General features: G+C 40.5%; 2 protein-coding genes and 2 non-coding genes across 9 annotated transcripts; all 4 read left to right on the forward strand.

Moving 5' to 3' along the window:
- The first annotated feature begins 1,871 nt into the window (after positions 1-1,871).
- UBN2 (ubinuclein 2) lies at positions 1,872-107,820 on the forward strand. Of its 6 annotated transcripts, none has more exons than XR_011472653.1 (18): positions 1,873-2,605; positions 8,547-8,639; positions 27,043-27,144; positions 35,967-36,104; positions 36,970-37,073; positions 40,227-40,716; positions 50,790-50,860; positions 55,849-55,978; positions 61,129-61,247; positions 61,846-61,959; positions 62,545-62,688; positions 63,407-63,457; positions 68,420-68,462; positions 70,993-72,540; positions 79,682-79,913; positions 80,324-80,413; positions 84,577-84,828; positions 105,403-107,820. XR_011472653.1 is itself a non-coding variant. In XM_070424001.1 (17 exons), exons 1-17 carry the CDS (start codon positions 2,129-2,131, stop codon positions 84,624-84,626), a joined length of 3,996 nt encoding a protein of 1,331 aa, XP_070280102.1. In that variant the 5' UTR covers positions 1,873-2,128; the 3' UTR covers positions 84,627-95,362. The 6 variants fall into 6 exon arrangements, 4 of the variants coding, with proteins under 4 accessions (XP_070280106.1, XP_070280102.1, XP_070280104.1 ...); XR_011472654.1 differs by lacking the exon at positions 105,403-107,820 and adding an exon at positions 88,313-95,362; XM_070424001.1 differs by lacking the exon at positions 105,403-107,820 and having other exon boundaries at positions 84,577-95,362.
- Positions 107,821-110,659: 2,839 nt separating this feature from the next.
- Positions 110,660-110,766, forward strand: LOC139017171 (U6 spliceosomal RNA). The gene has a single exon (XR_011472822.1). It is a non-coding gene; the product is annotated as a U6 spliceosomal RNA (small nuclear RNA).
- Positions 110,767-113,633: 2,867 nt separating this feature from the next.
- Positions 113,634-113,706, forward strand: TRNAR-CCU (transfer RNA arginine (anticodon CCU)). Its single transcript has one exon. It is a non-coding gene; the product is annotated as a tRNA-Arg (tRNA).
- A 482-nt stretch (positions 113,707-114,188) lies between these two features.
- FMC1 (formation of mitochondrial complex V assembly factor 1 homolog) lies at positions 114,189-117,982 on the forward strand. Its single transcript, XM_070424014.1, has 2 exons — positions 114,189-114,397; positions 117,676-117,982. The coding sequence occupies exons 1-2, from the start codon at positions 114,260-114,262 to the stop codon at positions 117,877-117,879; spliced, it is 342 nt and encodes a 113-aa protein (XP_070280115.1). The 5' UTR covers positions 114,189-114,259; the 3' UTR covers positions 117,880-117,982.
- Positions 117,983-136,281: the final 18,299 nt, after the last annotated feature.

The raw sequence follows: 136,281 nt of genomic DNA on the forward strand, positions 1-136,281 counted from the left end.
GAAACAAAATTAGATATATAAGAATGAATTTACAAACTCATAATATATGCATGCAAAATAATACACATATTTACAAGCTCCCACACCAACGAAAAGTTAAACTTTAGAATTTCTGTAGGTGGTACAGGATAATACAAAAAATTTCAGAGAGAGGGAGAGAAAGAAAAGAGATATTGAAAAGGGCCTTGCATAGACCAATGAGGATAATGTGCCACAAACTAAAAAAGCTCCTCAAAACCACCAACAATCTCCGTTTGCCAAATGCAGGAATCATCTCCCTGTCCTCGTGACCTGGCCCCTACCTCTCGCTGGGATTTATCTCCTTTATCTCCCCTATTTGCTCGCTGTCCTCCAGCCATTCTGACCTTTCTTCCAATCCTCCAAGTTCACTCGCTCTGCAGACCTTACCTTCGCTTTTCTTTCTCTGTGGTACCCTCCTTTATGATCTTCTCAATACATTCTGTCTTACATATGCCTTCCTCAGAGAAGACTAGCAAAGAAGTCATGAACTGTATTCCAGACTACCTATTAATGTTGATTCTGTTTTGTCTCTGCTATTGCCAATTAAGTTTTTCCTAACTTTTAACTCCAGAGGGCAAACCATCTTACTTTGCAGCTAGGACAGAGAGTGATATAATACTGTAAAAGTGTTTTAGACATATTAATATCACTCCGTTGCAAGACTGGAGGAAAAGAGACTTTAGACAGAAAGGTGACAAAAATGCGACTCTCATGTAGAATCAGAAGAGGAGCAAAGGGAAAGAGGATTTTGGAGGTAAAACAGAGTGCCAAGGGAAAATGACAGCATTTCAGAGCCGGGAGGGACCTCTGGAACCATCTATTCCATCATCATCTTCAGAGAACGTAATAGGAGAGCAAAAAAAGAGAGAAACTACTCGGAATTCGTCTGTGACGTCACATGACTCAGAGCATCGTCAATGGGTGACATTGTTCTTATCCGGTTAATGGAATTAACAGGATTTCCTTCAGGATGTGGAGGGCGAGCCCTGAAATTTACTTCCTACTTCATGGCTGAAAACGGACAGTAATCGTCATGCATTTAATGCGTAATCTAATTAGTTTATCTGGGAGTGCCTGCAAGGCGTGCCCAATCCAGGATTCTCCCCCGCCCTGAAATGGATCCTTCAGCACCCACTTCGGGAGTATGCCCCCTAAAACACCACCAAGCCCTCTTAAGCTCTTTGCGATTAATAAACACTTTAGTCTTTATGAAAGACCCCGAGCTGTCCACTTGCTTGTTCCATTTCCCAACTACACAACGTTTCTGAGCATTTTTCGACCCTGCCACACACATTCCCCCTTGCCCCCTCGGCCAAGCGAGGAAACAGTCGGTCCCGGGAAGGGCGGCCTGTGGGCTTCAGTGTTGCGCTCGGCGGAGGGAAGCCGCCGGGCGAGTCCGGCTGGAGTTAGCCATTTCCTTTCTTCCCTCGACAACCTAGGGCTGCGGGAGCGCTGGGCGGGCAGGTACCTCGGCGGGTCCTCGCGTCCTTCTACCCTTTCCCCGAAGCCGCCTGGAATAACCACCTGACAACCCAACTCCAGAGCTGCGAGCGGGTGGCACGTGCCTGAGGAGACCCAGCGCCATGACGAGGTCGGTCCCCAGCACATCCAGACGCTCGCCCTCGGCTAGCGCCTCGGGTTTCCGAATGCTAACAGGAAGCTTCTCGGGAACACCGCCCCCCCGCCCCCTCCCTTTTAGAAAGGGCGCAGACAGCGTCTCCGTTTCCAAGGAAACCGGCTTCGACATACGTCACTTCCGCTGACCTGTCTGGACTCCCAGACTGTTGGGAGGAAAACTGAGCCCCGGCCACGAAGGTGGACGGGAGCGTCTCCCGACTGCGCATGCGCCCGCTCGCGGCCTGCTTCTATTTATGTGGGGGATCCAACATGGCGGCTGCGGCGACCCTGGCGATGGCGGTGGAGCCCGTCAGGACATAGTGGCGGGGAAGGGGGCACGGTCCGCACTCACGGTGGCGTCGGCGGAAACGGCGGAGGGCGGTGGAGGGAAGAAAAACGAGGGAGAGCAAGAGGAAGGGCGGACAGGCAAACAACTCGGCGGAGACCGGAGCGCCGGCGCGAGCGAGGGCAGAGGGCCAGAACAGTAGGGATGGCGGAGCCACGCAGAGTAGCGTTTATTAGCCTGTCACCGGTGAGGCGGCGCGAGGCCGAGTACGCGGGGGCCGAGCGCGAGCCCGAGTACCCTCGCGAGCCCCCCCGGCTGGAGCCGCAGCCGCCGCCGCACCGCGAGCTGGTCCGGGCGGAGCAGCCGGTCCCGCGGGAGGCTGCCCCTCGGTCGGACGCGCAGCCCCCGCCGCGGGAGAAGCCGCTTCCCCAGCGCGAGGGCAGCCGCCCCGAGCCGCCCATGGCGCTGCAGCGCGAGCCCCCGCGGCCCGAGCCGCCGCCGCCGCCGCTCCCGCAGCTTCCCTTGCCGCCGCCCCCGCCGCGGGAGGCGGCTTCCCGGTCGGAGCCGCCGCCGAGGCCGCCGAGGGAGACGGTGCGCCTGGAGCTGGTGCTCAAGGATCCGACCGACGAGAGCTGCGTGGAGTTCAGTTACCCGGAGCTGCTCCTGTGCGGAGAACAACGGGTATAGAAGCTCCCTCCCTCCTCCCCGAGACCCCGGGAGCCTCGGGACCCGTCCGCCTGCCCCAGCGGTTTGCATTTCCTGACGCCCACCCTGCGCGTCTCGGGTCGCCCTGGAGGGAGGGCTGGTGGAGGGGGCAGGGGCTGAGCGGGTGGACCAGTGGTTGGCGCTAGTTTTCCTCCGCTTCCCGGGGTGAGCCGTGGCTCCCCTCCCACCCACCCCCGGCTCCACTGACCCCCATCGTGAGCCGAAAGCCGCTCCGAGCCGGTTTTCCTCCGCACCTTTCGAAACAGCCGGTTTTCCTCCTTTCTTCTTGCTTCCCACACAAATTCGGAGGGCCCTGCAAGTCGGGTGGGTGGGTTTTCCGTGTGGAGCTCCAGCTGTCCTTTCCGGTAGAAAGGAAGCGAGAGCCTTGGGGGACACGCCCCTCCTCCCAGTCGGGCCGGGAAATCGTGTCCCCCTCCCGTGTCAGCCCCGTCTTCATCCCTGTTTGTTGTGCTCGGCGCTGTGGCCGCTGAGGCGCGCTGGGGAGCGTGCAGGGTTTTTCTTAATGGAAGGGGATTTAAAAATGATCTAGACATTTTCAGACTAAGAATTCCGCTTTAAAAATGGAGGGGAAGTGTTAGTTACCTGGTTACTTGCTTTTCTCTCCTGTGTGAGTATTGGTAAGCCTTTCTCTATTTGTTTTCTCCGGGGTTTCGTATTGTAATTGAATGGGAAGGTGACTCTTCTGTTTCCTTTGGCACCAACTACCACTTTCTTATTTGAAAGCATATCATTAGTTCATAAGTTTGAGTTGGAGGGTATTGCACTCGGCCATTGTAATTTTTGGAGAAGGATGAAAAGAATGTTAGCTTTGAATTTTTAAGAACTTGATTGATAATGTATAGCTGTGCCTTTGATGGAACTGGTAAACAATGGAGATAGAAGAGAGGTTTGTTGGTAATTGTAATTTTTGTCATGCGTTTGTGATTTTCAGAAGTAAACTAAAAAGGGAAATGATAGAGTAACAGTAATAAGAGAGTAGTTTCCTCTTGTTTAGAAGTTATGTTCTTTATTAGGTTTTGCTTTGGCACAGGTCTAATGGACTCCAGAAATCACTTGTTTTGTTTTTATCCTCAGCTATCTTTTTTATTTTTTTAAAAAATATATATTTTATTGATTTTTTACAGAGAGGAAGGAAGAGGGATATAGAGTTAGAAACATCAATGAGAGAGAAACATCGATCAGTTGCCTCCTGCACACCCCCTACTGGGGATGTGCCTGCAACCAAGGTACATGCCCTGGACTGGAATAGAACCTGGGACCCTTCAGTCCGCAGGCCGAAGCTCTGTCCACTGAGCCAAACTGGTCAGGGCTCAGCTATCTTTTTAAAAAACATATTTTTTTTTATTGATTTTAGAGAAGTGAGAGGGAGAGAGAGATAGAAACATCAATGATGAGAGAGAATCATTGATCGGCTGCCTCTTGCACACTGGGGATCGAGCCAGCAACCTGGGCATGTGCCCTGAGTGGGAATCAAACGGTGACCTCCTGGTTCACTGGTCGACACTCATCTACTGAGCCATGCGAGCTGGGCAATCCTCAACTATCTTTATAGTTGAAATGAATGACTTCTTAGTTTAAAAAATAATCATTTTAAACAGTGTCACTAGATTTTCTTTATTTTATGGCCAACTAATCTTTTGATCATTATTTACAAATGCTGTTTGGTCAAATCATTACTAAATGTTTTCAACCAAAATGAATTAAGGGTAGAGGTAATTTTGGTTACTTCCTCATAACATTTTGCCTATTAAGCTCATTTTAGTGCCCCTGTTACTTATAAATGTTATGTCACTTTTCCCCCCAAAATATTTTTGAAAATATTGGATTGCTGTATTTTTCAAATAAATTGTATTTCATCTTCTAATTTAAGTAGGTTGCAGTTTTACTTCTTAATCTGTTATATATTGCAGATGAAAAGCATCCTTTTTGAGTGAAAATACATCTAACATTTACTTCTTACAGTGTGCTAGGCACAGTTGTAAGTATGGTGCATGGTTTATCTAGTTTTGTGCAGCAGAACTTCATGAGGTAGGAACCATTATCTCCATTTTACAAAGGAGGACGTTAATGCATCTTTGCAGCAAAGATTTGTCAGATTTTCCTATGCTTGCTTCCAATGAGCATATTCATTACATAATTATAGAAAATACTTTTCTAAAATAAAGTTGTCACCTAGACCCATGAAAGGAAATCCTAGGAAGAGAGACCATTAAAAAGCAAAGTGTGGACATTATAATTGGTCTGGAAAGTAATAATTTCCAAATTTGGTTTTTCTTCCCTTTAGGGGGAATCCAGTTATTTTTAGGGATGTTGTAATATTTTCTAAATAGTTTTAATTTTGAGTTATTGTAATTGAACAGCATACCATATAGCAGAGTAAGAGTGGAAAGGGGAGGAAGAGAGATCTTATAAAAGTTAAAAGAAAAAGATTCTAAAATTTTGAAATAGCCATCTATCATTGAATAAGAAAATTTTAGCTTTAGATCCTTAAGTTGATAGGTATAGGTATAAAAAATGTGTTACCTGTGAACACCATCTATATTGAGGTGTACTTAAATCATCCCCCTTCATAAATACAAAATGAACAATAAAACCCTAATTAACTGAATGCAGTATAGAATTTTTTTCTATACTCTATATATATTTTTTATTAATGAGGAAAAGTGAAATTAAATGAGCAAATGTTGGCAAAATATGAAAATCAAAATATCCTTTCAGGTTGTCAGGACACAGGTTAGCTAAACCCCTTAACCTTTGTTACTTCTGTAGAGTATTGAGTCCTCATTAAGTGGTTCAGGATGATGACTGAGGCATTGCAATCATCTCTCTCCTGAAAGATTAATTTGTTCACCATTTCTGGCTAAAGGGAAATAGTACAATTTAGGAGTACATTCTGGCAGTAATTGCTACAAAAGAAGCAATTTTTTGACTCCTAGTAAACCAGAAAAACCGAACATAAATTTGTTTTGGCTTTTTTTAAAAAAAAAAATTTTATTGATTCTTGAGAGGGAGAGAGGAATAGAAATACCAGTGATGAGAGAGAATAATGGATTGGCTACCTCCTACACTCCCCCCTCTGGGGATTAAGCTCACAATCAAGCCTGCAACCCTGGCATGTGACCTTCTGGTTCGTAGGTCTATGCTCAGCCATTGAGCCACACCGGCCGGGCTTGTTTTGGCTTTTTGTATATCCAGAAAGATTCATTGAACATTTTCTATACTAATAAGAGGGTAATATGCTAATTAGACCAGACATCTTCTGGACATCCATCCAGACATCCTTCCGGACAGAGTCATGGGGGCGGGGGCTGAGGCAGAGGTGGTTAGGGGCTATAAGGCTGGCAGGGGAGAGCAGTTAGGGGCGATCAGGCCAGCAGGGGAGCAGTTAGAAGCCAGTGGTCCCGGATTGCAAGAGGGATGTCCGACTGCCATTTTAGACCCGATCCCTGCAGTCAGACATCCCCCAAGGGGTCCCAGATTGGAGAGGGTGCAGGCTGGGCTGAGCACCCCCCGCCCCCCCCCCCGCACGAATTTCATGCACCAGGCCTCTAGTTTACTATAAAAGGAAAATAAAGATAATCATGTTAACATAATTATACAGTTATAGAATTCTATAGTATTCCATTGCCTTTTGAAAAAAATGTTTTTTTTTTTAATTTAGAAATTTTTTTCAATTGATTTTAGAGCTAGAGGAAGTCAGTGAGAGAGAAACATTAATGATAGAGAGAAACATCGATTGGCTGCCTCCTGCATACTCCTTACTGGGGATCAAACCTGAAACTTGGCATGTGCCCTGACCAGAAATTGAATTGGTGACCTCTCTGTGCATGGGACGGTGCTCAATCAAGCTAGCCCAGTGGTTGGCAAACTCATTAGTCAGCAGAGCCAAATATCACCAGTACGATGATTGAAATTTCTTTTGAGAGCCAAATTTTTTAAACTTAAACTATATGGGTAGGTACATTGTTATTAACTTAATTAGGGTACTCCTAAGGCTTAGGAAGAGCCACACTCAAGGGGCCAAAGAGCCACATGTGGCTCGCGAGCCGCAGTTTGCTGACCACACAGGCCAGGGCCCACTGCTTTTTATATTGCATATTTTGGTTAACATATATGAAAGATCTCCTGAAAATGGTTTTGAGTTAAGGTCAAAGAGCAAAATTACTGTCTCAATTTTGCCTGGTAGCAGTTGGTGATTTCGATATTTACTAATTTTCAGATCTTTTTCACCTGAAAAATCATACAACTTACTTAGAGCCTTGATTATAGGTAGGGAGTTATTTCTTAACTGTGAAAGAAAAGTGATTAAGTTTTGTAAAGTTATATTTGTAGATTGTCGAGTAAATATGAGATTTACTTTTGATGCCTATATAAAGTCTACATAAGATATTTTAGAATGTCATATAAGGTGTTCTTATTAAAAAAAAAAAAAAGTATTTGTTTGCACATGTAAAACTAGTCAGACCAGTAGTAAGACCTAATATTCGGACTTCACAGTGACATGAACAGTTTATAATGGCAAGGCATGGTGGTTGCTCACTGTCCTTAATGTCCTTAACTTTAGTCTCAACATAAGGTCGTATCCTGAACATGCCTAGTATTTCTTATTTTATTATTAGTCTATTCTGGCTAGGATATTTCCTTTCGGACCATGTTTATATTTTCCATTGGTAACTCTTATTGGGATAAAGGATGCTGTAGTTTATTAGTTATTATAATAATTTAAAAAATTGATTCTAAAATTATTTCCTTTAAACTTTAATGATTATCCCTTTATTCTAAATGTCCTAAGTATGATGAATTGTTTTGGATTCATCTTGTCCATTTTTTTTGTCATATTTTTTAGACTGATTATATCTCAGCCTTTGTATCCAGAATGAAGTGTCTCAATTTCACAATGTGCAGATATTTGTCCTTTGTGCATTTTTTCGCTTGCCCTTCAGGGTTAACCAAATCTGTATCCAGTATTTCAAATTTTCAAGTACTTTCATTATTAATTACTTAAGATGCTACTTCAATAAAAACATGTAGCCTCCCTTTTTTTAAAAAAAATTAACTTTCTAGTCAATTGTTTTGTAGCTCTTTGTTTTGGCTTTTTTGTATATTGAAAAGCCATATGTATGAAATGTTTCTGTTAAAATAGTAAACTTTAGTAAAAGATGTGATTTATTTTTTAGTTTGTTTTGTTTATTTATACTTTGTTTTGGTAAAAATGGAAAATGTGGGATCCTAGCTGTGTGTGTTTAATAAATATTATAATAAACTTTCACTCTCCCCTGCGAGAAGTAAACTGTAATGTTTTCTATTTGCAGTTATTTCACTTTTTTAGCTTTGTTTAAAAGTGAAATGTATTCCCTGATTGGATATCTGTTGACAGGATGTAGGCGATGTAGAGGTTGATGCTAGGCCTCAGCAGAAAGCCAAAGCAGCTATAGATAACCTAGTGATAACACAGGGCTGATGATTAAATGCTGACTCTAAATTAATAACCTAGAGATTCCTTTAGAAGCATTTCCTGACCAAAGCAGTTAATCTTTGTTGGGACGATCTCAAACTATAGTTATAAGTGGGGTTTTTATTTTTACCTAATTTTCTTAGAGTTCTTTTGCCTTCTTTTAAATGGGGTGACCATACAATCATTTTACAGAAGCGACAGTTTGCATTGTTAAGTTCTTATCCACCAAAAAAAATTTACAATGTATAAAAATCAGTTAAAAACTGTAAATATTTTTTATTACAAACCAACATTTCTTTCTAGTTATTTTTAAATGCTTTTAAATTATTATTTGTTAATATTTGGAAAAAATGATTCTCATTATTAAATTTAAGGATATATTCAACTCTGATTGAATTAATACTAATACTTCTATTTCTTTTCCCACTCACATTGAATCAGAAGAAGCCCATTCACACAGAAGACCCATTTAATGATGAGCATAAAGAGAGGCAAGAAGTGGAAATGTTGGCTAAGGAGTTTGAAATGAAATATGTGAGTATAATAAAGTGTTTCACCTAGGTAATTTTATCCTATTGGCCTATTTTCTTTTTGTGATAAGTTGAGAGAGCATATAATATCCATTGGCCACCTTATCTTGTTCTCATAAATTGAATCGAAATAAATGGTTATAGATAGTCAAATAAACATTCTAATGGGCTTGTGATGGCTATAAGAATAGCCATCATTATTTTATTCCTTCTAGAGTCAGGCAGTTTGCTTAACATATATTAATTCCAATCCTTATAACAAAACTACAAGGTAAGTGGTATTAACCACATTTTATAGATGGAGAAACTGAGGCTCTGAGCTCAAGGTTAAGGAACTGATCTAAGGTCACCTGGTGGCAAGAACTAGGCTGCATATCAAGATCTGTCTAGCTTGAATCCTTTGCCCTTTCCACTGCCATTGAGAATGCTACTTTAATGTCCTTGGTGTAGTAGTTCTCAACCCTTCCTGCCTCTTCAGGGGTTAAGAGAATAAATGTGTGTACTTCTAGGCCTCTGTGATCAGAATTAGAAGCAGCATGACATTTTTTTGAAAGTGTTGTTTACCTTAAAAGTTTATGTACTTCTAATATTCTGTGCCACAATAGATTGTTTCCTTTTTGTAGCAAAGCTTTTCTTTTTTTTGCAGTTATTAGTGAAAGTTGCACTTCAAACTGAAGCTAAGCAACATTAAAACCATAAGTTTTCTTAAAATCAAGGATTAAAAACAAATATAAATCTGGCCAGTGTGACTCAGTGGTCAACCCATGTAACAGGAGGTCCTGGTTTGATTCCCCGTCAGGGCACATGCCTAATATCCCATAGGGGATGTGCAGGAGGCAGCCATTCGATGTTGATGTTTCTCTCTCTCATCAAAGTTTCCTATCTCTCTCTCCCTCTCCCTTCCTCTCTCTCTCAAAAACTCAATGAAAACATATTTAATCAAACAAACAAATACAACATACAAAGAGAGGTTTTTCTCTCTTTTTTTAAAGGTTGCATGGTATTCCATTGTATGGACATACCACAGTTTATGTAACCAATCCCCAAATGATTTAGTTTTCCAAAAACCTGCTCTTGTAAATGGTGCTATAGTAAATTATTAGTAGCATGGTATTAAGTCTTGCTGGGGAGTCTTTGGATAGTACTTGACAGAGAAAAATAAGTGTTCTGAAATTAGTTGATGTGTAAAATTAAGTTTCCACTGACTGGTGTATATCCAGGCATTGTCATTGTGCAGGGATAAAATGTTGCTCTTGTTCTAATCCAAATTAAGGGGCTATATTTCTTTTCTAGATTTTTATTTTACCTACTTACTCTCTGATTTTCATTTCCTACCCCCAGAGGAAGTGAGAGGGAGAGAGAGAGAGAAACATCCTATCTAATAATAGACAAATATGGTAATTGACTGTACCTTTGCTACACCACCCATGGGCTAATCAGCGCAATATGCAAATTAACCGCCAACAAAGATGGTGGCTAATTTGCATACTGCAGGCAGGGTGAGCCAGCATGAGCCGCCATCCGGGCCCCCTTGTGCCGCCTAAGCCCCGCCGCCAGCTGGGAACCCTGTGTGTGGCTCTGGGCGGCAGGACATTGCGGCCGTGATCGTGATTGGAAAGCCAGGCCGCAGGCAAGGTGGCACCCCGGGACCCAGGAGCCGCCTTGCCTGCGGCCCGTGATTGTGATTGGAAAGCCGGGCCGCAGGCAAGGTGGCCCCCTGGAACCCAGGAGCCTGTCGGCGAGGTCTGCAGGCGAAGCAGCTATCAAGCTATGAGGGGGAAGGTGGGGGGCGGAAGGAGCTACAGGAGCAGCTCTGGCTGGAGACTGAAAACTCCAGTCGGAGCAAGGAGCAAAGACTGAAGGCTCCAGCCGCAGTGAAGACTGTGTCCAGAGCAAAGATGGAAGGCCGTGGCCAGAGTGAAGGTCTGGGTCCCGGGTGCCAGAGGAAAACTGGTGCTGGCAGCCAGGGGAAAGAAGGCGTATTGCACGAATCTTCGTGCAAAGGGCCTCTAGTCAATGATAAGAGAGAATCATTGATTGGCTGCCTCCTGCAGGCTCCCTACTGGGGATCGAGCCCGCAGCCTAGGCATGTGCCCTTGACCGGAATCGAACCTGGGACCCTTCAGTCTGCAGGCTGACACTCTAGCCATTGAGCCAAACTTGCTAGAGCTGATTTTCATTCTAAGTAAAGATTTAAAATGCCTTTCCTCACAACAAATCAATGATTCATCATTGATGTTTCTCTATCTCTCCCTGCCCCTTCTTTTCTGAAAGCAATAAAAAAATTTTTTTAAATGGTGAGGATTAACAAAAAATAAATAAATAAAATGCCATGCCTCATGGAGGCTTTATGTGCATAAACCTAAAAGGGCACGTAAAGGAGGTAACCAATTGATGTTTCTCTTTCTCCCTCCTTTCTCTCTAAAATCACTAAATATATCCTTGGGTGAAGATTAAAAACACAAAAATCATTAAGCTAAAACAAAGATTATATTGGTGCTTAGGGGTAGCAAATTCAGATGTCTAAATGTATTTTTATATTTTTAAGTTAAAAAAATCTTTTAAATATTATATGTAAAATCATGTTAACCCTCTAAAGTTAGATTTTCTTTTTCTAATTATTTTTTCAGCTGATGAGAAAAAAGAGGGCTTAATTCTTTAAGGTTTATAAACACAAAACTTTTATCCCTAGCTACCTTTTCTTATTTTTGTTTCCTTCATATTACAATTTAGATGTCTTTGTCATTATATCTGAAAATTAATGAAGGCTGTTTCTAGCCTTTGTTTCTTGAAATGAAAGATGAGTTATTTATTAAATTTTGTGTATAAATAATGAAGTATTGAGCATTTACACTGGATGCAAAATGCAGCATAACAGTTGCCGTCTCCTGGAAAATCTTTCAAAATAACTGGTAAGACAAGAGCTATGTATGATATACAAATGCAGTGCCAAGCAGTTCCATAGAAATGAATGACTTTCCTTTGGGGATCTGAAAGTGAGTGAAGGGCCAGTTCTGTTCTTGAAATCAGAATGAATTTTGTAGACTTTGGTGCAGAGTCATTGAATGGATACTTCCAGTCTCCTGTTGAACCACGTTTCTCTGTAATCCCTGAATAGCTTTTCTACCCTTTGTAGGACAGTAGTAGATGAGAGGCAGTAGAGGCAGTGTATTGTAATGGAAGGAGCCACAGGACTTACGAGTTAACACAACTGGATTCTGAGCCTATCTATGCCATATTAACTAGGGTGACCTTAGTGAAGGCCCTTGTCTTTTTTATACTTTGGTATCTGTGAGGGGCAATAAGATCTGCCTAGCCAACCTTACAGCACAAGGGTTTTATCAACATCAGATTAAAATTAGAATATTAGCTCTAGCTGGTTTGGCTCAGTGGATAGAGTGTTGGCCTATGGACTGCAGGGTCCCAGGTTTGATTCCAGTCAAGGACATACCTTGGTTGCAAGCTCAATACCCAGCCCTGGTTGGGGCACGTGCGGGAAGCAACCAATTGATGTGTCTCTCTCACATCAGTGTTTTCTCGCTGTCTCTACCTCTCCTTTCCACTCTCTCTAAAAATTAATGGAAAAATATCCTTGGGTGAGGATTAACAAACAAACAAACAAAGAATATTAGTATGTGAAGTATTGGAAGTGCTTTCTAACTGTGAAATACTTTTTAGTCATGTAAACATATCACTCTTGTGAAGAACTACTCTTTTATTCTGTATATGTCATAAATGCTTTTTAACATAAGCATCTATGGGATTTTAATCTCTGTTAATTGAATACCCCACTGATTTTGATCTTTTAGCTCAGGCATTCTATTCCAAATGGCCTTTCAGTCACTTTTAACTGATTTTTCTTAACTATTGTGGTCTTCTGAAAGACCACAACAAATTATTTGGAACCTTTTAAGAAAATCATCACACTAAAAGTGACCTGGGAGAAGATAACTTGTCCAGTGTAGGTGCTCACAAAAGATCACTCTTAAACAGCAAACAAAAATCTTTATTGACTTGGTTTAGTGTCCTATAGCTTAGGAGTAGCAAATTCTCATGTCCCCATGATTTTTGCTGCTCAATCAGTGAAGTAGGCCAGATGGATAATAAATGTGGGCAATTGTCAGAAATAGCAGATAGCACGTGCCCCATCTAAGGACCAGCTGCTACTCAGCTCCATCCCTTTGTTACTCTGCAGGAACTTGGGCTTAGGTTCCTCTATATCTCATTTGTTTGTTTATTTATTTATTATGTTTTTACTGAATTTATTGGGGTGACATTTGTTAATAAAATTCTATATGTTCCAGGTGTACAATTCTTTAATACATCTGTATATTGTATCGTGTATTCACCACCCCAAGATAATCTCTTTAACATTTCTTATTTATTTATTTACTTTATTTTTAAAATATTGATTTTAGAGAGGAAGGGAGAGGAAGAGAGAGATAGAAACATCAATGATGAGAGAGCATTGATCGGTTGTCTCTGCATGCTCCACAATGGGGATCTAGCCTGCAAACCAGGCATATGCCCTATGAACCATGGTTCATAGGTCGATGCTCAACCACTGAGCGATGCCGGCTGGGCTATTTTTATTTATGTTTTTAACTTTAATGTTGAAAGAACCTCTCTTTCTCTTAAATGTTGGTTTCTAATTAGAACACCTACTGGGCCAAACACAATTCAACTGTGGGTCATTTCTCAAAGCCTGGTTTGAGATGTTGGTGAACTTGCTTTACTATTTTTTTCCTAATATATTTAACTCACCAGTCCATCTACTTTTACATTTTGCCTTTTTTCCTCTGTGAGCAGAGTGGTTGGTGGTATATGTGGGAGGATATGCCATTTCCATTGTGGAGGAGAGTGTGTTTGTAAGAAGTTTCAGAGAACTGAGCAAGTTAAATTCAATTGGGAGTTTCCAGATTTGGGCAAAGATAACTGGTGATGTTAGTGAATGCTGTGGTTGGAGGAAGACCCGAGTGTCAAGTTTATGGGCTTTTTGTGGTATTTCACATGTGTAGCTGTTGCTTGTGCTGGAGAGGAATTGCATGAAGTGGAGTAGGCTACCACTTAAGGGAGAAGGGAAGGATAACCTAGATAGGATGTGTCCTTTCTCTTGTGGCAGTTGCTTGGGGTAGAAGGATTGAGACAGTAGTTGAAAAGCAGTGATAACAGAAATTACAGGGAGTAGAAACTTGTTAGAGGAGCACCCAGTATTGAATAGTTTGTGGTTTTCTTTTCCTGTTCTGACCTATATTGCCTATGTCCTATTTCCTGTTGTGTTGCTCTTTAGGTGATGTGGCAGTGCATAGTCAGCATCGATTGCTAAATTTTTGGGGATTGGGGGGAAGGGGTATTATGACCTAGTGATTACTAAATTGATTGTTGTACATAAATCTTATTAAATAACTAGGTCCAACTTTTGCCATCTCGATGGGCTCCAAATTTGTATTGGTTACTGTAGGAGGGAAGCAGGATACAGTTTAAATAGGCCCCCTGCCTTCCTTGTTGACAGTTTTTTGTTTTGTTTGTTGTTGGCTTTTTATATATAGTTTTGTTTTATGTTTATTTTTATTGATTTCAGAGAGAGGAAGGAAGAGGGAAAGAGATAGAAACGTCACTGATGAGAGTGAACCTTTGACTCCTGATTCATGAGTCGATGCTCAACCACTGAGCCACACTGGCCAGGTCTTATTCTCAGTTTTAAGGCTCCAAATATTTAGGCTAAATAGCCTAGTTTCCAATTCAGTTTTTAGATAGTTTCTAGGTTGAGTTTGCTTCTTCTGGGGCCATGTATATTCTTGAACAGGGAATGAGGTTGAGTTTGATGGGTGTAGATTTGTTTCTAAGCCTTCTAGGGCAGCTGGTTGGAAGATTTCTTTTTGTGGTTTTTTTTTTCTCACTCTGTTACCCAGCCATCTTGAAAGGTCATGCTATCCTAGAATTGGATATAAATTCAGCTATCTAAATGAAAGTGTGTAGCACAGTACTTGGTGCCTAGCAGGGCTTGAGTTAAGACTATTTGAATCTGAATGACTCTCTGAATAGGAAGATAAGTATTCTGCCAGGCATTTATTAGTATTTATGAAATCACATTATGACTTTAAAATCTACTTACTATACTGCGTAGACTTTGAATACCACCTTTGATGTTTAATTCTATGTGATTTTGGACTCTCAGAGTCTAGTAGCTTCATATTTATTTTAAAGGAAAGATAAGATATTTAATGGTATGAGAGTAATTTCCGAATAATCTTATAAATAGAAGTTGATCAAATGGAAGTAATATTGTTTTTACTAAAAAACAAAATTTCTCTCTATATAAAAGGCTAATATGCTAAGTGTCCCTCCCTCCATCCAACTGGTTGCTGTGATGTGCACTGACCACCAGGGGTCAGATGCTCAATGCAGTGATGCACCCCAAAACCAAAGAGGAGGGAGCCCGATTCTTCGCAGGGCCGCGTGCTTCCATCTTCGGCAATGGGTTATGTTGTTGCTGGGGCACTGTCGGCCCCGAATCTGGTTTACTGCACACTTGCATTTGTGTTCCACACCCTGTATGACAGCAACTTTGCAGAGTGCCCTTTTGCACTCCAGGACCCCTTGTGTGATGTCAGCTGGTTTGAGCCCGGTCCCCACAGGTCAGGCTGAGGGACCCCGCTCACTCCACAGATGCCTTTTGAGCCATAGGTGTGGCCAGCCTGGGAGGGACCTCGGGAAGTTGGCTCCAGGCCATGTCCAGCCCGTCTCGCCCAGTCCCACCCCGCCAGCCACCTTCTAATTAATTTCCTTTCAATGTGCACAAATCCGTGCACAGGGTCACTAGTATATTCTTAAAAAGTCTCAAGTGTGTGTGTGTGTCTTTTGTCTTTTAAAACTGACTGTCCAGCCCTAGCTGGTTTGGCTCAGTGAATAGAATGTCAGCCTACAGACTGAAGTGTCCCGGGTTCAGTTCCGGTGAAGGGCACATGCCCAGGTTGTGGGCTCAATCCCCAGTAGGGGATGTGCAGGAGGCAGCTGATCAGTGATTCTCTCTCATCATTGATGTTTCTATCTCTCCCTCTCCCTTCCTCTCTGAAGTCAATAAAAAAATATTTTTAAAAAAAACAACAGACTTTGTCCAGAGAGGTTTTTGTTGTTGTTTGTTTTTTTAAAATATATTTTTAGTATATTTTTATTTATTTCAGAGAGGAAAGGGGAGAGAGAGAGATATGAATGATAAGAAAGACTCATTGATCAGCTGTCTCCTGTACGCTCCCTACTGGGGATTGAGCCTGCAATCTGGGCATGTGCCCTGACTGGGAATCAAACTGTGACCTAGTTTATAGGTTGACATCAACCACTGAACCACACCAGCCAGGTCAGAGAGGTTTTAAAGAATGGTAATATCTTAAAATAACTATATAATTTCCAATGAGTGACTTCTTTATAATAAGTACCACTCAACTGAGTGGAAAGGATATAAATTTTAAACTTAAAATAATTATAAATTTTTATAATAATAAAAGTCCATAATAATTATGGATTTTTTTTTAATGTCCACAAATATGGGACTGACACAAGTGGGTGTTATAAAGCGCTTATGCACTCTTTCTGGGAGTTTTAAGAATTCCATCATTTACTCACATTATTAGTTGATCATTCACATTTGCTAAGGGGTTACAACTTTTTTGGGAATTTCCTTGACTGGTTTTCCTGTTTGTTTTGACCTTATGTTGTGTCTGCTCACTAAGGATCAACTTGGAAGGGCTTCAGGTAAAGCAGTTTGGGCAAACTTCTTACCACACCAGCAAAATAAATTCTATTTACAAAGCACAAGTAACAGTGTTAGTTTCTATAGACCAACAACAGTATGATATTACATATACAATAAAAATATAATAACATTTTAAAACAAACTTAAAAGGGGATATTAAAAAGGACAAGACAGAATTCTCAACTCAAATAACAGTTTCTTTATTGCAGTTATTGATTGTAACCACTTGTCATGACTTGCTCTTTTAATTCCTTGGCCTCTTTGAACTGAATAACTCTCTTCAACTTCCTTAAATCCCTTAGGAGCAATTGAGAATCAGCAGTTTTAGGGTATCTGGGGGGAAGGCCCTGTATCCATAAGTGGTGATTATAGAAATCTGGGTGTTACTATTTCTGGGCTGTGAAATCGGCTCTTAGCTCTCTTTCCATTGATTTAAATCTCTACTATTTCTTGTTGGTAGGTTAAGAAAATCAGCAGAGGTGGAGAAAGATTAGGTTGTGACAGGACTGGGACAAATAGGGAAGCCTTCTGACCAGGGGATATTTTCTTCTCAATTGTAAGACTGGAATCTTAGCAATTAGTGTCATGCTTGATCTGTCTTCCATAGGTGATAAATGGATGTTGGTTATTAATTAGATTTCTTATTTCCTGGAGGCAATAAGGTGTCCTGTACCAAGAATATCTTGTTTATTTCTATGTTTTCCAGCTTAGTGTTACAGTGTGATCAGACTGCATTGGCTTGAAACACTGAATATCAAGTTAAGCAGGTACTAATGACTCAGTAAGTAATTTTCTTCTGAGTCATAGTCAGCTAATACCCTAGGGGAATAATCTTAAAGGGGTTCCTTCATTTTAGATGTAGCAAAAATTTAAGGTTTTTTTTTTTTAATTTGGAAAATCTACACTAATAAAAGAGAAACATGGTAATTAGCATACGACCGCTACCCTTCCCATTGGCTAATCAGCATATCCTTATGCAGATTAACTGTCAGCCAAGATGGCGGCCGGCAGCCATGCACTGAAGCGAGCAGGGAGGCTTGCTCGCTCCAGTGACTGCGGACTCCAACGTTCCCCGCCTAACTTGCCGGCCTCTCAGCTACAACTCTAAGCAACTATGTACTATGTTGCAAATAAGAAGCTAAACAAAACCCCAGAAACCAGCCGGACTGAAAGCTAGCCAGACCGCAACATTGTATCGATGTTTTCAGCAGCGAGGCCTCAGAGCTAAAGCTGGCCCAGAATTAAAAAAAAAAAGAAAGAAAACAAGGAGTGGTTAGGAGCTTCAGTCACTCGCTTCCGGAAAACAGCCCTCAGCCCCTCACCCAGGCTGGCCAGGCACCCCAGTGGGGACCCCCACCCTGACCCAGGACACCCTTCAGGGCAAACCAGCCAGCCCCCACCTATGCACCAGGCCTCTATCCTATATAGTAAAAGGGTAATATGCCTCCCAGCACCGGGATCAGCAGAGCAGCGAGGCTCCTGGCACCAGGATTAGTGTGACAGGGGGCAGCACCCAAACCCCCTGATCGCCCTGTGGCTCTGTGTGTGACAGGGGGCGGGGCCACAACCTCCCTATCTGCCCTGTTCTGTTCGTGACAGGGGAAGGTGCCCCAACCCCCTGATCAGCCCTGCTCTGTGCCTGATAGGGGGGAGCTCCCCAATCCCCTGATAGCCCTGCGGCTCTGTGTGTGACAGGATGCAGCGCACCAACCCCCTGATCGGCCCTGCTCTGTGGGTGACAGGGTGCGGCGCCCCAACCCCCGCCCCCCCACGGGCCCTGCTCTGTGTGTGACAGGGTAGAGCCATAACATCCCCATTGGCCCTGCCCTGAGTGTGACAGGGTGCAGCGCCCCAACCCCCTGATCCGCCCTGCTCTGTGTGTGACAGGCGGTGGTGCCCCAACTCCCCTATCAGCCCTACTCTGTGAGTGACGGGGGAGCTCCCCAACCCCCTGATCGACCCTGCTCTGTGTGTGACAGGGTACGGAGTTTCAACCCCCCTGATGGGCCCTGCTCTGTGAGTGACAGGGGGCAGCGCCCCAACCCCCTGATGGGCCCTGCTCTGTGAGTGACAGGAGGCAGCGCCCCAACCCCCTGATTGGCCCTGCTCTGTGAGTGACAGGGGGCAGCGCCCCAATCCCCTGATCAGCCCTGCTCTGTGCGTGACAGGGGGTGGCGCCGCAACCTCCCCATCGACCCTGCCTTGAGTGTGACGGGGCAGTGCCCCAACCCCCCAATCGGCCCTACCCTGAGCGTGACTGAGGGTGGCATCGCAACCTCCCAATCCACCCTGCTCTGTGCATGACAGGGCGGCGCCCCAACTCCCCAGTCGGTCCTGCTCTGAGCCTGACCAGGGGCTGCACTTAGGGATTGGGCCTGCCCTCTGCCACCCGGGAGCAGGCCTAAGCCAGCAGGTCGTTATCTCCTGAGGGGTCCCAGACTGCGAGAGGGCACAGGCCAGGCTGAGGGACCCCCCCTCCCCACCCCCCCCGAGTGCACAAATTTTTGTGCACCGGGCCTCTAGTCTATATATATAAAAGATTAATATGCAAAGTGTCCTCTCGGGAGTTTGGGAGAATGGGAGTTCGATTGCTTGCTATGACATGTGATGGCAGGGTGCTGAGGGAACAAGGGAAGGAGGAGGTGGGGAGGCAGGGAACCTGATAGGCCCTGATCGCAGGCCAGGCTTAGGGACCTACCTGTGCACAAATTTCGTACACCGGGCCTCTACTACATTTTATATAGATATAGTTTTAAATATATTTTATTTACTTTTTACAGAGAGGAAGAGAGAGGGATAGAGAGTTAGAAACATCAATGAGAGAAACATTGATAAGCTGCCTCATGCACACCTCCTACTGGGGATGTGCCCGCAACTCAGGTACATGCCCTTGACCGGAATCGAACCTGGGACACTTCAGTCCGCAGGCCAACGCTCTATCCACTGAGCCAAACCGGTTTCGGCAAGGGCTTTATATTTTATAAGATGTATTTATTATGTAAACTGTTAACATCCACCACAGAGATCCAGAGAATTTATCAAGTAAGACTTTGATTCTGCTGCAAGGAATATTCTAGTTAAGGATGCTGAAAAGGCACTTCAAAATAAGTGGTAGGGAAGACACTATAAAATAATCCTTTGCCAATCTATTTTGAGTTACTTTGGTGTAATGTTAATATTTATGAATTAACTGGTTTGTGCCTTTTTTGCAACTGTCAGAAGTTTGGTTCCAGTTTATACCATTTGCATGTCACTGACTTGGCATAATTGCGGAACTAGAGAACTGAAGTTGGAGAATATAAAAGAGGAGGTGGAAGGCAGGAGACAGGCAGGGGAGTTTTTCCAAGGTAGGACAGAAGCTGAAGAAAAGTAAACTGAGGTCAGACAACCGGTGGCCTCTATGTTGAAGGAGGTAACTAGATGTGCCTGAAAGCCATTAATAGGTAGAGATAAGACTGTAACCCTGGCTATTGGAAAGGGATTTAAGGAAGAGCTGTTAAGGCATGGGTGTGTCAAATATAGGTTATCTAAAGCTCTTTGCCCACAGTGGGATTGCAGTCAATAACTGAATGCTGTTGAACATGTGATGGACCAAACCTAAGAAAATAAAATTTCTTGAATGGGTAATATATGTACTTAATAAAACTTCAAAAGATAATATGAAAAGTAAATCTCTCTACCCCAGCCAACTGGTTTCCTCCTCAGAGATAATTGCTGTTTGAGGTTTTTTCCCAGAGAGCTATGTGTATGTAAACATTTATATATTTCAAATATTTTGTTCATTGTAAAGAATGTATAAATACAGATAAACAGAGAAGAAAATAAAAATCCCCTAATCATGTATAAATCCATTGCTAGGCATAACTACTCTTTTTTTTTTTTAATATATTTTATTCATTTTTTTTACAGAGAGGAAGGGAGAGGAATAGAGAGTTAGAAACATCAATGAGAGAGAAACATCGATCAGCTGCCTCCTGCACACTCCCTACTGGGTATGTGCCTGCAACCAAGGTACATGCCCTTGACTGGAATCGAACCTAGGACTCTTGAGTCCACAGGCCGACACTCTATCCCAGCCGTGGGCAAACTACGGCCCACAGGCCGAATCCGGCCCGTTTGAAATGAATAAAACTAAAAAAAAAAAAAAAAAAAAGACCGTACCCTTTTATGTAATGATGTTTACTTTGAATTTATATTAGTTCACACAAACACTCCATCCATGCTTTTGTTCCGGCCCTCCGGTCCAGTTTAAGAACTCATTGTGGCCCTCAAGTCAAAAAGTTTGCCCACCTCTGCTCTATCCACTGAGCCAAACCGGCCAGGGCGGCATAACCACTCTTAATGACTTGATGATTATCCTTCCAGAACTTTTTAAAATGCATGTGTGCTTACATATATGCTCTCTCGCACCTAAAAATTTCTTTTAATTACCTGAGTAACACATGAATACATTCCTGTTATTAAAAACAAATTCAAGTAATATATATTAAGCCAAAGTTTTTCTTTACCACTGTCTCCAATTATATCCTTTTTCATTGCTAATAACCATAGTTATCTGCTTATTATGATTCTTTGAGCATTTTATATATATATGCTAGAGGCCCGGTGCACAGATTCGTGCACTGGTGGGGTCCCTTGGCCTGGCCTGCGGAGATCGGGCTGAAACTGGCTCTCCAACATCCCCAACGGGGTCCTGGATTGCGAGAGGTCGTAGGCCAGGCCAAGGGACCCCACCAGTGCATCGGGGCTGGGGAGGGACCATGGGAGGGCTCCAGGGCGTGTCCGGCCCATCTCACCCAGTCCAGATAGGCCAGACCCCAGTAGCAAGCTAACCTGCTGGTTGGAGCATCTGCCCCCTGGTGGTCAGTGCGCAGCATAGCAACTGGTTGAATGATCAGACACTTAGCATATTAGGCTTTTATTATATAGGATTATTATTTTAAATCTTTATTGTTGGAAGTATTACATATGTCCCCCTTTTCCCTCTTTGCCCCCCTCCAGCTCGCCCCCACCCCTCGCTTTCACCACCCTATTGTCTGTGTTCATGGCTTATGCATATATGTATACAAGGTCTTTGATTACCTCCCACTCACCCACCCTCCCCTGCCTTCCCTCTGAGATTCCACACTCTGTTCCATACTTCCATGTCTCTGGATCCACCCTGTATAGCAAATATCTGTGTGAGAAAGATGACCTCACAGGAAACTGGGTGTCTGCCTTGTGAGCTCTTACCCCAGAGCCCCGATCCTGACTTGTGCTCACACAGCTCCACTCCTCTCTGCCCTCCCTCTGTCGGAGCACAAGGTGAGTGGCTGCACACGGAATTTCGTGCATTGGCCCTTTAAGAGGGTGCCTGCATTTCCAGCCATCTCTCTGCAGGCAACAACCCCACTGCTTTTCACAGCCAGATGTTATGTGGGTACCTTCTCAGTTCTGTTGTTCTCTGGTGGGGGACCCAGCTTGGGGGTTAGACCCCAGAGTTCTCCATGGCAACCCCCCACAGCTGAGATATCTCTCCGAAACTTCAGTTGTGGAAGTTTGGCCAGCCCTTTCATGCCTCTGCTCCTCCTACCATTCTCTATTGTGGTCTCCACTTTCAGTCCTCGATTATCAGGGTTCTCTCAAACGAGTCTTCAGTTGATTATTCAGGAAGTCTTTCTTTACTTTAGTTGTAATTGCAGTTTGTTCCTGGGAGCATGTTGGTGCAGCATCCATTTACTCCCCTGCCATTTTTAATCTTCCATTGATTTTTAGAGAGTGAAAGGGATGGGTGGGGGGAGAAAGAAATATTGATGTGAGAGACATAATCAGTTAGTTGCCTCTGTACCCCAGGTAAGTGCCCTTGATGGGGAATCAAACCTGCAACCATTCTGTGTGGGCTGACACTGCCACAGCAGCACTGGCCAGGGCAACCATGTTTTTTTGTTTGTTCTTTTAAATATATTTTTATTGATTTCAGAGAGGAAGGGACAGGGGGAGAGAGGTAGAAAGATTAATGATGAGAGAGAATCATTGATTGGCTGCCTCCTCATGTCCCCTACTAGGGATTGAGCCCACAACCAGGCATGTGCCCTTGACCTTCAGTCCGAAGGCCAACGCACTATCCACTGAGCCAAACCAGTCATTTTCTTTTTTTTCAGGGCAACCATGTTTTAAAATGACTATTACATTGAATGGATGTTTCATAGTATGTACAATTTATACCTTCATCATTGTTATGGTACTATAATTGATAAAATACTTAGTAAAGATCTTAAGTTTGTATGATCCTTTTTGAGATTAATACAGTTATAATTAAGTAAGCTCTAGACCAGGGGTGGGCAAACTTTTTGAATCGAGGGCCACAATGGGTTCTTAAACTGGACCGGAGGGCCGGAACAAAAGCATGGATGGAGTGTTTGTGTGAACTAATATAAATTCAAAGTAAACATCATTACATAAAAGGGTACGGTCTTTTTTTTTTTTTTTTTTTTTTTTTTTAGTTTTATTCATTTCAAATGGGCCGGATGCCCGCTGGCCGGGCCGTAGTTTGCCCACGGCTGCTCTAGACATTTTGTTTACTGTCATTGATTAGACCAGTGGTTCTCAACCTTCTGGCCCTTTAAATACAGTTCCTCATGTTGTGACCCAACCATAAAATTATTTTCGTTGCTACTTCATTACTGTAATGTTGCTACTGTTATGAATCATAATGTAAATATCTGATATGCAGGATGGTCTTAGGCGACCCCTGTGAAAGGGTTGTTTGACCGCCAGAGAGGTTGAGACCCACAGGTTGAGAACCGCTGGATTAGACTCATTTACTTATTTAACCATTTTCTGCATATATTAGATTATTATGGTCTCAGAACTATTAAAAACAACTAATGTTTCCTGTGATAACTGCTGGTTTCCTTGACAAGACTTAAATGTTCCTAAATTTCCAATTAATACATAAGTTATTTATACTTCTGCATATGGCTGATTCTGCCTATTACAATAGAAACTATTTGGGTTTTATTGTTGTTGGTTTTTTAGTTTTCCCTAGGTCAATCTCATAGGCAGCTAGTGCCTAAACAAAAAAATATGTTAGGACAGCAAAAAAAGATCATTGTGATTTAAGTTGAAAGCACCAAGGAGAAAGGATTTAAAACTTGGGTTGAGCTGTGAAGGTGGGAGAATTTAAAGAGGATTAAGAGATTATTGCAAATAAGGGGAAAGAATGAGGAAAGATAAGCAATGTGTTTGGCTGAGTGGATAGATTGAATGGATCAAAGTGTTTAAGATGGAAAATTTTAAGAAAAAAGTTGGGAAGTTAGTTTTGAGTCAACATGTAGAAAACATTTTATTAATGGCATAGTAGATTTAGCTTATAATAGGTAGATTGCTTCTAAAGTATTTTGAGCAGGGGAATGATATGAAATGTTATTTTAGAAATATTAATTAAGTGATATTATGTAGGGTAAATTGAGGATAAGGGAGGAGAGGCTAATTAGGCAGTCATTACATTTGAGTGAAAAATAATAGCCAGCATTATAGCCATGGCAGAATGGAAAGAAAGCTGTAGGTGTGAATAATCATATGAATAAAACTTTGTAGAGGGAGAGCGTTGAAGTAGAAATAATCACAAGGGGTTTTAAAAATCAGCATTATTGAAATATAATTAAAATAGATACAATTTATCCATTTTAAATGTGCAGTTTGATGAGTTTTGGCAAGTGCACACATACTCTAACTACTACCACAATCATGATATAGAACAATTTCTTCACCCCAGAAAGTTCCCTTTTATTTCTCTACAGATAATCCTCTCCCTCCAGCCCTGACCTCTGGCAACCTCTGATCTACCTCCTGTCGTCAGGTTTTTGCAATTTTTTTTTTTTGCCTTTTCTAGAATTTCCTGTAAATGGAATCTTATGATCTTATGCTTCTTTCACTTAGCATAATGCTTGTGAAATTCATCCATGTGTTGCATGTATTAGTAGTTCCTTTCTCTTTGGTTGCGTAGTAATCCAGATCCATTCACTGGATGATGGGCGTTGGGTTGTCTTCAATTTTTGGATGCTATGATTAGGGCTGCTCTGGGTACATATATATAATGGAATACCTATTACTTGACTTGACTATAAAAAGGATTGGAATCTTATTATGGATGGACCTAGAGAGTATTATGCTAAGTGAAATAAATAAGTCAGACAAAGGAAGACAAATTCCTTATGATTTCACTTATATGTGGAGTCTAAAGAACAGAATAAGGAAGTAACAAAACAAAAACAGACAAAATGGCTGTATCATTTTGCACCAGCTGTGTAAGAGTGTTTTAATTCTTCCTCTTGTTAACACTTGGTATTACCAGCCTTTTTAATTTTAGCGAATAATAAAGTTTTAAGGCAGGGAAATAGAATGAATAAAATGAGAGCATCAAGTGGGAGAAGTTAGTTTATAGACGAGTGACAGTGGGGATGGCTTGCAGTTTGGGTATGGAATATAGGCTGACTCTGAGTGGAAAAAAGACAGACCTCAGGGGTTCTACAACTTCTGTGATAGGCCTTTGAATAGAATGGCACTTTCGAGTTAGAGAGTCATGAATTTGAAGATTGGCTCTGTTACTTTCTGTATGAGCCTGGACAAGTTATTTATCCTTTCCAAGCTTTAGTTTTCTCCATTTGTCAAATGTGAAATAATGGATAGTTATAGGTGCTAATGCAAATTAGCATTCAGTGAATGGTAACTATCATCATCATCATTGATACTTAAATATGATTTTATGCCCCTTTAACTTGTGACTTTCTTATAAATATCTGCATGTTTTTCCTTCCTAACTGGTCTCTTCCCCACTGTTTTTATTTCCCATCACAATGGGGAGTGATTTTGTTAAGCACTAGTCTTGTCAGGTTACTTCCCTGATCTAATCTTTGCAATGGCCTCTACAAGTGGGTACTTCCACTCATCCTTGTCTGCGCACAAATATTAGTTTTTGTCTGTGAGTTTTTATATTCTTCCTATTAGGTCCTCTGTTAAAAACATCTCAGTACCATTTACATTTTTCTTTCTACCATTTATCACAAATAATTGTTTATTTTTTCTCCTCTCCTCAGAACTATTAAATCCATGAAGTCTGGCACTTGATAGGTGCTCTGTAAATTTGTTGAGTAGATTATCTCGTTTTAAATTCCTTGAGGACAAAACTTAAATTCCTTCTGGCATTTAACATGTTGCTTTCTGTAGCAGAAGTTCTTTTTTTAAAAAAAAAATAGTATTTTTTATTGATGTCAAGAGAGGAAGGGAGAGAGAGTGGGATAGAAACATCAATGATGAGAGAGAATCATTGATCGGCTGCCTCCTGCATGCGCCCTACTGGGGATCAAACCCAAAACCACAGCATGTGTCCTGACCAGGAATTGAACCATGGCCTTCTGGTTCATGGGTTGACGCTCAAACCACCGAGCAACACCAGCCTGGCTGTTTCACTTTTTAAAAAAATTTTATTTGGAAAGAATTATAATAGACTCACAAGAAGCTGCAGATAATAGTGCAGAGAGGTCCCTTATACCCATCATCCAGTTTCTCCCAGTAGTAATATCTTTTATTTAAGTAGAGTTATCAAAACTAGGAAATTGACACAATACAATTAACTGTAATACAGACCTTATTCAAATTTCACCAGTTTTTGCATGTACTCTTTTTTTTTTTATTTTCTTGTATGTCTATGTGTATAATTCTATGTCAGTTTTAAAAATAAGAGTATTTTGGTTTATTGGAAAGTTGCAAAGCTAATACAAAGAATTCCTATATAGTCCTTACCCACTCTTCCCGAGAACATCTTACAGCTGTATAGTACATTTGTTACCTTAACAAACCAACATTGGTTAGTTTTTTTGGACACCATCCAGAGTACAGCGCACACTTAGTCATTATGTCTCTTGAGGCTCACCTAGACTGTGACAGTTTTTCATATTTTCTTTGTGGGTTTTTTTATTGATTTCAGAGAGGAAGGGAGAGGGAGAGAGAGGTAGAAACATCAATGATGAGAGAGAATCATTGATCAGCTGCCTCCTGCATGCACCATACTGGGGATCACCTGCAACCCGGGCATGTACCCTGACTGGGAATTGAACCTGGGACCCTTCAGTCTGCAGGCCAATGCTCTATCCACTGAGCCAAACCACATAGGGCTTTCCTTGTTTTTTATAACCTTGACAGCTTTGAGGAATACTGGTCAGTTATTTATAGAATATTTCTCAAATTAGTTTGTTTGATGTTTTTCTCATGGTTTAGTTTGTCATGATGCTTTTCTCATTGTTAACCCATAACTGGGATTATAGGCTTTTGTGAGAAAGCACAAAGGTAAAGTGCCATTTTTATCACATGATGTCAAGGGTATATACTATCAACATGGCTTATCATTGTTGATGTTGACCTTGATCACCTGGCTGAGGTAATGGTGGCCAGGTTATTTACTGTAAGGTTACTTTGGCTGCTCTTTTTCATACTCTGCTCCTTGGGAGCAAGTTCCTAAGCACAACTTACTTTCAAGACGTCAGAGGACTTAAATTCAACCTCCCGGAGGGGAGATTGCCTACAGAAATTATTTGGGATTCTTCCAACATGTATTTTTCAACTTTATGGAAATAGCATGAGTACTGAATCAGTCTAACATATTTGTTCTTTGCAGGGTGGGAAACCCCGTAAACACCGGAAGGATCGGCTACAAGATTTAATTGATATAGGCTTTGGCTATGATGAGACAGATCCATTTATTGATAACTCAGAGGCTGTAAGTAATGCATCTTTAATATAGCAGTAATTATTTGTCTGGAATAGTAGGAGTCAAGGGTAAGGTAAAGTAAGTAAAATATTTCAGTGAATGTTTTTACGAACTAATACCTTGTTGATATACATTTAAAATGTTTCTAGTTTTATACACCTATAAATAATTGAGCATCTGTGTACACTTTGTGTACTTGAGTAAATATGTATGTAAGGTAATTATAGAGTGCAAATATATGCGTAGGATAAATATATAGCAGTGGAATTTATTGATCAAAGGGTATTTATATCTTGAATTTTTATTGATATTCCCAAACTTGGGCCAGGTGTGTTTTCAAATGACTTCCATATAAGAATCATGTGATCTTGAGAATTGGAGCTACTGGGTTAAAGTTAACCTGGAGACATCTTTAAAATTTACTTGACTTTGATTTTTTTTTTAAATATATTTTATTGATTTTTTTACAGAGAGGAAGGGAGAGGGATAGAGAGTTTGAAACACCGATGAGAGAGAAACATCAATCAGCTGCCTCCTGCACACCCACTACTTGGGATGTGCCTGCAACCAAGGTACATGCCCTAGACCGGAATCGAACCTGGGACCCCTCAGTCCACAGGCCAACGCTCCATCCACTGAGCCAAACCAGTTAGGGCAAGACTTTGATTTTTTTATTGCTGCCAAGACTTACTACAATGGCGGTAATTTAATGCCAGCCTTTAACCAGCCTGTTTTGATCAAGCCCTATGCCTTTTCCCCTGGAACTCTCTTTCTCTTATAAAAAGGAAGGGAATTTAAGAGAGCATTTAAAGCCTATGGCAGTTCGTTGATCCCATAGCAAATGAAGGAGGGTATGTCATGTTTTGGGTAGGTAAGGTATATCTTCTCAGTGTACTAGAGTAGTCTAAATGTTGTGCACAGTGATTGATGTTTCTCTCTCAGTGCACAGTGATTACGTAGGATATAGAGAAAGTGACACTGAAGTGATTATTATACTACCCACAAATTAATACGTCTTTTTCCTGTTATGACAGTGCTTGGTTGCATAGATGACGACAAGGCATATGGTGTGGTAGGAGAGAGTGATAGGATGGGTTTCCAGCATGAGACATACTGGAGACCCTGTCATACTTCTAAGTTACTTTGGTGTCCTGACATAAACTGGTTAACCTACCAGGCAGCCTGGTTTGTAGAAGTAAAATACTGACGGTACCCTTTAGAGTAGAGGTTGTCAATGAGTAGGTTAGGCCATGGCATATTGTCAAGAGTCTTTTTTTTTTTTTAATTAAATCTTTATTGTTCAGATTACATTTGTTCCTTTCCCCCCCCCATAACTCCCCTCCTTCCAGTTCCCGCCCCACCCTCCGCCCTCACTCCCCACCCACTGTCCTCATCCATAGGTGCACGATTTTTGTCCAGTCTCTCCCCGCATCTCCCATTCCCCTTTCCCCCCCAAGAATAGTCAGTCCATTCCCTTTCTATGTCCCTGATTCATTATAATCACCAGTTCATTCTGTACATCAGATTATTTATTCACTTGATTCTTAGATTCACTTGTTGATAGATGCGTATTTGTTGTTCATAATTTGTATCTTTACCTTTTTCTTCTTCTTCCTCTTCTTAAAGGATACCTTTCAGCATTTCGTATAATACTGGTTTAGTGGTGATGAACTCCTTTAGCTTTTCCTTATCTGTGAAGCTCTTTATCTGACTTTCAATTCTGAATGATAGCTTTGCTGGATAAAGTAATCTTGGTTGTAGGTTCTTGGTATTCATCACTTTGAATATTTCTTGCCATTCCCTTCTGGCCTGCAAAGTTTCTGTTGAGAAATCAGCTGACAGTCGTATGGGTATTCCCTTGTAGGTAATTGAGTCTCTTTCTCTTGCTGCTTTTAAGATTCTCTCTTTGTCTTTTGCTCTTGGCATTTTAATGATGATGTGTGTTGGTGTGGTCCTCTTTGGATTCCTTTTGTTTGGGGTTCTCTGCGCTTCTTGGACCTGTAAGTCCATTTCTTTCACCAGGTGGGGGAAGTTTTCTGCCATTATTTCTTCAAATAGGTTTTCAGTATCTTGCTGTCTCTCATCTTCTGGCACTCCTATAATTCTGATATTAGTGCGCTTGAAGCTGTCCCAGAGGCTCCTTACACTATCTTCACACTTTCGGATTCTTTTTTCATTTCGCTTTTCCAGTTGGGTGTTTTTTGCTTCTTCGCATGTCAAATCTTTGGCTTGATTCTTGTCCTCCTCTGGTCTGCTACTGGGTATAATATTCTTTATTTCAGTCCGTGTATCCTTAATTTCTAGTTTCTTTATCATAGCATCGAGGGTCTCATTAGTTTTCGTGAGGCTCTCCTCAAGTTTATTGCAAGCCCTCAAAATTGCGTTTTTTAGCTCCATATCCTCCATTTCTGTCATGTTTTTTTTGTCTCCGCATCTTTTATGCTTTCTTGGTGCACCCCCTTGTGGTCTTTGTGCACAGTCTTGTTCTGGTTAAGCCTTGATTGTTGTAGTTAATACTAGAGGGATTTGACCACCAGGCCGACTGGCTGTGAGAATCAGCTGTGTGGAAAACTTCTGTCCTCTGGGGAGGTGCTAATCTAGCCTTTGCCTGAGGCGATCCGGCAAATGGCTCTGCGCAGGGCTTGGGCTTGGGCGGGGCGGGTCTCACGGGCTCAACAGGGTGGGCAGAGGGAGCAGTTATGGCTGCTCTCAGTCCGTCCCCAGGGGCTCTGCCTCTCTGTCCCAGCAACCGCTGCAAACCTCGGAGAGACTGTAGCCAGATAGTCCCGCTTCTCCCGTTTGAGTCTGGGTCCCTAGAGACTCGCCCGGATCTGGAGCTCAGAGTCTGAGACTCCCTCCTGATTGAAAACGACAACCGCGCCCTCAGCCACCAGCCCGCTTTGTGCGCGCACCTCCGTACCTTTAAATTTTCCACACCGCGCCTCCTCTGAGCTTCGGAATGCTGTTGTCTTTCCTTCTAGTTGAAGAGTCTCTCCTCAGCCAGCCTTCCTGTGGTTCTGGTTGATGTCCGTTCTGTCTTTTAGTTGTATTTTTGAAGTGGTTGTTTGCGGCAGCAGTCTCCGGTGTTTACCTATGCCGCCATCTTGGTCGGAATCTCCTCGTTGCTACTCTTGTCAAGAGTCTTGACGTTGATTTGGAACTCTAGTCAAAAGTCCTAGATTCGAGACCTGACTCAGTTTCTAATTTGCCATAGACCCAGAGCAGGTATTTTAGCATCATCCACTTTGCTATGATTGGCTTGTCCAGCAGAATTACTCTGAGACTCCAATAAGATAATGACATGCTGAAAAGTGTAAAGCATGAAAAAAGCATTAAAGCCAACATTATATGTAAAATAGACTGCATTCAAAATAACCCAAGAAGGAACTTAGTCATATATAAATGGACAATTCATGTACTGCGGCTTATATGAATAGCATTTTTTAAAATTAATAAACTTAATTTAATAGCAATTTTAGGTTCACAGCAAAATTGAGCAAAAGGTATAGAGATTTCCCATATATTCCCTGTCCTCACACATATACAGCCTCCCCCATTATCAGCACTCCCCCACCAGAGTGGTACATTAGTTACAAGGAACCTATATTGACACAGCATCACCCAAAGTCCATAGTTTACTTTAGGGTTCACTCTTGGTGGGTTTTGACAAATGTACAATGACAAGTATCCACCATTATAGTACCTTACAGAATAGTTTCACTCCCCTAAGAAATCTCTGCCCTGCCTATTTGTGCCTCCCTATGCCCTGGCAACCACTAATCTTTTTACTGTCTCCATAGTTTTGCCTTTCATAAATAGCATTTTAAATATCTCCTTTTGTAGTATTCAGAATTTTCAAATAAAGTGTTTTGCAAACTGACTTTTGCAGTCCATAATTGGGTTATATATCAATTTAGAGAGGGACCAGTATTTTTAAAGAAAGTGAGATAGAAAGTAATAGGAGCTGTCATGGTAAACCACTGATCGGCTCTGTGATTTTGTTGATGTGCATGTGTGTGTTCATGTGCACTGAATTTTGATGTTGATATGTAATGTATTTTTCACCTGGTTGTGGTAAAGAAAATTTGAAAGCTACAGCTTTAATAAATAAGGATAAATTTTGTAGGTATAAGTTGTATAAAAGTTATATAATTACTTACATTATAGAATAAGGTATGTCACTGTTTTATAACAGAAAATCAAACTCAAAAGTTCAGGTTGTTTAATGACAAACAAGTAATTGTATATTGTTTTCTTTAACAGATTATTTGGTTCTTTTTATGAGATAATTCAAACATAAAACAGTGTGATCCAACTAAATGATTCGCTGTTCTTATCATTGATTATGTTGCCAGTAGGCTTTTACTGTTCTTATATTATTTGATAGAGAGTGAAAATAATCTGGTTATAATTAATTTTCAGAATCATGTACTACTAATTGCTATAAATACATGAAAATAAATGACATTGAAGATATTTTTAGTTTCACACTTAAATGCTGCCAAATTTTGAAAAGACTGAAAGAAAATTTTTTTTAAAAAATGTATTTCTTTTCTGTGTAATGGACCCATCAAGGCATCTTATCTTTTTTTTTTTTTTTAATATATTTTATTGATTTTCTACAGAGAAGAAGGGAGAGAGATAGAGAGTCAGAAACATCCATCAGCTGCCTCCTGCACATCCCCCACCAGGGATGTGCCCGCAACCCAAGTACATGCCCCCAACCGGAATCGAACCTGGGACCTTTCAGTCCGCAGGCCAACGCCCCATCCACTGAGCCAAACCGGTTTCGGCGAAAAAAATTTTTATTATTAATAAATAATAATACCAGACACGAGTAACACTTTTATTTAGATTGTCTTTTTAATTTCACTAGAACTTCCCTCTTGTTTTACATTTCCAAAATATTGATGTTAAGTGATTTGCTCTGGGTCACAATAACTAATCATTGGCAAAGGATTTGAATCCAAGCCTTCTGATTCTCAAGTTCAGTGTTTCATTGGATCTTAACACATTCTACCTGAAAGAATAAATTACATTTGCATAGAGAATTTGTTCTCCTGAAGAATGCTCTGGTAGAGAAAGCTCAGCAGAATACTGCAGAAGACACATGTTAAGCACATCCACCTGCTTGCTAACTTAGTGATGAGGGTGTTTCCCAGGTGAGAAGCTGCTTGGTGTCGTGGATGGTGGGGAGTCAGCCAGTAACTCTGCCATAAACTAATGAAATTACTCTGGCAAGGTTCTTGACTGCTCTGAATTTGGTTTTCAAATGGGAAAATATTTGTCTTCCTTACCTCACAAGGGTGCCAGGAAGACCAAGTGAAACTGTATAAGAAGAAGAATTGTACATGGTAAAAGCAGTGTACAAGTATCTGTAAGCAAAAGTACAGGTGTATTTATCTTAATTACACATTTTCAAAGTAATGATGAAATAAAAGTCTCTTCACTTTTAATCCTTTACTCCTTCCATCAGTCCTTTACTTGTAGATATTACTGGACCCCTTCTGAAAGTCTTACCTATAGATCTTTATGTGGCCCATGGAGTGGAGCAACAAGAAAGGACTTCATGGATTTTTTTTCTTTTCCATTTTCCATATAATTTTAAAGGACACATGTTAAAATCAGAACTTTTGTACTTAACCTTAATATTCTTATAGTAAATAGTATGTTGTATAGATTTCTTGCCAGTTGCAAAGAACTTTCTTTAAAAATCTGACTTGCGCCCTGACTGGTTTGGCTCAGTGGATAGAGTGTCGGCCTGCAGACTGAAGGGTCCCGGGTTCAATTACGGTCAAGGGCATGTACCTTGGTTGCGGGCACATCCCCAGTAGGGAGTGTGCAGGAGGCAGCTGATCGATGTTTCTCTCTCATCGATGTTTTTAACTATCCCTTTCCCTTACTCTCTGTAAAAAATCAATAACATATATTAAAAAAAAATAAATAAAAATCTGACTTCCTTAAAGACTAGTCTACTCTAATAAAAGAGAAACATGGTAATTGGCGTACGACCGCTACCCTTCCCATTAGCTAATCAGTGTATCCTTATGCAAATTAACTGTCAGCCAAGATGGCGGCTGGCAGCCATGCACTGAAGCGAGCAGGGAGGCTTGCTTCCTCCAGGGACTGCAGGCTCCAACGTTCCCCGCCTCACTTGCCGGACTCTCAGCTGCAACTCTAAGCAACTATTACTATGTTGCAAATAAGAAGCTAAACAAAACTGGCTTTCAGTCAGCCCCGGACCGCAACATTGTATCCATGTTTTCAGCAGCGAGGCCTCAGAGCTAAAGCTGGCCCAGAATAAAAAATAAAAAAAGAAAACAAGGAGCGGTTGGGAGCTTTTAGTCAACTGCCAGTGGGAAAACAGCCCTCAGCCCCTTAGCCAGCCTGGCCAGGCACCCCAGTGGGGACCCCACCCTGATCCAGGACACCCTTCAGGGCAAACCAGCTGGCCCCCACCCATGCACCAGGCCTCTATCCTATATAGTAAAAGGGTAATATGCCTCCCGGCACCGGGATCAGCGGAGCAGCGAGGCTCCCGGCACTGGGATCAGCGTGACAGGGGGCAGCGCCCAAACCCCCTGATCAGCCCTACTCTGTGCCTGATAGGGGGGAGCTCCCCAATACCCCGATTGCCCTGCGGCTCTGTGTTTGACAGGGTGCAGCGCACCAACCCCCTGATCGGCCCTGCTCTGTGTGTGACAGGGTGCGGCGCCCCAACACCGCCCCCCCCACGGGCCCTGCTCTGTGCCTGATAGGGGGGAGCTCCCCAATCCCCTGATTGCCCTGCGGCTCTGTGTTTGACAGGGTGCAGCGCACCAACCCCCTGATCGGCCCTGCTCTGTGTGTGACAGGGTGCGGTGCCCCAACCCTCTGCCCCCACGGGCCCTGCTCTGTGTGTGACAGGGTAGAGCCATAACCTCTCCATCGGCCCTGCCCTGAGTGTGACAGTGGCGGTGCCCCAACCCCCTGATCGGCCCTGCTTTGTGGGTGATAGAGGGTGGCGCCCCAACCCCCCTCCACGGGCCTTGCTCTGTGTGTGACAGGGTAGAGCCATAACCTCCCCATTGGCCCGGCCATGAGTGTGACAGGGTGCAGCGCCCCAACCCCCTGATCTTCCCTAATCTGTGTGTGACAGGGGGCAGTGCCCCAAACCCCTGATCGGCCCTGCTCTGTGAGTGACAGGGGGCAGCGCCCCAACCCCCTAATTGGCCCTGCTCTGTGAGTGACAGGGGGCAGCGCCCCAACCCCCTGATCGGCCCTGCTCTGTGAGTGACGGGGCAGCGCCCCACCCCCCTGATCGGCCCTGCTCTGTGCGTGACGGGGTGCTGCCGCAACCTCCCCATCGACCCTGCCTTGAGTGTAACGGGGCGGTGCCCCAACCCCCCAATCAGTCTACCCTGAAAGTGACTGAGGGTGGCATTGCAACCTCCCGATCCGCCCTGCTCTGTGCATGACGGGGTGGCGCCCCAACTCCCCAATCGGCCCTGCTCTGAGCCTGACCAGGGGCTGCACTTAGGGATTGGGCCTGCCCTCTGCCACTCGGGAGCAGGCCTAAGCCAGCAGGTCGTTATCTCCCGAGGGGTCCCAGACTGTGAGAGGGCACAGGCCAGGCTAGGGGACCCCCCCGCCCCGAGTGCACAAATTTTTGTGCACCAGGCCTCTAGTTATATAATAAGAACCCTTAAGTAGAGTTCTGGAGACTTCAGGTAGCAGATATCTCGTTTCTGTTAGATAAGTAGTTCCTTTTTTCTCTCCCACTATAAATGCCTTCATTTGGTTAAGATTGACCATTTAATGGTTGCATTTTGTCCATCTTCATCAAGTGAGATATGATAAGCTTTAAAATTTAGATTTAGAGGACATCAGCTTTAAGGATATTCTAGGTCAGACCTTCAGTCTGATTTAGGCAATTTGAGTCTCTTGCTGCAAGCAAAGTACCTAGCTCATTAGGCCCCAGCGTGTGCTTACTGAACTCGGCAGTTCCTTTCCTGCTTCCCTTTAAAACATGTACATGCTGTTTTCCTTTTGAACGTTTAAAATTTTTTCTCCACTTAGAAACTTAGAGCTAAGACAAAAGAAATAATTTTGTTACTTTTTTTCTTTTCTTAAACATTTTATGCATTTATAGTGGTTTTCCTTCTTAACCTTTTTATTTTTTTATAATCTCCTTATGAATAAAATTATATACTGATGTAGTAGGAAATGAAATTTATTATTTGTCTGAACTTTATTTATTTATTTTAAAATCCTCGCTTGCGGATATTTTCCCATTGATTTTTAGAGAGAGTGGAAGAGAGAGGGAAAGACAGACAGAAATATCGATGTGAGGGAAACACATTGATCAGTTGTCTCCTGTAAGAGACCTGACCCGGGCCTGTGCCAAGGAGGATCCTGCACTCGAGGTTCGTGCCCTTGACCAGAATCGAACCAGGGACCCTTTGGTCCACAGGCCAACGCTTCATCCACTGAACCAAACCAGCTAGGGCTGCCTGGACTTTTAGTTATCTGTTTTAACTTGTTTGAATTTCTCATCAGAATTATTGTCATTAAAAATAGTAGCAGTGATCTTTAAATTTTTCTCAGTAGATGATATATTTAGAATTTGTTCTATTGTTCCAGAAGTGCCTTTCTAATAAATGCTGAATGATTAGAGCTCATTTTTATTCTAGATACTAACTTTTTCTAAACTTATTCCAGAAGCATACTCATTGCTGTTAGTTTCGCAGTTAGGATTTAAGGAAGATGCTGACATGATGATTGAATTTATTTGACATATTTATAGAATTAAAGATAATAGGATATATATGAAACTTTTTTTCTTAATCTAGTATGATGAATTAGTTCCTGCTTCTCTAACAACAAAATATGGAGGATTTTATATCAACACTGGCACTCTACAGTTTCGCCAAGCTTCAGATACTGAAGAAGAAGATATTACAGATGACCAAAAGCACAAACCATCCAAAGTGAGTTTATTCAAAATTGCAACAATAATGAGAGCATTCAATTAATAAGATATGCTTTTTGAATTTTACTTGTGCTTTACACTGTGACTAGAAGGGAAAGTAAATTGCTAACCATTCTTTAATGAATCCATAGTTAATTACATGCTTTAAAGTAAAATTATGTAAATGTGGGGAAGTGATATTTACATCACAGAACTATATTTTAAACATTTCTCTCTACATATGTTGTCTAATAATCTGTTTCTGGGATCTGGTTAAATTTCCAGGATATATGTTAAGTCTTGGTATAGAAATGACTTAATAACCATTATGTTTTCTAAGATACAATTTTTAAAGGAAATTCTATAGAATATATATATTGTATTTGGGAAATGGAGAGAGTGTCCTTAGATAAGTGTTCTTTGAAGTATGGCAGAGATGTACCAAAATCACCAAAATGTTTGTTAAAAATACAGATTATAAGGACCTACACAGATAAGTGAATCTAAACTGGGGTGGGAGTGCTCGTGGACCGCAAGAATCTGCATTTTCTTTTTTATATGTTTTTAGTGATTTTAGGGGTGTGGGGAGAAAGAGAGAGAGAGAGAGAGATAGAAACATCAGTGATGAGAGAGATTCATTGATGGGTTGCCTCCTGCACACCCCCTACTGGGAATCGAGCCCAAAACTCAGGCATGTGCCCTGACCAGGAATCAAACCAAGACTCTCAAGCACTGAGCCACGCCAGCCGGGCAAAATCTGCCTTTTCAAAAATTAATGCAGACTGAAATTTGAGAAAAAAACACTGCCCTTGGTGCTGAATCACTAGCATCAGAGAAAAGCATTGATACTTAGATAAGTGATGCATTCTTTTATCATTTTGCAGATTCCTAAAATAAAAGAAGACGGCATTGAGATAAAGAAGCGGAAGCGGAAAGAGGAAGGAGAAAAGGATAAGAAGCCAAGGAAAAAAGTACCCAAACAACTGGGGTATGTGAAATTAAACATAAGAGAATCGTTGTCATAGTGTGACTCGTTCTCCTTTTAGAAAGGTATATTTAGCATTAAATAATGTAGCTCAGCTGGGTCTAATTTAATACAGTATTTATGAATACCAATGACCTATTAACTTATATTTTCATAATATTGTATCTATATATATAAAAGCCTAAGTGACTGAATGACCAAACAACTGGTCAACTGGTCTCTGTGATGCACACTGACCACCAAGGGACAGCTGCTCAACACAGGCCAGGCCGAGGGACCCCACTGGTGCATGAATTCATGCACCGGGCCTCTAGTTTATTAATAAGTAGAAGGGTTTGTCATCTTAGAGCAAGGGTGGGGAACATCCGGCCTGCAGGCCGTTTAAGGCCCTCAAAATTATTTGGTCTGACCCTGCCAAATATAGCAGGCTAATTTTTTTTAGGGGTTTGTATAAAGTGTTGAAAACTTTATTTTATGTAATAGCAGGTTAATTTTTAAGTTGATAATTTTGTATGGCCCATGAATAATATTATAAATATCCAAATGGCCCTTGGCAGAAAAAATGTTCCTCACCCCTGCCGTAGAGCCTCACAGTGTATTAGATCAGATTTAGAAATTGGTTCATTAAGTATTTTGCTTATTACAACATTTTGCCAATAAGGATCAGTTTGAAAAGATGGTATAACATTGAACAAATGATTTTAATCTTTTTGTACTAAAACTAAACTTAGATGCCTGGAGATTGAGGATTGGCAGTAGTCTATGTGTAAACAAGTTATATTGTGTTAATATAAAACAGTCATTTATTTTATTTACCTATCCTTAACGCTTGTGACTTTAGCTAATGTGATTTTGCCTCTAAAAACCAAGTAGAATTTCTCGGAAAACATCAGTCATAAGAATAAAATGTTTGTACCATGTAATCATAAAATTACCAATTGCCCCCATCTCTCTATGGCTTTTTAAAAATACAAAGGTACAGAAACTTGAGAAGCTGGGTATTTCTCCCCTCCTTTTCAGGGCAGGTACATCTGAATTTTGGGCTATCGATATCCAAAAATTTGATGTAGGGAGGTATTTATACCCTCCTGAGCATGAGATTATAGTGACATTTGAGTTAGTAAGAAATTGTTAGGCCCTGGCTCCTGTGGCTCAGTTGATTGGGCATTTCCTGTGCACTGAAAGGTTGCAGGTTCAATTTCTGGTCAGGGCACATGGCTGGGATGTGGGCTCAATCCCCAGTAGGATGTCCCAAAAAAACATATGCACACTTTGAATAATTATAAAGGCAGTGTTTATTAAAATACATTTCATTTTCAAAATGTAATAGAAATCAGCTGTTAAAGTGTGTATACATTTTTTGGGGGACACCCTGTGTGTGTGTGTGTGTGTGTGTGTGTGTCTGTATAACTAAAGGTTGTTTTAAGTGATTATTATTTGCTAGAGGCCCAGTGCATGAAATTCATGCACTGGGCGGGGGATCCCTCAGCCCAGCCTGCGCTCGCTCACAGTCCAGGAGCCCTCGGGGGATGTCTGACTGATGGCTTAGGGGAGTGGGCCTAAGCCGGCAGTTGGACATCCTTAGCACTGCCCCAGAGGCAGAAGAGGCTCCCGCCATCGCCACTGCACTTGCCAGCTGTGAGCCTGGCTCAGGGCTTCTGGCTGACTGGCACTCCCCCTGTTGGTCAGTGCTCATCATAGCGACCGGTCATTCTGCATATTAGCCTTTTATTATATAGGACAAGTAAGCTTCTTTGGGAATAAAAACTATACACAATGCTTTTTATTGAATTTACTAGAGGCCCGGTGTACAAATTTGTGCATGGGTGGGGTTCGGCTAGCCCTGCCCCAATTGGGGTGGGAGGGTGATCAGGGGCAGGGCCAGCTGGGGGGAGGGGTCGCAGGAGGTTGGCTGGCCGGCCCCGCCCCGATCGGGGTGGGGGCATCCGATCGGGGCCAGGCGGCTGGGGGGAGGGTCCTCGGGAGGTTGGCCAGCGGCTCCACCCCCATCGGGGTGGGGAGACCAATCGGGCCGGCTGGGGAGTGGGGCTGCGGGAGGTTGGCCAGCCAGCCCTGCCCCAGATCTGGCCTGGGGAAGGGCCCCCCCGCCCCCCCCATCAGGCCAGTTGGCTGGCTGCAGTGCGCATCATAGCAACCAGTTCTGGTCCTTCCGGCGTTCTGGTTGCTTGGCTTTTATATAAATAGATCATTTTCTCAAATTTATAATCTATTCATTGAGTAAATATTTGTTAAGTACCTATTGTATACCAGGCACTCTTCTGGTTGTCTGTGTATATAAGAGTAAATGAAACATGGGCCCACCTCAAGGTTCTAACAATCTTTTAGGTTCTATAAGTACACGTTAGAAACATATAAACCATAGAATTTAGAAAAGATTTCTTATCTAGCTGATTGCCTCACACAGCTGTTCCTGGAATGGAAAATGAAAAATGACCAGAAGGTAGTAGCAGATCAAAGGGGATCTAGATAGAGAGCATGGTGATGGTTGAAGGCTCACAGATTGATAAACAGGATTGTGTATTTCTTTGGCAGTTGGTAGCACAGCCTCCAGGGATACAAATTTGAAGGTGGGCTTCTCTGGTTGTAAAGCAACTGTTTTCAGCAGAAGTACATTTCTTTACTTGGTTAATTGTTTAGGTAACTACTTTATAGATGTGCTAAAGAATGTGAACAGCCCAAAAGGAATAGTAAGTTAAACTTAGTATACTTTAGTAAACCTGAGCTGGTTTCATTTTTTTTCTGTTGACTTTATTCCTTTCATTTTCTTCACTCTAATGTTCACTTACTTATCTACCTTTCATAAGCAACAATCCAGATGATGATGATGAAGATGCTATTGTTATAATTTAACTAGAGACCTGATGCACGAAATTTGTGCAAGAGTAGGCCTCCCTTCTCCTGGCTGCCAACCCAGGCTTCCCTTGCAGCTCCAGCTTCGTCTGGAAGGTTGTCCCGAAGGACGTCTGGAAGTACATCCAGTCTAATTAGCATATTATGCTTTGATTATTATAGATTATTATAGATAAGTGATTTACTTTCCTGCCTGTCAAATGATAATCTGTGCCTGCTTATTTACAAGGGGCTTTAATCTTGAAAATCATATGTAGCCTAACTGATTACTGTTTTTCTTCACAGAGTTGTAGCTCTGAATTCACACAAGTCTGAAAAAAAGAAGAAACGTTACAAAGATTCTCTTTCTCTAGCTGCCATGATACGAAAATTTCAGAAAGAGAAGGATGCATTAGAGAAGGAGTCTAACCCTCAAGTCTCAGTGAACTTAATGAGCGCCTCTTTGAATAAACCCCCCTCCGCTGCTGTAACATTGGGAAATGATGTCTCAGACTTAAACATGAACAGTGCTGATCCGGACCTTCCCATTTTTGTTAGCACAAATGAACATGAACTGTTTCAGGAAGCTGAAAGTGCCCTAAAGATACTAGATGATATTGATTTTGACAGATTATTGGATGCTACTTCTGATGGTAGCCCCCTCTCTGAGTCAGGGGGAGAGAATGGAAACACCACCCAGCCAACCTACGCCTCTCAGGTTATGCCCAAGGTGGTACCTATACTCCCAGAGGGTTTACCTGTCCTTCTTGAAAAACGTATTGAAGACCTCCGTGTAGTAAGTGGAATAATTCTTTTGGTTTTTTTTGTGTTTTTTTATTTGTTGCACAAATATAACAATAAATGTATTTTTAAGACAAAAATAACAACTGAAAATCCCAATACTCATATAAGCAACATATAATTTCTTTTTAGTTTTTGACTGTGTGCATAAACCTTTGATTTTATTTATATTTATTTAAGTATAGTTGGTATACAATATTATATTAGTTTCAGGTCTACAATACAGTGATTTGACATTTATATACCTTATGATGTCATCACACTAAACGAAGTCTAGTAATCATCCATCACTATGCAAAATTATAATATTGATGACTATATTCACCTTCACCTTTTTCACCTATCCCCACCTCCTTCAGCTCTGGCAACCCTCAGTTTGATCTTTATGAGTCTGTTTTTGTTTTGTTTGTTCATTTGTTTTTTTAGATTCTCCATATAAGTGAAGTCATATGGTATTTGACTTTGACTTAATTTCACTTAGCATAGTAACCTCTAGGTTCATCCATTTTGTCACAAATGGCAAGATTTCATTCTTTTTTTTATTGTTGAATATTTCGTTGTATATGTATCACATCTTTTTTATTCTTTCCATGGACACCTAGATTGCTTCCGTATCTTGACTATTATAAATAATGCTGCAGTGAACATAGGATGCATTTATCTTTTTTAATTAGTGTTTTGAATTTTTTCAGATAAATACCCAGAAGTGGAATTTCTGGGTGATGTGGGTATTTCTGTTTTTACTTTTTGCGTAATTTCCATACTCTTTTACATAGGGGTTATACCAGTTTACACTCCCACCAACAATGCACCAAGGATTCCCTTATCTCAATGTCCTCACCAACACCTGTTATTTTTTTACTTTTTTGATAATAGCCATTCTGACTGGTGTGATTTGGTATCTCATTGTGGTTTTGCTTTGCATTTCCCTGATGATTAGTGATGTTGAGCATCTTTACATGTTGGTTGGCCATTTGTATGTCTTCCTTGGAGAAATGTTCTATTCATGTTCTCTCCCATTTTTTGATCGGAGTGTTTATTTTTTTTATCTTGAGTTGTATGAGTTCTTTATATTTTGGATATTAACCCCTTATTGGATATATCATTTGCACAAATATATTCTGTCATTTAATAGGTTGTCTTTTTGTTTTATTGATGGTATCCTAAAAAGCAGGAGCTTTTTAGTTTGATGCAGTCCCATTTGCTTATTTTTGTTGTTGTTTCCCTTCCTAGAGAGGACATAGCCAAAATGATATTACTATGACTTATGTAGAAATTTACTGCCTATCTTTTCTTCTGGAAGTTTTATGATTTCAGGTCTTATATTTAAATCTTTAGTACAGTCCCTGGCCTGGTAGTTCATTTGGTTACAGCATTGTCCCAATATACCAAGGTTACTCGAGTTTGATCTCTGGTCAGGGCACATAAAAGAATCAATCAGTGAATGCATAAATAAGTGGAACAACAAATTGATGTTTCTGTCTTTCTCCCTCTCTCTCTCTAAAAGAAAAAAAAAATCAATAAACATAAATAAATGATGCCCTAGCCAGTTTGGCTCAGTGGATAGAGTGGCAGCCTGCAGACTGAAGGGTCCCAGGTTCAGTTCTGGTCAAGGGCACATGCCTGGGTTGTGGGCTTGGCTCCAGTAGGGGGCGTGCAGGAGGCAGCCAATCAATGATTCTCTCTCATCATTGATGTTTTCATCTCTCTCTCCCTCTCCCTTCTTCTCTGAAAACAATAAAAATATATTTTTAAAAATGTTTAGTTCAGCTCTAACCGGTTTGGCTCAGTGGATAGAGCGTCGGCTTGCGGACTGCAGGGTCCCAGGTTCGATTCCGTTCAAAGGGATGTACCTTGGTTGCTGGCACATCCTCAGTAAGGGGTATGCAGGCGGCAGCTGATTGGTCTTTCTAACTCTCTATCCCACTCCCTTCCTCTCTGTAAAAAAATAAATAAAATATATTTTTAAAAAATGTTTAGTTCAATTTGAGTTTATTTTTGTATATGGTATGAAAGAGTGGTGCAGTTTAATTTCTTTTGTACACATCTGTCCAGTTTTCTTAGCACCACTTATTTTTGGGTTCTCTATTGTTTCATTGATCTTTGTGTCTGTTTTTGTGGTAGTACCATACTGTTTGGTTATTGTAGCTTTATAAGTTGTTTGAAACCTGGGAATGTGTTATCTCCAGCTTTGTTCTTTTTTTTTTTTTTAAATAAATTCAGCTTTATTAGTGATAATGTTTATATTTATAATTTGTTAAAATATATTTTTTATTGATTTCAGAGAGGAAGGGAGAGGGAGAGAAAGATAGAAACATTAATGATAAGAGAGAATCATTGATCAGCTGCCTCCTGCACGCCCCCCAGTAGCGATCGAGCCTGCAATCTGGGCATGTGCCCTGACCAGAAATCAAACCATGACCTCCTGATTCATGGGTTGACACTAAACTGCTCAACCCGTGAGCCACAGCGGGTGGACTAGTATGGACATTTTAATGGTATAAGTTCTTCCAATTCATTAGCATGGTATAGCCTTTCATTTATTTGTGTCCTCTTTAATTTCTTAAGTTTGTAAAAGTTTTCAGAGAACAGGTGTTTTACATCCTTGGTTAAATTTATTCCTGAGTATTTTATTATTTTTGATGCAGTTGTGAATAGGATTGTTTTCTTAATTTCTCTTGATCATTCATTATTAGTGTATAGAAATGCGACAGATTTTTGTTATTATGTCATCTGCATATAGTAACAGTTTTACTTCCTCCTTTACAATTTGGATGCCTTATATTTCTTTTTCTTGTCTGACTGCTGTAGCTAGGACTTCCAATACTATATTGAATAATAGTGGTGAGAGTGGGCATTCTTGTCTTGCTCCTGATTTTAGAGGAAAAGCTTCCAGCTTTTCACCACTGAGTAAGTTGTAGCTATGAATTTGTTGTTATGTAGCTTTTATTATGTTACTAGAGGCCCGGTGCACAAAAATTTGTGCACTCGGGGGGAAAGGGGATTCCTCAGCCCATCCTGTGCCCTCTCGCAGTCTGGGACCCCTCAGGAGATAACGACCTGCTGGCTTAGGCCTGCTCCCGGGTGGCAGAAGGCAGGCCCAATCCCTGGATGCAGCCCCTGGTCGGGCTCAGAGCAGGGCCGATTGGGGAGTTGGGGCGCCGCCCCCTGACAGGCACAGAGCAGGGCCCATCAGGGGGGTTGGGGCTCCATACCCTGTCACTCACAGGGCAGGGCCCAACAGGGGGTTGAGGAGCTCCCCCCTCTCACTCACAGAGTAGGGCCAATAGGGGAGTTGGGGCACCGCCCCCTGTCACACACAGAGCAGGGCCGATCAGGGGGTTGGGGTGCTGCCACTGTCACACTCAGGGCAGGGCCGATGGGGAGGTTATGGTTCTACCCTGTCACACACAGAGCAGGGCCTGTGGGGCGGGGGGGAGTGGGAGGGAGTTGGGGTGCTGCACCCTGTCACACACGGAGCAGGGCCCGTTGGGGGGTGGGAATTGGGGCGCCGCACCCTGTCACATACAGAGCAGGGCCAATCAGGGGGTTGGGGCGCAGCCATTGTCACACTCAGGGCAGGGCCGATGGGGAGGTTATGGCTCTACCCTGTCACACACAGAGCAGGGCCTGTGGTGGTGGGGGGGGGGGGTGGGCCACCGCACCCTGTCACACACAGAGCAGGGCTGATCAGGGGGTTGTGATGCTGCACCCTGTCACACACAGAGCCGCAGGGCTATCAGGGGGTTTGGGCGCAGCCCCCGTCATGCTGATCCGGTGCCAGGAGGCCTCGAGGCTCTGCTGATCCCAGTGCTGGGAGGCATATTACCCTTTTACTATATAGGATAGAGGCCTGGGGGCCGGCTGGTTTGCCCTGAAGGGTGTCCCGGATCAGGGTGGGGGTCCCCACTGGGGTGCCTGGCCAGTCTGGGTGAGGGGCTGAGGGCTGCTTTCAGGCTGGGGGTTGTTGATTGAAGCTCCCAACGGCTCCTTTTTTTTATTTTATTCTGGGCCAGCTTTAGCTCTGGCTCTAGCTCTGAGAGCAGGTATCTGGTTTGTTTCGGTTCTATAATCGTAACAATGTATAACTTCAGCTCTGAGATCCCGGCCTATATTTGTTAGAATGTTTCAAACTGCCAGCTCAGAGGCCGTTGGAGTCTGCAGTCAAGGGAGCAAGCAAGCCTCATGTTCGCTTCCAGCTGCCTGGCTGCCGGCCGCCATCTTGGCTGACAGTTAATTTGCATAAGGATATGCTGATTAGCCAATGGGAAGGGTAGCGGTCGTACACCAATTACCATGTTTCTCTTTTATTAGTGTAGATGCTAAGTTTGCTCTATACTTACTTTACTGAAATTTTTTTCATAAATAGATGTCAAATTTTGTCAGATGCTTTTTCTGCATCTACTGAGATGATCATGTCATTTTTTTTTTTTTTCCTTTGGTGCCCTTGACCAGAATCGAACCTGGGACCTTTCAGTCTGCAGGCCGATGCTCTATCCACTGAGCCAAACTGGTTAGGGCTGATCATGTCATTTTTATGCTTGGTTTTGTTGATTCATGTATCATGTTAATTAATTTGTGGATATTGAACCATCCTTGCATTCCTGGTATATATCCCACTTGATCATTGTATGTAATACTTTTACTGTATTGTTGAATTTCATTTGCTAGTATTTTGTTGCTAATTTTTACATCTATGTTCATCAGTGTTATTGGCCTGCAATTTTATGTTTTTGTAGTGCCTGTCTGATTTTGGTATTAAGATAATGCTGGCCATGTAGAATGAGTTCCTTTCTCTTCAATTTTTTCAAGGATAGGTATTAATTCTTCTTTAAATGTTTGGTAAAATCCACCTGTGCAGCTGTCTGTTCTGCTTTTGTTTTTTAGGGGTGTTTTTTAATTACTGTTTCAATATCATTACTAGTTATTAGTCTATTCAGAGTCTGATTCTTTATGGTTCAGTCTTAAAAAGATGTATGTTTTTAGGAATTTATCCATTTCTTCTAGATTGTCCAATTTGTTGGCATTTAATTGTTCATACTATTCCTTAATGATCCTGTGTATTTTTGTGGTGTTGATTGTAAACTCTTCTCTTGCATTTCTGATTTTATTTATCTGGGCTCTCTTTTTTCCTTGATGAATCAATCTGGCTAAAGGTTTGTCGATTTTGTTTATCCTTTCAAAGAACCAGCACTTAGTTTCATTGATCTTTTCTATTATGTATTTTTAGTCTCTAACTCTTATATTTCTGCTGTGATCATTATTATTTCCTTTCTTCTATATATTTTGGGTTTTGTTCTTTTTCTAGTTTCGGTATAAAGTTAAGTTGTTTATTTGGGATTTTTCTTTCTTGAGGTAGGTATGTATAGCTATTAACTTTCCATCTTAGAACTGCTTTTGCTGCATCCCATAAATTTTAGGGAGTTTTGTTTTCATTTTCATTTATCTCAAAATATTTTTGAATTTCCTCTTTAATCCATTGGTTGTTAATAGCATGTTGTTTAGTCTACATGTGTTTGTGTTTTTTCCAGTTTTCTTTTTGTAGTTGATTTCTAGTTTCATATCATTGTGGTCGGAAAAAAAGTCTCTATTTTCAATATTATTGAATTAATTGACACTTGTTTTGTGACCTAATATGTGATCAGTCTTGGAGAATATTCCATGTGCATTTGAAAAAAATGTGTACTCTGTAGTTTTTGCATGAAATGTTCTAGGATTGTCTATTAAGTTGATCTGATATGACATTTAACGTCATTATTTTATATTAATCTTCTATCTCTGATTTGCCCAATGATGTTAGAGGAGTATAAAGTCCACTAATATTATATTGCTGTTAATTTCTCTTTCTATGCCCATTAACATTTGCTTTATATATTTATTTTTTAAAATATATTGATTTCAGAGAGGAAGGGAGAGAGAGAGAGAGATAGAGGTATCAATGATGAGAGAGAATCATTGATTGGCTGCCTCCTGCACACCCCCTACTGGGGACCGAGCCCACAGCCCGAGCACATGCCCTTGACTGGAATCGAACCTGGGACCTTTCAGTCTGCTGGCCAATGCTCTATCCACTGAGCCAAACAGGCTAGGACTGCTTTATGTATTTAGATGTTCATGTGTTAGGTGAATAGATATATTTACAATTGTGGTATCTTATTGCATTGACCCATTTATCATTATGTCTCCTTTTATAGTCCTTATTTTAAAGTCTGTTTTGTCACATATAAGTATTGCTACCTCAGCTTTCTTTTCGTTTCTATTTGCATGTAACATCTTTTTATATCCCTTCAGTTTCAATCTGTGTGTTTTTTTATCTAAAGTGAGTATCTCATAAGCAGAACATAGGTGGGTCTTGTTTTTTATTCATTCAGCCACCCTAAGTCTTCATTGGAACATTTAGGCCATTTACATTTAAAGTAATTCTTGATAGGCATGTACTTATTGTCATTGTTATTTGTTTGTTGTTGTTTTTGTCATTCTCTGTTACTTGTCTTGATCTCTTTCCTTTTGGTTTGCTGGTTTTCTTTAGTGTTTTGTTTGGGTCTTTTGCTCTTTATTGTTCTGTATTTTTTGTTGTCGTTTTTGTTTGTGGTTACCATGAGGTTCATATATACCAATCTGTATCTATAGCAATCTATTTTTTTTTTTTTTTACTCTTTATTGTTTAAAGTATTGCATAAATCTCCTTTTTCCCCCATTGACATCTCCCCAGCTGCTCCCACCCCCTATAGCAGTCTATTTTAACCTGATAGGTGTTTAAGTTCAAGTACATTCTAAAAGCACTACATTTTTACTCCATTTTGACAATCTTTGACTTTTGATGATGAGTTTTGTCCACTTATATTTATTTTCTTTTTTTTTAATTTATATTTTTATTGATTTGAGAGAGAGAAAAACATCATTTTGTTATTTCACTTATTTATGCATTCAATGGTTAATTATTTATTTTTTATTCATTTCAGAAAGGAAGGGAATGGGAGAGAGAGATAGAAACATCAATGATGAGAGAGAAATCATTGATCGGCTGCCTCCTGCATGCCTCACACTGGGGATTGAGCCTGCAACCCGAGCATGTGCCCTGACAGGGAATTGAACTGTGACCTCCTGGTTCATAGGTCGACGCTCAACCACTGAGCCACGCCAGTCGGGCCCATTGGTTCATTCTTGTATGTGCCTGACTGGGGATCAAACATGCAACCTTGGCATAGCAGGATGATGCTCTAACCAACTGAGCCACTCAGCCAGGGCAAATAGGTACTACATTCTTAATCCAATAAAAAAAAAGTTCTAAAAACAAAACAGCACTAAAGCTGTCTATATAAATACGGACAAGTTTTTCTGTTTACTTAATTTGTCCCCTCATTTGGCATATTAGTTAACATAGGGGAAATTAAGCATGTAACGAAAGACACAGTATAATCTACAGTTTTGTTCATCTAAAAGTTTGTTTATTTAATCTTCTCAACTACTCCAAGTATGAAGTATAGGTATTGTTTTCTTTTTCTTTTCTTTTTGTTTTTTTGTTGTTGTTGTTAATCTTCAACCAAGGATATTTTCATTGATTTTTAGGGAGAGTGCAAAAGAGAGGGAAAGACAGAGAGAAACATCGATGTGAGAGAAACACATCGATTGGTTGCCTCCTGCACGAGCCCAACCAGGGCCCAGGCTGGGAAGGAGCCTGCAACCAAGGTACATGCCCTTGACCAAAATCGAACCTGGGGACCCTGTGGTCCACAGGCCGACGCTCTATCCACTGAACCAAACTGGCTAGGGCGTATTGTTTTCTTTTTGTGGTTGAGAAACTTAAGTGATAGGTTAAATAGCTTGGTCAAGTCCAACTAGTAAGTGGTGGAGCCAGAACTTAAAAACAGGTTGTCCAGATTCCAAAGTATATCCTTTTTGCTATTCCCATGTTGCCCCACCCCTAGATGCTTTATAGGTTTTAAAAAGTGCTGATGAGGTGATCCAGGTTTTCCAACATGTAATTGATAATAATTGCTATTGTTTATTTAGCAAATGCCTGTACTGTATATTGAGTGTACAGTGTCCCACAGTCACAAGGCACCATTTACCACTGAGGAGACCGTGCCCTGACTGGATTTAGTGTACTTTACATACTATATAGTCAGTCTAACCCTCAAACAATCATGGGGTAGGTAGTATTCCAAGATTCAAAAGGTTAAGTGATTTGGCCATGGCCATGTGATTTTTAAGTGGCTGAGACATATTTCAAAGTGAAGATTTAAAGGCAGGACCATCAAGCTCCATAGTTTGCACTTCCTCTGCTGTGTTATATGCAATTCATTCTCATTTAATAAACAAAACTGCTTAGTAATGAATGTGTTTCAATCTTGTAAAACTGTCATATTTCAGATATCAAAAAATGTAATTTTTCTCTGTAATAGTCATACCAGGAGTAAGAAGATTCGTTTTATTTACTGATGTCTATGAATTCTCCATATTTTTTCTTTGAAATACAAGATGGTGTTTTTTCTTCAGGAGATGAGAATTCATCCTTGTGTTTGTCTGATGAGGAGTTTGTTCTTGTTGCTCTTTTCTCGCTTTGAAACATTCTTCCAGTGTTCAGCCTCTTGACATTTTTGTTTCTCTTTCTTGAAGTTTAGTTTTCATTCTGGCTTTCTTCCTGTATTTCTACTCCCTACACATACCAGTCTGCATCCTTTCTAAGAAGTGCTGAGATACATCTCAGAAATTTTATTCTTCTATTTACTGCATGTAAAATTGTCAGATGCTTGGTAGATTGACAGAATCAGCATGTGACTATATCGGATTATTGGATCAGGCTTGATTTTTTACATCTCATGGAAATCAAGATAAACTGTTCTTTGTAATTTCTCCAGTAAAATTTGCTTATGGTAGATTGTCTTGGTTTGTACACTCTTTATTTCTTGTCAGGCTGGTTAAGGTGACAAACATAATGATGAAATATTATCCTTAAGCTCATTGAATTAATTTTTGCTTATACCTAGGCTAATGTTTTCTTTGTTAGTATGTAATTAGGTAGAACCAAGGGTGGCAGTGTTACAGAGAAGTTAGAACGCTTCTGGTCTAAGTCCTAGGTCCACCACTTAGCCGTGTGATTTGGGGGCATATCGTATAACCTATTTAAGATTTTGGTCCCTTGTTTGTAAAATGAGGGTTTAATACCAGTTTCACCAGTTGTTATGAGTATTTAACAAGGTAATGGGTATAAAGTGTAGAATATGATACACATTGTAAACAATAATGTCTGTAGAAAGTGAGACATCTGCTTTCTGTTATCTTGGAGACCATAGCAAAAATTAACAAGCCCTGACCGGTTTGGCGCAGTGGATAGAGCAGGGGTCCTCAAACTACGGCCCGCAGGCCATATGCAAATACAAATATTGTATTTGTTTCCGTTTTGTTTTTTTACTTCAAAATAAGATATGTGCAGTGTGCATAGGAATTTGTTCATAGTTTTTTTTAAAACTATAGTCTGGCCCTCCAACGGTCTGAGGGACAGTGAACTGGCCCCCTGCTTAAAAAGTTTGAGGACCCCTGGACTAGAGCGTCAGCCTGCGGACTGAAGGGTCCCGGGTTCGATTCCATGTACCTTGGTTGCGGGCACATCCCCAGTAGGGGGTGTGCAGGAGGCAGCTGATCGATGTTTCTCTCTCATCGATGTTTCTAACTCTCTATCCCTCTCTCCCTTCCTCTGTGTAAAAAATCAATAAAATATTTTTTTTTTAAAAATCAATAAAATATATTTTAAAATTTTTTTAAAAAAAATTAATAAAATACACAAGACAACCAAAACACTAAAAAAATCTTATATGGAAATTTTGTGAATTTAGGTAGATTGAAAAAAATGAAATACAGACATAGTCAGAAAGAATGGTATGTATACTAAAGTAGTTTCAGCACTCTTTAATTGCCTCCTTATGCCAGGTACGAAATTGGGTATTAAGAATACAAAGTGAAAAAAATTATAACCCCATCCTCAAAGAGCTGATTCTTTAGTAAATAAATATGGAAGCAAATAATGTGTTTATTAAGGGTTATATTGTCAATCTTATGTTTCTCTAGGCTGCCAAACTTTTTGATGAAGAAGGAAGGAAAAAATTCTTTACACAGGATATGAATAATATTCTTCTGGAGTAAGTATTTTCTTCATTGATTAAAATCCTTAAAAATTATTTAAACTTTAAGAATTTATTTAAAAATATAGTAGACCTCGCCCTGGCCGGTGTGGCTCAGTTAGTCATCGTCCAGTGAACCGAAAGATCACTGGTTTGATTCGGGTTAGGGCAGATACCCAGGTTGCAGGCTCAATCCCCAGTCAGGTGCATGGGGGGTGGGGGGGCAGCAGTGGGCGCAGCTGATCGATGTTCCTTTCTCTTCTTCTCCCCTCTTCCTTCTTCTCTCTCTAAAATTAATACAAACATATTTTAAAAGATAAAAGGTATATAGTAGGCTTTTGAAATGCAAATACTGAGTGTCTGGCTAGTCTCATACATTAGCTCTTCCCTTTCAGCCTCCCAGTATGTATGATGAACATTTGTTTCTCAGCAAAATTATGCTTCTGCATGTATTGGTTCTTTTGGACCCCTATGATAATCAAAGCTTCCAGTATTATAACTGCCAGAGCAAGTGACCACTGTACAGGTTGAATAGTACTCTAGGTTTATATGTATATTTTACCAACTTATATAAAATATTCTGTGATAGCTCTGTTTATATTAAATTTGGTATAATTTTCTACTTTTCAGACTTTGGAAAAATACATTATGAACTCTTAAAGCCAAGTGGAAAGTATGGTTTAATTAAGAAATCATGATTGTGGGATAGGATTGAGTCCAATGTGGAAAAAAAACAAGTTAGATTTAGGAGGAGAGGGTGAAGGCTGATATATGATATAGGTTATATTTAAAGTAGTGATCATTTTCACTCTCACAGTTTGATACTAATAAAGCTGCAGATTCTAATATTGTGATCTCATAAGATATAAACCTATTGGCTTATAAATTTTGACCATTGGAAATTGGATATCTAATTGACTGCAAGCAGAACTGTGCCAAAAACAAACAAACAGCCGAACCGGTTTGGCTCAGTGGCTAGAGCATCGGCCTGCGGACTGAGGGGTCCCGGGTTCGATTTCGGTCGAGGGCATGTGCCTTGGTTGCGGGCACATCCCCAGTGGGGAGTGTGCAGGAGGCAGCTGATCGATGTTTCTCTCTCATCGATGTTTCTGGCTCTCTATCCCTCTTCCTTCTTCTCTGTAGAAAATCAATAAAATATATTTTTAAAAAAAAACACCAAAAAAACAAACAAACTAACAAATGATTCTGGGGAAAGCAGCAAAATTTACTTCTCTGATGAAAATAATGTGTTGGTAGTTCAGTAGCATCATTTAGAAAGAAACAAAAAAGCAATGTTTTTAATACTATCATTTCTCTTTTAAATATATAATGAAGATAGTTTCTCAAGATATAAAGGATGAATTGGTTTGTTGGTTCTGATAACTATTTTAATGAATTGCATTCTCTTATGCTGTAGCACTAAAACTGTTTTAAGTACCATGGATTTCATGAAACATACAACCTAGTATGCTACTTCTAATATGGTGAAATTTTGTTCCTGTTCTTCTTTATTTAATCCAGGGCTTTTCAAGTTGTTTCTGTTTGCCTGAAAGCAAGGCAATGCTTCCTGTTGGCACCAGCTCCTTTTACCTAGCTCCCGTAAAACCCCAGATTCAATAAACAATATAACATTTCTCATCAGAGCTGTCCCAGATTCCATAATCAGGGATCTGCCTAGCTCTTCTTTTTCTTTCCATTTGAAAGCCCTACGTTTACTAGATCAGGTCCTTTTCCTGAGACGGAGACAATTCTTTTTTATTTTACTTTTCTGTAAGGGAACAGCTACTAGTATAGCTCCCCTGAGAGAATCAAAAGACCATCCTTGGGAAATAACATCTCAAATAAGCAGAATAGCAGCATTCCATTAACTGACTTCTCTGTCAGTTCCTCTCATGTCTATTCTAAAACAAATCCTCTAGGTTTTTGGAGCCAATCTACTTAAATTTTTTAAAAATTTATTAATTTTGAGAGAGAGAGAGAGAGAGAGATTGATTGTTGTTCCACCCATTCATGCACTCATTGGTTGATTCTTGTATGTGCCCTAACCAGGGATGGAACCTGCAACTGTGGTGTATTGGAATGATGCTCCAACCAACTGAGCTACTGGGCCAGGGCCCATCTATTTTTTATTTCATAGAAGATGTGCCTCCAATTCTACAAGTCGTAGTGTTTAGTTGAATTTTTTTCTCTTTTAGTAAGTTTATTATACCACCCTGGCCTCTTTGTCCACTTTCCTGACCCAACATCCCTTATTTCTCTGGACTGAGTTGATCTTCTAAGGACATATGGTAGATGATTATTTGGTTTAGTTATTCCCATGAAGTTACTCAGGTGTATTGGCTCTGCCTCACCATTGCTTCCTCTTCAGCATGTCTGGAGAGAAAAAGAGATGAGTTTGTTGGAATAGAGTACCCTTTTACTTTTAGCCTAATGAATTTGACCTGGATCAACAAATTAACAACATGCTGGCTTGATTTCATCCCCTATTTCCTTCTTTACTTCAAGCTGACATTGCTAATAAAATCTTGATGCTTTGCCTATTATTCTAATTCAGCCTGACAATTCTGCTCAACAAATGCTTTAGGCAGGTACTACCAATCCTATTGGATATTTGGCAGTGAGATCTGTCTTCCTTCATTGTTAGATGCTCCTTTAAGGAGCTTGTGAGTGTGATGTGAATCCTATATAATAAAAGGCTAATATGCAAATTGTTCCCTTGACTAGGAGTTCAACCAGGAGGCAGGGCCAGCCAGCCAACTGCCTAAGGCCCCTCCCCCGGCTAGCTGGCCTGATCGACCCAATCAGGGCAGGCCGGTCAGACCCCACCCATGCACGAATTCTTGCACCGGGCCTCTAGTCTCAATATAAATGGGCTTACCAATTGGTCTGCCTGTCTGTATGTTTTTCTTTCTTTGAATTGAAGGTTAGCAAAGTGAAAGGGTTGATCACAAGCCACAGCTTTTCCTTACTCTTTTGAGGGGCTGCTTTGCAATTGGAGGAATCCCAAACAGTTTTCAATCATACTTCTAACCTATTCCATACCAAGTCGTCTTTAGGTAACCCTAGAACCAGCCCACCTGAATTAAGTAGTTATTCAGGGACAAGAGGGATGAACACACCTCTTGTCTAGTATTAGTATTTTTGCTTTAAAGTAAAGATATATTTGGGATTTTGAATTTGGGTTATTGTTCCCTAAGCTTTCTTCAGTTAGTTTTCAGTGGTTGTATTATTTGGACAATATTGGTAGGATATCTGGAATACTTGAGGAAACTCCAGGAAATTCAGTAAATTCCAGAATTCATTTGAACTGAGTTTTTCTTATTATTAGTGTTTTAAATTTATTAAGAATGATTTTTTTAGAAAGAGGAAGTTTACATGGTAGGAAGATGTGCCATATATCACCTTTGGGAAAATGACTGTATTTCTAAAATTCTGTGTAGAAAGGATGATACCATAGTTATCACTAAATATTCCTCAGTAGGAGAATCTTGTTTACAAAGATGGCTGTTGTTTCCACTACAGATTTCCATGTTTCATTTCTTTGAAACTTCTCCAGAGACAAAGGAGAGTTTTGTGTAGACAGGGATATAAAAGTGAGTTTCCAGCCTATTTACTCAACAGAACCCAATATTTGTTCTTTAGTGCCTTTAATAGCAGATGGTCCCAGTATATTTTCATTCATTTAGAACCTGTAGTGATCTCATGCTCATAATTTGTTATCAGGTTCAAGGCCCATTCATAGTAACTTTCATGCATAGAAATCTGCCTTTGGATAGATTTCACTTAAAGAAGGAAAAGGAGCCTGGTAGAAAGTAGGAGGCAGGGCTCAAGAAAGTTCACCACTTCAAGAGAACTTTGGTTTTCTGTGAAAAAAATGTAAAAATAACTGAAAATCACACTTCGGGTGCCAAGTGTTTTTAGTTGGCTACTTCTGGAGCCTTAGAAGATTGGAATTCTTAGGAAAAAAATATTAAAGTAGATCTGTGAGAGATGTGTGCTTAAATACACTGCTTAAGAATGGGGGTACAGCCCTAACCGGTTTGGCTCAGTGGATGGAGTGTCGGCCTGTGGACTGAAGGGTCCCAGGTTCGATTCCATTTGGGGACATGTGCCTTGTTTGCGGGCACATCCCCAGTAGGGGCTGTGCGGGAGGCAGCTGATCGATGTTTCTAACTCTCTATCCCTCTCCCTTCCTTGCTGTAAAAAAAAATCAATAAAATACATATTTATTTTTTTAAAAAAAAGGCTCTAACCGGTTTGGCTCAGTGGATAGAGCATTGGCCTGCAGACTCAAGGGTCCCAGGTTCGATTCCAGTAAAGGGCATGTATCTTGGTTGTGGGCATATACCCAGTAGGGGGTGTGCAGGAGGCAGCTGATTGATGTTTCTCTCTCATCGATGTTCCTAACTCTCTATCCCTCTCCCTTCCTCTCTGTAAAAAATCAATAAAATATATTTTAAAAAAAAGAATGGGGGTACATTCTGAGAAATGCATTGTTAAACGATTTCATTGTGCAAACAGGCTATTAAATACCTAGCTTGTAATACAGGCCCAATAAAGTAATCAAAGATGGATAAAACAGTCTGTATGTGCAGCCAGAAAAGTTTTACCTCTTTTGAATCTGAAATTTTCAAACAACTAAGGAAAAAGTACTCTAAGAACTCATATGTGACTCACTAGTATAGTAATTGTAAGGGTTGAAGGGCGTATGATATCTCTTTGAGAAAAGGAACTTTTGGTTAATAATGGAGTTCCTTTGCTTTACCCAAAAATGTAGACTTGGTTGCAGCCATGAAAAATATTATTTGCCAGCTTGTTTGAGATTATATAAGTTCTCTGAAACTAAGCTTATCGAAATTTTCTATAGCATCACTATTAATTACTTTTCCTTGAAAAATACAGTCTAGGAAATGTAAAATGAGAAAAGAGTCACTTCCTTTGCCTCCTTGCTTGGCTGTTGCTACCTGAAAGATATTCTTTACTATTTATTTGTTGTTTTTGGTCAGCATTGAGTTACAGCTGCAGGAACTAGGCCCCGTCATTCGTAGTGGTGTCTACGCCCATCTTGAAGCGTTTGTGCCATGCAATAAAGAAACACTGGTAAAGCGTCTAAAGAAGCTACATCTTAACGTCCAGGTAAGAGGAGAAACAATGATACCTACATTGGGAGGTTTATAACCTGTAAAGAGACTGGTTTCTTTTGGGGGATTTTGCATATTAATTGCTTTATAGTCACGTTGTATGAATATTAATGGCACATTGGATCCCCTGAAAAAATTACTTTTCAATAATTGATAGGTTTAGGTGAGAAATAATATTTTCTAAGGCATAAATTCTTGGACTAGTAAATTAACCTATTGCACAGCTAACACAACTTTGCCTTCAGCAAATAAACTGACATATTTATAATTCAATTTTCTTACTCCAGAAATGGATCTCTACAGATATTATGCAGACCAGTGGAAAGAATCAAAGGGTTTCATGTAAAATTAAAAATTATCTAGTGTAATTATCCATATTTTACTAGATTCTCCTCGACTGCAACCCCACTAAGTGATTGTCGAAGATGAATGCTCTCATGGTCAGAAACTTATTTCATTACTAGAGGCCCGGTGCATGGGATTCGTGCACTGGTGGGGGGCGTGGCCTGCGGGGATCGGCCGCTGTGGGAGCGGTGCTCATCCCGGTTAGCTGAGCAGCGCTCCCACTGTGGGAGCACACTGACCACCAGTGGGCAGCTCCTACGTTGAGAATCTGCCCCCTGGTGGTCAGTGTGCATCATAGCGACTGGTCGTGAGGTCGTTCTGGTCATTCTGCCGTTCAGTCACGGCTTATATTATCCCAATATATAAAAAGCCAGGGGCTGTCACAGCTGAAACAATCAGATGGACTACTGAATAACAGGCTGCGTGGGGCGACAAGGCAGGCAGGGGAGTTAGTGAGGGACGACCAAACAGCTGAACAGCAGGCTGCATGGGGCGACCAGACCAGCACGGGGGACAGTTGGGGGTGACCAGGCCGCCGGGGGGAAGGGGGGCAGTTCGGGGCAACCAGGCCGGTGGGAGGGGCAGTTGGGGGTGACCAGGCTGGCAGGGGGGGCAATTAAGGGCGATCAGGCAGTCAGGCAGATGAGCAGTTAGGAGCCAGGGGTCCCAGATTGTGAGAGGGATGTCAGACTGCAGTTTAGGCCTGATCCCAGGGATCAGTCGGACATCCCCCAAGGGTTCCCAGATTGGAGAGGGTGCAGGCTGGGCTGAGGGGACCCACCCCTCTGTGCACGAATTTTGTGCACCAGGCCTCTAGTCTATAATAATGAAAGAGTAATATGCTAATTAGACCAGATGTCATTCCAGACATCCTTCCTGACAAAGCTGGGGACACAGGGAAGCCAGTCCAGGTCCCAGGTGCTGGACGGAAGCCGGTGTTAGCAGCTGGGGGAAGGAAGGCCTACTCTTGCACGAATTTTCGTGCTTCGGGCCTCTAGTATAGGATAATATCAGAAAGTTCTTCCGCCAAAACCGGTTTGGCTCAGTGGATAGAGCACCGGCCTGCGGACTGAAGGGTCCCAGGTTCGATTCCGGTCAAGGGCATATACCTGGGTTGCGGGCACATCCCCGGTGGGAGAGATGTGCAGGAGGCGGCTGATCGATGTTTCTCTCTCATCAATGTTTCTAACTCTCTATTTCTCTCCCTTCCTCTCTGTAAAAAATCAATAAAATATATTTAAAAAAAAAAAGAAAGTTCTCCCATGCTATGTGCCAAACCCAGGTGCTTTCTAAGCTGTTGGTCCTAATTCTACCTTTGAATTCATCCACAAATCTAATCATTTGTCCACTTCATCGCTTTCATGTTTTTGAAAGCATTTATTATGTCTTGTTCTTCACTTCATATAAAATGGTTTTTCTTTTTTTTTTCTTTTTTTTAAAATATATTTTATTGATTTTTTACAGAGAGGAAGGGAGAGGGATAGAGAGTTAGAAACATCGATGAGAGAGAAACATCGACCAGCTGCCTCCTGCACATCTCCTACTGGGGATGTGCCCGCAACCCAAGTACATGCCCTTGACCGGAATCGAACCTGGGACCTTTCAGTCCGCAGGTCGACGCTTTATCCACTGAGCCAAACCGGTTTCGGCTAAAATGGTTTTTCATGCCGTTATTGTCCTGATTACTTTTCACTTAATGATATTTTGCCTCTATAGTTAAAAAATATTTATAACTTACAAGTAACAGAAAATAACTTGAATGTAGTTTAAGACAAACAGGGACATTTTTTCTATGAATAAAGGTTTTTCATGGAACTAAGGGCAAGAATGCAGCCAGGCCCTAACCGGTTTGGCTCAGTAGATAGAGTGTCGGCCTGCGGACTGTAAGGTCCCAGGTTCGATTCCTGTCAAGGGCATGTACTTTGGTTGCGGGCACATCCCCAGTAGGGGGTGTGCAGGAGGCAGCTGATCGATGTTTCTCTCTCATTGATGTTTCTAACTCTCTATCCCTCTCCCTTTCTCTCTGTAAAAAAATCAATAAAATATAAAAAAAAAAAAAAAAAAAAAGAATGCAGCCAGGAAGGATGGGAACTGATCATTTGGATTAACTCTTTTTCTACCTCTCTCCCCACATCTCATTTTTATCCTGTTAAGTACATCTGCAGATAAGATTACTTGATTCTCAAGGTTTTACATTACACAGAAAAGCCACACACAGAGACTGACTCAGTTCACTCATCCCAATCCACATTCCTAGGTCAGACAATCTGATTTTAATATTTTGGGTCAACCTAAACTTTTCTGGTTGGGGGTAGGAGTCACACAGCACAATATGGCTATCACACAGCACAATATGGCTATCCAAGGTCTATCATCGTGCTAATGAGAGAATACATATGTATGGCTCACTGTATTAGGTCTGATCTGACAGACATAGAATTATTTTTTTTTTTTTAGTATATACTTTTATTGATTTTAGAGAGGAAGGGAGAGGTAGAAAGGTAGAAACATCAACGATGAGAGAAAATCATGGATTGGCTGCTTCTTGCACACCTGCCTCTACTGGGATCAAGCCCACAACACGGGCATATGCCCTGACTGGGAATCGAACCAGTGACCTCTTGGTTCCTGGGTCAATGCTCAACCGCTGAGCCACACCCAGCCAGGCAGACATGGAATTCTTTACTGTAGGTACTTAGCTTCTGTTAATAAAATACTTCTTTGAATTGAGAAACTATAGTTCTTTCTCAATTCAAAGCAGTTAATGAACAAGTGAAATTTATCTAAGGTCTCAGAATTTGTGTCTATGCCTAGCTCCTTATTAATAAAAATAATAATTAGAAGTAGGAAGACAATTTTTTGCATATTGTAAAATATTTTGTAAGGGACATTTCAGGTTTGGTATTTGAAGTTATTTAATGCTAGAGTCCCAGTGCACAAAATTCGTGCACAGGGCAGGAGGGTCCCTCAGCCCACCCTGCATCCTTTCCAATCTGGGATCCCTTTCGCAATCCGGGACAACTGGCTCCTAACCGCTTGCCTGCTTGCCTGCCTGATCGCCCCTAACCGCCTCTGCCTGCCAGCTTGATAGCCCCCAACTGCCCTCCCCTGCCAGCCTCATCGCCTCCTAACTGCCCTCCCCTTCTGGCCTCACCACCCCCAACTGCTCTCCCCTGCCGTCCTCATCACCCCTAACCAGCTCTGCCTCGGCCCCCACCACTGTGGCTTTGTCCAGAAGGATGTCTGGAAGATGACCGGTTAGTATAGATCTACTGACTAAGGAAGAAAGGTATTTATCTTACCTTTGCTTTTCTTTATATGATTTTTATCACACATGTTTGTAAACATAAGCATTAAATTGTTTGGTTTTACATGTTTTTGAGCTTCATATAAATTGAGTCATATTGTCTATTTTGTTTTGCAGCTTGCCTTTTTACACTCACCATTATGCAATTCAAATTTATCTGTCTTTACCTGTGGTGGAACTCCATACAGTTTTTTTAAATTTTATTTTGAGGGTATGTTTATTAAAGTGAAACAAGGAAGGACTTATGATAGAAGAAGCAACAAGAGAGACTCTAGGCAGGGCTGCTCTGGTTCTCTGGAAAGTCAGAGAAAAGGGGTCTTGGAGACAGGTTCAGGGGGTTAGCCCAAGATGAGATGCTGCTGACTATTGCTTCCCTGGTTGCAAGTCTTGTGGGGTCCCATAGAGTTTAGACGATGAAGGCCTGAGAGGGAAGAAAGGGGAGAATGTGCCTCCATACAGTTTTACTGCTGTGTGAACACTATCACCCAGGAACCATGTGATACACTGGATGTTCACATTTTAAAAAATGGGATTTTATAGCAGACACTTTGATGTTGCAACAATATTCATTGGCATGCCTGAAAGAGGTAAATGCTTATTAGTAATAATATTTGAGTTTGTTTTTTTAATAAGATAAATGTTTATTGATAAAATAAAATGTTTTAATTTGTAAAATATACCTGCCATAACATGGTAACTGCATTCCTAAAAATCCTCTCCTTACCAGAAATCACATTTTAAAAATAGTTGTGTCAGTGAAGAAAAGCAAAGTTGTATAATATTTCTGCACCTATGACAGTAATAAAAATGTGTTTTAATAATTACATATATTATTATTTGCAAGATGAAAATAATTTAATTGGTTAATTAAAGCTGGCAGATACAAATTTACTTGCTTTTTGCTCTGAACCTATGTGAATAAGAGTTTTCCAGTTTCCTTTTTCATTTTGGTCTTTACCTTGCATTTTTGCTTGCAACATAAGTCACAATTACTAACAATAAATGAGAGAACAGGATGTCAACCAACATCCTGTTGGTAGTCTTCCACGCTGTATCATGTGTTGCAGTGTTCGGAAGCAGTTTCTCTCCTTGTGGTACTTGTTCCCCATCATAATGAGATTATCCAGTAGTGGTCTGCACAGTGTAGATTTTGTTCTCTATTTGATCATTTGTATTACAGTTAAAGTAATCATGTAATTTGTCAGCCAAACATGAGGCATTTCTAGGAACGTAAAGGAGCATTATTAATAATTATGCTAGGGCAATAGGCAAAAACAGACTCTCCTTGGCTACATGGGAAGTATGGTCATACTAATTTTATATCCAATGTGCATTATGAAAAGTCAGTATTGTAAAACCAATGTCTGTACTTAATTATATAAACATTTCATATTTATAATTAATATCTAAAAGAATAAATGTTCATCATTTCAGGACCTGCTTACAAATTAAGTTTTGTAAATATGTTTGAAAAAACTTTATTTTTTTCTTAGGATGATCGTTTAAGAGAACCTCTGCAAAAACTGAAACTGGCTGTTAGCAATGTCATGCCTCAACAGCTATTTAAATACCAGGAGGACTGCCAGGCTCGTAGTCAAGCTAAGTGTGCCAAGTATGTACTTATTCTATTTGAACTGGGTTTTGTTTGATAAATATTTTTAGATGTTAAGGGTTGGTGTTAAGTAGCCTTTACCACCAAGTAGACATATACATTTACCTCTAAAATTGTATATGTAGGTTTTTGTACTATATGTGGGTATTATATCAATAGGTGGGTTTTTATCAAAATATTTAAAACTTACCTAATAAATAGATTCTAAATGACACTTCACTTCCCACTTAATTGCTTTGATTTCAAAGGTGAAAGGTCTGTTGATTTATTGTATGGGTGTGGTCAAAGCAAGAGTTGACACTACTGGTCAGACATTTCACATGTTGACCAACTTGACTGTCTGAGATTGGACACAAATATATTCTGAACTAAAAAATAAGTATTCATGCCTTTATATTATAGTTTGAAGACCTTATTTACCAAATGACTTTATAACCCCAAATGAAATTCAAAGTATTACGTAGAATGGTAGATTCCCTATTTACCTTGTCTTTTAAATTAACATCCAATGAAGCAATTCAACAAGTTTCTAGGGAGTGTATTATTATATGCAATGTTGAGTTAAAACTCTGCTTTATGAAATGTTTTTTATTTTTAGGTTGCAAACAGATGAAGAACGAGAAAAAAATGGATCCGAGGAAGATGATGATGAGAAACCAGGGAAACGTGTCATAGGACCAAGAAAGAAATTCCACTGGGATGACACCATTAGGTAAGATGTAACCAAAGCCTTCACTTGTAACTAAGTAGATAATGGAGATGTAAGGTTTTCATAAAAAGAATCTACAATAAGTCAGAGACTAGATCGGGAACAACCAAAGATAAGTATATAGAAAAAATTTATTCAGGAGAAGGTTGACATGGTCCTATTATTTTTAGAATGCTATAACTTTTATTTTTATATAATGATTTTTTAAAGCTAATTATTCAGTTATCGAGTAAGCCATGTACTGGTTTCAGAAGGTAAAGGACTCAGTATACTTGTGTTGTCAGTCATTTTGCTTATCAGCAGTTCGGTACCCCAAGTAAGGGTTTAGTTGTAGGACTATCTCTTTCAGTCTTTGGTGCCTAGGTTAAAGGTATCAAAGGAAATTGTTTCATGTGGGGATTTGGCTATAGTGCAATGAATAATATATGATAAAAATTATTTATCTTCATCTTATCTGATTTCTTCAGATAATAATTCTTTACTATTGCTGTCAGATTTATGTGCTTTTAAAAAAATCTGTTTCAAGCTTAATTTTCTAAAATTTTTCAGTCAGATTTATATATAAATATATATTTTTAATCTGTTTAGAACTTTGTTATGTAACCTTGTTGAGATCAAATTGGGATGCTATGAGTTAGAGCCAAATAAAAGCCAGTCTGCTGAGGATTATCTTAAATCCTTTATGGAGACAGAGGTGAAACCATTGTGGCCTAAGGGCTGGATGCAGGCAAGGTAAGAAATATGACATCCTAGATCTTATTTATTTACTTTCTTCTTACTGCTGTTATTAAAGATACATATGTACACACACATACATGACATTCATTTTGCTAAGAACCTAATATGTTTAAAATTCTGTATAATCATCTCAAATGATCTGTGCTTTGCAAACTTCAAGTACTTAAAAGACTAAAGAATGAGTCACATGGACATAGCGATGTAGAATATACATAAAGGTGATTTTTTTTAACCGACCACTTTTTCTTTTTCATATCTAAATTTTGTAGTAGGGAGAAAGATGGCTTTGAACTTTGGAAGGAGAACTTCATATGGGCATTGTGAAGATAAGGGACTGAATGCAAGATCTAGAATAGTATAGAAAAAGAGGCATAGCCATAGGTTCTGTTGAAAGTATTCAATATAGAGTGGTATCTCAAAACTAATTTAAAGTTTAAAGAGTTAAGTATTAGACTTGGCTGTCTCAACCTGTCATCTTAAAGCATTCCATCTTAAATCAACAGAAGACATCTGTTGATCTGTTAATGATTTAAAATAGAGGTAATAGAGGTAATATAAAACTCTGTGTAAGATCGGTTATTGAATTTACTGATAACTTTTACTTGGTAAATAAGCAAATAATAGATTGTTGAAAATCAAATGATTAAAATGATAAAGTGATTATCATATTATTTATCTACTATAAAAAATTGTGTCCTTTAAATTTTTCCAGAATGCTTTTTAAGGAAAGTCGGAGTGTACATAATCATCTTACTTCTGCCCCGTGAGTAAATTCAGACTCTATTTTTATTCAAATCATGTGCTTTAGTAAACAAAAGTATCATTTATTTAATGCTATTTGGAATCTGACTTAAACGTACATTTAGACAATCTCCATGTTACCACTGCCTCTTTTAAAAAGATCATTTTTACTGTTGACTATATAGACCTCGAACACACTTATCTATTAACAGTTCTCAGGGTAGTTTCCAAAAATCTGAATCCATAATGTTAACATTGGCCTGAGATATGGTGGTAAGGAGCCATGTAAACAAGGCTCTGGCGGTTTCCTTTGTTCTTGGGAACCATAACTTACCATAGCCTGGGTATGTGCCCTTCAGGTCTTTTGTGCCCTTTTTCTCCCCCTGTTAATGACTATCTACTTAGGTAGCCCAACACCTTGTACTTTCCAAGATAGTTCTGTGTACATACCTACACTTCCTGGCCTTGCAGTGTTTTATTCCAAAAAATTAACTTACTCTTCGTGTCCTTTCTTCTGTTCAAAACCAGGTATTTCCTTAGTGATGTGATTACTAAAGAAAGCTCTCTTATCCTCCTGTAGGCAGTAATAAAAAGGCGTGGTTACATTTTTTAATGAGTACTGGTTAACTCAACAAGAATTATATTTTTACCTTCAACTTAGGGCTAATTCCCTGTAGTCTAAAAGTGTAGTATTAAGGGGTTAATAAAGTGTAAAATTTAGCAAGTTACTGAGAATTTACTGAGCATTCTAATTCAGTATTCTGCTAAGAGGTCTTGGTAACATCCTCTGGGTAACATTACAAAATTCCGTCTCTCCTTGTATAAGTTATAATAGATGGAATTGTTTTGCAGCTGGTAGGAAGGACAGTTTCTTAGTACACCATCAGAGATGTATTGAGTTAGTTGTGGTTTTCAATTCTTACTTTTATTATCTATACTAATAAAAGGGTAATATGCTAATTAGACCTGGAGACCTTCTGGACATAGCCATGGTGGCGGGGCTGAGGCAGAGGTGGTTAGGGGCAGTCAGGCCAGGATGGGAGGGCATTTGGGGGCGATTAGGCCAGCAGGGGTGGGGAGGCAGTTGGGGGTGAGCAAACCGGCAAGGGGGGGCAGTTGGGGGCGAGAAGGCTGGCAGGGGGGCAGTTGGGGGCGAGAAGGCTGGCAGGGGGGGCAGTTGGGGGCAAGCAGGCTGGCAGGCAGAGTGGTTAGGGGCGATAAGGCAGGCAAGCCAGTGAGCGGTTAGGAGCCAGTGGTCCCGGATTGTGAGAGGGATGTCCAACTGCAGGTTTCAGGCCTAAACCAGCAGTCGGACATCTCCCAAGGGGTCCCAGATTGGAGAGGGTGCAGGACAGGCTGAGGGACACTCCCTTCCCCCCTCCGCCCCCCTGTGCATGAATTTTGTGCACTGGGCTACTAGTTTTATTATAAATGTGGAGTAGCTTGGTTTCATATATTATAGGTGTACTTTGTTGCAAGTGGTTTAGTTATCCTACAGTGGGGAGATATATATAACTAATTTTCTGTTTTGTTTTGTACCAGAACGTAGGAATCTATGGGATAGGTGAGCCTGGAAATCTTTTGTTCAAGTGCTCTTTCTTAAAAAAACAAACAAACAAAAAACACTTTGAATATTACTGTTGTCTTAATAAAGTTGTAGATTGGCAGTTTTAATTAAGATATTTGTTAATCTGCCCTAGCTGGTTTGTCTCAGTGGATAGAGCGTCGGCCTGTGGATTGAAAGGTCACAGGTTCGATTCTGGTCAAGGGCACATGCCTGGGTTGTAGGCTCGAACCCCAGTTGGGGGCGTGCAGGAGGCAGCCAATCTATGATTCTCATCATTGATGTTTCTCTCTCTCTCCCTCTCCCTTCCTCTCTAAAATCAATAAAAATGTATTTTTTAAAAAAAAGATATTTGTTAATCTAAGTAATGACATTCAATTAAGTGAAATACAAATATTCAAACAATGTGAGGTATTTTAGCTTGTCAACTCTAATTATTCAACAAATATTTGAGTATTTTCTCCTACTATGGAACTTATGAGTGTTTTAATCTTCAAACTTTTTCACACTGGCTTCCAAAGTTTCCATGGTATTTTTTCTTGCCTTTTTTTCTGTTGTTTCAACATTTTTATTTGAGTTTTATGTTAAAAATAATTTTTAAAAAACATTTTTTAAAAGGAAAGAAAACCTGTATGTCAACTGTAATTGGGGAAAAAATAGAAAAAAAATTCAGAGACAAATTTTGCAATATATATATATATATATACACACACACACACACTAGAGGCCCGGTGCACAAAAATTTGTGCACTCGGGGGGGAAGGGGGGTCCCTCAGCCCGGCCTGTGCCCTCTCGCAGTCTGGGACCCCTCGGGATATAACAACCTGCTGGCTTAGGCCTGCTCCTGGGTGGCAGAGGGCATGCCCAATCCCTAGGTGCAGCCCCTGGTCGGGCTCAGAGCAGGGTCGATTGGGGAGTTGGGGCGCCGCTCCCTGTCATGCACAGAGCAGGGCGGATTGGGAGGTTGTGATGCCACCCTCAGTCACGCTCAGGGTAGGGCTGATTGGGGGGTTGGGGCACCGCCCCCTGTCACACTCAAGGCAGGGTTGATGGGGAGGTTGCGGCACCACCCCCTGTGATGCACAGAGCAGGGCCAATCAGGGGGTTGGGGCACTGCCCCCCCCCCCCCCCCCCCCCGTCATGCACAGAGTAGGGCCGATAGGGGAGTTAGGGCACCGCCCCCTGTCACACACAGAGCAGGGCGGATCAGGGGGTTGGGGCACCACCACTGTCACACTCAGGGCAGGGCCGATGGGGAGGTTATGGCTCTACCCCATCACAGATAGAGCAGGGCCCGTGGGGGAGGGGGGGTTGGGGCACCACCCCCTGTCACACACAGAGCCGCAGGGCGATCAGGGGGTTTGGGTGCTGCACCCTGTCATGCTGATCTGGTGCCAGGAGACCTCTTGGCTCCGCTGATCCTGGTGCTGGGAGGCATATTACCCTTTTACTATATAGGATAGAGGCCTGGGGGCCGGCTGGTTTGCCCTGAAGAGTGTCCTGGATCAGGGTGGGGGTCCCCACTGGGGTGCCTGGCCAGTCTGGATGAGGGGATGATGGCTGTTTGCAGCTGGTCACACACCCTTCAGCGTGGGGGTCCCCACTGGGGTGCCTGGCCAGCCTGGATTAGGGGATGATGGCTGTTTGCAGCTGGTCACACACCCTTCAGGGTGGGGGTCCCCACTGGGGTGCCTGGCTGGGTGAGGGGCTGAGGGCTGCTTTCAGGCTGGCGGTTTTGACTGAAGCTCCCAACCACTCCTTTTTTTCTTTTTTTTTTTTCCTTCTGGGCCAGCTTTAGCTCTGGCTCTGGCTCTGAGGCTTCCACTGCTGGTTTGTTTGCTTTCTATAATCGAAACAATGTATAACTTCAGCTCTGAGATCCCAGCCTGGCTATATTTGTTACAAAGTTTCAAACTGCCGGCTCAGAGGCCGGCAGCAGCAGGCGGGGAACGTTGCAGTCTGCAGTCCCTGGAGCAAGCAAGCCTCATGTTCGCTTCCAGCTGCCTGGCTGCCGGCCGCCATCTTGGCTGACAGTTAATTTGCATAAGGATATGCTGATTAGCCAATGGGAAGGGTAGCGGTCGTACGCTAATTACCATTTTTCTCTTTTATTAGTGTAGATACACACACTAATAAAAGAGAAACATGCAAATTAACCATCACTCTGCCACTCCACTACAACCACCAGCCAATCAGAGCGACTATGCAAATTAACCCAGCAAAGATGGCGGTTAATTTGCATGTGCAGGCACAGAGCAAAAACTGAAGATGGCGGCAGCCACGGAGCTGGAGCGAGCAGGAGGCTTGTGTTGGTCCCAGCGACAGAGGAAGCCAAGCTTCCTGACGGTCCTAGGCTCCACTCAAGGAGGGTCTGGGGGCCTGGGTCACCAGCCACCCAGGCTTCCAGCCCGTGCGCGCCCCCCCTCTCCCCCCCCCACCCCCCCCCCCCCCGCCCTGGGCTCTGCTCAAGGAGCTGGGCGGGGGGGGGGGGGGGGGGCTGGGAGCAGCCGCAGTGGAGAAACCAAGCCTTGCTGCTGCGGCTGGACCAAAGGCCTGGGTCCCGGGTGCCGGAGGAAAACCGGTGCTGGCAGCCAGGGAAAGGAAGGCCTATTGTGCGAATCTTGGGACAACGGGCCACTAGAGAGAGATAGAAACATTAATGATAAGAGAGAATCATCCATCAGTTGCCTCCTGCATGCTCCATACTGGGGGATTGAGTCTGCAACCCAGGCATGTGCCCTGGCTGTGAATCAAAAGTTGACCTTCTGGTTCATAGGTAGACATGCAGCCACTGAGCAACACCAGCCAGGCAAAACTTTTTTCCTTTTAGAGAGATAGAGAATAAGGGGGTATGGAGACAGAGAGAGACATTGATTTGTTGTCCCACATATTCATGCATTTATTGGTTGACTTTTGAATGTGCCCTGATCAGGGATTGAATCAGAAACCTTGGCATATTGGGTTAACATTCTAACCAACTGAGCTATTCAGCAAGGGCTTTGTTTTGTTTTTCAAATATCTCATTTACAATTTCTTAGCATGATTTAATTTGAGCTGGAAGTTTTTCAAAGCTGTTTTCCTAAAAATAATTTAAATTTTTACCAGTTCTTTGAAGTGAGAAGCCTTAGGCAACTTTGTTAGCCTATTTTGAGTTATTTTTATTTTATTGTGAATATTCACATTTAATTTTTTAAAAAACTTTATCTACATTTCATATTTTGGTTTTTCATCAAAATTGGGGGAAATGTTGCTGCCTATTCACATATGAATTGAGCGCTTACATATAGTTCCTTCCTTCAAAGAGTTTTCCAAATAGCAGAAGAAATTATTTACCCATGTAATTACAAGATTATGTTATACTTTCCTAATGAGTGACCTAACTGCTACTGAAATGCTCTCCTTTTTAATTTTTTGTGTTAGGGCAAAGAAAAAGGTGATTCCTGCACCTAAACCCAAAGTAAAGGTAAGTTCTGAATTAAGTCTTATAGTAGTCATAATGATGACCGTTGAAATACATTATTTTTAATTTAATTAATTAATTGATTGGTTTATTTTTTAGATAGGTTTTTATTTATTTTAGAGCAGGGAGAGACAGAAACATTGATGTGAGAGAGAAACATTGATCGACTGCTCCCAGCACGCACCCAGTCTAGGTATTTATCCCATAACCTGGGTATGTCCCCTGACCAGGAATTAAACCAGTGAACTTTTGGTGCATGGGACAATGCTCAACCAACTGAGCCACACTAGCCAGGGCTTTTTTTTGTTGTAAAGGTGGGGCAGAGCCACTCTGGACAAATTTGGCCTTCCCACAGCTATATGTAAAAAGTTTTTGTTTTGTTTGTTTTTATTGATTTTAGAAAAGGAGGAAGGGAGAGAGAAAGAAACATCGATGTAAGAGAGCTAAACCAGCTGTGTGCCTTCTTTAATTTTAGAGGCTCTTTGAATACAGAGCAACACTCCTTTTTTTTAGTAACCTATTTTGTCTTCTAAATAATATTGAGACAATATTTTATTAAATCTGTTGAATTCATGCTTTATTTTCACACCTTATTTTTAAACAACTAATACCCTTCATTGAGAGTTTTTTTAAATTTTGATGCATCTGTTTAGATAATGATTAATTTATCAGAACTCTAATAATGGAAGTGTTAGGATACTATAGGGAAGTTACCTGTTTTGTTTGTTTATGATTAAATTACTTTTTCCTTTCCCCAAAATGGAAAAACTGTATTGCTGACTTTTTTTCCCATCCTGCCATCCCTCAGATACTTATTTTAGTTAGAGAGTTAATATAAAGAAATGCTTACAGTAGAACATGCAAACAATAGGGAAAAGTAAGAAGGAGAAAAGTAGAAATTTCTGCTCACTCAGAGAAAAAAAACTTTTAACTTTCTGGTTCATAGCTGCCCTCCCTTTTTCTGGATCTTTGCCCCTACCTCACCTCCTTCCATCTATCTGTCCAACCATTCATTTATCCAGCTTGAGTTAACATTTTGTGTCAGTGGGATAACCTGCTGTTTTTACTCAAATATACGTCCTGAACAATTTTTCTGCCGATGTAAATCTCCACAGTACAGTGGATTTGTTACTGTTTTTTAACTTTTTATTGATTGATTTTAGAGAGAGAGAATGGAGAAAAACATTGATTTGTCATTCCAGTTATGAATTCATTGATTGCTTCTTGTATGTGCCCTGATTGGGGATTGAACCGAAAACCTCGGCATATCAGGGTGGCGATCTACCCAACTGAGCTACCCGTCCAGGGCCTGATTTGTTTTATTGTTTTTGTTTTTAAATCTTCACCCAAGGATATATTTACCAATCTGAGAGAGACAGAGAGAGAGAAACAGAAACAGTGATTGGTTCCCTCTTGAATGCGCCCAACCTTAACCAAACTGGCAACCTAGGTACATACCCTGACTGGGATCGAACCTGGGACCTTTCAGTACATGGGATGAAGCTCCAACCAACTGAGCCACACTCACCAGAGCATGATTTGTTAATTTTATAAAGAAAAATATTAATAAAAAGGTTACTTAAAACAGCAATTTTAGCCCTAACCGGTTTGGCTCAGTGGCTAGAGCATCGACCTGCGGACTGAAGGATCCTGGGTTCAATTCTGGTCAAGGGCCCATGCCCAAGTTTCGGGCTCCATCCCCAGTGGCAGGGAGGTGCAAGAGGCAGCCAGTCAGTGATTCTCTCTCATCATTGATGTTTCTATCTCTCTCTTCTTCTCCCTTCCTCTCTGAAATCAATACAAATAAATTTAAAAAAAAATAAAACCAGCAGTTTTATACTGGTAACACTGCCAATATTATTCTGATATACTCCCCAACCCACAGTTTTTGTACTTTTTATTATAATGGGATTTTTACTAATCATGTAATTACATGGCATGCCAAAGTGAACATGTCACATCTGCATTAGCCATTCATGCTAGCAGACAATTTTGATCTTAATGCAGTTACCATGCAGACTTCTGAGAGGCAGTGAGGTTTTCAGTCAGGACTTTTAGAACAGAAACTTAGAAAAATTGCTCAGGGATTTAGAGTATAACAGCATTCTTAACAGCTTTTTTACTGTAGTACCTTAGAAGGTGATGGTAAAGACCCTTCCTCTCCATTCTTTCACACTATGGTTAAGGTAAGTGCTGTGGTCCTATAAATCAATATATAATGTAAGACCTTGGGCTTGGGTTTGTTTTTGGTTTTTTTAAATCATCACCCAAGGAGAGAGGATATTTTCCCCTTGATTTTAGAAAGAGTGAAGGGGAGAGAGAGAGAAAGAGACATTGATGTGACAGATGCATCGGTTGGCTGCCTCCCACACCCACTCTATGCTTTAAAAAAAAATTGGTGTTTACAGTCTCTAAAGAAGAGTTCCAGTAGAATTTTAGTAATCATGAGAACTTCTTAGTCTTTTAAAAACCAATACTTGTAATTTTTTATTAATCATTGCATTTTTTTCTAATACAATGCTGTTTATACTAGGAGTGTAGTCCAAAAAAGGACCAGAAAACTCCTGCATCCTTGGTGGCTTCAATTGGTGGTCCTTCAAGTTCTGTCACATCTGCCATGGCCTCCACCAGCTCTAGCTCTACTCCAGCCCAGGAGACGATCTGCCTTGATGACTCACTAGATGAAGACCTTTCTTTCCACCCACCTGCACTGGATCTTGTTTCTGAAGCTTTAGCTGTTATCAACAATGGGAACAAGTGCCCTCCAGCTGGCTCAAGGATAAGCATGCCAACTGCAAAACCTCGTCCAGGACTGAGAGAAGAAAAATTAGCAAGTATAATGAGTAAGCTGCCACTGGCTACTCCCAAAAAACTAGATTCTGCTCAGACTGCACATTCATCTAGTCTTATTGCTGGTCACACCGGGCCAGTACCAAAGAAACCCCAGGATTTAGCTCATACTGGCATCTCTTCAGGCCTTATTGCTGGTTCTTCAATTCAGAACCCTAAAGTTTCCTTAGAACCTTTGCCAGCCAGGCTACTTCAACAAGGACTACAGAGGTCAAGCCAGATTCATGCTTCTTCCTCTTCACAGACCCATGTCTCCTCTTCCTCCCAAGCCCAAGTTGCTGCCTCCTCTCACGCTCTGGGAACATCAGAGGCCCAAGATGCTTCTTCGTTAACACAAGTAACAAAGGTGCACCAGCATTCAGCTGTCCAACAAAATTATGTGTCTCCACTGCAAGCAACCATTAGTAAATCACAGAGCAACCCAGTGGTGAAATTAAGTAATAGTCCCCAGCTTTCCTGTTCATCCCCACTTGTTAAGACTTCAGATAAGTCACTTATGTACCGCCTTCCCTTACCTACTCCCTCACCTGGAAATGGTTCTCAAGGGTCCCACTCCCTGGTTTCTAGGACAGTACCTAGCACCACTACCTCCAGTAACTACTTAGCTAAGGCTATGGTGTCACAAATCTCCACGCAGGGTTTCAAATCTCCCTTCTCAATGGCTGCATCCCCAAAACTTGCCGCATCTCCGAAACCTGCCACATCCCCTAAACCTTTGCCCTCACCTAAGCCTTCTGCCTCACCCAAGCCCTCTCTGTCAGCTAAGCCTTCAGTATCAACTAAACTTATTTCTAAATCCAACCCAACTCCCAAGCCTACTGTATCCTCAAGTTCTTCCAGTCCAAGTGCACTAGTAGCCCAGAGTAGCCACTCCAGCAGTAACAACCCAGTCCATAAACAACCCAGTGGAATAAATATCAGCAGACAGTCTCCCACCTTGAATTTATTGCCCTCTAATCGCACTTCAGGCCTTCCGTCTACAAAAAATCTTCAGGCCTCATCAAAGCTACCAAACTCATCATCCACTGGAACTGTTGGGAAGAATAGCTTGAGTGGAATTGCAGTGAATGCACCTGCCAGCAGAGGTAGCAACCTTAACTCAAGCGGAGCTAATAGGACTAGTCTATCTGGGGGAACAGGAGGTGGAACACAGGGTGCTACTAAACCGTTGTCTACTCCACATAGACCATCCTCTGCCTCAGGGTCTTCAGTGGTAACAGCCAGTGTGCAGGTATGTATGTTATATACATTCATGGGGTAAAATGTATTAGTGTATAACCTTTCCTTATTATAATATATAGGTTGTTTGTAATAGCCAAATAGCCAATAGTTTATTGCCAAGGAATGTTCCTAATGTTGACATAACAGTGATGGGGATACTTGGGGGTGAGATTTTTGTTGGAATGTGGATTTATTTATTTTTCATTCAAGTAATACATGCTCACTTTCAAAAATGTCGAAAGACATAACTAAAATGCGTATTTAAAACTATCTTATTAAAGTCCAGAACAAAGTAGTAACTTAGGTATTTAACATACCTTCACTTGTCTCCTCTATTCTCCACTATAGTCCCCTTTCTCCTGCCAACTTTTTTATTTAATCAAATTTATACATGCATGTTATTTTTTCCTTTAACCTGTCTTTTTGAATAAAATTTTTATTTTGCAGTTATTCATTTATAATTCTCTGTCAAATTAGTATCAGTAATCCTTTTTATAGCACAGCTTCCCCATTTGTGAGATTTTAAATTTATCTCTCAGTTAATAGGCATTCCTCACTCAAGGAATGTTTTCAAAAAGGCTAAAATTAAAATGAAAGCTATTTTACCTTAGCTCTTACATATATGGTCATTTCTGTGCTATCATAGTTACAGATTTCTTGGGTCACTAATTGTCTCACTTCAAATTTTGTAAATACTGTTCCCCTGACCCTTTGTATTTAGGATTATAGAGGAGTCTGTGGTTCTCTTATCAGTAATGTGTTTTCTCTGCCTAAATGCTAGTAAGATTTTCTCTTTTTTGTTGCAATTTCAAACCTGGCTTTTTTTTTTTTTTCAGGTCAATATTTCATTTGATTACATGTGATAATTATTTCTGACCCATTTGGCCTAGAATTTTTGAGAACTCTTTATTACTCATGTATTTTATTTCTCTGCCTTCCATATCATCTTCTCTGTTATTATTTCCATCTATCTCCCACTTTGTATTCTGAGACTTTCACATTACTGACTTTGTTTCTTTAATATATTGCCCCCTCCCCCCACCAAAAAGAAATACATGCTCACTGTAGGCAAATTCAAAAAAGAAAATAAAAATCATCCATTATTCCATCACTGTGTATATTTTCCTGGTACTTTTTTGGACTTTTTTAAGAAAGTGCGTTTTACATAATATTCTGTTTCATAATAAGCTTTTTAAAAATATAACATTTTATGATGTGTTCTTAGGTTCTTAAATATTCTTTGAAAACATGACTTTTATTGATTTATGGAATTCTGTTCTCTAACAAAATGCTCTAACTTTATACTGCGTCCTGGTTATGTGGAATACAAACATTTAATGAAAGAATTTTCCCCTTGGTATTCATAGCGGTTTTCTTCTATTCAGTACAAGCTAAGCATTGGTATTCAGTGTACACTTAAAACCAAAATCATCACTCTGCCATTACTGTAGTCTTAGAAATGAATTGGTTCCAGAATTCTAATATAGAACAAAATTCAGTTAACTGATACTTTATTAATTAGAATCTAGGATTTATTGATATTGTATCTATGTAATTTTACTTTTAATCAGAAATATGAAAGTAACACTAACAACAAACTGATTAGGGATTGTCTGTTAAAATCTAAGTGAAAACTTAAATCTGCAAGTTAGTCCACATTCCTGTTTGTATTACCTTTATTAAAATGTTGACGTTTTCAAATCTTTAATTTGATCAAAGGAATATTTGAGAGGATTATCATAGAAATGACAGTTCCCTACCCCATATCCTCCTGCTTACTACTTTTAACTCTCTTAGCTTTTTCTCTGGGATTTTAAATAAGAATGAATGGAAGACTCTTAATTTATTTTTTTAGTATTGTTTTTGACTTCTCATTATGATAATGAGGCTCTTAGCTCCCTTATATTTTTTCCATTCTCCTGAAAGAGTAAAATGACAACTTTTGGTAAAATCCATGACTATGTAAAATATTGTCTCTGTTGAGCTAAATATCGCACACGATGGTTTCATTTGCTTTCTTATTATGATATTTTGGGTTTTTCCTTGGAGCTAAAAAAATTTTTTTCACTTGTTTTGTTTTCTCTGAATTTAACATTAAATCTTTATCTTTTGTCATCTCCGGAATCTAGCAGTTTTATTTTTTTTTCCAGAAATCTTTCTTGTAATCAATCATTTATGCTAAAAGAACACAGATACTTGGTATATAGTTATTTATCAGTTAGTTTCTCACCATGAACCTACATGACAAAATTTGTGTTTCTAAAATGTACTCCCTCCTAGTTTTCTTCCTCTCCAAAATGACTTTATGATTTGGAACCCTTAGTGTTCCTGCCTTCATATCTGATCCTTTTTGTTCACTTCTTATTGGTTTTACTGAAGAAAAGGTCAATTATTGAGTAAGGTTGTTTCTAACTTTTGGTTTCCTAAGGGTTTTTTTTGGTGTTTGTTTGTTTTTTAATATAGCATCTCACTGAAATCTTATCAGCTATCTGTGGCCTCTAGATCCTGTCTCTCAAGTCCTCCAACACTACAAACAGATTTCCTATCTGTGCCTGCAAAGTATTTAACTCCTGTCTGAAATACATCATCAGCTGTCTACTCATTTGCAGAGTGAAAGTGACAGGTCTTGAGTTTAACAGATTATTACCTCTACCTGCTTTTTATTGAATAATTTTCTACTCAACGTGTTTCTCTTCTTTCTTACCCTTCAACTTATTGATTTTCTCTGAATCCTGTCTTTGCCACTTTAGAATTCTGAAAATAATTGCTTTATTAAGCAAATGCTTACTAAGTGTTTAATATGTGCCAGGCACTGTTCTAGGTGCTGGGGAAATAGGGTGAACATTCATATTCAAACCCCCTCCTCTTTATGGAGCATATATTTTAGGTAGGAAAATAAACAAAACACAAATTTAAAAAATACATAAAGTGTTATGAAAAAGTAAAATGGGATAATATGATAAAGTATGATTATTGCTAACATAGATAAAGGAGTTGGGGAAGGCCTCTTTGAGGGGGCAGCATTTAAGTGGAGAATTGAATGAGCAGGATTCAGCCTTTGGAAATAAGAGGGAACAAACAGTCCAGGCAAAGTGGGTGGTGTGAAGAGAGGAAAGAACAGGCCTGTAGACCTGTAGAAGACGTGTGGACCTGCATGGCAAGACTAGGAAGAGATGGGTAGGTGATGAGGTTGAAATTCAACAGTACCATGTGATGAAGGACCTTGTGGGCCATGATAAAGACTTTGGAATTTATTCTGTGTGCAGTGGGAAGCTATTGGAGGGTCTTTTACAGGGAGGGCAGTGGTATGGTTTGACTAACATTTCTAAAGATCACTCTGGATGTTGTAGGGAATGAGGGGGGTAGATGCACTTAACCAAAATATAAAACGTGATTTTTAAAAAAAAAGTAATGCTAACCATGGGAAGAGAGAGCAAGGATTCTCTTCATATTTTCCCCTGGGAATGAAATGTGGAGATCATAGAAAGTATTTTTGATTATGGGGCATTATCCTGAGCTGTTTGCCTACTTCAGGTTGACAACTTCTCCTGTATGCTTCTGAATGATACCACTGGTGGGATGCTCCGCTTTGAAAGGTCTCCATGTTTAGGAGAGAGAAATTTATACCCATGTAACATAGATAATCTGATATTTCATTCTAGTTTTAAAAACAAAATTAGATACAGAAATGCTGACCATACAAAAATGTTAGGCACTTATGGCATGACACCATTTTTTATTGCTAATACTCAATTATTTAATTTTAGAAGTTGCCCTAATTTACATTTTCCATCTATGTTTATTGGGGTTTTTTGTTTATTTGTTTTTTGAGAGAGAGAGAGATATGGATAGGTTGCCTTGAGTACACCCCCCAATCCAGGTATGTGCCTTAACCAGAAATCAGGTGTGTGGGATGACGGTCTAAGCCAGTGGTTCTCAACCTTCTGGCCCTTAAAATATAATTCCTCATGTTGTGACCCAACCATAAAATTATTTTCATTGTTACTTCATAACTGTATTGTTGCTACTGTTATGACTCGTAATGTAAATATCTGATATGTAGGATGGTCTTAGGCGACCCCTGTGAAAGGGTTGACCACCAAAGAGGTCGCGACCCACAGGTTGAGAACCGCTGCTCTAAGCAATTGAGCCACACTGGACAGGGCATTTTCCTTAGATTTTAATGCTTCAATTAGCCTCCTCCAGAAAAAGTTTTCTTTATTAGCTGTTTCTCACTAAGGGGCTCTGTTTATGGTGTACTGCCTTGAAGTATGTGCCTCATGTTATCCTGAGACTACAATAGAATTATGACTAAAAAGAAGAAAGAACTCTTGTTCTCAAATTGATACAGGATCCTTTCTATCTAAATTGCTTCACTTATTATTTTTAACTTAGTAATTCTTTCCTTAATGTGCCCATTTTGTCTATCACGATTGACACAATAGAGAAGAAGACTGGAAAATAAGAAAGATAGTTAATGCCAAGCAGAAAGTGATAAAGACTTATACGTAAGTGTTGGAGGAAGTTGTGGAAAAAAAGAAAGAATGTGTATGTTGCCCACGAGCTCACCTTGTCCTTTTTAATGCCAGAATACTAAGGTGTCAAACCTAAGTGGCAGGTAAGAACCAGACTATTGATGATAGCAGTTGACATAGCAGGTGATGATGAGTTTAGTTGTGGACATGCCAAGTAGGTGAGTGTTAGATATCCAAGTTAGATTCTTCATTGAACTTCTAGATATACAGGATTGAAATTGAGATGAGAGGTCAGGAGTGTGAATATAAATTTGAGAGGTTAAAAATAAAGGAGATAATGGGAGGGAAGGCTATTGGAGAGAGAGTGGAAAAAACAGAATGGGAAGCTTCTTGAGGTTGTTCTGCAATTCATGTGCAGCAGTAGCATGGACCAATAAGTATATACTAGTACTATGTAATGTGGCATAGATGGATGGGAAGATCACCTATATTTTCTCATATATTAACTAAGCAAAATGATTCAGCTTTTATTAATGAATAATGTTTACTGGTTGAATAATAAACACATAAAATCAGCCTGACAGTGGCTAACATGTAAAATATTTAGTCAGGGAAATTTAGAATTAGTAAAATAAGGCTACAAAAGAAAACTTAACAGTTGCAGAAACTATAATAGATAATATCTAATACTGAGAAAAGCTTATAATGTTTGTTGATAAATTCACATAGAAAAGAAATGTCAAAATGGGAAAAAATTACTTAATTGCTATATAGAAAATTGTTCAAAGAATTAAATTAGCTTAATAAAGTATATTTAAGTAATTTCTCAATGAAAGTTCAATGTTAGCATATTTTTCATTTAAATGTTTTTATTCATAAACAGCATTAAAACACAGGTAGGGCCCCGGCTGGTGTTGCTCAGTGGTTGAATGTCAACCTATGAACCAGGAGATCAAGGTTCAGTTCCCAGTCAGGGCACATTCCCCGGTTGCAGGCTTGATCTCCAATAGGGGGCGTGGAGGAGGCAGCCAATCAATGATTTTCTCTCATCATTGATGTTTCTATCTCTCCCTCTCCCTTCCTTTTTGAAATCAATAAAAATATATTAAAAGAACAAACAAACAGATAGGGGAGTGTCAAAACACCCTCTAATTTGCCTTTACCTTAGGGAGTCTAAGTTCAGACAAGTAGTAGAGATGGAAACCAACTTACAGGGGTTAAGGAGAGACTAGATAATGTGGAAAGTGGAGGCTGTCATTCACTAAGTTTGAGGATAAAAGGAATACAAATAAGTCAAGTGGTTTCCAAAGTTGAGGAAGAGCCAGGAATAAGTGGTTGTAAAAAGAGATGAGTCCTGGCCGGTTTGGCTCAGTGGATGGAGCGTCGGCCTTTGGACTGAAGGGTCCCTGGTTCGATTCCAGTCAAGGGCACGTACCTCAGTTGCGGGCTCAATCCCCAGTAGGGACTGTGCAGGAGGCAACTGATTGATGATGTTCCTCTCTCATCAATGTTTCTATCTCTCTGTCCCTCTCCCTTCTTCCTCTCTAAAAATCAATAAAAAGATATTTTTTAAAAAAGAGATAAGATTGGGGGGATAAGGACATATTTTTAATATCTTAATCAATAAAGGGGGGAAAAAAGAATTCTCTGTATATGAGTAGGCAGAGGAAACATGGAAAAAGTGCGAATACTAGATTATTTGTACCAGGAAGTTCTACATTGATGGGATTCATGGCATAGGCCAGTTCATAGGTCATAGCTTTTGGAGAAGAGGCAGGTGAGTCTGATGAGGAAGAACATCCCAGGTGGCCTCATCTCTGTAAGGTGTTAGGATGAAAGTAAAGGACACAGAGTTAGGGGCTCTGAGAGAGTAATAATAATCTGTAGCAGCAACTGCAGAGACTGTGCCAGGAAACAATATAGACAAATAGCAAAGGGACTGAGCATGTTCAGAGACCACAATGAAATTGGTTCAGATCTAGGGGAATCTAAGGTTAGAAGTGAATGGAGCCCTAACTGGTTTGGCTCAGTGGATAGGGCATCGGCCTGCGGACTGAAAGGTCCCAGGTTCGATTCTGGTCGGGGGCATGTACCTTGGTTTCGGGCACATCTCCAGCAGGAGGCAGCTGATCGATGTTTCTCTCTCATCGATGTTTCTAACACTATCCCTCTCCCTTCCTCTCTATAAAAAAAATCAATAAAATATATTTTTTTTAAAAAAAGAAGTGAATTGCCCTAACTGATTTGGCTCAGTGGATAGAGCATCGGCCTGCAGACTGAAGGGTCCCAGGTTCGATTCCAGTCAAGGGCATGATAGATGTTTCTCTCTCATCGATGTTTCTAACACTCTATCCCTCTTCCTTCCTCTCTGTAAAAAATCAATAAAAAATATATATTTTTTTAAAAATATAAAAAAGTGAATGGATTGAGAGGGTGAATGGGTGTTAATATAGGCAATAAAATAAGTTAAGGAAGAGTCTAAACGTGATGAAGAGCTGAGTATAGAATTATTAAGTAGCACTTTGAATTATATTGTTCAACTTCGTCTTCATTTCTATATCAAGGTTTCTGTTAGAGCAAATATAAAACATAGTCTTGTGCCCATGAAGATATTAAATAAATCAATTCAGGTTAAAGATTTGATTTCTTATGTATTTTGACCCCTGGTTTCTGCAGTCCACAGCAGGAGCATCATTATTGGCTAATGCCTCACCTCTGACTCTCATGACATCACCTTTGTCTGTAACAAATCAAAATGTGACTCCTTTTGGGATGCTGGGTGGCCTTGTTCCAGTGACCATGCCGTTCCAGTTTCCCTTGGAGCTACTTGGCTTTGGAACGGACACAGCTGGAGTGACAACCACCTCGGGATCTACCTCAGCCGCTCTCCACCATAGCTTAACTCAGAGTAAGTGGGGCCTTTGTTTACTTGGCTACCTAGTTTGACAGAACAGGAAACAAAATTATACTGATTATACCAGTTGGACTTGTATAGATTATAGAATTTTTAAAAAAAGAGATGCAATGTATTTTATCTATGTATAATCAAATTACTGGACTCAGATTTTATTTATAATTTTTAAATGAACCACTATACCACATTTCTAAAAAAAATTTATAAGAGGAAGTCAGATTTGCTGAGTGTTTGCATTCACAGGTACATTTATGTATGTAAATTTTTTAACATGTATATACTCAGAGAAGGCCTTTGAAGTCAGGGCTGTGCTTGCATTAGATAAATTAAACTATTTTCATTTTTGCTCTCAGAGGGCTCAACCAGATTTAAGAAGATCACTGACAAGTCTGTTTTCCTCTCAGATTTACTAAAGGGTTTACAGCCAGGAGCTCAGCATGCAGCAACACTTTCCCACTCACCTCTGCCTACACATTTACAGCAAACATTTAATGGTAAGAAAGCCACCTCTTTCTTCATCTCTTTGTTGTTTATATAGCTATATAGATTGGACTGAACGTTTTTTTCTGAAAACGTGAATGAAATGACAAAGGTTGAAAAAAACAGACTTTCATGTGACTGAATCCTCATTAGCAACAAACTCCTTTTAAGAGAAAGGAAATAAGTAAAATGAAATCTCTTGTTACATGTGAAGAGAGAGGTTTTGAAAGTGTTATATAGAAGTGATGACAAAGAAGAGGGTTCATAAGGCAATGTGCAAAAGTCATATCCAGTAATTGTAATAGTTTATACTCATGGGAAGTTTACCAAGTGCCAGATAATCTTGTGATCACTTACTATATTAGCTAACTTAATCTTTACAACAAGCCTGTGAATGAGATAACAATCTCCATTTTATAGACCAGGAAACTGAATCAGAGATAAGCAGCTTTCCCAAGATGATACACTAAGGTGTTCGATCTGAGATACAGATCCATTAAGTCTGACTCCACAGACAGCTCTTAACCATTAAACTTTGCAGTCCTTAAATTAATATCATCTAAACTCTATACATCATATCCTTGCAGCATAGCTGTATCTTTCTGAAATTAGGTAGTAGATACTGGACATACACATCAGCCTCCAGCAGTTGACCTCAGTAGACTGCTGATAGTATTCGGAAGGCCATTTTGAGGACCTTTTGAGCAGAAATAATTGCTCATCTGCCCTCTTAACTTTGAAGTTGACTGGGGCTTCACTATTCTTTTTGGCCACTGCATTTCATATTATCTTTGAACAAGTTTACAGTTGGTCAACAAGTAGAATGAAAGCTATTTAGCAATCTCAAAGCAGCAAGTTGTAATGAATCCTGTAACAGACCTTACATGGTAAGAATGAATATAAAATCACTGTTGTGCAAATGGGGGACACAAAATAGACACAGATTCAGCATTCCTAATCTTCCTGAACTAGGTTTTAATGCTTAAGGAAAATTGCCCTGTGACTAAAGCAGTTGCTGGTATAATGACTTCAGTTTAGAGCTGTTTTTTCATGGACGGACTGGTATGGACTTGTGAGGAATGAGACAAACAGGAACCTCATGGTTCAACATGACCCCAGTAATCCAGCTTTTATATGAATTTTCTTGTTGTCTGAGCAGCACCACTCTTCCAGAGGGAGAAAGGAAAGTTTACAATTTTTTTTTATTTTAAAGACATTTAAAAGTATAAGACACCGAATTTGAGAATTAGGCTTTGATTTTTTAATCCCAAGACTGCCACTCAGAGCAAGTTTCTTAACTCGTTTGACCGTCACTTTCTCTTGCTTGTAAACGGGGGACAAGAAGATGTTTTTAATAGGCTTCTTATGAGAATTTAGTGAAAATAATTTAAGGCTTCTAGCATAGTGCCTTATACATAGTAAGAGTTCAGTTTATTAATGTCAATTCTCTTACTTTATCTAAAGACAGAGATCAGTAAACTTTTTTCTCTAAAGGCCCAAATAGTAAATATTTAGGCTTTGCAGGCCATTTAGTCTCTATCACAACTACTCAACTCTGTAGTGTAGTGAAAATAGCCATAGAGAATATCTAATATGAGTATGGCTGAGTTCCAATACAACTTTTTATTTATAAAAAGAGGTGTAAAAAAACAAATAAAAAAGAGGTGGTGGCCAGATTTGGCCCTTGGGGAAGGTCTTGCTTTAAAGACTCTCAGAGTCCATTTAATATGAGCATTTTATTTTGCTAATTAACCAAAGCTTCTTTGAGCAAAATTCCACCTTGCCATTTTATAAATTTAATTATGCCTAAAGTTAAATAATTTTTCTCTACAAATGCAAGTATGTAATATCGCATTATCAATGAAAAAGCCAGTTCCTTAGATGTTGTCGCCAAACTTATTTTACTAGTATTCTGTTTATACAGCTTTTGAAATAATCATCATATTTTGTTGATACATCTTTTCTTTAGTAGATTTTTCGGTTTGTGTTTTACCAGAGTAATTTAGATATCACATGAGTGGACCTAGCAATATGACTTTTGTGCTCTCCTCCAGCCTTAAGTTTGTTATTGTAGTACAATATTTTGTTCTTTTCACCTGTGTAGTATTTCTACCATGCCTCCCTGTCTTTTTCTGTTAATCCTGTTGGATGGGGGTGGGAGGTGTCTTATTCCTTGTTAAGGCAATGACCCAGGGGTCCTCAAACCACTGTTCCTCAGACTGTTGGAGGGCCGGACTATAGTTTAAAAAAAAACTATGAACAAATTCCTATGCACACTGCACATATCTTATTTTGAAGTAAAAAAACAAAACGGGAACAAATACAATATTTGTATTTGCATGTGGCCCGCAGGCCGTAGTTTGAGGACCCCTGCAATGACCTGTTAGAGACTCCCTCTATATTTTTTTGGCTTTCAAAGTCACTGGGTCCAACTCTTACCCAGTTTAAATAGAGAAAACAACATTTTTCTAGTAAAAGTTAAATAGTCACACGTAGAACTGGAAACCCTTATTCCTAGTAGCAGACTTTCCTGTCAGTTAAATTTTCATAGGTTAGGGCCAAAAAAAGACTCAGCTGGATTTTTCACTACCAATGTGGCCCATCATTTACATAAATAATTGTGAATCATCAAATGCTATGTCATGGCAAGAAATTTAACTTTACTTGCAAAAGAATGAAATTGACCTTGTCTTCTAAATGAATCTATGTGGTATGTCCCTTGAAGGTGGGGATTATGTTTTTATGATCCTTTATAATCCTCACAGCATTTAGCATATTGTCTGTGAGGTAGATATCTATCTATATATATAAAAAGCCAGTGACCGGAACAACTGGTCACTATGACGGCCACTGGGGCCAGCGAACCGGCCCAATTGGGGGGTGGGGCCGGCCAGCCAAACTCCCTTGGCCCCTCCCCCTAGTTGGCCCTGCCCCTGATCACACCCCCTACCCCAATAGGGGGCAGGGCTGGCCAGCCAACCTCCTGCAGCCCCTCCCCCCAGCGACCCACCTCCCGATGGGTCCCCACCACCCCAATCAGCCTGTGGCCCCTCCCCCCAGCCAGCTCTGCCCCAATTGCCCCCCTCACACACCAATTGGGTGGGGCTGGCCAGCCAACCTCCCACAGCCCCTCCCCCGGCCACTGACCCTTGATCAGCCCCCCCACCTCATTTGGGGGTAGGGCTGGCTGGCCCACTGCCCATAGCCCCTCCCCATGGTCCCCCCCACCCCAATTGGGAGCGGGGCCCGCCATCCAATTGCCCACGGCCCCTCTCCCCAGCCAGCCTGGCTCTGATCTGGGCAGGCTGGCCAGCCAACCTCCCACCATCTCCTCCTCCCAACAGGCCCAGCCCCAATCCGCCCTAATTGGGACCAGGCCAGCCAGACCCCACATGTCACCTGTGCATGAATTCATGCACTGGGCCTCTAATATATATATATATATGCCTAACTGACTGCCCGACCATTTGACTGTCCTGTCCGACCGGTAGCTATGACGCACAATAACCACCAGGGGGCAGACGCTCAACATAGGAGCTGCGGTGACTTGGCAGCTGCAGTTCTCCGGTGATGCACCTGGAACCAGAGAGGAGGGAGCCCAATTCCAGGGTGCATCACCTGAGAACCGCCCTCTCACAATCCAGGACCCCTTGGGGGATGTCATAGAGCCTGTTGCCCTGATCCCTGCAGTCCAGCCCGAGGGACCCCACCTGCTGTAAGGACCCCGCTCACTCTGCAGACATCCTTCAAGCCCAGTGCCACCCTAGGTGAGGCCAGCTGGGGAGGGACTGCAGGAGGTTGGCTCCAGGGTGTGTCTGGCCATCTCGCCCAGTCCTGCCCTGCCAGCCACCTTCTAAGTAATTTCCTTTCAATGTGCACACATCCCTGCACCAGGCCTCTAGGAATAAATACTTGTTGAAATAGTATTTGTAGGATGCTGAAAACCTACTAAACCACAGTCATTTGGGATAAGAGAATCATTCTTGTTGAGTTTTTATCTCCTATATGTTTTTTCAACCTCTATAATGCTATATATAGCATGTTTTATGTTAAAGGTTATCTCTTTAGCAATGTAATCCATATAAAAATTAAAAGTTAATTATTCTTTTTGCCTTGCTTCTTAAATCTATTTTTAATACCATGCCTTCCCATACCAATTAAACATCTCTTTTCTTAGATGGAGGCCAAAGTAAAGGGGACACTAAATTGCCACGGAAATCTCAGTGACTTCCCAACAAGCAAAGGAGATGAGACACTCAGCTGGCTGATGGAATCTACCTGATGGGAAAGTACTCATGTGGTCATAGGGCTGCTGTTCTGTCGATGTTTACATTCTCTCGTCCCAAGCACTGTGGTGAGGAGGAAAAAGGAAAGAAAACATTACTTGATGTAAAGCCAGGTGCAGGAGGAAGAAATGCTTTCTTGCAAAGTTAGTGACCTTTGGTCTCTTCTAAAGAAAGACAAAGTTACCATATTAACTGAATTAAAAGAGACTCAGTTGTCAAACCCACAGAAGTACAAATTTGTTTTTTCCCCCTGAGGGAGGAAGAAGAAAAATTTGAGGATTTGGGTAAACTCCATCCATCCTGGGGGTTGGATCTGAACATGTATAGTCATAAATGCATAATAAAAGGCAATACATCTGGAATTAGGTCAGTTTGTCAGGAGTAAGGATCATGTCTATTTGAGTGGACTGTGGAGCAAATTTGCCATACAAAAAAAATAATGACTTTATGTCTGATACAGACAGTAAAAAATACTATACCCTCAAAAATCCTGAACAAACTTGAATCTTCCCCAGTGTGTAGCAACTCCCCATGTGAATCAGTGGACTAGAGATGCTTCAGGAAAGTTATTTTAGCACAGTGATATGTATTATTAAATCATCGAGATTTTTAAAAGTCACGAAATTGAGCCTGTTGCTCTTAACAGACGAAACTTAGATGTCCCCTTTTTATAAAAGGGTCAATTTCATCTTCCTTTCAGAAGCAGGTACTTAACTCTCTTCTTCAGGTGATTTGTGCATCTGGTATTGACATTAATTCTTATTTCCATTCTTGAGAAATGGGGATCTTTGCTGTAGGGCTGCGGCTTTGATGCTCTTAGCCCTTGCAGGTCTACACTATGAACTAATTTCTCCCAACTTCACCTCAGTTCACAACTTCTGTTCTGTTAGCTAAGTGGTACTTCAGGTGACTATTAAATATTGATATAAACAGCTATAAGTGTGTACTACACATGCTTCTACATTGGTCATTCAAATAGCATATATATATATTTTTGGAATTTTCAAGATAGTATTTTAAAGGGAGAAATTACATTCAAATCATGTGTGTACAAGGGATTATTTTTTATAAAAATCACAGTGTATTTTTACTCCCTATATCCAGTGTAGTGAAATTGATTTGGATCATTTCCTAATATTGACTCAGAATATTGACATGTGAGTAAATCTGCAGATAGTAAGACTCTGTACTTATCATGGCGTCCTTATGCAAATAACATTCAACAGAGGACATTAAGGGAGAAATTTACGGCTTTGTTTGGATACTTTTTTTTTACACCTCATCATTCTAGCCTTTCTTTTCTTTCTCTCTTTTTTTCCTTCCTGTTTAGGCTTCTAAATGTTTCAGAGTGTACCCAAGAATGGTGTAAGCTTGGTCCATTTTTAATGATAGACTAACCTAAAGAGCAGCATCAGATTGATAGACGCAACATTGCTTGTGTATGTTTTCATCATACATCACCCTATACTGTTAGGTTTATTCAAATAAGAGTATTAACCAGGCCCTTTTTCTCCTTTTATAAGAAAAAGTCCCAAATAGCTGGTAGGACTGTGAATAAATTACTGCAGATCTGTTCAGATCTGTAGACCTATATTTGAATTGAAAGTCACATTGGCTGGCTGCACAGCAAAAAGTTAATAAGTAACTGAAAACTTTAGTTCCAAGAACTTGTTACAGTAAGAGCAAAAGATTATTTCAAAGGAATCATTGATATAATTACTTGCATCTCAGAATTTAGATTACCAATAAAACAAATCTGAATATTGCATCAGCCCTGGTAGATATTTTGGGAGGATATTGGGATGTTGCAGAGAGGTTTGACTTGAATTGAGTATGTTTGATTACAATTTGTTTTTCTAATTAGGCAAGCTTACCCAATTCTTGAGTTATCCCAATGTAGCATACCTCTTTTATCTAAGTTTTATCTAATTTGGGGGGGAAATGTCTTTACTAATGCTATGTAGGAGTTTTCCTTTGGGAAGCTAGCCTTTGTTTTACTTCCCATACCAGGAGGGAAGTCAGAGTGCATGTTAATCTCTTCCTGCTGATAATTGTGCATGTACTTAGTGTGTGCGTGTGTGTGTGTATGTGTGTGTGTGCGCGTGTGTGCGCGCACGCATATATTTATTCATATATAACTTCATTACTATTTTAAGTCAAGAAATAATAATTTTAATTTCTTAATAACTCCATCATCAGTTCTGAATTATACCTTGTGAGGATTCCCTGGTGATTCTGCTGTCATTGGAGAAAAAGAGGATGATCAGTTCTTCCCCCAGTATCATTTTATAACTAACCATTAAAAGTAATCTGAAGGCCCTGACCAGTTTGGCTCAGTGGATAGAGCGTCGGCCTGCGGACTCAAGGGTCCCAGGTTCCATTCGGGTCAAGGGCACATCCCCAGTAGGGGGTGTGCAGGAGGCAGCTTATCGATGTTTCTCTCTCATCGATGTTTCTAACTCTCTATCCTTCTCCCTTCCTCTCTGTAAAAAATCAATAAAATATATTTTTTTAAAAAAAGTAATCTGAAGGCCCTTGGCTCTGAGAAGTCCGCATATATGGAGATTATGTTCTGTTCTCTTCAGTCTTGGTACCTTGGGAACTGCTGCCAGACCCAACCTCCACCTCCCCTCCTTCTCCCTCCCCCCCATTTTCACTAACATATATCCATTTCAGTCAAGACTACCCTTTTTTTATGTTAAACAAGTGAAACAAACATCCTTATATTTCTTAATAGATAAGTATGATCAGCGAATTTCTACATGTAAATACAAAACTATTTCTTTTCTAGATCATAACATTAAAAATGATGTCCATATTTATGGTCAGCTATCTTTACAGTTTTCTTACTTAAAAACAAACATATAAATTGGTTATTTTTAGGACAGAGACTTGTGACTCATAGTATATTTTTGCATTTATTTTTTAAAATGGTAAGTTATTAAAAAGGATATAGAGCAGTGTGTATTTCTGAAGAGCGTTAATAACATCCCAATGCAAAAATAATCAGCACACTTAATTACATCCCATTCAGTGGGATTCTTGAATCAGGAAAATTAAGCTGTTTGTTTTCAATTGTCTTATATTTTAAATTGCCTTCACTGATGTATAAGCTATTACTGTACATACAAATTAATCCTCAGTATTCACAAGCAATAATGGTCGGCAGAGTTGTCTTCAGAGATAGCAGTGCTGAGCCCCCATTGGAGACTGTTTGGGAGCAAAGTGTTAAGCTCATTCAGAGCCTCCAAAGTCAATGCAAGCAATAATTCCATTACAAGTCGATTATAATTCTTTCTCCTGTGATTCTGAAATTGAAGGGTAAGAGAAATCATGGTTTTAAAACAGCCTGAAGAAAAGGTTTTGGGAAAAGAAGTGAGGTTAATCTGAAGTCACAAAGTCCTGATGGTGTATTAGTACATTCTTTCATGCCTACTCCCCCTTTGATGGATGTTGTTAGCCCAAATAACATTTTATATCATAGAAGTTGAATAGGGTTATTGTATTGCCAAGATAGGAGGAAGATTGGGGCACATACATGTTTAAATACTGTGGGTTTGACACCTGTTTGAAAACAACTTAATGAACAAGAGTTTTAACCCAGAATTTTTTTTTCTCCCAAAGCAGATCTAAATTGTTTACTACCCAGGGTTGGAAAGGGCAGACACCTCTAGTCTTGCTTCTCTGGTTGCCCTCTACCACACCCCTTTCCAGCTCTACTTGGTTCAAGACATTTTCTGAAATGGAAATTCTACTGTTTTTCAAACTGCCATTGATTGTGAGAACTCTATGTCCCTTGGGATCACCTCTTAGAACTCCAGTTCTCTATCATGTTTGCTGCTACATTTGTAGAATGAACTTCGCCTGTATTGATCGACTTTAACCCAATTTACAGTTCTTTATTTCTAGAAGGTTTTGTCCTATCATTTGACCCATGTATAGAATTAGGATACTTTATTTCAGGAGTATACCATAAAAGAATACTGGTCCCCGTATTTTTATCTTCACTTAGGCTTTGAATTTGAGTTTGCTTGTTTTGTTTTGTTTTAAATTAGAAGAAGAGTGATAAAACCTATAATCAGGCCAAACTCAAAAAGTTCCCTGTGCTTCAGCACTGTAGTTTCTGCTGACCTTCCGTTCTCAGATGGGGCACTTTTACTTTATGTTGTGCATGTATGATTGTGTTTGTTTTGTTTTGTTATTTTTTGCTTTTGGGGGCTTTTGTTTTTGTAATAATGAAGCAGAAGAAAAATGCAGTAGTAGGTAAATGACTGGTTACAAACATGTTATGCAATTTTATTTTATAAAATCTAAGGGGAAAAGTTTAACTCTCTGTAAATCATTTCTTAGCTCTGGTAAAATGCTTATATTGCTCCTCTAAAACATGCTCAATTCAGGCCTTTCTCTTTTTTAAGTGCCTTTTTTTCTCTCCCCGCCCCCACCCTCCGCCCCCCTTTCAAACTGTTCTCATATACCCTGAAGTACAGGCTAATAAGTCAGGGGATTCAGGAGGAAGAATCTCAAACTTGCCAACTTCATGTCATGCTGTAATGTTCTTCCTTTTCTTTATATGTATATGGATATATGTATAAGATACATACATACATATATATGTGTGTATATATATATGTATACATATGTAATATATATATAAAACTAGTAGCTGCTGTACCATTGCATCCTTTCTGAACACTTCCTGTCAGTGTTTGCAAGACTTCTGCCTGTTTATTCCACTGCTTTTAATCAATTCAAATGGATGAACTGGGAAATTGTCTTTCCCCCTATGAGTATCTGTTTGTGTGCGTGTGTGTGTGCGTGTATACATACATATATATATATATATATAAAATAAGTAGTTATTACATGTAAAATAAATTTAGCCAACTCATTGACTATTCCTGGATTTAACCCACTGCTCTATGCCCTTCAAACTTGGCATGAGTAATACTGGAGAAAGCATTGGAGTAACAAGTCTTTTGTGGGTCAAGTCAATAAGGTGCACTATGGCAGGCAAACAGCCATGGGGGAGCTAGAGTTAGAATCATGATATTGTATTTGAATAAGTTTTCAAGGAAGTTAGCAACTTTGTCAACATTGAAATTGCATCATACTGTCTTTGGGGAAATTCTTTTCGGAGAATTCATATAGCTATTTTGCATATCTGTCAAAGGTTAATAAATTTAGAAGTAGAAGGACTTCAGGTGCCAGGGAAAACACTCATATAACCTATAGCATTATTGAAAGAGCTTCAGTTTTCATTTGCCAGATAATTACATTTGGCTTAATCTGCTTTTATGGTTATTTAAATCCCTCCCTTGAGCCAAATAACATAATTTTCGGCATCCAAGATTCATTTGTTTTTTGTTGAAAACATATTTGACATGTTAAGGGAGACTAAGTTGAACCAATCCTCAAAACCCAGTACAAATATCTAGTAAGTGCTCCCTTTTAAATACATTTTAATTAGGAAGAGGAGACTAGTGGCTAAAAGGAGAAAGCAGAGGCTCCTGGTAGTGTTACCTGATAGCAACACTGTTATTAGGCAGCCTCTGTTTAGTCGTGTTACTCTTGAATTACTACGTTAGGGGGAATATCATTTAACCTTCGTGCCTCAGATTACCCATTAGAATGTTGGGTATAATAATATTCACCTACCTCCCAGGGATATCAGAGACTTTACTAGTTTGAAAATACTTTGAGTTTTTCTAAAATGTCCTATATAATTAAAAAAGTATTATCATCGTCCTGCAGAGGCTAAAGAATGGGTATAAAAAGCACCATTTAATTTTTAATTTTAAAAATAAATCACTGGAATTTTAATTAAGATACATATTTGTTATTTAAGTATTTTATATTTGTGGTGGGGTAAAATGGTTACTTTCAGATTAGTAAGTGGGAAGGGGGAAGTAACACATTGTTTCTTAATCATATGTAGATTTTTTTTTTGCCTTTTTTGGTGTTATTTATTACAGGTTTGATTTTTGCCAAGGTTTCAGAGCTGAAGCTACGTAAAATTTGGATGGTTTGTCATTGGAGTTGGTTAATGATCCCGAAAGTTTTATCTGCCTCACGTTTCCATCTTCTCCATCTAATTTTCTTGTATTAGTTGTTTCGTGATGCATAGCAAAGCATTTAACTATCTAAGAAAGAATGGGAGTCTCCTCATTCTTGTAAATTGGAGACAGTGTTCTGTTCCTGCAACTATAGGTTTATCCATCCTTGCACTGAAGGGGCAAGCACTACACACAGTCAGCAGGGTACACTTCTAGCCAGTTTCCCTTTGTGATTTATGCTTCTTTAACCCATGGAAGAGTGGTAGGAAAATGGGAGAGGGGAGGCAGGATTCACTTCCTAGCTGGGGCAGGGTTGGGAGGCTGGGGGTGGAAGGAAACACGGTTTGCCCATCTCTGAAGAGGAAAGGAAGATCTTTTTATCCTACCTTCTATCCCAGCGTATTAGGTAGTAATACATAGAATTTTCCTCCTATCATTTAAACAACAGGAAAAAATGGATGCTGCCTTTCTAGTTAGGAATAAATGCTGAGCAACAATTGCTGGGGGTTGAGTGCTGATTTAAATTGTAGCACATGTTCAGGATTAGGAAAGAACATGTAGGAAGGTGAAGAACAAACTATCTAGCTCAAGTGAGTCAGGAGAAAGCAGCAGGCCCAAGCAGACAAAGCACTGGGCTGATACCCAGAATTGGCCAAGGCTCATTTAACCTCTAGTGATGGGACATTTTTATTACTTTTTCCAGATTAAGGCCTTAGTAGCCTCTGAGTATCAACTATGCAGATAAATGTACTCTTTATTTTACACATCTTTTCTTATCCATTCTCTAAATAACATGTTAAAACTTCTACCCAAAGAAATAAGGCATTAAGGTTTTGTTGAATGTGTATCTGTTCCACTAGAGAAAATTAACAGAAGCATAAAATAGAGATATTTTCTTTGTTCTTTTATCATAAAATGTGAATCTTATATTAAAAAATTAAGTGCACATCCTTTCACTGGTGCAAAACTTAGAATCATGGAATACCATTGGGTTGTTAAGATACATTATCACCCCAGCGTTCAATTCTGAGAAAGATTTAGGTTCTGCAGCACAGTGTTCAGGTTCGTAGAGCTGAACAGATTGTCCAACTCTAATTTAAAATAGCTTTGAATATTAATGTTGTATTCTTTATTTCCTTTAGTCTTCATTCTTCTTTCCTTTAATTTGAGTTCTTATGTTAACCATTTCGTCAGCCAGTTGCTACACTGGAGTATTGCGTATTGCGAAGAATCTGGGGAGGAAAGGTTAACCTGTCTTTCACCTCCTTTTCTCACTCACTTGGCTATCTATCCTGTGTCCCATTGAATTCAGAAGTAAAGACTGCAGTCATGTTCCAGGAGACTGTTCACATCCCAGCACAGACTGAGAGAGAGACTCTAGGGCTTTAATCAGATTGCCTTTGAATAACTTGACATTAAATTGCTTTTTTCTTAGCTACTCCCAAAGTACCATTTGCTTGAAAGTAACTATTTGTGGTCTTTAATTTCCTCATACTGTAATACTTCTACTTTACTTCTCAATCTTTCTTACATATTTTCAGTTTATAACAGATTAATACTTAAGTTTCTGACACTTTTCTGAACTATTAACCAAACAGGTCAAGAGTACTTTCAGAAGTCTTAGTAGTGTAATTAACGGGGTCGATATTTCCAGGAATTAGAATTATCACTGGTGACCAGAATTTTTTTCTCTTCTCCTTTGTATTAAAAAATAGACTTCTCTACTATATAATGTAGTAGCTGCAGTTTATGGCTTCCTCTTGATGCTTTCGAGGTTGTTCAGAAGAAGCACAAGCCTTTGTTAGGGGCTTAGTTCTCATAATTCTCTGCCTAGCTTTTTTTCATACTTCCCTGGGGAAAAAAACCTACTTTACAAAGAGTTAAGTCAAACAGGTCATATGAATCCTTAGTACAGATTTTATGTTTTTTAGAAAACTCTTTCTACATCATTTGCTCCCATTTTGCTAATAATAATATAATTCTACTAGAAACCCGATGCACAAATTCGTGCACCAGTGGGGTCCCTCGGCCTGGCCTGCGGGATCAGGCTGAAACCGGCTCTCCGACTTCTCCTGAGGGGTCCCAGATTGCGAGGGCACAGGCCAGACTGAGGGACCCCCACTGGTGCATGGTCGGGGTCGGGGAGGGACGCGGGAGGTTGTCCAGCCTGGGAAGGACTGCAGGAGGGCTCCAGGGCATGTCCAGCCCATCTCGCTCAGTCCCAATCAGCAGGACCTTAGCAGCAACCTAACCTACCAGTGGGAGCGTCTGCCCCCTGGTGGTCAGTTCACGTCATAGTGACTGGTTGACCAGTCAACTATCTGCCCCCTGATGGTCAGTGCACGTCATAGTGAGTGGTTGAGCGGCCTTAGCATATCATTAGCATATTATGCTTTGATTGGTTGAACAGATGACTGGACACTTAGCATATTAGGCTTTTATTATATAGGATTTTATCTTAAATCTAGTGTTAAAATATTTTATAATGGAGCATTGATGGAAACCTAATTAAATTCAAGCAAGATGACTATTACCCAAGATAACTCGGAAATACTTCAATTTTTGAAGTCAACAGCTCCATTCAGCCTCTAAGCACATTTAGGAGTTAGCAGTAACCAAGACCAGCTGTTGATATGTTTTTCTGTTTGACAACCTGCCCTTAATTTGTCAGACCTCAGCTGTCTTGTCTTTTCTGTCCTTGCAGCCATAACCTCATGTTTTTTGTTTGTTTTGTTTTTTTGCTTATCTCTGCTGCTTACAAGGGTATTGTGCTCTGTGCCAGCACATGGCGTTCTCTTTCCCATACCTGCAAAATTACCCCAATTTGGGCTGGAGGCATTAAAAGAGTTTTTCTCAATTAACAAAGGTATTACTGTTTTATATAGTTAGTGAGAAAGTTGGCCACCTTCAGCCAACTTTTAAAGTCCCGGCTCTGCCTACATAATTACATAGACCTTCTGAGACCTTCAGATAAACAAGGGGCCCTTCCACCAGGAGAGGTAGGGTCCAGGGCCAGCCTCCAGAGAACAGACTCAAGCTTGGTACTGTCCTTTGTAGGCAGTCACGGAAAAATTGTATTATAGAAAGTATCAAAAATATTAATTGTTCTTAAGGAGAGTAGACAGATCTGAGGCTTGCCATTGTGTTTTGCTTGCTAACCATTGTCAGGCTTAAAAGAAGAGGAAAAGAAATCTCTGGCTGGCGGAAATTTTGTGCCCCAAATAACGTGTTAAAGTCTACCAAGGTAACGAAGTGATGGGTGTTTTCTCCCTTTTTTTATAAGCAAGCAAGTTTATTTGTAGTTGTAAAAATTACTGTGGGACTGCAGATCTATTTGCTTATTGGAAATACGGATTCTGATTTTTAGTCTGGCTAAGCACATATTTCCAACTTTTACGCTATAAATTTTGATAAGGGAAAGACTTGTTTGTTAACAGAAGGAAAAACAGGACTTAACCTATACAGTGAATGTTCACTCTGTAGAGGAACTTCCCTCCAGTTGCACATCTTCCTCTTACCATAGCCACCTCCACACTTGTTAGAGATGCCAGTGTGTTTCACCACAATCTTGAAGGAAGGAGCCTGAATAATTGCTGCTCCTTTGAGGGAAAGGCACTGCTTATTGTATCACGTGTATTTATAGGGAGGTGCATTTATACTAACTTGAAGGGATATACTGTATTTTAAATAAGTGTGTGACTTAATATTTTGGGATTATTTTTCTTCCTTTAAAACTGGACCTGAACAAAGCTTTGAGTTGATATTTGTAATAATCTCAGGACCTGAAAGATTGTAGCATTTAGTGTGTCTTAAAAATTATGTACTGTACCAGCCATGGATTTTTGTAAATATACCTGTCTCCTTTTTTGTATTATTTTAGTAAAAAAATAATAATAAATTTAAATAAAAGGGGGTGGTAATGACATGTGAATGGGTGTGGTATGTATGTGTGTGTGTGTTTGTATAAGGCTCTTATGAGATGAACTGGTGCTTGTTTAATTTCCGGCTCTAATCAGAGCAGGAATATGGACAACTGCTGCTACTGTACTCTGCACTGAGCCTAGGTATTTCCATTTTATCTTTCCCAGTGGTTGATTAGAAACGAGCTACCAGGAAATGACTAAGAACTTAAATTCTTCCCACTGCCACCTTGCTCTGTATTCTGAGTTCACATACCCTTTGAAGTTTAATGGTAAAGCTTTCCAATCTTTGGAGGGTTCACTGGTCTCCAGTTTTTAGAGAACTCTTATCACTATTTTCTAAGAAGAAAGAAGGACAGATAATTTTTTTAACCAAAATCACACATTTCATAAAACCCTGATGAGTTATGGATATGTGAGAGGACTTAAGCATTCCTGAATATGGATCTTTGAATTTGGTAAATTAACCCCATGGATATACTCCTTCAGTGCAGGGGAATTTTTTCTTTTTTCTTTTTTTGCAACAGCCTTGCTCATATTCCAGGTGTAGCTAGCGAACCCCTGTTTTAAAGCAGGAGCCTTATTTGATTTAGTGTAGTTGTTTCCTGTCAATTCTTTGTGACAGGGCCTTTTACATGGGTGGTTTTTTCTTTTTGTATGTGTTACGTGTTTATTGTATTAAATAAAGAGGAATGTGCATATTATTCTTGTGTCTGTTGTATTATTGGGCTAACTTGGATTTTAACATCTTATTCTTTCAGTAGTTGAGTATCTGTTGTCTGTATCTCACTGCACTAGGCACTATGGGATACAGAAGTAAAGTACACAGTTCCCACCCTCAGTATATTGACAGTTTATAATCACATGACAGGTTAAAAGATGCCTGTTCAAACTTCGTCACAAAGTTGTGGTCCATTGCCACCTGACATTTAGTTGAGAACAAGGGAGAAATTAGACTAGACTAGGCGAACCTTTCAAGCTCGGCGTGTCAGCATTTTGAAAAACCCTAACTTAACTCTGGTGCCGTGTCACATAGAGAAATTTTTTGATATTTGCAACCGTAGTAAAACAAAGACTTATATTTTTGATATTTATTTTATATATTTAAATGCCATTTAACAAAGAAAAATCAACCAAAAAAAATGAGTTCGCGTGTCACCTCTGAAATGCGTGTCATAGGTTCGTCATCACTGGACTAGAGAAATTTGGGAAGACTTTGTCAAGTGAATGGTAGTTGAGCTGGGCCTTTGAAGATAAGTGGGATTTGGCTAGGAAGAAGGAAAAGGGAATGTCCCGAGTGGACAGGATGGAGCAGTAAGTAGACCAGACTGGTATGAAGTATACAATAGGGATTAGTAGCAGCCAGATTAAGGGAGTCCTGGAATGCAGGACTTTGGGTTATAGGGTGTGTGTGTGTGTTCCAGAATGCTACTAGGGTCAAGGCTTGAAATGTAGACATGGGAATTATCTGCAAAAGTGATCATCTTTTAAAGTCTTACTTATAGAGCACTTCTAGGAACCGTATTACTAAGAGAAAAGAGTAGAAAAAAAAAAAATTCAGCCTCAGAAACCTAACTAGGGAATGGGAAAAGGGTGAAGAGCTAGAAAGCAACTTGTCAGAAATTGAAAAGTTTGTCATTTACAAGTGTATATAGAAAAGGAGTGGTAGTATGAGTGATTTTTATTTTTCCTTTCACTTAAGTGTGTTTTCAGTGTGTTGTCCTCAGATGAAGAATTTTGAAAAGCCATGGGTCCTCATGCATGGGGGAAAGAATAGAAATGCCTTTATTAGAGAAAATAATGTTTAAGGACAGTTTTGCAAAAGTGTGTTCTTGGGAGTAGTAGTCCCTTAAGAAAAGTATGCTTAAATAATTTGATTACACTTAACTATGTTGTCGCCATCTTATAAATGTATTTGACTTTTTTTTTTTTTAAATCCTTGCTTGAGATTATTTTTTCCATTGACTTTTTTTTTAGAGAGTGGAAAGGAGGCAGGAGGGGGAGAGAAAGACACACATCTATTGGTTGCCTCCCACATTCCCCAAACTGGGGCCGGACCAGGAATCTGCAGGCTGATACTGTAACCACTGAGATAAACCGGCCAGTGCTATATTAACATTTTTAAAGGGCCATTGTTAGACAAGATTTTTTTAACCCATAATTTCCCCTTATTTGACCCTGGGATGCCTTTTTTTAAAAATATATTTTACTGATTTTTTACAGAGAGGAAGGGAAAGGAATAGAGTTAGAAACATCGATGATAGAGAAACATCGACCAGCTGCCTCCTGCACACCTCCTACCGAGGATGTGCCCACAACCAAGGTACATGCCCTTGACCGGAATTGAACCTGGGACCCTTCAGTCCTTAAGCCAACGCTCTATCCACAAAGCCAAACTGGTTAGGGCTGGGATGCCTTTTTATTATCACTCATACTAGTTTTGTTTTACTATATTTGTGTTTTTTTTAAGCTTTTAAGAAAAAAAAACTATGGCCCAAGGAGTTAAGGATTTCAAGAAGTAAGCAGGTAGAGAAGTGCAACCAATTCCATAGAGTGAATGAGGATCAGGTATCCAAAACGTGGGGTTGTGCGAGGGAGTATAGAGAAATATATGAAAAGGAAGTATGTTTTACACTTGACCACGTAAGCAGGAAATGTGTCAGACCTGAGTTTTGGCACAGGAAAATAACTGCTTTTTACAAAATTTTTATAAGGGGAACCTGGACTTGTACAAAGTTTTCTGTATAAGAATATTCATCTCAATGTTGCTCATAATAGTAAAAGTTTGAAACAGTCTAATGCCATGTTAGAAGGGATTGGTTCAGTAAGTAAAAATAATATTAAATGAAAATTTTAAGATAAGACCAAGATGTGCATGTATTAAATGGAAGAGCAGTTAGAAATGTAAGTGCACCTCGGCACAGGGAAACATTTAGGGCATACACCCGAAAATACAGAGCTGTATTTTATTTAATTGTGTTTTCAATGAACATGAGCAACATGAGTAAGTTCTTTGGGTTTGTTTTGGGGTTTGTTTGTTTTTTGTTGTTTTTTGTTTTTTTAATCCTCACCTCAGGATATTTTTCCATTGATTTTTAAAGAGAGTGGAAGAGAGAAGGAAAGGCAGAGAGAGATAGTGATATGAGAGAAATACATCGATTGGTTGCCTCCTGTATGCGCCCTGACCAGGGCCTAAGCCAGGGAGGAGCATGCAACCAAGGTACATGCCCTTGACTGGAATCGAACCCGGGACCCTTTGGTCTGCAGTCTGATGCTCTATTCACTGAGCCAAACTGGCTAGAGCAGTTCTTTGAGGTTTTGAGGGTTTTTTTATTTTTTTCTTTTTTTTTTTTAAATAAACTGGTGGACTTGGTTGAAGAGAGGGAGAAAGAAATGGGAAGAAAACTTATCACTGGGAGAAAGGAAAAGAATTTATTCCACTCAGGCCCTACTGGATCCCAAAATTGGGTCTGGCTTGGAGGTCAAAACACAATGACCTGCTTGATTTAAAATCATGAATTTTTGGAAAACATTATTCTTGCACTTAGTTAAAAAAAAAAAATCAAGTCCATACAAAGCATTTATTTCCTACCCATGGTCCAATTTTCCTTCCCCAGAGCAACCACTGTTGCCAATTTCAACAGTTCTAATTATAAATATGTATGTGACTTTTAAACATAAATATAACATACATATCTCTCATACTATACCTAGCATTTCTTCCAAAAAAAAATTTTTTAAGATATGTTTTTATTGATTATTTTTTTAGATAGGAAGGTAGAGAGAGAGAAACTTCATAAATTGACTGCCTCCTGTACACCCTCCTTCAAGGATCAAGCCTGCAACCCGGGTATGTGCCCCGACTGGGAATCAAACCCGTGACCTTTTGGTTCATGGATCGACACTCAACCACTGAGCCACACAGGCTGGTCTCTTCCAATTTTCTTGGAGATTACTACACCTCAGTACCTAGAAGTCTCTATGTTCTTTTTTTATAGCTCATGGTATTCCATAGTTGGGATATCATGACAATGTATTGTATTCATTCTTTATTGGTGGGCATTTAGATTACCATCACAGGTCAAACTGTAATATCCTTTCTATATCTACAGTCTGTGAGTGCATATCAAATGGACAATTCAAAGTTCATTTTGGCATAGATAATAATGACCTAACCTAGATTTGAAAGTCTGCCTAGAATCTGTGATTGCTTCATATCCCTGTAAGCTTTGAGAAATATGAGAACATAAATCTTTTACTTAAAAGAGTTTTGAAAATTGGAGATGAAAGCACAAGAGCTGATTCTGGGTACACTAAGGATTGAGTTCCATTGCAAGTGAGATCATGAGCTTTGAAAAGGACAAACCCCTCTGATGCACATATACTCTGGTCTGTCATGAGTGTCCTTAGCTCAAAAACAATCGCTCTTCCTCAAGCTCTTCCTCATCAATGTGTGCGTCAACATGGCCTGCTTTCTGTCTGTATATTTACCTCTTCTGTGTTCTTGTGTCTGTCCCTCCACTACTTGCCCCTGTCTTTTCAAGTAGGGTGGCATAGCGTGAAGGGAACAGGCTGACATTAAAGACTTGAGTTTACATGACTCTGTGGCACTTCAGACAAGATGTCAGCCTGTTTTCTCATTTGTACAGTGGTAACACCCAGTGGCGGGTTCCTTGTTGAATTAGTGACATGTATAGAGAGCACCTAGCATAGTGCCTAGCACATAGAGCTAATAAACGGTGGCTACTATTCTTCTGTTTTCTGCCTTTTTCCTTCTTAAATTCATGCTTCCCTTTGCTCTCCTAATTTCCCCAAATACCTAAGAGAAACCACAGTGCTTTTACTCTTTTTTTTTCTTTTTAAAATTTTTATTTTTTGCTTTTTTTTCTTCTTTTCACAGTATTTTTTAATATATATATATATATATATATATATATATATATATATATATTTTACAGGCATTGATAAATATCAGTGAAGATTCTTTCATTGCAGGTATCAAACTCCTGGCTTAATAAGTAAAAGGAAACTACCCTAAAAAATAGTCTGTTAAAACAGTAAAGGGAATCTTTTAGTTCATATAACTGAGTAGAAATAAACCTAGTTTAGGTGAAGCTTTATTCAGTGACTTAATGTCACCAAGGCCCTGCCCTGTCTCTGCTCTGGCATTCAAAGTGTCAGGTTTCACAGGTAGCCTCCGACAACTTCCTGCTCTGCCTTTGTAGCCAGAAGTTAGTGTGTGTTGTATCTACTTTATTTTTGCTTTATTGCCCCAAATGCAAAGCAATGCATGAATCATGTGCCTCAATTCATAGGACATGGTTATCATCACTCAGTACAAGAACTCATTTCGTTTTTATTATCAATTAAGTTTTTCCTTCCTTAGTCTCCACTCTCCTCAGTCCCATAGGCACCCACTCGTACTTTTATAACAGGTGCCCTTGTTATGCCTGCACCCTTCTAAAACAATGTTATTTTATGAATATGCAATTTAAATTTGTACAAATAGTCCCGTGTGATAAATTTTGCTGCTTCCTGCCTTTCTCACTTTTCTTAAATTTATCCATGGTGCTGTATGTACATCCTATGTGTTGCTTCTTATCTCTGCCTAGTATTCCACACTGTACATCCATCTCATTTTACATATCTGCCCCCTAGAGGTGGATATCTAGGTTGCCTCCAATTCCTTACTGCCACTAGAAAGGCTGTAGTCTACTGTGAACTGCCTGTTCATCTCTGCTCATCATTCAATGACATTTCCTTTTTTTTTTTGACATTTCCATTTTTTTTGTTACAGATAATAACCTCTTATCAGTTTTAGATGTGTCAGATATTTTAGACTTTAGACTGTTACCTGTCTTTTAACTGTCGATGGCATCCTTTACTAAACAGAAAACCTTACTTTTTAATGGTTTAATCAGTCTACTTTTTGTCTACATTTATGTTTTGAAGGATTTGTTATGAAATATTTGCCTAGCCCTAGGTTGCCAAGATATGCCCTACATTTTCTTCTATTGGCTTTATGGTTTTGTCTTTCAGTTTTTCACTTATGATCCAGCTCTTGTCCACCTTTGTATGTTGTATAATAATTATATAGGGATCCAGCTTTACTTTTCATTTAGTGAGACAATTTTCCCAGCCCTATCTAGTAAGTCAGTACTTCTCCCATTAATTTTTGTTTTTTGTTTTTTATTTATTTCTGTGCCAGTATCAATGTTTTTCAATACTATAGGTTTATAGTATGCCTTAATACAGAAGTTCCCCCTTATCTGTGATTTTGCTTTCTGCATTTTTAGTTACCCACGGGCAACCGCTAGTCCAAAAATATGGAAAAAATCCAGAAATAAACAGTTCATACCTTTTAAATTGCGAACCATTCTGAGTAATATGAAATCTCTCACTGTCCGCTCTGTCCCACCCAGGTATGTGAATCATCCTTTTGTCCAGCATCTCCATGCTACCTGTGTGCACTACCTGCCCATTAGTCACTTAGCTGTCTCAGTTATCAGACTGACTATCAAGGCATCACAGTGCTTGTGCTCATGTCACCCTTATTTTACTTAATAGTGGCCCCAAAGCTCAAGAGTAGTGATGCCAGCAATTCAGATTTGCCAAGGAGAAGCCTTAAAGTACTTCTGATGGGTGGAAATTCATATATCTATAGGAAAAGACATAGTATATATAGGGTGAAGTGCTGTCGGCCGTTTCAGACATCTACTTGAGGGTCTTGGAACACTTATCCCTTTGGGATAAAGGGGGGACTATATCTAGTAAGGAGAGTCTCCCTCTTTGCTATTCTATGTTGACTGCTAATTTTGGATTTTTACCCCTTTTTATATTTTAGAATAAAATCTTCAAATTTTATTAAAAACCAAGCTGAAATATATATTATATTTCATTTGTAGGATAGTTTAGGAAGATAAGTGTAATCTATTCTCATTTGTGAAAATTCAAATCCTTTTTTATTTCTTTCAATACAGCTTTTATGAGTAGTATATTTTCTCATGGTTTTTGCTGATATCAAGGAATGCTGTTGTTTTTGGAAGTTGAGTTTGTATTCAGTAACTTTTTAAAAAATATATGTTTTTATTGATTTCAGAGAGAGATGCATCAATGAGAGAGAATCATCAATAGGCTGCCTCCTGCACGCCCCCTACTGGGGATTAAGGCGCAAACCAGGCATGTGTCCTGACTGGGAATTAAACTGTGACCTTCTGGTTCATTGGTCCATGCTCAAACACTGAACCACACCAGCCTGGCTGCATCCAGCAATTTTGTTACACTTTCTTATTCTATAACTAGTCTGATTATTTTCTTAACTTTCCCATGGAAATAGTCATATAACTTAAAATAATGACAGTTGAATTTCCTCTCCCAATTCTTTCACTTTTTATGTCTTAGAACATTAGACTGCTTCCTTAATACTGTGTTAGACAGTAGTGGTGAAAGTGGCATCTTTGTTCCTTATGATAATGGAAAAATATATAAATTTTCTTTATTAAGTGTAGTGTTTATTCTAGATTTTTGTTATATAATTTTAGGAAGTTAAGATAGTTTTCTATTCCTAATCTTATGGGAATGTTAATTATAAATATGAATTGAATTATATTAGGTGATTTCCCATAATACCCGAATATGATCAACACTTGCAGAAAATTTCTTAGAAATGTATTCATAATACATTTTTTATTCTTATCATCTCTATGGTATCTGTATTTGTTTTCCTGTTTTCATATTGATTGATTTACATACATCTTTTTCTTAATCAGTCTTGCCAGACGTTTATTTTTACTAACTTTTCAAGGAACCATTAATTTTTCTGGGTGCATATATGTTTATTGTGGCTACATATTTTGATCTATTTTTTAACCATCATATAATGTCCCTCATTTTTCTTTATGATGTGTTTTGCCCTAATATTAAATTTTATATATCAGCTATGTATATCGTGAATAAGATTCCATTGTATGAATATATCACATTTTTATTTACCCATTCATCAGCTGATAGGCATTTGGGCTCTTTCCACTTTTTGAATACAGTGGTGGGTAAAAGTAGGTTTACAGTTTGTTACACAAAACAGTTTATTCTTGTATTATTATTTATTATTGTATTATTTATTTGTATTACAACTGTAAACCTACTTTTATTTGTATTGCTAATGTAAACCTATCCCTGTATTATAAATAATGCTGCTATGAACATTTGTGTACAAGTTTTTATGTCAATGTATGTTTTTTGGGTATATACCTAGGAGTGGAATTGCTGGATCTCTATGGTAACTTAAACCAGTTTTACATTCCCACCAATGTACTATTTTCCTTTTTTTTTTAATTACAGCTGGTAAGTATAAAGTGATATCACATTCCTTTTGATTTGTATTTCCCTAATGATTGATGGTATTGAACCATCTTTTCATGTGCTTATTAAATACTTACTATATTAAGTGTAATTTACTTATATTAGTATAAGTATAAAAGTACTTCTTTCAGGAGAATTTTCAAAGAGACTCTTTGTGCTGTAAACTTTCTAAGGCCTTGTATATCTAAACGTATCGTCTTTGATTCCTCACATTTAAGTAATAATTTATCTGGCTATAATAGTCTAAGTTATTTTTCTTCATCACTTAGAAAATAAACTTCATTGTTGTTGTTGTCTCCAGCGTTTGTGTCAGGGAAAACTAATGCCAGTCTGTTTCTTATTCTTCTGTGGACGGCCTGTCTCTTCTCTCTAGAAGCTTTTCCAATTTTTTTTTGTCTTTAATTTTTCTAAATTTCATTATAATGTGTCAAAGTTTTGCATTTACCATACTTATTCTGTGTGGTGCTCCATGAGACCTTTGAATTGGAGTCCTTTTATCTTAAATTTTTGTAAGTTCTTTACTTATGATTGCTTTAAGTATTCTCTTCCCTAAGCCCATTTTCTCTCTTCCTGGGACTCATATTTATAGGTATTGACATTATTATTTGTTACATGTTCATATTTTCCATCTCTTTCCAGTGCCTTCTGGGAAAGTTGCTTGAACAGATCTAGATCATTACTCATCTCTCAGCTGTGTAGCCATTCTTGTGTTTATCCAAGCTATTGGTTTTGTTCAACTGTACATATTTTGTACCCAGTATTTCCATTTGGTTCTAACTTCTTGTTCCCTATTATTATCCTCTTATCTCTGTGAGGATCTTTATTATGCTTAAGTTCTTGATCTGTCTTGTTCCATTCTGGTTTGTCTAATACAGTTTGTTCCATTACTGTCTCTTATTATGACTTTACTGTCTCTTATTGTGACTGTCTCTTATTGTGACTGATTATTTTCACCTGTGAGCATGTTTTTTCCTGGGGTTATCAGTTTTCTTAGCTGATGATATACACTAAGGGGAGAGGCCAAGGTCTCTAGCAAAAGAGAGCATTTCCCACAGTGAGATCCCAGGCATCAGAGTCAAACCTTGAACCCAACTGTGTTATCTTCTAACTTGTTCACAGTAGGTTCTCTCTCTGTGTTTGGTGATGTTGTATTATATATCCATGCACTTTGGAACTTTAGCTATGGACGTTCTTTGAGACCTGGATTTAAAGTGTTTTCCTCTGAAGAGTATTTGACTTTGCTTCTTCCAGGCTCCTAGGAACATTACCAACCCAGGACAACTTCAAACTAAATGTTTAGCTAAAGATTTCGGGGCCACAGCAATAGGATGAATTTCACCACAAATGCATTGCTGGTGGTTTAGAACTCCCTTAGCCCTAGCTGGTTTTGCTAAGTGGATAGAGCATCGGCCTGTGGACTGAAGGGTCCCAGGTTTGATTCCGGCCAACGGCACATTCCTGGGTTTCAGGCTCCATCCCCAGTGTGGGGTGTGCAGGAGGCAGCCGATCAATGATTCTCTCTCATCATTGATGTTTCTTTCTCCCTTCCTCTCTGAAATCAATAAAGAAATATATTTTTTAAAAAACAAACACAAAACTGTAGAAGATTCCCTACCTGCCACCCCCCCCTGAGCTGAGGTTGATTCAGAGAAGTCTCTTATTGGTGAGGTAAGGGATACTGTTTTTTCATTCCCAGTAATGAGGTTAATCATTGGGCATTCTATCATTTTGCAAGAGTTTATGATCTGACCTCCCACTATGCTAGTCTGAGGCTTTCTTTCCTTCTGACTGCAAATGAAAATCCAGACGCAAGGCCACTGGGAATCAGCAGATATGCTCAAAGCAAATGCTTTTCGTGCTCTCTGACCCATTCCCACTCTCTGACCTCCCGTTACTCTGGCTTTTTTTACTTTGTCAGCCAGTCATGCTTTGAAAAAGTATTTTTGTGTATTGGCTAAAATTTTTCCAGCACTCTATGATGATTTTGTTGTTGTTTTGTGGGAGTTTTTTGTTTTTAATTTAAATTCTTTATTGTTTAAAGTATATGATATTTTATATATTGAGATTTTTCTGTACATCTAATCTCCCATAATGTCAAAAACAAAAGTCCTATATGTTTTTTTGTATAAAGATAATTACATCTGTAAACAGGTAATATGTAAGTATTAATGTAATTAATATAAAACTAGAATTGATCATTAATATATAAATACTTAATAGTGCTATATTAGCTGTATATTCACTATATCCGATTCAGAAGTCAGACTGTCCCATATGTCCCCTCCAGGGCATCAGGTGTCCTGATAAAGAACAGGAGTTCCATAGGGAGGAGTGGTTGACAATGGTAATTTCATTTACTAAAATGGGACTCTTTCTGTGTCAGTTTCACCAGAAACCCCAAAGGCTGAGAACAAAACAATAGGTGCCAAGTCCGTCCACATTCTAAAGGGAGGAGAAGCTAGAAACTGGGAAGCACCAGTTCCACACTGGGAAGGATTAGCTCGGCCACCACCTCCAGGCTATAAAAGAGTATGCTGGACATTTCCCTTCTCCTCACGCTGGGGAGGGTGGGGGTGCTCCCTCTGCACCTCATGCCAAATGGGGGGCGGGGCACTTCAAGAGGACCATTTGGAGAGCTTGATGCATCCTGTGGAGTTTGAGGGACACAGGAACTGGTGTCTGATTCCTAGCAGTCCAAAGACAAATGGTAGGTGACTAGCTCCTTGAGAAGACAGAAGAAGAGGGAAGGCTGCCTTCAGAACAGCTTGCACTCTCAGTGCTCATGAGTTCTTGTGGCCTGATGTGGTTCTCAAGAAAGGGAGCAGATTTGATCAGTTTAAGAAGGAATCCAGCCAAGGAAACACCTTGGAGGGGTGAAATGACCTTGGCGGGGAAGCTGCCGGAAACTAAGGGGCTGGGACAGGAATCCTAAGTAGCCAGAGAAGGCATGGCCTACAAGGGAACAACAGGGGAGAGATCCCCAGTGATGGAGAAACTGGAGAACCAGGAGAAAGCACCTATGAGAAAAGCATCAGCATTGGGAATACTACTCCCAGAGGACACGGGCACACTTTACAGCTCTACCGATCAGTAAGAGCTTCCCTCTTTCTTGCCTGGCTATCAAAGGACAGCAGCTAGCAAGTGAGGAGACGGTAGTGTATGAGACTAGAACTGACAATGACTGTCAACTCCTTTCTCGTTTAGATTTCCAGGCTGGAGGAGGGGAGACATTTTAAATTAATTGATATTTGGAGTTTTAATATGACACTGGATGAGACTTGTCAATACCTAGAAAAAGATATGATTTTAAAAATGATGATAACTTTTCAACCTGTTTGTTACTGAAAATAGACTGGGAAAGCTATCCATTTCATCCAGACATAAGAACAAATTATTACAGAAGGAATAATTAAGAAGGGACACTCATGAGAAAATAAAGTTGCTTTCTGTTTATACTTCACAAGTCTAGCTTGTTCCACAAGCAGGTTGCATGTGAAGAGTAGAAGAGCAGATCAGGAAGATGGAGAGGTTGGCCATGTCCTCCGTCCTCCTGCCCAGTTTTCTTCCCCTGGCAGCCAGCCTCAGCTAACAATGGGGAGACATTTTATGGCTGAGGTTTGGAGTTTCACTGTTACACAGACTGGAATTTTTTAAGACCAAAGAAAAAAAAAGGCTAATTGTCCTGTTATTTCCTGGAAAAGCTGCATGAACCACCCACGATTTCATGCTGGAGAGAAGAAAAAACAGTTTCGCAAGCAGCCGGGCTAAGAAGAGTAAATCGCTCTCTGTTAGCATCTAGCAAGTCCAGCTTGTTTGTCAATAGTCACATTTACTTCTGAGTATTATAATGTACTGCAATTTATATGCTACAGGATGTTATCAATAAGATTAAGACCTTTAAATAGTAGAAACTACGATGTAATGGGAAGTACCCATGGAAATCCTGTAAACCATAGAGATTGAGTGATTATCTTGCTGAAAAGTTTTTACAAGAATTGTCAAACTTCAGGATTAATTCTACGAAGCAGTCAAGTGTTTCTCATTTGCTGTCCTCCTCTGTGATGACAAGGGGCTGTTAGGAGTATGCTGCTGTGTGATCTAAAGACTGCTTTTTGGCAGCCAGCATTCATTCCCACATCCTTCTGTGCTACTCTGTGTCATATAGAATTACGGAAACTACATTTCCCAAACACCTTTGCCTTCAAGGTTGTGGGTGTGATTTCATTTCTGCCGGTGTATTCATGTGAGATTTCGTAGGTGGAAGAAAAAAGTGGCATGACTTTTTCTCTGGCCACACCTAGCAAAATGTAGGCCATGGTAGACTTAAAATTCTGCTGTACTCACCAAGTGACCTCCTTTCAGCCCCCATTTCAGTACTTGGGGGCAACTCTGATCAGCAGTGGGGGTTCCCTGCATTTTTCTGATCTGGGTAACAGCGGAAACCTCCTAGTATTCTGAACTTCTGAATGTTAATGGCAACTCCCCTAACTCCTGCAGTCCTTCTAAGAGTGCCATGAGCACCTGTGCCCTGGACTCAATTTTTTCAGTTTGAAAGGCCTACAATGGTTTCTATTTCTGAATAAGCTGCCTGCTGATATTTTGAAATAAGTGGACATACTTAATGAGTCCCTTTAAGTTAGAAGTAATTTTCTAAATTTATAAGTGAGGTTTTAACTGCCTTTTTAAAAGAAACTCATGTAATGAAGAGAGAAATTTGAAAATGGATGTTTAGAAATGTTTATCACCATGTGATTTTGTTGCCCAAAGTAATGTGTTAAACCGAGATTTTCAAAATAATGAAACACACTGAATTATACATTGTTTTCAATAAAATAAACAGTAATAGTTGTTCTTTACTGAGAAAAACTAGGACTTTTTTTTTACTGTTAATAAAATGAAAATGTTTTCAAAATATTGTTCATTTTTAAAAACATCACTTATTTCTATTTTGTGTATGTTTTAAATGCATATACTACATTGACTCAGTAGTACATGTATGTGATTTTAAAAAAGATACAAAGACTATGGCAGAGGCACAAGATGTTTAGTGCTATCAATACACACAATCAAAAAAGTTTAGAAATCAGTGCTTTAGATGAATGGTGATGTACAGAGACTTGACTTGGGGTGGTGAACACACAATACAGTGTATAGAGAATGTGTTCTAGAATGTGCACCGGAAACGTGTATAATTTCGTTAATCAGTGTCACCCCAATAAATTCCATAAAAAGGAAAATAAATGTTTTTTAAAAGACATGCTAGACATGGTTATGGTAATAGGTAATTGGGCCAGTACAATTATCATATGGTTCAGAACAAAGTGATCTTGGGATCCTGGGATGCCCAGTACAAAAATATAGAGCAACCCACTTAGATGGCTTTTAATATAAAAACAAAAAAGCCTGCCCTAACCGGTTTGGCTCAGTGAATAGAGCGTTGGCCTGTGGACCCAAGGTTGCAGGCTCCTCCCCAGCCCGGGCCCTGGTCAGGGCTCGTGCAGGAGGCAACCAATCGATGTGGTTCTCTCACATCGATGTTTCTCTCTGTCTCTCCCTCTCTCTTCCACTCTCTCTAAAAATCCATGGAAAAATATCCTTGGGTGAGGATTAACAATAAATAAATAAATATAAACAAAAATAAACAAGAACAAAACAACAAAAGCCCTTATTTCTAAAGAACAAAGGTATAGCCCTAGCCGGTTTGACTGTGGAAAAAGCATCAGCCTGGGGAATGAAGAGTCCCGTGTTTGATTCCTCGGTTGCAGGCTCAATTCCTGTCCCTGGTTGGAGTGTGTACGAAGGCAACCAATTGATGTCTCTCTCTCTCTCTCTCTCTCTCTCTCTCCCACTCTCTCTAAAAATCAATGGGAAGATATCCTCAGGTGAGGATTAAAAAAATAACAGGCATAAAATGAGCTGCCATAATAGAGTAAAACACACACACACACACACACACACACACACACACACACACACACAATAACCAGTGCCCAGACAAGAGTCAGTTCACAGACCTGAAAGCCCTTCAATGAAAGAGGGAACCCAGAAAACCCTTAAAAAAGGCCCTCAGATGCCATCACATGTAAGTAATGTAGCAATCTTCTGGCCTTCTCCGATGGAATCTGCTACCATTTGCCAAGGATGGCTGTGCACTACAGAGAAAGGACTTGAGGATTACTGAACATTGGCTCTGAGCTACAGTTAATCCATGGATTAACTTTTACTATGGCCCACTGGTCAGAATGAGAACTAATGTGGATCATGTGAAAGAAAAAGAAGAAATCGGCACTTTTATCTATAGTGTCACAGTTGATGGAAATGAGTGCCTACAGATGTATACTCTCAGATACACCCTCTTTGATTAGTCCTGGCTTTTTCCCACCAAAATTTTCCCCAAATATCCATTTGCAAGGCCAGTCACTGCTGTAGTTGCAGCATTAAGACTGGACTCTAGGGGGTCTGTTCACACAGTTTCACTGGGCATAGAAAACTTGTCCCAAAACAACTCATTACCCTCAGAGACCTTGAAGGACAAAATAATGGTGGCCTCACAGTGGCTGGGGAATGGGAGGAGGGTGTCTCTACTTAAAAGTGTGGGTTTTACCCCACCCCAACACTTGCACACATGTAAGCTGAAGATGCCTTCACATTATTCTGGTCTCTACACAAATGTCACCTTATCAGTTAGGATCTCCCTGAAGACATGATAAAGCAGCAGGTCCCAAATCCCTGCCCCTAGCTTTATTGTCCTCCACAGCAATCAACATTTGACAAATTTTGTTTTATTTATTGTCTGTCCACCTTTCTAGAATGGAAGCTTCATGAGTATAGGAAATTTTACCTGCTCTGCTTGCCCCAGATCTAGTCCAGTGTCACTGTGTCAACCTTGCAAGCTGTAGTGACTGTGCCTGGTGGTGGTTTCACTGGACGAGATCTGGGGCAGAATTTAGGGTGAAGTTCTTGGCTGTGTAGCTTCCAAGCCTGATATCTAGCCATACCAAGAAATTCTGAGAATCACCCAGCATCTTTTTAATGAAAATTCCTTTTCTGCTATAAAACTTTAACTTTAAAAAAAGGGGGGGGACTTTGAGCAAGCTTTTTCGTTCTCTGGACCATGCCCATGCCTTTCCCTCTCTTCTTTCCCCAGGTAAGGTCTATCTCTTTTTCCTACGCTCCAAGGGCTTTTTTTTTTTTTTTTTTTTTTTTGCCTCTGTAACTAATTTCCTGAGTCCATACAGCCCAGCTGGCTCACCTTTTTTTTTTTTTTTTTTTTTTTTTTAACCTCGGCGACTTTCTAAATAAATTTTCTCATAATTTCAAAAAAGAAAAAAAAAGGTTTTGAGTTAAGATTGTGTGGGGTCAAACTGCAGCTTTGCCAATGATCAGTTGGCTAAATCATGAAACTGCTCTGAGATTTTTCCCACATTTGTAAGTTGGTAAAATCAGAGTACTACCTCATAGGATTGTGGTGAGATCAAATGAAACATTACCTGTAAAATGCCCTGGGACATAGTTCACACACTTGCAACCAGAAGTGTTTTGACAAATAGTGTTGTGTTTAACTGGCTGCTAACACTTAAGTTATGGCATTTCATAAAAATTCTAGATTTATAACTTCTCTTTAAAAAATCAGAAGCTCTGTGCTCGCTTCGGCAGCACATATACTAAAATCGGAATGATACAGAGAAGATTAGCATGGCCCCTGAGCAAGGATGACCCGCAAATTTGAGAAGTGTTCCATATTTTAAAGAAAAAAACAACAATGAAATAAAAAAAATCAGCAGCACTGGCATGACATTCCTACTTTGCAACAATGAGATTGTGTTGAATTGTCTTCAGCGGTTCTCAACCTGGGGGTCGAACGACCCTTTCACAAGGGGTTGCCTAAGACCATCGGAAAACACATATATAATTACATACTGTTTTTGTGATTAATCACTATGCTTTAATTATGTTCAATTTGTAACAATGAAACTGGGGGTCACCACAACATGAGGAACTGTATTAAAGGGTCGCGGCATTAGGAAGGTTGAGAACCACTGGCTAGCTCCTTTGGAGGAGGTGGGAATTCACGGCCTGATTCAGTCTATTACCTGCCTGGTCCCAGCTGTAGAGTTTGAATGCGTAGCCCTGTACTAGGAATTTAAAGATTTTCTAAAGCTGCAAAACTTAAAACTTCAGCTAAATTGTCTCTAAGAAACTTTTCAGACTGATTTGTTTTCTGATTGCTGCACAGTAATCAAAACATAGTGGAATTATTTCTAAACAACTGCCATTTTGTTATTTTTAATGTTTCTTTGGAGTGACTGGGTTTAGATTGAGACAGTAGTCATCTGGTGCCTCTAGATTGGGACATTCAAGATGGCACAGTCACATAGTGGGTCATTAGTGCTGTCAGCTGAGGCTGAGCTGGGCAGTCTTAGTACTTCCTCACCTGCCTTGAGGCTTTCCCAGCATGGTAACTAGATAAGAAGCGGGAAGTGAAAGTTGCCGGTTTCAAGGGCTGGGATTCCATAGAAGTCCCAGAATGTCACTTCTGCTACATTCTATTGGTCAAAGCTAGTCACAAGGCTTGCCTGAGATTCAAAAGGGGGAGGGATGCGTGGGATGGGAAATAAGCATTTCCTCTTGATATAAGGAGCAACACACACACACACACACACACACACACACACGACTTTTGGGAGGGCGGCATCTATGGCAGCTCGTGACTACATAAGAGCTAACTTTTTATTATTAAATATTTTTATTGATATCAGAGAGGGAGAGATAGAAACATCAATGATGAGAATCATTGACTGACTGCCTCCTGCATGCCCCCTACTGGGGATTAAGCCCAAAACCCAGGCATGTGCCCTGGCGGGGTTGGAAATTGAACCCATGACCTCCTGGTTCATAGGTGGATGGTCAGCCACTGAGCCACACTGGCCGGGCTAGAGGCAACTTTTTAAAAAAAATTATTTTTAGAGCTAACATTTTATGATTACCTACTTTTAGTGTGAGGATGGCTTAGGGTGGAAGAAGTGTCTCTTGGTAGCACAGTAAAAAGGAATTCAAAGTTTTTTCTTAGTGCCCAGCCAGTGTGGCTCAGTGTTAACCTATGAACAGAGAGGTCATGGTTCAATTCCCGATCAAGGCACATGCCTGGGTTGTGGGCTTGATCCCCAGTGTGGTGCTTGCAGGAGGCAGCCAATCAATGATTCTCATCATTGGTGTTTCTATCTCTCTCCCTCTCCCTTCCTCTCTGAAATCAATAAATATATATATTTTAAAAATAACTGATTGCCTCAATATAAACAATTTTATATTGAGGATAAATGATAGCATTCTCCCTAACCTCTCCTGCATGCATATTTGCCTTTTAAAATCAGAAACTTGTGAATTACAGGTTGACAAAATGAATATTTTATGTGTTTAACAGGGAGAGAGTCATTCATTCATATTGTCACACCAGTTTCCTCCTCTATTAATCCTGGAAGTGTCAGGATTGCAGCCAAAATAGGAAAGGGACCCTGACAGGGACCTGGGGAGCCCTGGCCCGAAGAGTGGCATCTTGGTTCATACGGGGATGATGGAGCTGACCCATGGGTAACCTGCTGTAAGTAAAAAAAGTCTCAGAGGTCATCCCGAGGAGCCCGAAGAGGTGCAGTGAGTCATTTTAACCTCGCCACACTGCCTGCGAGGGCCTGGAGAAGGGTCTGACCTAAACTTCCCGAAGAAACTTGAGGCCCGCAAGGTAAACAGGAAGATAAATACAACAGTTAAGTTTCAGGCAGAAAGAATAACACGGTGGCGAAGAAAACCATCAGTCCAGACACCTGGAGCGGAGGGTGAGAGGGAGCAGTGAGCGATGAGGCTGAAACAAGGCTCGGTTCAGGCAGGTCCAGGAGTCGGGACACGCAGAGGCCGCGGGGAGCCGCTGAGATTGTGGTCAAGACCGCTGTGTCCCAGAGAAGCGGCTTGTCCGAGTTACACAATGAGCAACAGACCCAGAAAAATGAACTCACTCCCGGCCATTTCTAGGTAACACATTCCTAATGCTGCCCGCCCTCCCATGTCTATCCCTGAACCGCCAAATCGGAAGACCCAAGGCGCACATCCCAAGCCGCCACGGGCCCTGCGGAAATGGCCTCAGCCCTTCAACCGGAAACAAACAGTGACCGCGGCGCGCGCCACCTAACGGTCGGCTAGACGCAAAGTCAGTCTGGGAAGCCTTGGCACCGGAAGGGGCCGGCTGTTTCCGGTACGGACCCCACGGAGCAGAGGCTAAAAGGGCGTTTCACGGAGACTCGGCCAGTGTGTCCTGCGCGCCCGGCTCCGCAACGTCGCAAGTCTGATTCTGCGCAGGCGCGGGGACCACCCCGCGGGAAACGCGTCTGCCCGGCCGTGCGCGCGCCCGGTCTCCGCTGGGCGCGACGGTGCGGTTTGGAGGGTAAAGCCTTTGGAGCTGTAACGCAGCCTTTTGTCCTCTTAACTACAACTCCCGGCATGCCTCGGCCCTCATACTGATGCTAGGTGCGGTCTCCCAGGATAGGCTCAAAAGGAACATCAGGGAGGGTGACGTACGAAAGGAAAAAAAATTGAAGACGTTGTTTCAGGCCATCGTTCACAGAAGCCCCAGTGGCCTAATGGATAAGGCATTGGCCTCCTAAGCCAGGGATTGTGGGTTCGAGTCCCATCTGGGGTGGTGAGGCTTTTTTTGTTTTTCCTTTCTTAAGCAACTGTAGTGAAATACGCTAACTTAATTTTACTTTTTATAAATAAGACATGTTTGTGTGGTTTCCCTAGGTGTTAGGTTACAGTTTACGGGAGTCAGCATACTCCATTTTCCTCCTCCGATTTTGGGAAGTCAATACGTTGAATTTTGTTGTCCCCGCTAGAAATAACGTCTTCTCAGCGTGTTCTGTTTCAAATCAACACGCATTCGCGCCAGGCTTTCTCTCTCTCTCTCTCTCGAGGCTGGAAAGGTCGGTTAAGCGAACGGCATCTCCAGTGGCGCCGTCGGCAAGGGCCTTCCTTCTCCCCGGCCCGGCCCGGCCGCGGCTCGGCTTTCCGCTGCTTTTCCCTTAACGCCTCAGGGCGCCGCTCGGCGTTCGACTCCTGAGGCTCCGCAGAGGGGAAGTGAGCCGTCCCACTGTTGAGCCGTCGGGGAGAGGAGCAGGCTCGGCTCGACCGTACCATTCAGCGGCGGGGCCTGGGGGTGAAGGGGTCGTGGGGCACCGGGCTCCGAGGACGGGAAGATGGCGGCGCTCGGGCCGCCGGCGCGCACCCTGCGAGGCCTTCTCCGGGAGTTGCGTTACATGAGCGCCGGCACCGGCCGACCCTATCGCGACACCGAAGCCTATCGGTACCTCGTGAAGGCTTTCCGAGCACATCGGGTACGGAGGCCCGTGTCCGCGTGCTCCAGCGTCCCTTCCCCGGGGTGGGCGGGAGCGCCGGGCCTGAGCGCCCGCGTTTCTGAGGCCGACCCCCCACCCAGCGCCGGTTCCGACCCAGAAGGCCCCGCTCCACCTGTTTAGGCTCGGGTCCACGGCCTCAGCCCCGAGCCTGGCCCGGACCGCGGGGGCCCGGTCGCCGGGGTGGAGCCGGCCCCGAGGGTTTCACTGGCCGCCCTTTGCAGAATGAAGGAGAGAGTCAGAGGGAAAGAGAAGAGGTGGACGCCCTGGGGCGGGTGGGGTCCCCCGGCCCCCCGCCGCCGCCGCATCTCTTCATTTCCTGCCCTGTCCCCGGTGGAGCGATTCTCAGAAGCAAGTTTTGAGGCAGAAGGGGAAACTGTAACAGGACATGAAGTATTGGGAGCTTCCTGAGGATCGGGAACTGTTTACCTGACGTTGTATCCCCTGCTCCGAACGGGTGGCGCCTCGTGGAACCGAACCAGGAACTTGTAATGAGGTTGCACTGTCGGTTATGACATGAGCGCCATGTATGTCCAGATACATGTTGTCCTTCCGTAGCTGATAAATAGGAACATGTGGGAAAACATACTTGAGAAATCGCTTTGTGAAATCCATACTCCATATCACCCTTGGGCAAGAGCGATGAAAGATAGTTTCATTTTTCAAATGGGGCCGCTGAGACTCGGGGACAGTGACCCTTCCAAGGACACGTATGAGAACTAAAATGTAGGTTCCCTACTTCCCAAACGAGAGTCCATTAATGAACGCCTTTGAAGTCAGGGTCTGGCCTGGAGAGAGATTGCAGCCTATCTCAGAAATAATAAATTGGAGTCAGTTTGGCTCTGTGGAAGGAAACTTGCCGTCCTTTGAACAATGTGGGAAACTGGAGATCATTAATCTAAATATTGAATTTCTCAGCCATGGGAGTTAGAATGCAAAATGTCAGAACTAACATTTAGCTAATTGTTCAAAGGTCATAATATTAGGAACTGACAAGAGAATCATTGATCTGCTGCCCCCTGCACCCACTGTGATGGAGCCTGCAACCCCTAACCCGGCATGTGCTCTGACCTGGTTCATAGGTCCACGCTCAACCACTGACCCACGCCGGCCGGGCTCTTTGGTCTCTCTCATGATTCATTTACTGTTATTTTTTTTTTTACCCCTCACCTGGGGATTGATTTTTTAAAAAGAGTGGAAGGATGGGAGGCAGGGCATTGGAGAGAGAGCGAATGATGAATGTGAGAGAGATACATTAACTAGTTGCCTCCTGATGATTGAACCTGCAGCCCAGGTACATGCCCTTCCCTGGGATTCGAACTCGGAAACCTTCCGTAGGAGGGCCAACACTGTCCACTGAAACACACTGGCAAGGCATACTGTTACATTTTGATTGACCCTTGTCTTCAGACTCCTTATGATTAAGGCCTAAATCAAGGTCAGTATTCTCTTGTCCTATACCAGTGGTTCTCAACCTGGGGATCGAATGACCCTTTCACAGGGGTCGCCTAAGGCCATCGGAAAACACATACATAATTACATATTGTTTTTGTGATTAATCACTATGCTTTAATTATGTTCATTTTGTAACAATGAAAATGCATCCTGCATATCAGATATTTACATTATGATTCATAACAGTAGCAAAATTACAGTTATGAAGTAGCAACGAAAATAATTTTATGGTTGGGGGTCACCACAACATGAGGAACTGTATTAAAGGGTCGCGGCATTAGGAAGGTTGAGAACCACTGTCCTTTACTATCATATAATTCTTGTTTCAAATCCTATTAATTTAGGTTTATGCACGTGGGTATTACCCTTTGCTGATGTTTGACATGGTATTAATCTCAAATTTTTAATCATAAAAAATTATTTTTTAATTGATTGCCCTGGCCAGTGTGGCTCAGTTGGTTGGAGTATCAGCCCGTGCACCGGAAGGTCTCGGGTTTGATTCCCAGCCAGGACACATACCAAGGTTGAGGGTTCAATCCCCAGTCAGGGCAGATACGGGAGGCAACTGATCAATCTATCTCTTTCACATTGATGTTTCTCTCTCCCTCCCACTCTAAGAAAAAAAAAAAAAATTAAGTTTATTGAAGCAGATGAATTTTGCCTTTTTGAGCAGCTTATGAGTAGCATTTTCCCATATGTGATCTGCAGATCTTAAGCCACACTCTAGTTTTCAGATTCCAACCCTAGGTATTTAAATAAAGGTTAAAGAAAGGGGATTCTGTAGGCAGTGGTGCCAGAGATTAATGGACACTGGACAGGGCTCCTTAAGTCATTTGAGGCTATGTACACATCTCCATCTCTACCTTCCTGCCCCTTTCTCACAACCTCAAAACTAGTCAAGTAAAGAACAGTGAAATAATTTCCTTCATCTGGAAATTATGATGAAGAAGAAACAGGGTTTAGAGAACTTCAGAATGGCTATGAAGTCTCCAGCTTCTTAAGGTTATCAAAATCCAGATTTTTCAGGTGGATAAGTAAATTGTGAGAGTACAGGTAATATGAATATGTGCATATTTTATATGCAAAACCATTTTGTTACTATTGAGGACAAAGCTATTATTTTACAGACAAAATAAGTTTTAAGTTTTCATTGAAATGAAAGGCATATTCCACATTAACTGAAGTCCACAGTCATAAGAAGCAGCCCTTCATTTGTTTGAAGGGGAGAAAGTTCTACATTATATTTCTGAAGTGATATTAATGATCATGACCTGATTATAATTACCCACCTCTGCCATTAACCAACCACCCAGCCTCTCTGGGCTTTCATTTTCTTATTTGTAAAATGAGAGAATTGAAACTAGATGACTTTCTTCTAAAATGTGCAGTCACTCAATGAAACATCCCAGTGAAACTTTGTAAAACTCTTTTTTTCTTCCCACCTTTAAAAAAAAGTTTTATTTGTCGATTTTAGAAAGACAGAAATCAATTTGTTTTTCCACTTATGCAGTCATTGCTTGCTTCTTGTATATGCCCTCACGGCATGGAACCTGACACGTTGGCATATTGGGACATTGCTCTAACCAACTGAGCCACCTGGTGTAAAACTTGTCAGTGAACTGGAGGTCAGCTTTCCTAATCATCACAATTATAGAGTTCCTCTATATATCTATTAAGTATACACAAATACAGGTTTCTATTTCCTCTCTGCAATTTTCCTTCATTCTAGAGAATGTTTATTATATCTTACTCTTTGGCCTTTAGCTGGGCAGTTGATAAAGTATCTGACTTTGCTACTTCTCTAGGTCACCAGTGAGAAGCTGTGCAGAGCCCAACATGAGCTTCATTTCCAAGCTGCCACCTATCTCTGCCTCCTCCGTAGCGTCCGTGAACATGTGGCCCTTCATCAGGAATTTCATGGGAAGGGTGAGCGCTCAGTGGAGGAGGCAGCTGGCTTGGTGGGTCTCAAGTTGCCCCACCAGCCCGGAGGGAAGGGCTGGGAGCCATGAAAATGAAGAGATTCCTTGGATGCTGCCTTCATACAAGAATTTAATTATTTCTATCAATATGTTTTTATCATTAAACTTTAAAGTTTAGTGTTTTTCTCTGTAATTTTGTTGTTCAAGTGTTTCTTTTTTTAAGTCTTTTTTTATTTCAAGAAAAACGATCTTAAATATAATAATGTTACATGCAATAAACAATACTTCAAGATAAACAATTTTAAATATGATGTTACATGCAATAAACATTCATATTTCAATAATAAAAGGATTTTAAGTTTAATAATATTACCAACACTGTACTAACATAGTATGATATCCCAAAAGTTGTAGGAAATATTAAAAATCTGCAAATAACAGGATTACTTCTAGAATATTCCCCCCCCTCTATATTTTTTTAAATTCTTTACTGTTTATTACATGATTCTCTTTTTTTCCCTCTTTGACCTCTCCCCCACCACCACCTCCCCCGAGCACAAGCCCTCAGCCCCCCTATTGTCTGTGTCCATTGGTTTTGCTCATATGTATGCATGCAAGTCCTTTGGTTGATTTCTTACCCCACCACCCCCGCCTTCCCTCATAGGTTGTACTGTCTGTTCCATGCTTCTATGACTCTGGTTCTAATTTTGTTCATCAGTTTATGTTGTTCATTATATTCCACAACTGAGTGAGATTGTATAATATTTATCTTTCTCTAACTTGCTTATTTTGCTTAGCATGATTTCTTTTAAAGTCTATTTTGTCGGATATAAGTATTGCTACTCGAGCTTTTTTTTCTTTTCCATTTGCATGGAAAATTTTTTTCCATCTCTTCACTTTCATCTTGTGTGTGTCTTTTGTTTTGAGGTGGGTCTCTTGTAGACAGCATATAGTTGGGTCATGTTTTTTTTTTTATCCATTCAGCTACCCTACAGCTTTTGATTGGAGCATTTAATCCACTTACATGTAGGGTTATTATTGAGCGGTACTTATTTATATCCATTTTAATTCTGTATGGCTAGGTTTCTCTCTGTTTCTTCTCAGCAATCTCTTACAGCATTCCCTTTAGCATTTCTTATAATGCTGGCTTGGTGGTGATGAACTCCTTTAGCCTTTTTTTGTCTGGGAAGTTCTTTATTTGACTGTCTATTTTGAATGATAGTCTTGCTGGATATAGTCATCCTGGTCTCAGATCCTTGCTTACCTTGAGTACTTCATGCCATTCCCTTCTGACCTGTAGAGTTTCTGATGAGAAATCAGGTGTCAGCCTAATGGGAACTCTTTTGTATGTAACAGTTTTCTCTTGCTGCCTTTAAGATTCTTTGTCTTTAATTTTTGGCATTTTAATTATGATGTGTCTGGGTGTAAGTCTGTTTGGGTTCTTCTTATTTGGGGTTCTCTGTGCCTCCTGCACTGTGTGACTTTTTCCTTTACCAGGTTAGGGAAGTTTTCTATCATTATTTCTTCAAACACCTCTATTCCTTTCTTTATTTCTGCCTCTTCTGGCACAGGTACTATTCTAATACTGTTACGTTTCACATTGTCCCACAGCTCCCTTAAGCTGTCGTCCTATTTTTTAATTGTTTTTTCTTTTTGGTTCTCTGATTGAGTGATATTTTCAACTCTGTCTTCTAATTCTCTGATTCAATCCTCAGCTTCCCCTAATCTGCTGTGTATTCCTTCCAATGTGTTCTTTGTGTTATGTCATTCTTTATCTCAGACTGTTCTTTTTTCATAGTTACTATATCTTTTTTCATAACTGTTGAGCATTTTTAACATCATTACTCTGAACGCTGTTTCAGGTAAATTTCTTATCTCTGCTTCATTTATCTCTTCAGGAGAATTCACTAGTTCTTTCATTTGGTGGTTTTTTCTTTGTTTCCTCATTTTGGTTGTCTGGGTTTGTGACTATGTTTTAGGTAAATCCTCTATACCTCTCAATCTCTAGTGCAGGACAGCGTTAAAGGCTGTTTCTGACTAATTGGATCGGGCAAAGACTCAAAGCCTCCAGAGACCACCTCTGCTACAGACTAGTAGGATTCCAGATTTGAATTGCCCCCAAACAAATGTTCTCAAGTGTGGTGAGAGTTTTTTCAACAGGGTGGGCAGTTGCTTCTGCCTGGAGGCTAATTGTTACTTTTAATCTCTTAAATGGTCTCAGGTCAAAGTGTTTTCCAATAGGGTGTATCGACTGTTTTCCCCCCAGGCAAGGCCAATGTCTGTGTGGGAAAGATGTCCTCCACTGTGTGAGGGAATGACTCAGCCCAGGAAACTTGGGGTGTCTACCTTCTGAGTTCTATCCCCTGAGTCCCCAGTCGTGGGTTCTGCTCTCACAGCTCCAGTCCACTTCACCCTTGCTCTGCCAGAATACAAGGTGGGTGGCTCCACAGGGAATTTTGTATGTTGGCCCTTTAAAAGGGTGCCTGAACTTTCAGCTGCCACTCCCTGGCAAACAGCACCCCACTGCTTTTCACAGCTAGATGTTATGTGGGTACCCTCCTCAGTTTGGTGGTCTCTGCTGGGGAGCCCAGCTTCAGGATTACATCCCAGAGTTCTCAGTGGCAACCCCCCTCTCCCTCCACACGCACAGCTATCTCTCTGGGACTTCAGTTGACATCTGTGGGAGCCTGGCCAGCTCTTTCACGCCTCTGCCCTCCTATCAGTCTCTATGCAGTCTCCACCTTTGGTCCTGTGTATCAGGGTTCTCTCCTATGAGTTTTCCATTGGTTATTCAGGAAGTCTTTCCATATTTCAGTTGTAATTCCAGCTTGTTCCTGGGAGCATGTCCCTGCAGCATCCTCCTACTCTACCACCATTTTTAATCCCCGTCCAAGTGTTTCTTAGGGAGATTTCATCTTTATTGAACTTCTTACACTAGGCTGATTGATGTTCTGAATTTACTTTTAAAACTATTAGTATATTTTAAAGTAATACAAGCCTATTATTAAGGAATTCAGATGTATTAACATAAAAGCCCTATTCCTTTGTCCTTTCCTTTTCCTATTCCCAGGTGGTAACTATTACTAACAGTTTGGTGTGCATCTTTCCAGATACTTCTTATGCATATACAAGCATACAATTATATGTACATAGTTATTAAAAATATACAAATATCAAATGTTAATATCCAGGTAGGAAAGAGATGGCACACCCAAATAGGGTTACTAAGGAGAGTTAATGAACACTTGGATTGCGGGAAACGAGTTAAGTCGGCTCGCATGAATTGTGCGTACTCCACGGGAGCTGTCTTAACTCGGTTCATATAGATTTGCGGTGGAGTGCGGGAAACGTGTAAACTCGGGCCGATTGTAACTGCGTATTACCAAATACTTGTTTGTTTGCCGTTCACAAAGATACCTACCTGCGTATGCGAACCGCCATCTTATATTTTGGCGGGAAATTCACCCGACACCGTAGTGTGAAGAGATTTATAAAGACATGGCCTGAATTAAGGTCAACAGGATGGGCTAATAACAATGTGGCACTTTATGGGGTTGGCAAAAGTGGGTGAATAATAATAAGTAACACAAAAATAAACTGTTTTATGTACTCACAACTATAAACCTACTTTGCCTACTTCTGCATTACCTTCTAGGCCTGACAGAGGTGACTCTTAGGTATAAGAACATGGTCACCACTCAACTATAGGCCTCAGAGAAGAAAACCAAGGAGAGGGAGAAGGAATACACTTACTTCCTTCTCCTGCCTTCTAATCTTCATGTCAAATTGCTCTTCTCTTGAATTCTCTATCAGGGTGAAGGGCTCCACCATGCACTTGACCGACCAACTAAAAATCTTGGGCTTCATCCTGTATTCCTTCTCTCTCTTCATCCAATCAGTCAACAATTTCCACTTCTTGCCGAAACCGGTTTGGCTCAGTGGATAGAGCGTCGGCCTGCGGACTGAGGGGTCCCGGGTTCGATTCCGGTCAAGGGCATATACCTGGGTTGCGGGCACATCCCCAGTGGGGGATGTGCAGGAGGCAGCCGATCGATGTTTCTAGCTCTCTATCTCTCTCCCTTCCTCTCTGTAAAAAATCAATAAAAATATATTTTAAAAAAAAAAAAAAAAAAAAAAAAAAAAAAAAAAAAAAAAACAATTTCCACTTCTTTAATAGCTCTAACATCCTTCTCCCCCTCAATCTGCACTGCCTCTGTCCTAGTTCAAGCACTGATAATCTTTTGGTTGAACTATTAAACTAGTCTCCTAAATCGTCCCCTTGCTTCTAACATGCTGCATTCCTCAAATAAAAATTATTATTTATCTCCCTAGCTGGTTTGGCTCAGTGGATAGAGCATCGGCCTGCAAACTGAAAGGCCCTGGGTTCGATTCCGGTCAAGGGCACATGCCCGGGTTGTGGGCTAGATCCCTAGTGGGGGGCTTGCAGGAGGCAGCCAATCAATGATTCTCTCTCATCATTGATGTTTCTCTCCCTCTTCCTTCCTCTCTGAAATTAAAAAAAAAAATGTTGGTGTTCCTTGGTTCAGACCTACGTTCTTACCTTACACTCTGTGCTTTTCCTGGGTGGACACCTCTGTTCTAAGGCTTTAATTATCAACAGGCTAACTCCAGTCCAGGCTCCCCTGCTAAACTGTAGACCTGTATGTCCCGCTGTCCAGGAGACACCACCATAGATGCCTCAAAGGAATCTCAATTTCAATGAATTCAAATTGGAACCATATCGTCTTCCCCACTAAATCTCTCTGCTATTCCTTATCAGTTCATGGACACTTTCACTCAGTCACTCAAGTCAGAAATCTAAGTTCTTCTAGACTGCTGTCTTTCTTTCACACCCTCAGTTAAGTAATCATTCATTAGATTCTACCTCCTGAGAGTTCTTGAATCTCTATTACTACACTAGTGCAGACATTTTCTTTGATCTCTTCTCTGACCAATGCTTTAACTCCAACTTGCTCTCCTCAATCAATCCCATATTCCATTATACACAGATCTAATATTACCACTTTGGCTTACAACCCTTCAAAGTTAAACTTTATCAACGGCCTCCAGGATCTGGCTGTTGCCAAATCTCTTCAGCCTCATTTCTACTCTCCTTATATTTGATAGTATAACCATATTGAAATTCAGTTTTAGGAGCCATGATCTTTCAACATTTTGCTGCTCCTTATTCATGGAAAGCTCTTTCCCCTAATCATACCCCTCTTTCTCTAATTCCTATTCATTCTTCAGATCTTACCTTCAATTTTGCTTTGTCTTTTTCTTCATTCAACAAGTACTTTTGAATACTATGTGTTTGACACTGGGTTAGATATCCTCCTCACTCTTAAAAAATGAAAGTGCCCTTTTTCAAGCAACAGGTTTGTATATGCTTATTGCTTTTAATTCCTCTGTCTTTAATAGACTAGCTCTCAGTTCAGGTTTGGCTCTTGCTATTTCTCCTCTCCATATACTTCAGATGTTTATGCATTTTGACTAGACCTGTCCCTGGCTATACGGTATTAAGTTATTGGTACTTTGTTTGTCCCTTGTCTGCATAAGTGTTAGGGATAAAAATACAAACCTGATGATAAGAATAAAAGGTTCCCATACTAGGATTATGGGGGGCAGGGAGAGAGAAAATCTGTAGTTTTGAACTAAATGTGAGCCAATCTTTAAGTTTTTAAAAAAATATATTTTATTGATTTTTTTTTTTTTTTTTTTTTTTTTTTTTTTTTACAGAGAGGAAGGGAGAGGGATAGAGAGAGAGAGAGAGAGAGAGAGAGAGAAACATCAATCAGCTGTCCCCTACACACCCTCTACTGGGGATGTGCCCGCAACCAAGGTACATTCCCTTGACCGGAATCGAACCTGGGATCCTTGAGTCCGCAGGCCGATGCTCTATCCACTGAGCCAAACCGGTTAGGGCTAAAAGATACTTTATTTTCACAGAATTTGAATGTTTAAATCTACATTTAAATTAACAGGAACAATGTTTATAAAATTTGATAGTAGGTATGTACTGGTGCTCCAGAAGAACTACAATGTATTTCTTTAAAATTTTTATTGATTTTAGAGAGAGAGGAAGGGAGGGGGTAGAGAGATAGAAACATATCGGCCAGCCCCCACTGGAGATCGAGCCCACAACCTGGCATGCACCCTGGCATGCATCCAGCGACCTCTTGGTTCATGGGTTGATATTCAACCACTGAGCCACACCGACCGGGCAGAACTACAATATTAAATTACTACATAGACACATTAATGATATACTATATTTAGTGTATAAATTACAATAAAATGAAGAGTTGTCTGCTCTAGATGCCTAGCAAAATAAATATTAATTGTACCTATTCTAATTTTTTTAAAATCCTCACCTGAGGATATTTTTCAAATTGATTTCTAGAGAGAGAGTGGAAGAGAGGCAGAGAAACATCAACATTAGAGACACACATTGAATGGTTGCCTCTGCCCCTACTGAGGTATGTGCCCTTGACCGAGAATCAAACCTGATACTCTTCGGTCCATGGGCCAGCACTCCAACAATTGAGTAAAACCAGCCAGGGCTACTTATTCTAGTTTTTAATTACCTAGTTCTAGCATGTATAAATTATATACATATATTACTATAATTCCCATACATATCTTTTCAAATACATATTCAGCACACAAAGATAAGCAGGCACATAAGAGAACAAGACTTCATAAGTAAAGACCAGGAGAAACAAAAAACAATAGAAACACAAAAAACTTCAGATATTATAATGGGCAACTTGTATAATAAAACAATTATGTTTACTGGGGTCAAAGAACAGCAAAGTTTAGAAATTTCATCAAGGGACAAGAAAGTATAAAAAAATAACAGTGATTTGAAAAGAACCCAATAAACACCCAGCCAGTGTTGCTCAGTGGTTGAGCATCACCCTATTAACCAGGAGGTCACAATTTGATTCCCAGTCAGGGCTCAATCAACAGTAGGGGGTGTGCAGGAGGCAGCCGATCAATGATTCTCTCATCATTGATGTTTCTATCTCCCTCTCCCTTCCTCTCTGAAATCAATAAATATATTTTAAAAACCAATAACAATTCTAGAATTAAAACAAAGAATTCAATTGATGGATTTAATACCAGTCCAGACACAGCTGAAAGGATATTAGTTTACAGACTCTAAAACAGGGGTCCTCAAACTACGGCCCGCGGGCCGCATCCGCCGGGTGTTTTTGCCGCCGCTGCCTGTTGCTTAGCAGCCAACTAGTTTTTTTTTAAACTATAGTCCGGCCCTCCAACAGTCTGAGGGACAGTGAACTGGCCCCCTGTTTAAAAAGTTTGAGGACCCCTGCTCTAAAAGTTCAATGACTTTCAAGTACAATAAATAAAAAATAAATCCACGCCCAGATACATCACAGCAAATTGCAGAAAACCAAAGGCAAAAAGAATAAAATTGGAAAGCAGCAAACTATCTTCCAAAGAGTAACAGACTGATAGCTGATTTATTAGGGGGAATGGAAGGTAAAGGGCAGCAGGAAAGATAGAATCTATGTACCAAAAGAAAGTAACTTCCAACCTAGAATCCTATACCCAATAAAAATATTCACCTGGAATTAAGAAAGGCAAAGTAAAGTTTCTCACAGGCAGGCACAAAAACAAACAAGCAAGGTAGGCAAACTTCTGTAAAGAGCCAGATAGTAAATATTTTAGTCTTGCAGACCATGGTATTTGTTACAACCACCCAACTCTGCCTTTGTAGAGCAAAAGAAACCACAGACAATATCAAATGAATGAGCCTGGCAGTATTCCAATGAAAGTATTCACAAAAATAGATAGTAGGCTAGATTTGGTCTGTGGACTATAGATTGCTGATTCCTGTCCTGAAGTTTAAACTTCAGACAAAATGGAAATGATCCCAAATGGAAAGGCAGAGATTCCAGAAGGAATGAAGAGCAAAGAAAGTGGTAAATAAACATCAATTATATAAAACTTGGACTGCTGGTTTCTGCCTAAAGAGCATATAACAAGTTAAATGTAGCTGGTTTTCTAGGTTCCTTGTGTTATCTATCTGTGGAAAGGTATTGATGAAATTAGTCATTGATACATTAAAGATGTCTGTCATAACTTCCAGGGTAACCATTACAAGAATAAAAACGGCCCTAGCTGGTTTGGCTCAGTACATAGAACGTTGGCCTGTGGACTGAAGGGTCCTGGGTTTGATTCCCATCAAAGGCACATGCCCAGGTTTCCGTCTTGATCCCCAGTAGGGGGCATGCAGGAGGCAGCCAATCAATGATTCTCTCTCATCATTGATGTTTCTATCTCTCCCCTCTCCCTTCCTCTCTGAAATCAATAAAAATATATTAAAAAACCCCAAAAGGATAAAAACAGAATAAAACTTCTAAATTACCAGAAGAGGAAACAATGGAATGATTAAAAGGCAAGCAAGAAAGGAGAGAAAAATTAAACATAAAACATTCAGACAACTAGACAAAATAAGAGCTTTAAACCCAAAATATGACAAATTACATGAATATAAATGATTAAACACATCAATTAAAAGACAGGAATATCGCCGAAACCGGTTTGGCTCAGTGGATAGAGCATCAGCCTGCAGACTCAAGGGTCCCGGGTTCGATTCCGGTCAAGGGCATGTACCTGGGTTGTGGGCACATCCCCAGTGGGGGATGTGCAGGAGGCAGCTGATCGATGTTTCTCTCTCATCGATGTTTCTGACTCTCTATCTCTCTCCCTTCCTCTCTGTAAAAAATCAATAAAAATATATTTAAAAAAAAAATAAAAGACAGGAATATCATATTAAAAATGAACAAAACCAGATTATGTTCATAAGAGATGTAAGAAACCAGAAAAGTAGAAAGACAAAGTTAAGACTACAAATCTCTTCACTAACATAATTATTCAACATTTTAGTGTTAGTTCCCCCCTCCTGAGCATATCTATATATATAAAAGCCTAAGTGACCGAGCGACCCGTTGACCTGTCGCTATGATGCGTACTGACTACCATGGGGTAGTTCAATACAGGAGCTGCCCCTGGTGGTCAGTGCACTCCCACAGCAGGAGTGCTGCTCAGCCAGCGGGTGCCAGATGCAGGGCTCACCGCTGGTGAGTGCTGCTGCGGAGGTGCAAGCCTCTCCTGATCAATTGGGACTCACTGGGCTGGGATGAGCGGGAGTGGCAGGCAGGAGGGGCAGGTGGCATTGGACTGCTGGTTTCTGCCTGATCCCCAGCCTGTCCTGCGGGGATTGGGCCGAAACCGGCAGTCCGACATCCCCTGAGGGGTCCCAGATTGCAAGAGGGCACAGGCCAGGGTGAGGGGCCACCCCCCTCCCCCACACAAATCCATGCACTGGGCCTCTAGTAACGTATATAATAGTGCATCCCTATTATGTATAAGGATATTAATTTGAACATTTTTCTTTTATTGTAAATAGTATTCAAAGGATGACAGTCCTAGTACTTGGAGTTGTTTGACTTTTTAGTTACCTAAATAACTGAATGGAAAAACTGTTTTGTCAGTTACTGAAGGCAATGTGATTCTAAAATTTTTATTGGCCCAATATGCATTTAAAAGGATCCAGGGACTATGATTGCTATTTCATGTTAAATTTTTTTGTTGTTGTTGTTAATCCTCACCCACGGACATTTTCTCACTGATTTTTAGAGAGAGTGGAAGGGAGCGGGAGAAATAGACACATCGATGTGAGTTGCCTCCCGCATGTGCCCAACTGGACCGGGGATCAAGCAGGCAACTGAGGAATGTGCCCTTGATGGGAATCGAACCCGACCCTATCCACTGAACCAAACTGGCTAGGGCTATTTCATATTAATTTTTTGTTGATCATGCTAATAAAGCTTAAGCTCCATTTGACATTTTAATGAAACAACAAATTTTACCGTTACTTCCTTTTCAAAGTATCTAGAAGTACTTATGTCTCATTTTAAGGGATTATTTTATAAAAGAAAGTTAAAGCATCAGGGCAAGGCTTTGGGCTGGTCATTTTCTGTTAGCTCCTTTAGTCTTCACAACAGTGCTCTAACGTATCTACAGGGTGTCCTAAAAAACGTATACACACTTTGAATGATTATAGAGTAAGTGTTTATAAACATACAGTTCATTTTCTAAATTTAAAAGAATTACAGAAATGAATTAATTTTGTCAGTGCGTGTTTTCAAACTGATGACCATTCTGGTCTAAACACTGACAATAACAGGAAGCAATGGAATCACAAACATCAAGAATAATTCCCGGAGGAGGAAGCAAGATGGCGGCGATATAGGCAGACGCGTCCCAGGTCTTGTCCCGGAGCAAACGGAGTAAGCAGCTGAAACTAATAACACCCACCCCGAATTGGCAAATTTACTCAGCTGGTGAGACGGCTTGCAGCCTGGAAGGGCAGACCTCCCCTGGAAAGGTTAAAAACCAGGGATCTGGGCAGGAAAGTTTGCCAGACCTGAGCCCAGAGGGTCGGAGGGAGACCGCATGGCAGACAGCCGCGTCTCTTGGGACAGACACAGACCCTGACCAGGGTAAGGAGTTCCGCGGGTTTGCTGGCGCCAGGAGATTTGAGATTTGGATTTTGTGATTGCGGAGAACTGAGACTAAAGGGGGCATCCTGAGGAACTGATCAGACCGTGCAGTGCCCATAAGAGAGGAGCGTTTCCCAGACCATGCAGTGCTGGTAAGAGGAGCGTTTCCCAGACCGGTAAGAGGAGCGTTTCCGCGGCCGGCCGGCGTTTGTCTGTTTCTTTGTTTTCACTGAACCCTGCTCATAGGACAGTTCGGATACAGACACTCACCTGTGCTGAAGAGAGGGTGAAGGTGCAGACGAGGGGAATCTGGGGAGAGGCTGAGGAAAGAGGGGGAGCCGGAGGAGGTGGCAGCGAATTGAGTGCTGAGACCCCCCTGGGCCCAGGACTGGGGCAGCCATTCCTCCAGAGGGTGGAATTCCTCCCCCCAGCCCCCCAGGCAAGGAGCACAGCCACACCCAGATTCCACCCTGTATGAGATAAAGGACTAAAACAAGCTGATTAGTCCCTGGGAGTTACCAGGGTCTGGCCTATAGAGGGATTTTCAGTCCCACCAACAACACAGAGCAGGGTAAGGATTAAAAAAGGATAGAGAAGCTGTATAGCCTCAGAGGCCAACCCAAAAACACTGCCACCCAGAGGTTGAGCCACAAACTGACTCTTAGGGGAATACAAATTAAGGCAGACTGGATCACAAATACGGCCTGCTTTAAAATCAGGACTGTGATTTACAACACGGAGGAACAGTGTAATGCAGGCAACACTCTCCTAAATACCTGGCAGGACCAAGGCGAACCAGGCTGAAGAGTAGAAGAACCGAAAGACCATCACTACTGCAAATTTTTTTTTTCTTTTTCTTTTTAATTTTTTCACCTTTTTACTAAGAAACCAATTTTTTTTTCTCTTTTTCTTCTTTTTCCATCACCTGATTTTACCCTTTCAATTACCACATTTTTATTTTTAACCAGTATTATTACTCCTACCATTTTACCATTTTTTAAAGTGCCATTTTATTTTCTCTTTATTTTCTTTTGGGATTAGTGTTCTCCATTCTATTTTCATCGTTCCTTTAGCATTAATTTTCCCTATCTCAATTCCACCTCTTTGCTAAAACCCTCTTCCTTACTTTTCCCCTTTTGGTGTCCTGTTTCTCTTACCCTATTCCTGCTCCAGACTTTCCCAATTCCCTCTTTTTACCCCCTGTCTAATTCCACCCTACTTATATATCCTATTTCCAATCTACTGCTCTAAATCCTTATACACCTATTCTTTATCCTTCTTCACTTTCCAACCATTTTTTTTTTCTCTCTTATCTTTCTATTGTTTTCTTGATTGTTGAATATATTGGGCTTTTTTTTTTTTTTTTTTTTTTTTTTTTTTTTTTTTTTTTAATTTTAATTTGTTTGTTTGTTTTGTTTTGTGTTTTTTCTTCTTTTTTAGGACTGGTTGTGAGGTTGTTTTTCTTTTTCTTTTTCTTTTTCTTTTTTTTTTTCTGCTGGTTTTTCCCTTCCCTCCCCCACCCCACCCCAGCTATTTTTGTGCTTCTGTTTTCCCTTACCCCTCTGGATATTATTGGTGGTTTGTAGTTTGCATTCATCTCCAGGGATCTATTGCTGGAATTTGTTGAGATTAGTGGCAGTTCTATTGGAGTTTGCTCCTCATACGGGGAGTCTCTTCCCCACTTCTACTTCATTCTCTTTTTTCGCTCTCTTTTTTCCCCCCTCTTTTTTCCCAATTCTATTTTTGCACTCCTTTTTTGTTTGTTTTTTTCTTATTTTTCTTTTCTGTTCTCTCTTTTATCTTCTTCTCTTCTTTCTCCCTTATCCCCTAATTCTCTTAATTCGGGTGGTCACCTTTATTTGGAGTTATTAATATTGTGAATATACTTGTGTTCAGTGCCTGGTACGTTGTGCCTTGCTCTGTTGTATTTTGTGCCTTTAAATCAACGCAGCAGATCCAAGCAACAGCAGCCCCCTGATCACCGCAGCCTCCTGATCACCACAGCCTCCTGATCACCACACCCTCTGTCTGTGGAACAGCAACTGTACGTGAAGCCTCCCCCCACCAGCCAGAAGAGCCAACACAGCTGTGAACAACACCCACCAGAGGAGCTGCTGCCAACTGGAAAGCAGCTGCTACCGCAACCGTCTGAGCAGCAACCACAACCCAAGGAGCCCCTGCCACCCAGGGAGCAGCCACTGAACACCTCAACATCTACATATGTCAGCGAGATCAAACATGGGTAGGCAAAGAAACCCCCAAAGGAAAGAAAAGGAGGACTCGCCAGAAAAGCAGCTAAGTGAGACAGAGATATGCAACATGACGGAAAAAGAATTCAGAATAAGGTTCCTAGAGTACATGCACCACATGTTCAAGAAGCAAGAAGAAACAGATGAAAAACTCAACTACTTATGCAAGAAGCTAGAAGAAACAGATGAAAAAATCAACAACTTAAGTAAGTCCCAAGAAGAAATGAAGAGTGACATAGCTTCAATAAAAAACTCCATTGAAAGTATCAACAGTAGACTGGGAGAAGCGGAGGACCGAATTAGTGAATTAGAAGACAAGGAAGCAAAACACACTCAAACTGTACGGCAAATGGAGAAAAAAATTAAAAGACAGGAGGAGAGCCTAAGGGAGCTTTGGGACAACATGAAACGAAACAACATACGAATAATAGGGGTGCCAGAACAACAGAAAGATGAACATGGATTAGAAAACCTATTCGAAGAAATAATATCAGAAAACTTCCCTGAGGTGGGGAAGAAAAAAGTCACACAAGCCCAGAGAGTCCCAAACAAGGTGAACCCGAAAAGACCCACACCAAGACACATCATAATTACCATGGCAAATGTTCAGGATAAAGAGAGAATCTTACAGGCTGCAAGAGAGAGACGGAAAGTAACATACAAGGGATCTCCCATTAGATTATCAAATGATTTCTCAACAGAAACACATCAGGCCAGAAAAGAATGGACGGAAATCTACAAAGTGATGCAAAGCAAAGGACTGAATCCAAGAATACTCTATCCAGCAAGGCTATCATTCAAAATTGAAGGGGAAATAAGAAGCTTCACAGACAAAAAAGGGCTAAGGGAGTTTATCACCACCAAGCCAGCCATGCAAGAAATGCTAAAGGGACTGGTGTAAAAAGAAGAAATATCAAGCTCAGAAAGAAAACAGCCACACACACACACACAAAAAGAAATGGCTACAAACAAATACCTTTCAATAATAACTTTAAATGTAAATGGACTAAATGCTCCAACCAAAAGACATCGAGTGGCTGAATGGATAAAAAAACATGACCCATACATCTGCTGTCTACAAGAGACCCACCTCATTAGAAGGGACTCACACAGACTGAAAGTGAAGGGATGGAAAAATATCTTTCACGCAAATGGAAAGGAAAAGAAAGCTGGGGTAGCAATACTTATATCTGACAAAGTACATCTCAAAGTGAAGGCCATAACCAGAGATAAGGAAGGCCACTTCATAATACTAAAGGGATCAATACAACAAGAAGATATAACCCTGGTAAACATATATGCACCCAATGCAGGAGCACCCACATACATAAGAAAACTTCTGGAAGATATCAGGGGAGAGATCGACAACAATACAATCATAGTAGGGGACTTTAATACACCACTGACATCACTGGATAAATCCGCTAGACAAAAACTCAGCAAAGAAACAGCAATCCTAAATGACTCACTAGATCAGATGGACTTAATTGACATCTTCAGAACACTTCACCCCACAGCTGCGGAATATACATTCCTCTCAGGTGCTCATGGGACATATTCAAAAATAGACCACGTATTGGGTCACAAGCAAAGTCTCCACAAATTCAAGAAGATTGAAATCATAAAAAGCTTCTTCACAGACCACGATGGCATAATGTTAGAAATAAACTACAATAAAAACAACCCAAAATACTCAAACACTTGGAAGCTGAATAGCATGTTATTAAATATTGATTGGGTTACCGATGACATCAAAGAAGAAATTAAAAACATCCTGGACACTAATGACAATGAAAACACAACAATCCAAAACCTCTGGGACACAATGAAAGCAGTCCTGAGAGGGAAGTTTATAGCTCTACAGGCCTATCTCAAAAAACAAGAAAAAATGGTAGTCAATCATCTAACTCTACAACTCAAAGAATTAGAAAGAGAGCAACAAGAAAACCCCAGAGTGAGCAGAAGGAAGGAGATAATAAAGATTAGAGCAGAAATCAATGAAATAGAGACCAAAAAAACAATACAGAAAATCAATGAAACCAAGAGCTGGTTCTTTGAAAGGATAAACAAGATTGACAAACCCCTAGCCAGGCTCACCAAGAAGCAAAGAGAGAGGTCCCAAATAAACCAAATCAGAAATGATAGAGGCGAAATAACAACAGACCCCACAGAAATACAAATGATTGTTAAACAATACTACGAGCAACTCTACTCCAACAAACTGGACAACCTGGAGGAAATGGACAAATTCCTAGAAAAATACAACATTCCAAAACTCAATCAGGAAGAATCTAAAAACCTCAATAGGCCAATAACTATGGAAGAAATTGAAGCAGTCATCAGAAAGCTTCCAGCAAACAAAAGCCCAGGGCCAGACGGCTTCACAGGGGAGTTCTACCAAACATTCAAGGAAGAACTAAAACCTACCCTCCTCAGACTACTACAAAAAATTCAAGAGGAAGGAACGCTTCCAAGCTCATTCTATGAAGCCAGCATCACCCTAATACCAAAACCAGGTAAAGACATCACAATGAAAGAGAATTACAGGCCAATATCCCTCATGAACATAGATGCCAAAATCCTCAACAAAATCTTAGCAAATCGGATCCAGCAGTACATCAGAAGGATCATACACCATGACCAAGTAGGATTCATCCCAGAGATGCAAGGATGGTACAACATCCGTAAATCAATAAATGTGATACATCACATAAACAAATTGAAAGAAAAAAACCACATGGTCATATCAATTGATGCAGAAAAAGCATTCGACAAAATCCAACACCCATTTTTGATAAAAACTCTCAGAAAGGTGGGAATAGAAGGATCATACCTCAACATAATAAAAGCCATATATGACAGGCCCACTGCCAACATCATACTCAATGGACAAAAACTAACACCATTTCCCCTAAGAACAGGAACAAGACAGGGATGCCCACTCTCACCACTCCTGTTCAACATAGTACTGGAAGTATTAGCCATTGCAATTAGGCAAGAAGAAGGAATAAAAGGCATCCAAATTGGAAAAGAGGAAGTAAAACTGTCCTTATTTGCAGATGACATGATATTATACATACAAAACCCTAGAGACTCCATCCAAAAGCTACTAGACTTAATACATGAATTTGGCAATGTAGCAGGATACAAAATTAACCCCAAGAAATCTGAGGCATTTCTATACACCAACAGTGAACTTTCAGAAAGGGAGATCAGAAAAACAATCCCATTTACCATCGCACCAAAAAAATTAAGATACCTAGGAATAAACTTAACTAAAGAGGTTAAAGACCTCTACTCAGAAAACTACAGGACGTTGAAAAAAGAGATAGAGGAAGACATAAACAGATGGAAGAACATACCATGTTCTTGGATTGGTAGAATCAACATCATTAAAATGTCCATACTACCCAAAGCAATCTATACATTCAACGCACTTCCCATTAAAATACCAATGGCCTTCTTCAAAGATCTAGAACGAACTCTCCAAAAATTCATCTGGAATAAAAAAAGACCCCGAATAGCTGCAACGATCCTGAGAAAGAACAAAGTAGGTGGGATCTCAATGCCAGATATCAAGCTGTATTACAAAGCCACTGTTCTCAAAACTGCCTGGTACTGGCACAAGAACAGACATATAGATCAGTGGAATAGAATAGAGAGTCCAGAAATTAGCCCGAACCAATATGCTCAATTAATTTTTGACAAAGGAGGCATGAACATACAATGGAGCCAAGATAGTCTCTTCAATAAATGGTGTTGGGAAAATTGGACAGACATATGCAAGAAAATGAAACTAGACCACCAACTTACACCATACACAAGAATAAACTCAAAATGGATAAAGGACTTAAATGTACGACAGGAAACCATAAAAATTCTAGAAGAATACAAAGGCAACAAAATCTCAGACATATGCCAAAACAATTTCTTCACTGATACAGCTCCTAGGGCAGTTGAAACTAAAGAGAAACTGAACAAATGGGACTACATCAAAATAAAAAGCTTCTGCACAGCAAAAGAAACCATCAACAAAACAACAAGAAAACCCACCTCGTGGGAAAACATATTTGCCAACGTCATATCGGATAAGGGCTTAATCTCCAAAATTTATAGGGAACTCATACAACTTAACAAAAAGAAGATAAACAATCCAATCAAAAAATGGGCAAAGGATCTAAATAGACACCTTTCAAAAGAGGACATTCAGAAAGCCAAGAGACATATGAAAACATGCTCAAAGTCACTAATCATCCGAGAGATGCAAATCAAAACAACAATGAGGTACCATCTCACACCTGTCAGAATGGCCATCATCAACAAATCAACAAACGACAAGTGCTGGAGAGGATGTGGAGAAAAAGGAACACTTGTGCACTGCTGGTGGGAATGCAGACTGGTGCAGCCACTATGGAAGGCAGTATGGAGGTTCCTCAAAAAATTGGAAATGGAACTCCCATTTGACCCTGTGATCCCACTACTAGGAATATATCCCAAGAAACCAGAAACACCTATCAGAAAGGATATATGCACCCAGATGTTCATAGCAGCACAATTCACCATAGCTAAGATCTGGAAACAGCCTAAGTGCCCATCAGTAGATGAATGGATTAGAAAACTGTGGTACATCTACACGATGGAATACTATGCTGCTGTTAAAAAGAAGGAACTCCTACCATTTGCAACATCATGGATGGAACTGGAGAGCATTATGCTAAGTGAAACAAGCCAGTCAATGAAGGAAAAATACCACATGATCTCACTCATTCATGGATAATAAAGACCATTACAAACTTTTGAACAATAATAGATACAGAGGCAGAGCTGCCTCAAACTGATTGTCAAACTGCAGTGGGAAGGCCAGAGAGAGTTGGGGGGCAGGAGGGAGGGGAGTAAGAGATCAACCGAAGGACTTGTATGCATGCATATAAGCATAACTAATGGACATAAGACACTGGGGGGTAAGGGAGGGTAGTGGTTTGTCAAGGGCGGGGGGGGGGGAAAAAGGATACTTATGTAATACCCTTTGTAATACTTTAAGAGGAAAATTAAAAAAAAAAAAAAAAAAAAAAAAAAAAAAAAAAAAAAAAAAAAAAAAAAAAAAAAAAAGAATAATTCCCTCCAGTATTTGTGTGCCCTCAATTCCTGTTGTGGTTTTGTACCAGATCTTTTATGTATCCCCATAAAAAAAGTGCAGTGGCACATTAGGATCCATTTTCTTTGTTTAAAGCTTAGTCTGGCTTCACTCATTATTTCAAACCAGTTAAATCTGAAAAGGAGTGAAAATTAAGTGAATTATCAGCTGTTAAAGTGTGTGTGTGTGTGTGTGTATATTTTTTTTAGGGGACAGCCTATCTTTCCATTGAACATGAGGTTAAGAAATAAATTGCTCTAAGTTTCACCACCGGTTTTCAATCCACGGTGATGGCAGGCTATGAACCCACAGGCTTTCTTTTCCGTTGCTGCTGATACAATAAAAAGAGAGGCCTTATTCTTCCAATTTCTCTCTCAGGCAGGAAAAAATTTCTCTGCAAAATCACCTCTCTTCAGAATACCGCTTCATCTCTATATGTAGTTCCTAATTTAGGCGAACAGCTTCCTGCTGTTAAGCAATGACCAAGCCGAAATGGGTTACATCTCCTATTTCCTAGTGTATTAATTTCAGGTGGTATTTCCTTAATTTGACTTATCCCAGTTCGGGGTGGGGG

Source organism: Myotis yumanensis, unplaced genomic scaffold (genome assembly GCF_028538775.1).
Source record: "Myotis yumanensis isolate MYYU_CA2020_CCGP unplaced genomic scaffold, mMyoYum1.0.hap1 SCAF_9, whole genome shotgun sequence".
Taxonomy (NCBI): domain Eukaryota; kingdom Metazoa; phylum Chordata; class Mammalia; order Chiroptera; family Vespertilionidae; genus Myotis; species Myotis yumanensis.

Coding starts and splice junctions, on each gene's coding strand:
- UBN2 (XM_070424001.1), top strand. CDS start 2,129: ATGGCGGAGCCACGCAGAGTAGCGTTTATTAGCCTGTCACCGGTGAGG. Junction 2,606..8,546: donor TCCTGTGCGGAGAACAACGG/GTATAGAAGCTC, acceptor ACATTGAATCAG/AAGAAGCCCATTCACACAGA. Junction 37,074..40,226: donor AAAGTACCCAAACAACTGGG/GTATGTGAAATT, acceptor TTTTCTTCACAG/AGTTGTAGCTCTGAATTCAC.
- FMC1 (XM_070424014.1), top strand. CDS start 114,260: ATGGCGGCGCTCGGGCCGCCGGCGCGCACCCTGCGAGGCCTTCTCCGG. Junction 114,398..117,675: donor AGGCTTTCCGAGCACATCGG/GTACGGAGGCCC, acceptor CTACTTCTCTAG/GTCACCAGTGAGAAGCTGTG.